Source organism: Macaca thibetana, chromosome 5, assembly GCF_024542745.1.
Source record: "Macaca thibetana thibetana isolate TM-01 chromosome 5, ASM2454274v1, whole genome shotgun sequence".
NCBI classification, from domain to species: domain Eukaryota; kingdom Metazoa; phylum Chordata; class Mammalia; order Primates; family Cercopithecidae; genus Macaca; species Macaca thibetana.
In genome coordinates, this window is record NC_065582.1 from 157,135,551 (window position 1) to 157,279,729 (window position 144,179).

Here is a 144,179-nt window from a genome sequence, read left to right on the forward strand (position 1 = left end):
AGCTGAAAAGATAAATTCCCAATTAAATAGAGAAAGAGGCTATCATTACATTTCAAATGACTGTTACCTCTCATAAATTTATTTTTAAGGTAAAAAGTCACTTTACAGAACATAATGTAGCTCATTATGAGGAAATTCTGTTTAATTATAGTGAGTCAGTATCTATAAAAAAGATTTTTCTTAGAGAAAAAGACTACAATGAGTTATCTGAACAATCAGTTTGGCTCTATCTGTCAGGATGAAAATTTTAAATGATCCCAAGGATTAATAAAACTTTGAACAAATTGAATAATTTGGCGAAAATTAATACACTGGTCTATTATCTCTGTTGCCAAAGCATTTTTAGTAACTCGATTTTACACATAGCAGATTACATTGTCATTGTTCTATACATAGCCCTATCTTCTATTAGACTGTAGCCCTATCTTCTATTATCCTTCTCTAGGGCAAGGGCAAGGAGAATATCATTTTGACCTTGTTGTAAAATCTTAATTTTACAACAAATGGGACTCCAAATGCTTTATATGTATAACTCTTTTGCAGAGGACCTCGTCTAGTAAAACCAAATATGGCAGGTGTTTTTGTTTGTTTGTTTGTTTGTTTGTTTTTTAATCTGCATTGCTCAGTTGAAGCTTGAACTTATTTTCTTTTGTTACCTGAGATTTGCTAAGCCTGGTAGTGAACAGGACCATGAGTTTCAGATGAATTAAAATCTCTCCTTACTCTGCCCAGCTTGCTAATTTAAATTAGTCTCTAATCATCTCCCTATTACCTTTTGGCTTTTTATTCCTTAGGAGACAGGTCCTTCTTCAAGAGTATTTGCCATGATGCTGATGATCTTTTTTTATTTATAACTCTGTAGTCCCCAAAATCCACCCGGAAACAGTTGTGTTAGCTATGATCTTTGAATGTAATGTTTTAGTCTTTCCTTTTGAAGCAGAGTAGCCAGTTATTTCTTTGTCTATTCAAAGTATTTCTGACTCAGTTCTTTTGTATCCCTGGAGATCTCAGCATGCTGTGTATTACAAGTCTTTGAAAACTGATGAGTAAAAATAGTAAGTGAATGGATTACCTTTGCTAGTATGTTTCAAAGATTTACAGCTTATATATACTCTTGATGTCTAAAAAAAAGAGGGCTTCTTCTTTAGAATAATATATATTCTAAATTCCTCTGCCTGAAGATAATATTAATTTTGCCCTCCAAATGAAGATCAGTTGTGGTAAAAATACACAAAGCATGCCAAATCAGGGATTTTGCTCATGTTGACTGTGTATATTTAACAAAGGAGGAAAAAATGTACACTTATAAAAGTTGTAAAGTGAAATGAAAATTTTTTTAAGTGCAAAATACTCTTTCTGAAGTAACTTAATATTGTCTGACAAACAAAAAATGACATTTAAGTTAAAAATAACATTTACATGTTATGATGGTGAGATGCTGTGGATGAAGGTGCACTAGACTCTGCTCGAAGAGTCTCAGGAAGAGGAATGTCATCTGACCTAAATATATGAAATATAATAAAAATTTCTAATGGGTGCTCCGACCCACTGAGCTCTCCCCAGTTCTCCTTAAGAGCCACCATTGCGCCACCATAGGTTTGTCTGGAATGATTGTTTCTCTAGAAGTTCAGTGAATTATTAAAGAGACTTCAGATTAGAGTGACAAGTTATGTCGTTAGTGATGGATAAAAATGGAGGTAATAGTATTAATTAACTGACTATTGTAATAGCCTAAGCAATGGATGATGGTGCCACACCATAGCAGATGACCATATGAGAGATATAAAAAGCCAGAATTGATGTGATATAGTGGCAAACAGAATGTTAATATAGAGAATGAGAAAGAACACAGGTGGTTTCCCAGGTTTTTGTATTGGCCAACTTGATGACTGGAGTATTATACACAGTGTGCTTGCTGCTGTGAAGGATTTGATCATTTTTAAAAAATGTACAAGAGCGTAATCCAAATGCTCTGCTTAAGTTTCTTAAGGGTCAGTTTAATATTTAAATATGATGGTGGATTATTGAATATGTGTCTTCCATATATTTTGCTTATATTTACAGCAAAATTTATCTATCACTTAGACCAACTGATTGCCTTATTTAGATCAAACTTCAGCCTTCCTGCTATAGAAACAAGAAAGGGAGCATCATTTGTACTGTTGGGTTGATCTTTCTTTCCTATTAGAAAAATTGCTTCATAAAACATTTGGCTCTTCTAATACATTTTTGTTTAAGAAAAGTATATGTATCTTAATTTGACCAAAATAAAAGGTTTTGATACCCGTGGATAAAATGTTGCTACATCTACTGTTGCATTTCCATATGTCTTAAACCTGTAATGACTTTCTAGACTGTACTTACAGATTACATCTAGAATTTGACCTTTACCTAATGGGTATCCAATTTCACAAGTGTAGGGATACTGAATTTATTCAGGCATTCATTTATTTAAAAAAAATTGGATTATACCATGTGCCCAAAACTAAATGTGTTATATTATTGGGTTGCAAATGCGTCTTGGGTGGTCCTTGTTCTGAGAAACTTACAATTTATGTAATTATTGCAATATGATATGATGTGTTAAAAAGGTCCTACAAAAATGCTGTAAAAAATAAGAAAAAAACATAACTGACATTTCTCTCAGAGAAAGAAAGGGGAAAGAAGAGAGAAAGGGAGAGAAAAAAAAGAAAAGAGAGAGAGAGAGCAGAAGCTTCAAAGAGCTCGTGATAGTTGAGTCATGTTTTGAAGAATGAGTAGGAAAATGAAATTGAGAAATGTTGGCTGTATGGGAGCATATAGATAGAGGGACAACATTTGCAAAGGATTTGAGACGTCCTAAATGAGACAATATTTGAAGAGAGACATGTCAGTAGTACAGAGCATACAGAGGGAACAGTAGAAAGAGAGTGGTGAAAAAGGACAAAGCCTTACCTTATTACTATTTTTAATTCCTCTATTGGAATTAGAACTTTCTGTGTTGTCACGGAAACCTAAGTAAATTACCATAACTAAGAAGTTCACATGTCTGACTTTCAGCTTGAGAATAGCATTGATGATAAGCATGTTTTGTCTACAAGAGTGGGGAAAATTTCACCGGGGAAAACTGTGATGAAGACTATTTCTAGTCTAGAAAATAAAATAAAATGGGGAGCATAGATAGGAGAATGGTTAGAGAAACGCAGATAAGATGACAAGTTTGAAATCTATTTAGAGGCTAGAATAGATTCTGATGTCTAAGATGAGGAAGTGTAGCAAAATTGCCGAGTTGCCAACTGGAAAACTCAGTGAATGCTGATGCCATTGAGTTAAAATTAGGAAACAGTTGAAGACTGAAGGTGTTTTTTTGAAAACTCATCATAGGGAAGTAGAATTAAACACCATCTAATGGATAAGGTCACTTGTACAAACATACAGAACATGAACAAAGAGGATCACGTGCAAAACTTTGCGTGTATGTAACTCTGGCTAAGAATGAGAAGGAGTTAATGCAGAATAAGGAGACTACTGCCAAGGAAATCTCCAAAACTAAGAACTTCAAGAAGGATGCAAAATGAGTTAAGAATAGCAACTATACATGGAGAATCACATAAGATTAAAAAAAAAAAAAAATTGAAAAGTGTCTAATTTTTAAAAATTAGATATTGGTTGATAAGTAGTAAAAATGCATTTTTGGTGGTTTTCTTTTTTAATATATGTGTGGAAATCTGGCTGCAAAAAGTTGAATAGGTTGGAAAACATTTATAAGTGCAAGATTTAACCCATACTCCAAGGAGTGAATAAAAGAAATCAAGGAGTGGCTATAGAAAATGCTGAATCAAGGGATTCTATCAACAGAATGCAATTGAGCATTCATTTACATTATATAGTCAAGAAAATGAAGGAAAAACAGGTACTAGTACATGTAGTACACCTATAGGTACTATTTCTTCCCCCATGAATTCTAATTGCCCTTGGAGTGGGCATTAGAATTCATGGGGGAAGAAGTAGTACATATTGATGGCATAATTACTTTTATAGTATAGGAGGAGATAAACTTTAGAGATAGATAAAAAGTTTTAAATAACCCTCCTATATGTAAATAATTAGAGTCCATACTCACAACCAATCTTCTCAAGACTAATTTAGCATTAAATGATATATGAGTAGAACTCTTTATAATTGGGCAGATCTTTTAAGTTCTATAAAGAACAAGCTATGGCAGCCAACTGATCAACAGACTGAAAATCTGGACTTCCTTTTTAGTAACCAAATGTTCCCCTGGGATGTGTAACCTGCTTGTTAAGGTAACACCTAGATTTTCCATTTAATATAATGAATGACAGAGCTTAACAAATATCATGCTTCACACTTCAGAGCTCAATGAAAGTGATGCAGACAATCAAAGAAGCAAGATACCTGATTCCTCACGTCCCATTAAATGGCACATTCAGTACGCCTCAAATATAAGTAAACAATCAAACCGACATAACTTTTAAACCATAAACTAGTTCTCACCAGTTCTTGCCAGAAATATTACCTGATGATCTCAAATTTTTCTTTTTTTTTTTTTTTTTCTTGACATAGGAGACAATGCCTGGTACAAAGAATATGACAGAAAATGAGATAATGAACTTGATAAAAAAAAAAAAAATCAGTCCTTTTATTCTGTAGAGCAGCCGAACAGGATAGGAAAAGTCATTTAGGGTGAAAGAAAGACTCTGATAGCATAAGATAAAGAAACTTGAAACTAGAAGAAATGATAGAAGAAACTTCATACTTATCAGCATGGAGAAGAAAAATTTCAGTGAGGGCAGGGAACTTTATACATTTTAAGAGTAGTCACAGATAGAGGAGATTAAGTTTGTCTGCATAATGTTATATCTCTGTGACCAATTGATAGAAGTCAGAGAAAATAGGTTTTGGCTCTTTGTAAGGGAGCATTGTATATGTAATAGTAACATACATTCAATCATAAAAGAACTAGATCAAGGAGTCATATCTACATTAACGAAGATATTTAAACATAAATCAGACTATTTTTAAGGAATTTGCAGTCCAAGTCCATGGTTAACAGTTCTGCTGAAATGACCTTGATGTGATGATGTCCAAATAATTTATTTTTAAGATGTCTTAACATATTATTTTATCGAAATATTTTATTAGAAAAAAAGGCTCAAATTATTTACCCCATTGTAAAAGCATGTTGTGTTTGAGTCAAACGTTTCAGAATCTCTCTCTTTCACCAGTACTTACCTTCATGTATAAAATTTCTAAAGTAAAAGAAGAAAAAGGAAGATGAAACCTTGCAAAAAAAATCTATAATCTAAATATCACAATTTGTTCTAAAATGGAGAGTGGTCATCTTTTTTCTTTTATATTTTTGAGAGCTAGGCTTTTTGTTTATGAAAGAAGTGTACATTTTTTACATGTATGATATATAAGTAACATGCAATACTATTCACCAATTTAAAGTGTAAAATTTATTAATTTTATCATATGTATTAACCTGTAAAACCATAACCAAAATTAAGATAAAGAACATGTTTGTTAACTCGTGAGTTGCCTTTTGCCCTTTAGTAGTCTCTCCCTTCTCTCTCCCAAACACACTCTTTGCATCATCTACAGACAAGGACAACTGCTTTCCTCATAATATTTAATTTTTTATTATCTATACTTTCATATAATTTAATCATGTGGTATGTACTTGACCTCGCCTCCTTCACTCAGCGTAAATATGTATTAAGTTTCATCTATGTTGTTTTGTGTATCATTTATTGTTATTTTATTCTTTTATTGCTAAGTATTACTCCATTTATGGCTATGCTGCAGCTTCTTTATTCTTGCATCTGTTAATGGCCATTTAGGTTGTTCCTACGACTTTTCCATTTCAAATACACTTGTTATGAGCATTTACCTGTAAGTCTTTATTTTTGCATATGCTTTTATTTCTCTTAAATGCAGAGTTCCTACTTAGTGGGCCCAAATCAATAAATTTAGCCTAATCCAACTCTATATTCCTTCCACCATTATCCCACCCCCTTAATATCCATTCTCGTGCCTGTTCTCCAGATTTCAGCTTAGATAAATTAGAAAACTAAAGCAATTCTTTTCAAGTGCAATGCACTCCTTATGGTTTGCGCTCTCAACCTCACCTCTAGAGACCCACCGGGACTTTAGTCATAGGTCTAGAAGCAAACAGGAGTATTTGGGGTGACTCCTAAGGAGAATCAACATTATCTTTCCAGGCAACTGTCTCAAGGAGGCCATTACTCTTTCTTCAGGCAGCATAGGATTTATTTCCTCAGACAACGGTGGAAAGGCTGATGGCAACATGGGTTGGAGAGGAGATGTTGCCACTAATGGGGATAGGGAAGCTGTTTTTTCTGGCAAAAAAAAAAAAAGATTAATCAGAGTTTACAAATTCAGTGTCCACAGCTCAATTAGGGTCCTTCACACACTTCCAGTTTCCAAGTTACAGGGCCCCAATCTTTTCCAATCAATGCTCTCACTTTAACAGTAGACACCTGTCGAGGCAGTGCATGCACCTTTCATTGCAGGACAGTCACTCGCGTGATAAGAGCTTCTGTCTGTTGATTCACAATTTCAGCTCTTTCTCTACAGGAGATAAGACTCTTACATGGGGCAGTCTTAGCAGACTGGAGGCTCAGTGTTTGCTTCTGAAGCCGGGAGTTTGAATCCCTGTGTTCATCATATTCTTTCATCATTTTGTCCCCGAACTTGGGAGCAACCAACCAGTTTCGTTATGTTCCTTGGTTCTCCACATATGGTGAAAGATATTATGCATAGAGTCACTAAACTAAATATATATATATATATATATATATATGTACATATATATACACACAGGGACATATATACATATATATACACAAATATATATGTATATATTTAGACAGAATTTTTTGCAAATTCTGTTTAAGACATAAACTCTTTCTAGGTTTATTTTTAACTAATAGATATTATTAACCCACTAACCCATTTGTTAAAAATCTCTCCTAAATCCTATGAACTGCCTTTGTGTCTTTGTCAAAAATCAGTTGTTTATATTTGTGTGCATCTGAGATTTCTTTTCTGTTGTCTTGCTCTATATGTCTCTCTATATACAGATACATATATATCTATAGAGAGAGAGGAATTTTCTCTATTTCTACATGAAGGGTTTCTTTTTGAGTTTTTTTATTTGTTTGTTTAACTACAGTTCATATAAGTATATGGGTGTTTATTAAGTATTAACTCACATGATCACAAGGTTCCACAGTAGGCTGTCTGCAAGCTGGGGGGCAAGGCAAGCCAGTTCGAGTCCCAAAACTGAAGAACTTGGAGTCCGATGTTCGAGAGCAGGAAGCATCCAGTACAGGAGAAAGATGTAGGCTAGGAGGCTAGGCCAGTCTAGTCTTTTCACATTTTTCAGCCTGCTTTATTTTCTAGCAGGACTGGCAGCTGATTAGATGGTGCCCACCCAGATTAAGGGTGGGTCTGCCTTTCCCAACCCACTGACTCAAATGTTAATCTCCTTTGGCAACACCCTCACAGACACACTCAGGAACAATACTTTGCATCCTTCAATCCAATCAAGTTGACACTCAGAATTAATCATTATCATGTATATACATATATATGCACACACTGAAAGTTTATATATATGTATATATGTGTATCTATGTATATAATGTATATATTTATCTGTGTATATATATGTGTGTGTGTATATATATATTTATACTGGCCTGTTTATATACAAGTCCATAAATATTTCTATCCATAATCATTTGTATCTACATTAAGCTAAACATGATACAGGAATGTTCAGTATTTTAGATTTTAGTCATTCCAATAGGTATGTACTAATATTTTATTGTTCTTTTAACCTAAAATTTTTAATAAAAATATTTTGATAATTTATATTTTTATTTTCTGTCTTTATATCTTCTTTGGTGAAATGTCTGTTCAGATTTTGTGCATTTAAAAAATTCAGGGTTTTTTTTGGTTGTTACTGGGTTTTAAGAGTTATCTGTGTATTTTGAATAGAAGTTCTCTTCAGATATATGTTTTGCAAATATTTTCTTCCAGTGGCTTCTTTTTTCATTCTCCTAATGGTGTCTTTCACAGAGAAAAAGGTTTGGATTTTAGTGAAGTCCAGCTTATCAATTTTTATTTCTTTCACTGATCATGCTTTCAGTGCTGCATTTAAAACTTCATCTGCAAACCAAAGGCTATGTAGCTCTTCTAAAATTTATTTTGAAAGTTTTAGAGATTTATATTTTATATTTAGACCTATGATTCATTTTGATTTTTTTGCAAATTCTCTTTAAGATGTTAACTCTGTGTCTAGGTTTATTTTTAACTAATGGATATCTAATTGTACTAACCCATTTGTTAAAAATCTATCCTAAATCAAATGAATGGCCTTTGTGTCTTTGTCAAAAATCAGTTATTATATTTGTGTGCATCTACTTCTGAGTTTTCTGTTGTCATGCTCTATATGTCTATTTTTTTTTTAACCAATACGATACTTCCTTGATTGACATAACTTTAGAAGAGTGTAGGTCTTCTAACTTTGCTCTTCTTCAGTTTTATGTTGGCCATACTATGCCTTTCATCTTCTCATATGATCTTTAGAATCATTTTGTCTGCATCTGCCAAAGTTTTAGTAGGGATTTTTACCAGGGTTGAATTGAATCCATTGATCAAATTGGGAAAAAAATGACAGCTTAATAATATTGAGTTTTACAATTTGCAATCTCAGACTATCTATATCTCCATTTATTTAGCTATACTTAGATTTTTTAATCTATATTTTCTAGTTTTTCTCACATCAACTCTACATATTTGCTAGACATTATTAGCCTCATGGCATTTATAATTTTTTTATTTAAAAAATCTGTATATAAAAGTACCTAACTTTTATATATTAATCTTGGGTACTGTAATTTTGCTATTTTCACTTATTAGTCTCATAAATTGCTTTCTCAATTCTTTGGTCGTTTCTTTATAGACATCATGTCAGCTGAGCAAAAAAAGAGTTTCATGCTTTCTTTTCAATTAGTATATCATTTATTTTATTATGTCATTCTATTTACTACCTTGGATTTTCAATACAATGTTGAGTAGCAGTGATGAGAAATAACATCCTTGCTTTGTTCCTAATTTTAGGGGAAAAATCTAATAAATCAATTTTAAATATCATAGATATTTTGTAAATGGTTAGGTAAGGTTGAGGAATTTTCTGTATTTCTAGGATGAGAGGTTTCTTTTTAAGTTTTTTTTTTATTTGTTTAACTACAAAATTGTATTGGATCAAATACCAATTGATACAATTATCTTATTTTTCTTATTTATATTGTTGCTATGCTGGATTCTATTTATTAATAGAACAATATGAAGAAGACACATAGCATAGCATAGCAACAATTTAAGAAGAAAAAAGTAGAACCACCATTGCATACCCAGAATAAACCCACATGGTTGTGATATATAATTTATCATAAATTATTAGATTCAGTTTGCTAATATTTTGTGGGGGCTTTTGCATCTATATTCATAAAAGTTACTGGTGTAGTTTTTTAAAATAATAATATGTTTATTTTCTGTTTTTTATTAGGGCTACATAGAATAATATAGAGACTGTTCCAGCTGCTTTTATTTTTTAGAAGAGATAATGGAGAATTTGCATTTTCTAGTCCTTAAATATTTGGTATGATTCACCAACGCAACCATATAGGCCGGGTACTTTCTCTTTTGGAATATTATTTATTATTGATACAATTTCTTTAATAAAAATAGGGATATACAGGTTATCTCTCGTGCTGTGGACTTTAGTAATTTGTTTCTTTTAAAGAATTGGTCTGTTTTATCTACATTATCGAATCTGTGGCTTAGAGCTATTTATTAACTTTTTAATGCCCATGGATGACTAATAATGATGTCTTCATTTTTGACATTGGCAGTTTGTGCCCTCACTTTTTTTTACTGGTTAACCTGACTAGAGATTTGTGAATTTTGCTTATATTTTCAAAGAATCAGCTTTTGATTTTGTTAATATTCTCTATTTTGTTTCTACTTCAATTTTATTGATTTCTGCTTTGACTTTTATTTTTTTCTGTTCTTCTGCTGGCTTCATACTTAACTTGTGCATTATTCTCTTGTTTCCTAATGTGAAACCTAAGATTTTTTTATGTTTATTTTTTCTAACATAAAGAAATATTGTACATATAGAGAAAAAAGTATGTATAGAAAATACATAAATATAGATTTATATCACTTAGTACTATCAATTTCATTCTAAGCACTGCTTTTTAAACTTTTTTTGTTTGTTTGGTTGGTTTTTTTTTTAAGACAGGATCTCACTCTGTCACCCAGACTGGAGGGCAGTGGTGTGATATCCAAACACTGAGCCTCCAGGCTCAATTGATTCTCCCACCTCAGCCTTCCAAGTAGCTAGGACCATAGGCATGTACCACCACGCCCAGCTAATTTTTTTGAATTTTAATAGAGATGAGGCTTCACCATGTTGCCCAGTCTGGCCTTGAACTCCCGGATTCAAATGATATACCTGCCTCAGCCTTCCCAAAGTTCTGGGATTGCAAGCATGAACCAATGTGTCTGGCCTAAGCACTGCTTGCCTTATATCACACACATTTTATTAATTTATATTTTCATTTTCGTTTACTTTAAAATAATTTTTAATCCTGTTGAGAGCTTTTTGACCCACTTTCAATATATAAATTTGTTTTTTAATGTTCATATATTCTGAGATTTTTCAGCTATTTTCCTAATTGAGTTCTAGCTTCATTTCATGTGATCTGATAATTTCCTTTAACTAATTTATATTAAAATATGTTAAAGAGTATTTTATGGCCCATAACTTGCTCTATTTTGGTGAATGTTTCATGTGAGCCTGAGAGAAATGTGTAATCTGTTTTTCTTGGATGAAGTAGTCTATTACTGTCAAATAGATTAAGATGATTGATAGTGCTGTTCAGGTAAATCCTGACAGATAATTGTCTGCTTTATCTATCCATGACTAAAAGAGATGTGTTGAAGTCTCCACATCTGCAACTATAACAGTGGCCTTGCACATTTCTCCTTTGAATTTGATCAGTTTTGTTTCACATATTTTGATGTTACCATGAGACACATATCTGTTAAGGATTATTAAATATTCTTAGATAATTGATCCCTTTATCAGTTTGTAATGCCTCACTTAATGACTGATTATCTTGTTCTGAATTCTGCTTTGTCTGAAATTAATATAGTTCATGAAGCTTTATTTTGATTAGCGTCAGCATAGTATATTTCTACTTAATATAGAGTACATTTCTAAGTTTAACTGATCAAATTCTTGATACTTAAATTAGGTTTCTTATAGACAACATTTTGTAATTTCTTTCTATTCACTCTGACCATTTATGCACTTTAATCAGTGCATTTAGATCATTCTATTTAAAAAGAATATTAAAAAGTTTTTGGTTTAACATCTACTTGATTTTTAATTCATTTTGAGATTCCAACAAATTTGCTCAATATTGATGTAACTACACAAAATTTTATATGTAACATATGGTCTTTGATATTACAGAACTTGACCTTCTAAAGTTACTTACAGGTGAACAAAAGCATGCTGCATTTCTGTCCTAACCAACGGTGTTGCAACCATAGCCCTCTCATGGCTTTTCACTAGGTACTTTAAACACATTTTCTTTCCCTTAAAAATAAGTGGGGGAAAAAAACCTTCTCCATTTCCAATCAGAAAAACATGTTAACTCAGAATTATCATACTCCCATGAAGTTTCAGCAGATTTTCAACACCATAAATAGATTTTGAAGTCCTTTGCCTAAGCATTTCTAAAAATGTTTCACTGTTGACCAAAAGAAGACACAGATTTCTCATTCAACTTTGTTTTAATGGGTATCAAAATTATGTAATGGATTTTTGGTCACGTTACTTCCATTAAAAAGTACCGATTATTAAAACTAATAGATTAAAACTGCCACACACACACTCATGCAAAACCCCAAAATGGTTCATAAAACATTTTTCTTTCCTTCTCAAGGTTTTACGATCCACTGTTATCATTAACCAGTCTCTTACTTAAATGGCCGATTGAAACAAACAGTTCTGGGACCTTTTCCTCACCACCGATTAAGACTGGGTCAGCAGTCGTTAGGGATATTTATTAAGTCTTCTGGGCTATCTGGGTTGACTTAGTGACCTTGGCATTTCCAGCAGGCTACTTGTCCACTGCTTTGATGACTCCTACCGTAACTGTCTGTCTCATTGCAAACAGCAAAATGATTCAAAAGAGGACAAGCAGAGGAGCTCTCAACAAACATGCACCTGACAGGAGCCATATCAATCACTGGATTTCAGGAATTTAGGGCCATCTTCCAGCTTCTAACTAGAACAGCAATCAATCTTTACCTTCAACTCAGCAAATTTGAAAGCAGTGTAAGCTGTGTGATGATCCATCACAAGGGCATAGCCAGCACTGATTTGGCTTGGATGGTCCAGGAAAATCATCTGAGCAATGAAGCCAGCTGCTTCCATTGATGGGTCATTTTGTTGTTACCAGCAATGTTGCCATGACAAACATCTTAGACACATTCTTGACATTGAAGCTTACACTATCTCCAGGAAGAGCTCTACTCAAAGCTTCATTGTGCATTTCAACAGACTTTACTTCAGTTGTAATGATAACTGGAGTAAAGGTGACAACCATTCTGAATTTGAGAACACTGTCTCCATTCAGTGCACAGGGCTCAATGCCATCAATTTTGCAGATATCTGGAAGGGTAGACCTAAGCACTTGTCAGTTGGGCAAGTTGGTGGTAGGATGCAACAAAAAGCTTCAAGCAGCATGGTTCCATTGACATTGCTATCTTTACAGGTGACTTTTTATCCCTTGAACCAAGACATGTTAGTACTCGGCTCCAGCATTTTGTTCCATTCCAACCAGAAATTGCCACATATAGTACTGCTTCAGTGTTATAGACAATTTTTTTGTAATGTAAGTGCTGACTTCTTTAATAATTTCCTCATGTCTCTTCTGACTGTAGGGTGGGTCAGTGGTATCCATGTTGTTAACATTGACAATTAGTTATTTCACATCCAGTGTGTAAGTCAGAAGGGCATGCTCATAGGTCCATCAATTCTTTGAGATACCATCTTAAAATCACCAACACCAGCAGCAACAAATAGGACAGCACAGTCTGCCTGAGATTCTTATAACCATGGTTTTGATGGAGTCTTTATGTCCTTGGGCATCAGTGATAGTAATTTAATACTTTCCGGTCTCAAATTTCTGCAAGGAGATATCAGTGGTGATGCCATGCTCTTGTTCAGCCAAGCATACATGAAGAAGTCCTCTCCCATCTCACCAGCCTTCTTATCAAATTTTTCAATGGTTCTTTTGTCAATCCCACCACATTTTTAGACCAGATGGTCAGAAGTGATGAACATGCTCGAATCTATGTGTCTAATAACAATGATGTTGACATGAGACTTTTCTCTCCCATTTTGGCTTTAAGGGGTTATTTTCTCAACACTTGTTCTTTCATGGCAAACACATTGAGAAAAAGTTTTACCTTTTTTTTTTACTAATTGCATTTTTATTTATTTCTCCCATTTTTCTCCCTTCTCTGATTTAAAATGAATGTTTTGTTTGTTTCCAGTGATCTGTTTTAGCCTATTAATTGTGCTTTTGTTTTTAATTTTTGAGTAATTGCCTAATATGGTTTGACTTTGTGTCTCCATCCAAATTTCACGTCCAATTATAGTTCCCAATTTTAGGAGAGGGACCTGGTGGAAGGTGATTGGATCAAGAAAGCAGATTTCCCCCTTGCTTTTCTCATGATAGTGAGTGAGTACTCATAAGATCTGGTTGTTTGAAAGTGAATAGCACTTCCTCCTTCTTTCTCTCTCTCATCACTAGGTGAAGATGTGCTTGCTTCCCTTTTACCTTCTGTTGTGATTGTAAGTTTCCTGAGGCCTCTGAAGCCATGCTTCCTGTACATCCTCTGAAACTATGAGTTAAGGAAACCTATTTTCTTAATAAACTACCAGTCTCAAGCAGCTTTTTTAGAGCAGTGTGGGAACATCCTAATACAGAAAATTGGCACTAGAGAAGGGAGGCATTGCTGTGAAGATACCTGAAAATGTGGAAGCAACTTTGGAACTGAGTAATGGGCAGAGGTTGCAACAATTTGGGGGGTTCAGAAGAAGACAGGAAAATGAGGAAAAGTTTGGAACTCCCTAGACACTTGTTGAATGGTTGTGAACAAATTGTTGATAGTGATATGGATAGTGAAGTCCAGGCTGAACTGGTCTCAGTTGGAGATATGGTTTGGCTCTGTGTCCCCAACCAAATCTCACCTTGAATTGTAATAATCCCCACATGCTATAGGAGGGACCCAGTGGGAGGTAATTTAATCATGGGGGCAGTTTCTCCCATGCTGTGATTTTGAGTGAGTTCTCATGAGATCTGATGGTTTTATAACCATCTGACATTTTCCTTCCTGGCATTCATTCTCTATCCTGCCACTCTGTGAAGGTGACTTCCATCATAATGGTAATTTTTCTGAATCCACTCCAGCCATTCAGAACTGTGAGTAAATTAAACTGCTTTCCTTTATTAATCACCCAGTCTTATATAGTTCTTTATAGCAGCGTGAGAATGTACTAATACAATAAATTGGTACCACACAGAGTGGAGTGCTTCCATAAAGATACCCAAAAATGTGGAAGTGACTTTGGAAGTGGGTAACTGGCAGAGGTTGGAACACTTTGGAGGGCTCAGAAGACAAGATTATGTGGGAAAGTTTGGAACTTCCTAGCGACTTGTTGGATGGCTTTGACCAAAGTGCTGATAATAATATGGACAAGGAGGCCAGACACGGTGGCTCAAGCCTGTAATCCCAACACTTTGGGAGGCCGAGAAGGGCGTATCACAAGGTCAGGAGATTGAGACCATCCTGGCTAACATGGTGAAACCCCATCTCTACTGAAAAATACAAAAACCTAACCGGGTGTGGTCGGGGGTGCCTGTAGTCCCAGCTACTGGGGAGGCTAAGGCAGGAGAATGGCCTGAACCCGGGAGGTGGAGCTTGCAGTGAGCTGAGATCAGGCCACTGCACTCCAGTCTGGGTGACAGAGCGAGACTCCATCTCAAAACAAATAATAATAATAATAATAATAATGTGGACAGTGAAATCCAGACTGAGGTGGTCTCAGATGGAGATAAGAAACTTGTTGGGAACTGGAGTAAAGGTCACCCTTGCTATGATTTAGCAAAGATACCGATGGCATTTTTCCCCTGCCTTAGAGATCTATGGAAATTTGTACTTGAGAAAGATTATTTAGGTTATCTGGTGGAGAAAATTTCTAAGTGGTAAAGTGCTCAAGAGGAATAAGAGTATGAAAGTTTAGAAAATTGCAAACTTGTGATAAAAAAGAAAAATGATGCACTAGAAAAGAAAATTCCATTTTCTGGGGAGAAATTCAAGCTGGCTGCAGAAATTTGCATAAGTAATAAAGAGCTGGATGTTAATCACCAAGGGAATGGGAAAAATGTCTCCAGGACATGTCAGAGAGCTTTATGGCAGTCCCTCCCATTACAGGCCCAGAAGTGTTGGAGGGAAAAATGGTTTCATGGGGAGGGCCCAGGGCCCCCTTGTTGTGTCCAGACTAGGGACTTGGTACCCTGCATCCCAGTTACTCCAGCTCCAGCCATGGATAAAAGAGGCCAAAGTACAATGCAGGCTGTTGCTTTGGAGGGTGCAAACCCCAAGCCTTGGCAACGTTCACATGGTGTTGGGACTGAGGGTGTGCAGAAGGCAAGAGTTGAAGTTTGGAAGCCTCTGCTTAGATTTCAGAGGACATTTGAAAATCTCTGGATGGCCAGGCAGAAATCTGCTGCATGGAGTAGACCCCTCATGAAGAAAATCTATTAGGGCAGTGCAGATGGGGAATGTGGGGTTGGAGCCCCTAAACAGAGCACCCAGTGGGGCACTGCCTAGTGGAGCTGTGAGAAGAAAGCCACTGTCCTCCAGACCCCAGAGTGGTAGACTCATTGACAGCTTGCACCTTGCACCTCAAAAGGTCACAGACACTCAATGTCAGCCTGGGTGAGCAGCCATGGAAGATATACCCAGTAGGGACACAGGCACAAAGCTGCCCAAGATGCTGGGAGCCCAGCCCTTACATCAGTGTGGCCTGGATATGAACCATGGAGTCAAATGAGATTATTTGAGAAATACAAGATTTTATGACTTCCTTTCTGGGTTTTGGACTTGAATGAGGCATGTGGTCCCTTTGTTTTGACTGATTTTTCCCTCTTGGAATGGGTCTGTTTACTCAACGCCTGGAAGTCCATTGAATCTTGGCAGTGACAAACTTGTTTTTGATTTTACAGGCGCATAGGTGAAAGGGACTTTCCTTGTCTCAGACAAGACTTTGGAATTGGAATTATGATTTAATGCTGGAATGAGTAAAGACTTTGAGGGACTGTTGGGAAGGCAAGATAGTGTTTTGAAATGTGAGAGGGACATGAGATTTGGGAGGGGCCAGGGTCAAAATAATATAGTTTGACTCTTTGTCTCCACCCAAATGTCAGGTTGAATTTTAATTCCTACTGCTGGAAGAGGGACCTGGTGAGAGGTGATTGGATAATGGGGACAGATTTCCCCCTTGCTGTTCTGTTGATAGTGAGTGAGTGCTCACAAGATCTGGTTGTTTGAGAATGTGTAGCACTCCCCACTTTCTCTCTCTCTCTCTCTCTCATCACCATGTGAAGATGTACCTGCGTCTCCTTCACCTTCTGCATGTTTGTAAGTTTCCTGAGACCTTCCCAGCCATGCATCCTGTACAGCCTGTAGAACTGTGAGTCAATGAAACTGCTTTTTAAAAAGATAGTAAATTACCCAGTCTCAGGTAGTTCTTTATGGCAGTGTGACAACAGACTAATACACTGCCCTAGAGTTCACAATAAGCATTTTTTTATACTAATCTAAGCCATCACTGAAATAGAACTAAAGCATTTCATATGTAATATAAGTAAATTATATAATAATAATTTGGATCTTTCCTTCCTTGTGTCATTGCAGTCTTTGATTTAACTTATTAATAAGGTATAATCAATCACCCTATACATTCTCATTTTATTGCTTTATACACACAATTATATTATATATATTTAAGAATTTAAAAATCAAAAACACATTAATTTACCTTATTTTTTCTTCAGCACTGTTTGATTTTTTTCTCTATTTCCTTTTTCTTTGTAGATCTAAATTTCCAACATGTATTATTTTACCTCTGCCTGAAGAAATTCTTCTAGTTTATTGAAAATAAACTCCTTCTGTTTTTGTCTTTGCAATATCTTACATCATTTTAAAGAATAATTTAGCTGGATAAAAATTTCTAGTTTGGCACTTTATTCTTCTTTCAATATTTTACATATTTACTTCGTCTTCATTTACTTATAATCTGAGAAGTACTCTGCATTTTATTAATTTTCCTCTGTAAGTAAAATATTTCCCCATGTCAGCTTCCATTCAAGATTCTTTTTCTCTTTGGTTTTCTGCAATTTGAATATGATATACCCAAAAAGAAGCATAATTTTGGTATTTATCCTGTCTTGTGTTTTTGACTCTTCTGGAATTATGATTTGATTTCTGTCCTTGATTCTGTAAAGTTCAGAGCCATTATTACTTCAAATATTTCTTATGTTTGTTCTTTTCTTACTATTTTTCTTATAGTACACTTATGCACTTTTGAAACCGTCTCAGAGATCTTGGATATTGTGTTTTGCTTTTACATTCCTTTTTTCCCCTTTTTCCCAATGTAACATTTTTCATTTAATTTTGTGATGTTTGAGAACACAAATAAGGAAGGAATACTAAATTGAAGAAATCTGCTAAGAGAAAATTTGCATTGGCTTAATATATACCAGTTAACTTACTGGATATTCAGATTACAATAACTTGGTACACTTGTCTTAAAATAATTGAGCACTTATAGTCTTATTTAATAGTTTCTAGTATTATCAATATCAATAATCAAACTTATCTGGTAACTTCACAACTTAGTGCTTGTAAACTGCTGTCGGCAAAGGAAAAGTGTCATCAGCAAAGGAAAAAGAAAGAATGAGACATTTTAATAACTGTAAAGTCTCACTGAGGAAGTTTCTGGGACTAGAAAAGGAGACATTAACAGATGGGAACATTTTGAGTCAAAAAATGCTAAAATTTAAAAACAGAACCAAAGTAGTCCCCTCCTATTGGCAGATAATATGCTCCAAGACTTCCAGTAGATACCTGAACCTGCAGATAGTATCAAACCTTCTATATACTCTACCTATTGTTTTTTTCCATAATTTTATAGGTAGAAGATTGTCTTACCTTAGATCTTAGCAAACTCAGCACATGATTTTTTTCTTTCCTCATTATCAAGAACATTTACCTTTTCACTTATAAACAAAGCACTTTACAGCTTCTCTTTGGCATATTCAAAATGCCAGCATTGCACTCTTGCACTTTGTAGCCCTTATTACATAAACTAGGGATTGCTTTAGAACAAGCTCTATCACACTGTGGCAGTCAATCTGATCACCCAAATGGCTACTAATGACAAAGAACTTCTATAGATAGAGATGCTGGACAAAGTGGGGATGCATATCTAGGCTGAAATGGAGCAGGATGGGATGGGGTGGCACAAGACTTCGTCTTTGTGCTCAGAATGGCATGCAATCTAAAACTTAGGAATTGTTTATTTCTGAAATTTTCCATTTAATATTTTCTAATCACAGTTGACCACAGGTAATTAAAACCGTGAATAATAATAATAATAAAACTATGGAAAAGAAGTGCAGGGGGTCAACTACTGAACTGTATTTTTTTGCTAGGGCTGCTGTAGCAGAATACAAAAACAACAAATCTATTTTCTCACAGTTCTGGATGGGGGCTGGAAGTCCAACATTGAAAAAGTTAGTTTTCCCTGAGACCTCTCTCTTTGGCTTGCAGATAGTGCCTTCTGACTGTGTTCTCATATGGTCTTTTCTCCGTGTGTGTGCACCCTTGGAGTCCATTAATCACACATGGACACCCGTGTTAATTAATTTGGGCTACACCTTTCTGACCTTATTTAATCTTAATTGTTTTTTTTTTTTTCTTAATTTTCTTACTTCCTTTATTTATTTATTTATTTATTTTTTTAGTCAGGTCTCTCATCCAGTCTGAAGTGCAGTGATTTGATCATGGCTCACTGCAACCTCTTTCTCCCCAGCTCAAGTGATCCTCCAATCTCAGCCTCCCGAATAGTGGGGACTACAGGCACATGCTACCATACCTGGCTAATTTGTGTATCTTTTGTTGAGATGAGGTTTCACACTGGTCTCAAACTCCTGAAATCGAACAATTTTCCTTCCTTGACCTCCTGAAGTGTTGGAATTGCAAGCATGAGCCACCATGCCCGGTCTTGATCATTTCTTTAAAGATCTTACAGATACAATTACACACTAAAGTGCTGGGCTTTAGGACTTTAATATATAAATTTGGGAGGGACCCAATTCAGTTCATAACAAATATATCTACTGACCTGGTATTAAAATTCTTAAAGATATGTCAGAATGTAAAAATATATTTCTAATTCATTTAAAAATTATGTTGTTCACTTATTCTCCCAGCATATTGGAAATTTTACTTCTGAGAATAGCATTTGGTGTTCAAGATATTACTCTTATTGCTTGGTATTTTATTCTGTGAGTACTTCTGTTTTTCACATTATAAGAGTCATGAAACCAGACCTGAAGGATGACATAAAGACAAATCTGGAAGAGCAGCTCTGTCTGGGATTGCTGTTGTCTATTATGATCCATTGTGCATTTCTATTATACACTCCAGATGGCAATGGCATTTTATTTTATTTGTTTTGCTCTTCCTGTCTTTCTGTAGATATAAAGTACCAAAAGTACTATGAGTTACCTTGAGGTTATAGCTGTGTAGCTTTCCTGGTGTTCTAAAAACTTGCCTAAAGTAAAGACCAACAACTAAAAGAAAACCTTATCTCCATTTCAAAATATATTTTCTAGCAGTTCAGTTGAGTTATTATTAACATACAATGAAAATCCCCTTTCATGTGTTGTATGAGGCAGTGGAATAGGATAGTTACTAAATTGACTTCCTTTTTTTTTTTTTTTTTTTTGTGACAAGGTTTTGTTTTGTCACCCAGACTGGAGTGCAGTGGGACAACCATAGCTCACTGCAACCTCAAACTCCTAGGACAAATGTTCTTCCCACTTCAGCCTCCTGAGTAGCTGGAACTATGGGCTACTAGAAAAACGATCCTGGTGAGAGAAAGAGGATTTATACTGTATAGCAGCTTTGTCTGCCCTTGTTTCTAAGTAGGAATGGAATTATCCCATTGACTGTAATAGCTAGATATCTCAGATTTTATAGGACAAATTAAGGCAATCTTAAGGTTCAGAAAGTGTTTGGTTGCACAGTTCTTAGACTACATCTTATCTCTTATTAAAAAAAAGTGAAAGTGTATTTCTATAATTTATCCAGATAGTCACATCCATTTTAGCAGTAATAATTACTTGGTATCAAATCACAGAATATGAGATTAATTATTTTACTGGTCTAAGAGCTAGAGTGGAAGCTGATGGAATACAAATGGAGAATTGAGATGGGTCATCTTTGGCATACATGAAGTTGAAAGGAGACAAAGTAAGAAAAATCTCATAATTTTTCAAATTTTAACATTGCGTATGACACTTTGGGAATTTTCCATTTTATCATAATATTATCTTGTATCATACTCTCCAGATGGCATTTCTAGAGTCAAACAAATATTGTAGTTATAGGTCTCAGTTCACATAGAAGCCCTTTGATGTGATAACATCCACTTTTTATCAGAAGAGTCAAATATATGTTTCTAATGGGAATGCTGTTCATACTGTGTTGGCAGAGAGGTTTTATCAATGGGGTCAACAGAGCAGAGAAAACAGCACATAAAGTTTGCTGCAGAGTTTTTCATTCATAGAACTTCTGCAGCTGGCATGAAGTTTACACCAGTGCTCTGATTACAGAGACATGAGGGGCAAACTCTTCAAAGGGAAGTGTGGACTTGAGAGAACACACTATTCAAAAGACTTCAATAAGTGACTCAGAGATGCCCTTAACAGTTCACATCACAGGACTCGAGGTTATGAAGATTTAAGAAAATCCCAGTGAAGTTAAACTCCAGTATTTAGAAGTTAGGAGCAAGGTTTGTCAGAGGGTATCTTTGATTATGTAACAGATCTCCTCCAGCTCAATGCACTGAAGACAAATTTCAATTTTGATTATTGACAAATGAAAAATTGATTTTATGATGGTTAAGCAACATTTTCACAAATGGTATTCACTCAATTTTGTTCCATTGTGTTGGCAACCTGTGGAGACAGGGAACTCCTATCTCTTTCCCAAGCTACGTATGCTTTTCCTAACTGCTGCACTCTGACTTTATCTGGTGGACAATTTTTTTTTTTCACAAGGCATGCTGAATGATAATTGAAAAGGAAAATTATGCTGTGTAACTCTGCAGTGAGAAGCAGTTCAGTGCTTCCTATTGTTTGAAGAACAAATGCCTTCTTATCACAATGGCCTAGGTAGAAAATAAGAAGTTTCTTGATCAGAGGATTGGCATGGTCTCCCCAAGAGCCACAAGGGATAACTAATGACTGATCATTACCAGTAGTGTCATGATAATCTGTTTTTTATTAGGTATGTGGGCACATTCTGACTAGTACAATGAGCTGAAAGGTGTCTGGGTAGTACTGAGACTACTCACACACACACACATAAACACACACACACACACACACACACACAGACACTATTGTTTCAAAAAAGAAAGCCTTTTACTGTTCTCCTCCTTAAAACTGATCAAAGCACAGCAACCATCTTGTACTTAGGAGAAGAAAGGTCACCTTGCCAAGAGTGATAGAATATGAAGACAAAACATGGGTCATTAATGACACTGCTGAGCAGCTGAGCCAATACTAGAAATATTTCCAGATACATACGAAACAATGCCCCTGGAAGTAGTACTCTAGCTGTATTTTCTGTAACTTCTTCCAGGTTTACTTATTCCAAACTGACACTTAACTTCTGGCGTTATTGTGAAGACAAAAGAAATTATTCTTTCACTTATTTTCCATAAGACAGGAGACTTAGCCACACATTATTACTTAAAAATCTATGGAATAGATGTGAATGATTAATACATACTTAGTTACAAATGGTGTATTGCTTTATGGTTTTATATGATACATATCAGTCATTGTCTTTTGTGAATCCTTCCAGTTTTCCAGAGGTTATTACAGAAGGAATGGCAAGAATTTTAGACCTTCTTGGGATCTCTTCTTTTTATGCCTGAAGATTATTGTCCTTTTATGCAATTATTACTTACTGATAAAAGCACTATTGTAAAAGTAGGCCACCAGCAAGGTAGCGAGTTGATATATCAAACAGTTATTAACGTCACGATTTCTGTTAATACATAAAAAGGACATTAAACATTTTTCCCTCATAGTTGAATATTAAATGTATTGTGTCAGTACCATGTTGAGACACATCATGGCAAATAGCTCTGAGGCTTTAATAAGGACATTTGTAGTATACTGTAATCCAGTGAACGTAATTGTACACAAATTAATAATGATGCTCTTATTATCAATAGGGAACATTCATAACCACCTCTGTAGTCATGCTGTGATACTTTCAAAATCTGTCTTTTGCTTACTGAGTCACTACATTCTCATCTTGGGAAAGCCATTTACGTACTTATTCTGTTAGCTGCCTATCACTGTAGTTTATAGAGTTTGTTTTGCCATCTCCATCAAGACATTACATTGTGATGTGTTCATTTTCTCTCCTTCAGATACCTTTAGAAAGGAAACATACATTATAGAAGAACCTCATTATTACATGTGTGAACATTTTGGCAAATAGGTTGAAAAGGGGGATGGTGCAATACTTACGGGGATGATAGTACCTCCCTAAATCTCTTTTACCAATTTTTCTTTTTTTTCTTATTTATTCACATTTTTTGCATCCTTTGTGAAGGAAGCTATTTTGTAATGAAAAGAACAAAGTAAAATAATAGACACATGAAAAGGTAAGTTAAATCTGAATGCAGAAGTGAATCTCAACCTCACCTGTAATTAACATTTTCACTATCAAGTTCAAATTCTGCCTTTTGTTTCTCAATTATCCTTGCATACTCTTGCTAAGAGTCATCACTTTTCATGTCAATTTACTATTCTGTTGCATCATATTTTCAGGCCTATGGGTTTATATTTACTTCAACTGTTTTTCCAAATATCATCTTATACTTAAAATAAATAATTAAGACCTTATTTCTCTGCTATCATTATTTTCATGTTAACACTTAATAATACTCAATTAAATAGTACTAGCATTGAGTTATGCATTTTTAAAATACATATTAACCTCATTATTTCTTCTCTACCTAAAATTCCTACTACTTATTCTTTTCAATATTGATGCTTCCATTTTTAAAGGATTTAAAAACAGTTGCTTTTTCTATTAGTTATTCCAACAAGTAGATATAGATTAATTTTTCATGTCATTTTTGGATTTATGGGTTTGGATTTATTTCTAAAATGTTTTTATGCCAAAGGAATTTCTTATTTGGATAAGGTTCAGGATCTTTTAGTATAAACAAAATAAAGAGACCTTAAAATACTAATGCTTTAAAAATCCTGTAGATATAAGATGGATATTGCAGCAAAATGTTTTGTTTACTGGATAAAATAGTAGAAATTACTTAATATGGTCCTAAATGAGACTGATTCAATGAATTACTTTAAACCCATTTGTAAGCACACATTTCATATGATGCTTCAGAAAACACATAATAAATTAGAAAATTGTGTGCAATTAATTAAGAAAACAAACAAACACCAAAAAAAGCAGTGTCCCCAAAAGAATGTAACATATTTCTTGCTTTAGTCCATTTTCATGCTGCTGAATACATACATACCTGAGACTGGGTAATTAATAAACAAAAAACGGTTTAATGGACTCGCAGTTCCATGTGGTTGGGGAGGTCTCACAATCACGGTGGAAGGCAAAAGGCACGCCTTACATGGCAGCAGGCAAAAGAGAATGAGAGTTGAGTGAAAGGGGGTTTCCTCTTATAAAACCATCAAACCTCATAAGACTTATTCACAACCATGAGAATACTATGGGGAAAACTGCCCACGTGTTTCAATTATCTCCCACTGAGTCCCTCACACAAAACATGGGAATTATGGGAGCTACAATTCAGAATGAGTTTGTTGGGCCTACAGTCAAAACATATTATATCATATTTTTCTGGAAATATATATGTAAATATGTAATCTTTTAACACTGAGCTGGTTAGAAAAATATTTAAGGGATTTAAAGTTTTTCTGCTTTCATAGTGGATAAAAAATTTTCTTTGATGTACTAATGTTCAATTGGAATTCACCTGAGGCTGCTTTGGTCTATGGCTACAATTTGATGCAGTTGTATGATATTCTTACTGATTAATCTTGCTTGAAGCTACTATAAACTATGTGCTGCCAAATGTTTTGGGAGAAATCAAATTGGAGAGGTGGAATCTTAGTTCAGAGGGTAACAAGCGATTTTGACTAGTGATTTTCATCTTTTCTTTGCTCAAAGAAAACATCGTAAAATCTGTTAATGGATGCCATCTATTGATGGAACCAATAAAAGTAGTTGTTCTGTATTTTTATAGTTTTTAAATAAAAATTTAACTTCAATTTTCACCAGCTTCCTTTGAAAATATAAGCTACAGTGGTCGATGTTTGCTGTTCAATTATGTCTAACCAGCAGCAAAACAAATTAGTTCCAATCTCGCGTACTACCAGTTCTTACTGGATTCTAGATTTCTCATGAATGTTTTTTGGGCTGTATATCATTTTCACATTGACTTTTTGTGGAAGAAAAAATAAAACCTTTTACTTATTTCATCAACGTGCTGATCTCACTTCCAAATAATCCTATTTACTGAACCAGTTTTTACTTTGAGACATTGTTAATACAAGTTTGCATGTGTTACATTTATTTACACATGATTTGTATTTGTTATTGCTCTTATATTTCCATTTTAAATGAACTGATATTTTTCAATATTTTTCTGTTTGATTAAAAAATCTGTAAAATCTTGAAAAGACTATGCATCTTGTTTTTTTAGAAAACATATTACAACCAATTAATTAGACAGGTGGATAGATGTGGAGAACTCATCTCCATTAGGCACATTTCTTACAGAAAATAACTGTTAACTATGACATTTCATCAGGTGAGTTTATCATTTGTGTTAACATTTATGCTTTCAAATATCTTATTTTATAGTTTAAATATTATTATTTTTGCCACTTTGTACTCCTTCCAATTGTGCGACTTTTCCTGTAATGAGAACACAAATGTTTTTTTCCAAAATGAATATGTAAGCATTTTTAGATAAAATACATATCAGCCTTAATCTGTATTATATTAAAACATGCATTACTACAATATTTCATGTAAAATATTGCAATTTATTTATTCCACATTGACTGGGTCAGTACTGCTGCGGTAAATAACTTGCCTGTGTAAATCTTCAACTTAATTCTAGGGCTTGGTTTTTATACGTGCTTCTAACTACTAAGGCCATGCAATATTGACAACTACCACTGGGTTCTGATTCATTAAATAAAATTCACTTCTACAGTTCTTTTTAGTTTAAAAAGGGCATGTTTATTCTACCTGTTACCATTGAGTCTTTAAAGCCGTTTTTGCTTTGTTCTCAGTTCTGTGTTTGTAGTGTGATTCGTCATTTATCTGTAAACAGTGGTCGGATAAATGGACAGATCTATCTAAACTGAAATTTCTTGGTATCATTTGTCATCCAATTAAAAAGAATTTAAAAGGGAAAGCCCTAAAATGAAATTAAAAAAAATATATATATATAGGGCTAGATGTGGTGGCTCATGCCTATAATCCCAGCACTCTGGAAGGCCAAGGTGAACAGATCATTTAAGCTCAGGAGTTCAAGACCAGCCTGGATAACATGGATGGCTGTGATGATACATGCTTCTAGCCCCAACTACTTAGGAGACTGAGTGGGAGGATCACCTGAGCCTGGAGAGGCTGAGACTGCAGTGAGCCATGATTGCACCATTGTACTCCAGCCTGGGAGACAGAGTGAGACCCTCTCTCTCACATATATATATATATAGAGAGAGAGAGAGAGACTCAAACAAAAGTCATTATACAAAAGTCATTGCTTTGCCATTACTTTTAGTGGCAAAACCACAATTACTTTAGTACTGTCTCTCTCTATATATATATTTAGATAGATAGATAGATAGATAGATAGATAGATAGATAGATAGTACTGTGATTCTTTCAAACAAGTGAATAATTAAAACATACATTTTATATCAAGTGGTTTAAAGTATATATTTTGTGAAAGATTCTGTAATGGTCATACTTTAAGTAAAAGGGTAATTCAACAAATCAAAACCCAGACACTAAGTAAAAATATCCAGACTTTCTCAATCTATCAACCTCTCCTACATCTTGGAACCTCATCAAATTGCAAAATGTTCCACGCTTACAGAGTTAGTAACTAAATTATGCACTATTCAAAAATGTAGAGTGAAGAGCAAATGGGTTCTTAAGAAAATACATTGAATATAAAAACATTTTATTGTTTACTCTTCACCTCTGATATAATGGAAAGAGTAGTCAAAGTTGATAAAACTCTACTTTGCTCCTCGTAAAATGCAATATGTAGATGCCTTTATCACTAATATTTCAAGATTGGATGAGATATTACCTTTCTCATTGTTTTAGTAACTGCAGAAATGTCAATGTGACTACAATGCTGTGAGACAGATTTGCTATTAATTCTAATGTATGATACTGTGGGAATGTATTAAGAGGTAAGTCAGATGGGCTAATTAAAATTTTATTGTGTACAAGTAAAAGAAAAGTAACATCACTCTTCAGTTTTGTTTTGTTTTGTTTTTTTCTGTTATTTTCTGACAGTGTGCAGATAACCTCAGACACTAGCTTGGGTTGCTAAAATAAGTGTGTGTGTGTGTGTGTGTGTGTGTGTGTGTGTTTGTGTGATGCAACTCAGGAGAAAGATAAAAATTTGCTTTCAATATGACATTTACATGCCAGCCCTTGATTTACATATGCAGAGGTAGCAAGACATTAGCTTAAAGTACCATTCCAGCATATTTCTAAACATGATGTCCCATTTATGTTCAAAATGATGTGGATGGAATCAATTAGGAGAAACAAGTGAGTTCCAAGACATACTTTTAAAAAGCTGCAGAGTTGCTTAGTAACCTCATGTTATACCTCATTTCCCAACAGAGCTATAAGGCTGTCAGAGTTGGTAATGGAGCACTCCAGAAAGAATTAAGTCTCATGTGCTCTGTCAAGAACATGCTCATATTAAGTATGCTAGGCCTCAGAAGTTGTCCACACATGCTTAATAATACATTAGCAGGACACTGATTGGGGAATGTGGCTTTAAGTTATGCCCTGACATAAAAATCTTGTTTATTTCCTTTATGCACACTCTATTGCCACAAATCAGCATAAAGTGCATCTACCATTACTCTAGGGAAAACGTTCATTCAAGTGTTTCATTCTGCACAGTATCGCTTGCCATTCACTTGGCTCCTCTTTGGCAAAACTTACTGCAGTCTGCACCTCATACACTTTGTGTATTAGGATTTCACACATGAAGTGATGAGGGGTTTTAATTTTCCTTAACGTTGTCCAGGCAGCCATCCATCCACTCATGAAATTGCATTCCTATATAGAAACTATATTTATAAAATATTGTAAATAATTTTTACATGTCATGCAGATAAAACCGGGCTTCATACACATACACTAAACTGTAAATATAACTTTAAAAAGGATGACTCATGCTCATAAATCATTTCAACCCATAACAGCCTGTAAACTTTTGCATTAACTTTTTGAACTATTACTTCTTTTTTTAATTTGCCAGAACAGGAAAAAAATACTGGCAAGCTGGAAGGACATCTTTTTTGAATTGCAATAATTAGTATTTGAGAATTCATAAGCTGTGAAAGATGCGTGCATATCTACTTTTCTTTTTTTCCATTGAGATGCATTAGCTGACTACCTTCATCAAGTAACAATGCAAATGACAAGTCTTGATTTCCAAGTTAAAGATCTAAAGAGAAGAAAATCCCCTATTATCTCCTACTCAGCTATTTGACACATGATTATTAAATTATTAATTCTTATATAAACTTTGTGAGATATATTGGGAGCAATCATTATTTTCATTTTTAATATGTAAAAGATTTTGTAAGCTTCTATAGCTGTAGTTTAACAGACTATCATGTGGCTAGATCTTAGAAAAAATCATAATCACTTATAAGATTTTATTGGAATATTTTATAGACACTATAATAAATTATGTGGTTGATAACCATGTGTAAAGTCTTATTTCAGGAAAAAATTAAAAATCTTATTTAGTTTATGTTCAACATCCCTGAGAGAGTTTGGCCCCCTTTCCCGTAGGTCATGGCCTTAGATTGTAGGGCTAGAAATGTAATAGTAATATACCTTTCACCAAGGCACATAAGAGAAACATATAGATCATTCCTCTTAAAAGTAATTATTTTAAAAAGAGAGATGGAAAAATGGAGAGAGAGAGAAAGCACAACAGAATTACAAACACCAGTCCTCTAGGATTATTGCCATATAATGCTTAACACTATGATCATCCATGAAAGCAAACCAAACCCTCAAAAATGAAGATGTATCAAATAATGCAAAGCTGATTTCATTTTTCCCATCCTTTGAAAGGCAAAAAACTGCAGAGAAGGCTATTGAAGCATTAATTGCCACACAAAAAAGACCAAGGTCACAGTGGCCCAATAGGCTAGAACTTTTTTTTTTTTTTTTAATACTTGCAGATGAGGTGGTCTCACAGGCTAGAAATGATTGACTATGATATTGCCTCATTGTAACTATGACTTAAAAACATATAGTATTGGCCAGGCACAGCAGCTCACGCCTGTAATCCCAGCACTTTGGGAGGCCAAGGTGGGCACATCACGAGGTCAGGAGATCGAGGCCATCCTGGCTAACATGGTGAAACCTTGTCTCTACTAAAAATACAAAAAAAAAAAAAAGTAGCCGGGTGTGGTGGCGGGCGCCTGTAGTCCCAGCTACTCGGGAGGCTGAGGCAGGAGAATGGCGTGAACCTGGGAGGCGGAGTTTGTAGTGAGCCAAGTTCGCACCACTGCACTCCGGCCTGGGCAACAGAGCAAACGCCGTCTCAAGAAAATAAATAAATAAAATTAATATATATAAATATATATGTGTGTGTGTGTGTGTGTATACATATATGTGTGTGTATATATATGTATGTATATTATAGTATTATACAACCAATCAACAGACTCTACAACTAGCTAAATAATTATGTCTTATGGCTATTTCAAGTATTCAGTTTCACCTATTCTGACCTCAGAGAGTGTATTTATGCAATCTGCAAGATCAGAAGAGATCTCTCTATTGGTTGTCCTTATAAAGAAGCACAGAAAAAGAAAATGCCTAATCTTAGTCCATTTGTGCCGCTATAACAGAATACCTTATAATGAATAATTTTTAAATATAAATGTATTTTCTCACACTTTCAGAAGTTGGGAAGTCCAAAATAAAGGCACCAAAACAGGTTAAGTTGTCTGGTGAGACTGCTCTCTGCTTCCAAGATGGTGCCGAATTGCTTCATCCCGGGCAGGGAAGAAAAGTGGTGTCTTCACATGTAGAAGAGCAAGAGAGGCAATGCTGCATGAAGTATCTCTTACAATACCTTCATCTAATTCACAAGAAAGCAACCCTTGTGGCTTAATCACCTCTTAAGGTATCCCGACTTAATACCGACCCATTGGCAAACACCTGAACTGGAGGGACACAAGATAGTACACCCCTTCCCTATCCGTAAATACATAATAAATGCCCTGCCATGAAATGTGTGCACATAATTTTCTGAGCCATGAATTAGAGAATTAAGATACTTTGTTATAGTTAGACTTTAAAAAGTGAACACCATAGTTTCGATATTTAAGTTTGAAGGACTGGTCAGCTGTTAATAACTGCTGAAGAAAAACTGTTATATCTGCTGTCCTCTTTATTTACAGGTTGGGGTTGTCTCGGCACAGTGAAACAAGAGGCAAATGAAGACTCTTTCATATTTATTTCCCCAAAAAATCCTATCACAGTATCCTTTTGCGACATTTTTTTTTCTGCCAGAGATTAGAGGTTTTAACCCCACATTCCGTAGGGCATAGATGTGCCTGTCTCTGGCAGGTACATCCTTTTCTTCAAATTTCTCGTCTGGGAATACACTCTCTTTTCTCTTCTGACTCTTCCACTATCAGCTGAAACATGGATCAGTCACTCCAGTCGGTTTGGAATTTGTTCTAGACTGTTTGGCATGTGGACATCGTGAAGCATTTTCCTAAAAGTAATGAGTTGTATTTACAGCTCACCTCACGCAATAGCCATGACAGAGTTAATATTCAGTCTCATGTAAGGTACACAAAGTTGGCATTTTTAAATCCCGTTTTACAAAGACACGGCCCATAGCTCAGCAAGTTGAACTTTTTTTTTTTTTTTTTGAGACGGAGTCTCGCTCTGTCGACCAGGCTGGAGTGCAGTGGCGCGATCTCAGCTCACTGCAAGCTCCCGCTCCTGGGTTCACACCAGTCTCCTGCCTCAGCTTCCCCAGCAGCTGGGACTACAGGCGCTCGCCTGTATTTTTAGTAGAAATGGGGTTTCACCATGTTAGCCAGGATGGTGTCAATCTCCTGACCTTCTGATCCGCCCACCTCCGCCTCCCAAAGGGCTGGTATTACAGGCATGAGCCACCGCGCCCAGCCAAGTTGAACATTTCTGAGTCTCAGAGCTAATAATTATGGAGTCAGAATTGTTGCTCTTCTCTATTTGACAATAAATATTCATGCTGTTTCCTTGGTCGCAGGCTGCCACACCCGCACCATTCCCCCAAGGGGAAAGAAAAAAAAAAAGGAATTAAAAGGCATTGCTAGCAAGGGTACGAAAAAGAGGACTCCATCAATGTGTGTCATTTCCAGTGAGATAATAAAGCTAGGCTCTTTCCATCATAAGTGATCACAGGGTCACTTATGATGGAACACAACTCTTGTGTTCAGAACCCAACTCTGATATTTGAATGATATGAACTTCTTTTAATAAGCCAGTTCCCTCATCTTTAAATGGCAATGGCTTCTGAATCATGTAACTGTGGTGAGAATGTGAAAGAACAACATACATAAATTGTGATCATAGTGCCTGGCATAAAATAAATGCTCAAAATATTTTAATTATAATCATGGTTACGTTTATCTCTAGGTTCAGCCAGACTAATGTTTCATAAAGCTCAGTGGGTGGGGGTGACAAGAACCAGGTATGTTTCCAATGGTTACCTCTGTTTTGTCCCATTTATGTTTTGTATCTACCAGAATAGTCTATGAAGACATTAAAGATTCAAGAGAGTTAAGTGACTTCTAAAAAGACATATAAGTAGAGGGAAAAATACTTTTCTATAACCCAGGTATCTTCATTCACATTTCAGATTAATCAAAAAACACCTTACCCCTACATTCACTAATTATCCTAAATGTTATCTTATGTGTTAACAAAAGTCTTGGATGAAATTGCTAAATAGACAAAGAAAAGGTATTGATCAACGTGGAATGTTTGATATACATCTATTGTTTGAGAATTACAATAGAAAAGAAAAAGAGACATAAAAAACAGAATCACAGCTTTATCTCTTTTTAAATCATTTTCTTTTCAAAGAGCTAATGCAAAAGTCTACAAAAGGCACAATAGATAAATCAAAAAATCAAAGAGCTTACATTCTACGAAAGTTAAATATTTTTGAGTATATAAGTTCATAAAATACAGATTTGTTTATTCAACAAAGCAAAAGAGATAAATATAACTTTGGTGACTATTTGAGCATACATATATCACATTTCGGCATGTAAAGAAATAATATAACCAGATAATTACATGACAATATATTAGAAAAAAAATAACTGTTCAACTAATTTAAAAATGGTAGAATTTTTAATATGAAGACAGTCTTTTTGTGAGGTAAAGAATGACAATTCTATACACCTCTATATTTTGGCAAATGTTGCTTTGTAGACATATTACCCTAATATTACCATGAGTTTGGGGTTTTTTAAAGTAGGTCATAGGAAAAGTAATTTCAACTCAATCTTGTGATATATTTTGTTCAATGCTATTTATGCAAAAGAACAACCATGAAAGGCATTTTTCTTTTAAATTTAAATTTTAAAATTATACAAAACAAATGATAGTCTCACCTGATACAGTTAGAAATGATTTTATTCCTAATATGCCATCTCCATGGTGTCATTCATCTCAAAAGTCAAGTACAGGATTTAGACAGTAATATGTGGATTCTGTTAAATCTGATGTTAATAGGACTAATTATATAATTCACAAACATTAACTTTGGTGTGAATAAAAGCGTATGTATTTATATTCATTTTACAATACTCATTGTAATAAGTTTACAATACTCATTAATGCCAAATGAGACTCTTTCTACTGGTTTCAAACTTGTTTGAACACATAAGTATATGTTTACTTTTACCCTTTTTTATGCAAAATCTTATACATTCAAATTGTATCTTCTCTTGATATTCTAAAAAAAATGCCATTTTTTTTATTTCTCACATTCTCATAATAGGAATCCTGAGAATGTTAATTCCAATAACTGCATTCTTCCTAAATGTGTGCGAGACAGGCACTTCAAGTAAGTTTTTATCTTCTTTGTCTCTCTCTTTGCCTCTCCCTCCCTCTCCCTTTCTCTCTCTCCCTCCCTCTCTATCTCCATATTTACTTGCATTTATGTGTAAGATCCCCATATGTCTTATTTTTTAATAGAATTTTAACAATTATAAATAACAGCTAGTTATCCCTTATTTATTGGTGATAAATATATAAATAAATATTAATAATACAAATAAGTATGAATTGTACTATACAAAGCAATAAGCATAATTGAAAAAATGCAGATGCTGCCACTAGAATACTTACAGTTTTATTAACTTTGAAGGACCAATTAGGAAGGAAAAAAAAATATGTTAGGGTCAGAGTTACAGAGAAGCACCAAGTATATCTTGGCCTATGCAATGCTATTTAATTTAGTCGCATATATGTGCTTTTAAACATGGTTCTGCATACTTATGATTTTTGAAAAAAAATGCCATAAAATTATTCTTTATGTGAATTCTAATCATTGGTCCTTGGTATGACTAACTTTTTTTGATCTGAAATTTAAATTCAATTATTTTTAATACTGCTGTCATGTCTCGATAGCATTAATGAATTATGGGTAATAAAACACTCAGGTGTTCTCCCAGTTAAATAGTCTACATTATGCAACGAAAGTAGCTCAAATGTATTATTTTCATAGCAGTGAATTTTCTAGATAATTTTGATTTGATATTTTAGATCTTTCAGTATTTCTGTCGCAATAGATCTTATTGGGACGCTTTTTAAAATTTTTTATTTATTTATTTATTTTTGAGACTGAATTTTGCTCTTGTTGCCCAGGCTGGAGTACAGTGGCATGATCTCGGCTCATTGCAACCTCCACCTCCCTGTTGCAAGAGATTCTCCTGCCTCAACCTCCTGAGTACCTGGGATTACAGGCGTGAGCCACCACACTCGGCCTGGGATGTTTTAAAGTTAATTGTCAAAGTCACAAAATATTTATTACTTCTAATATTAGTTAAATGTTTAGAGTTTAGCATATCTATTATAAATAGACATATTTATTTAAATTTTGCCTTGTTTTGTATTGTTTTAGTCCACCTAGGAAACTATTTTCTAATGTTTGCTATTACACAGTTCATAAGATGAAGGGAAGAATTTCACCCAGGACTTCTGTCATCTACTTTCCAGTCATTGTTTGGATGCTGTTATAGTCTATTTACTGTAGCTTACTTATATGTGTTTATATAGTGTCCTTTTTATATATGTCCCCTTTTAATTTTATATAGGCTGCATAACTCAAAATACTATTAGAATAAGGTATCCATAAAATACTTTCTATTATATTGTTGCTTTTTCCCCAGTATGTAGAGTGTGTGTCTGTATAAAATATATAGAACTTATGTGTTTCTAATATGGATTTTTTAAAAACCAGTATATTAGTGAATTTTTGGTACAAATCTTTTGAAGGAGTTTTCTAGAAGCAAATCAGTTATGAATTTATACAAGGACCTCCTAGTGGCTAGGAATTAAACCTTGTTGCAGTCGTTCACAGGTGTAAGGAAACCAGAAAAGGATGATTTAATATTTGATCGACATGATGAAGCTCACCTCTGCAATTAGCATTGACTTCCAGCAGTTGGGATACAATCAGAAGATTCTTGTCATGCAATGTTGAAAGTGGAAAGGACTCTGTCTCTACAATCAGCTATGGATGTTAGATTTTCTTCTGCATTATTATTATTATTATTATTTTGTCACAGTAATTCTCCTAATCTGTAACCCCTCCCTCTCTTTCCTACTTCATTCTTACCTCTCTCACTGTTTCTCGTGTGTGTGTGCGTTTTGTGTAAGGACCACATATGTTCTATGTTAATATGAGAATATGTTAATATGAAGATATTAACTAGGAGGTAAATATTTGTTGAAAAAATAAACACAGATCGTGTGATTATATTGAAATACTTTGCCAGCAAAGATTATTATATGGAAGATGTTGTTACTGTTCCAGAATTGGTAACTTTGAATAAATTATTTACCTCTAGAGTTACGTTGCTACAAAAAAATTATATCCAATAATTTCTAGTGGTTTTTTACTAAGCAGATACATTTATATATAAGAAAAATTAACATTAAGAAGAAACTTCAATATAAATATTCACAACTATCTAATAAATAAGAAATATAATAAATAAATACGAAAGAAGTTGCTACTTGTCCCATTAAAGCTGACTGAATAGAAAGAAAAGCTTTTAATTAAAGTCTACACATTTTCAATTTCTAAACAAAATATGAGATAAGAATAATTTAAGACCAATTTTTATACCTCATTATTCCTTTAATCATCTTATAATTTTAATTATTATTATTATTTGGATTGGCCATTGCTTTGATATTTTCTACTTTGCAGAAATATTCATAATAAATTTCTACCTAAACATCTAGAGCAAGTGAGACTCGTAAAATCATCCAATAGATGGTGCTAACTGTGGCATTTGCTAAAACACTGACAAGTCTGTTAAAGGCATTGAGCTTTGTTGAAATGGATTTAGTCGGCTTTTAGTGAGTGTCATAATAACCTCAGTGTAATGCATATCTTAAATGAGCAGTCGTAGAATGTGTTCTAAAACTCATCAAGTTTTATTGGGAAGCTGATAGGCTTTATTTCCTGCTGTACAGGTATAGTGAATCATAGGGAGTGTTAGGAAAGAAGTTCAATGAGGATTCAACCTTGAATCTTTCTGCTCATTGGAAATCCCAATTAGGAATAAGACACATATATATGATTTATATAATGTCTTTCCTCCGTAAGACCTAATGTGACACATACATTACCTCTTAAAACAAACAACATCCTTTGAAAGGTTAACCATAACTCTGGACAAAAAGGTAAGGATCAAGAAACTGTCTTGCTCAAATTAGTCCAATGGGAAGCAGTTCATATTATAAAATACTATCATGGAGAAAAGAAATAAACCATGTGATTTAATACAGATTCAGGAAATACTGTGGCACTGCAGATCAATAGAAACTTGGAAAGAGTATTCAAATGCCACTGTTCTATTCCCCCAGCCCTAGGTATGATTCACTGTTATTCTCTGACACATATGTGAATTAATGAATAATTAGATTTTAAATACCTTTGAAGGAAATTTATTCAAAATTCAGTGATTTTGCACCAAGTTTTTTCTCTTTTTGATGTATGGGAACATATATCATTAAAATGGAGGCAGTAGGCCGGGCGCGGTGGCTCAAGCCTGTAATCCCAGCACTTTGGGAGGCCGAGACGGGTGGATCACGAGGTCAGGAGATCGAGACCATCCTGGCTGACACAGTGAAACCCTGTCTCTACTAAAAAATACAAAAAAATAAATAAATAAATAAATAATAAAATAAAATAAAATGGAGGCAGTAGTGTCAGAAAACATTGATTTAATTTTAAATATTGGAATCAGTTCAATTTAAGGATACACTAGATCAACTCCTTTAAAGTGACAGTGGTGACTAAAGCCTGTAATCCCAGCACTGTGGGAGGCCGAAGCGGGTGGATCACCTGAGGTCAGAAGTTGAAGACCAGCCAGGCCAACAAGGTGAAACCCTGTCTCTACTAAAGTTACAAAAACTAACTGCGCATGTTGTCGGGTTCTTGTAATCCCAGCTACTCTGCAGGCTTGAACCTAGGAGGCGGAGGTTTCAACGAGACAAGATTGAGTCACTGCACTGCAACCTGGATGACAGAGAGAGACACCGATTCCGACAAAAAAAAAAAAAAAAAAAAAAAACTGACAGTTTATAATTTGTTCAAAATTTAAATATCTTAAGTGCCTTTTTTATTACATGTATCATTACCCCTGAACATATCTACTATATAGTAGAAAATACATATACCTACAAACATTATCTTTTCTTTCCAGTCTAGGAATCTAAGGCACAGCAACAAATCATGAAACACTAACCTTTATACACTGTTACTCAAAAGCCTCTTTCATCTCTGACAATATCAAACATATTAGGATTCTAGATTTCTTTGATTTCTCTTTGATTTTGAAAGCGATTTTTAGATAACAAGTTGCTATTTATTTCCTTTAAAGTATGAGGGTTATGAAATTTTGACTTAATGGGAAGATGTACCAAGTTTTAAGGAAGCTCCAGATTTCTTAGGTCTGATGATGACACCCAGATACAAATGTAGAAATTAGTGGTAGTGGAGAGAGGACATGATACAAACTAATCTTCCTTCTGTGGATAGAAATTGGTGAAACAAGGCAGCCATTCCTGTAGTATATCTTTTATCTGCCTTATCAAGAACAAATTGTCTTTTCTTCTTGATGCAGTTCTCAGGCAATACGTAAATTTGGAGTTGGAGGAAATTGAGGCACGGAAATGGAATTAAGGACATTATACCCTATCGCTTCAAGGCACTTTCTCTGCAGTTATATTACCTGTGGTGCAAATCCTGATTCTGCCAATGATGTCCTTGGCAAATTACCTGACCCCTCTATGCTTCAGTTTTCTGTATCATTATATAGAAATAATAACAATAATACCCATCTATTAAGGTTGTTGTAAGAATTAAATGAGTTAATACATATATAAGGCTTAGGATAGGGTCTGATATGTAATAATATGTAACCTTAGATCCTCCCTAATTACTTTTATGTTTTTTTTTATTATCTCCCTATTAAAATGTTTGATGAACATGAAGTTTAAATGATTTTGTGCTCAGGGGGACATAAACCTGTACTGTTTTTGCATGAGATGCTGTAAATAACACAGTTTCTAGCACCTTAGAGTCTGCAAAGTGTAGAATGAATAGCATTCTCTGAGTCTAGGTTAGTATTTTGATGTTTAGATGTACTGAAACTAATGCTTTGTATATTTATTTGTTTTAAACATAAACTGACTAAAGTCTACATGTTAATGTGCTGGTAATATGGCCAATATGGGATTCAATTAGCTAAACCAATTTCAATCACGTTCCTCTATTTGGCTGGGCAGAAATGGTTTAGGATTAAAATACTTGACTATTTGAGTTAAGTACATCCAGCCCGATTATCAAGTGCCATAGAATAAATTATTCCTTTCAAAGCCCTTTTTGGTACTTGGATTAAGTAATTATCCCACCTGCCTAAGTGTTTTACAAAGTGGGTTGCTTTTACTAACCTAGGCTCTCCCAAGTTTTCATAATACCATTATTACTTTAACATACCATTCCATTACTGCCATGAGACAATCCTGTAAACTAAACATTACCAAATTTCACTCATTGGTCAGATTATTTCATTCCCAGACAAGGTTTTCTCTGGTTCTTAAAGCTGGTTATAGTGGTTATAGTGGAATTTGGGTCATCCTAATGTTATATAGCCTGTTCTAAGGGGATTAAATGGGACACAAAGGGAGACAGAGGCATATTAAAAAATGTCTAAATATGAGTAACAATTTTGTCACTGGTAGGTTAAATTATTAATAATTGTAGACAAAATAATGTTTGTCTATTATGAGATAAACTACCATATTGTGCATGGTACTAAATAACAATAATAATAGACTTTTAATATACTAAAATACACATATATAGTTACGAATTTTAGAAGATGTACTGGAAGATATGTATTGGCATTTTATTTAATCTCTGAGTTCAGAAAAATTCAATAGTTTTTGATATAAAAGTGTATACTGTCTGGATCAATATGTGCATCAAAGGGTTAAAAGCAAAATCACAGAGACAGAACTTAAGGCAGATCACCTTACTGGGATCAAAGGATACTATGAAGAGATAGACGAATAAGTACCATAAAGAAATTTTTGTTTTATATCCTGGTGTTAAGGTTTAGGGTCATTGCCCTAACGTCTAAATTTTCTTACCCCAAAAGAAGTGTGTCATACAGGGTTTAAAAATAAATAATAAATGAATAAAGAAGATCCTTTCTCCAAGTAGAGAAAAGGTACAAAACAAGTTTGAGGAAACTTTTTATAATAAATGCCATCTAGGTTGAGTTGTGAGGATAGGAGGCATTAATGAAATTGAGAAAGTAGGGTGTATCATTTCAGGAAAAGAGAATCACAAGGTAATATCAAATATCATGACATATTAAGGTGATGGCAAACAGTCCAATTTTGTTTGTTTCCAAATAATACTCTTTTGCCCAAACTTTAAATATCAGAAGTTTAACTAAATGGACAATGTTTGTAATTGAGCGAATAGCATCCTACTGGACCACAAAATCAATATTCACGTAGTAGAACTGGTTTCTTCATCATTTTTTTTTAAAACTTTATTTTAAGTTCAGGGGTACAAGTGCAGTTTTGTTACATACGCAAACTTGTGTCATGGGGGGTTGTTGAACAGATTATTTTACCACCTAGGTATTACGCCTAGTACCCATTAGTTACTCTTCCTGATCCTCTCCCTTCTCCCACTCTTCACTCTCTGAAAGTCTCCAGTGTGTTGTTCCCCTCTGTGTGTCCATGTGTTCTCACCATTTAGCTACCACTTGTGAGTTAACCACATACATACTTAAAGCAGAAGTAGGTAGTAAAGTTTTATAGAATCACTGTCTAAATTAAAACAATTACTTACATATTCAATTTAAATTCATTTTTGATTTAAAAATATTTTTCGATTTAGGATAGAGTTTAGGACATGATACTTGAATCATAACTAGAAATAAAAAGATATATGCAAGAAAATATTTAATTTTGGCTAATGTCTATTGTTTTCCAAAAAATATATATATTTTTTTTACTTAAGTAGAAGAGCCGGCAGAAGAGAGTGAGAGTATAAAATTATCCATAGCAGATTTGTGTAAAAAGAAAATAAATTGAAAAAAAAAATAAGTGTGGACATAAGAGGTCAGGCACTCTGGTTCAAAAACAAAGAAATGTCATTTAGTTTAGAAAAGTATAGACTAATAAATGTGAAGAAAAAAAAATCTGAGGCCATCCACTGGAAATAAAACCTGTGAAACAGTAATGTCAAATGAATGCTGTGGTGTCTCAACGTAAATGCACCTCCTGGCAGGTGTCTGCAGGTATTTCCTTTTTTAAATTTGCCTACAGATAGGTTATTAAAGTCATTGCAAATCAGAACATGTCTTTCCTACAGCACAGATTAAACTACACGGGAGCGGAGGCAAACGAAAGGACAAGAACACTTAGAGGGCAGAGAGAGGACTGTCTGTGGATTCCAAGTGAACACTGAGATATGGTTTTAAATAGGTACACTTGATTTGAAATAAAATATGATTTATAAAATAGTTGATTTGATGACTTACCTCTACATATGAAGGCAGAAAGGTAATTTGGGTATGTAAAAACTGAATGATTTAGTTGATTGTATTAGTGCTATTAGTGGCTTGCTCATAACTTATTTAGGGTGATTACTTATTTTAGGAGCTTAGGGCCAATACAAATCTACGCCTGGCATTCTAACTTAGTCATGAATAGCCTTCTCTTTCATTCTCAAGACCTTGCAGTTGTATGGTCTAACATAGGTAATTGTCAAGTATCTATGCAAATGTATATGAATAAGTTTTTGTATGTGTGTAAGCATGTGTGAAGTACATGTTTAATTGTCAGTCATTTCATTATTGTATCTGCCTTGACTACAGCTGGAATATTCTAGTTTCCTCGCTCTTTCGTCTTGTCTTTTCAAGTCTTTTAAAGAGTAGTTTCCATCTTAGGGAGAGGGGTTGAAGGTAAGAAAAGAGTAACCAGGTGATAATGCTCTCTGGGCCTCTATGAGAATTTGTATCTTCTTAGGTTCTCTGTTACTATAGTTGCATAGAAATCTATTCGATAATCTACATTCTGCCTAGTTTTCTTTGGCAAATATTACATAAAAGTTTCTTCCTTGGCTACAAACCACATTTCTCCATTTAGGTCTTGTTCTTGTACCTTCTCCTGTTCTTCAATATTCGATAAATTTTTATCAGTGGTTCACAGATCCCTGACAGCTTTTAAATTGCTTGAAAATACCCAGTGCTAAATATGAACGCCAAATATGAATACTAAGCACTGCTGTTTACACAGTTCCTTCAGAACTCTAATAGTCAGCATCCAGATGGGTTAATAATCAGGAAGGTGCTTATTGATTTATAGAAACTCAAATAAATATAGAGCACTAACTAAATTAAAGAAAGGGACCCTGGGAACTCTTCACTTTCCCACGTGCTGTTTAATAATGATTGAAGATGTAAGCTGAATAGTAAGTTCTCTTGAGTTCTTAGGCAGACTTAAGAAAATATGCTTAGCGTACAGAAATAAATCAGGTTGTAAGATATTACAAACTCACAATTCATATTCTATATTTTCACACATTGTAACATAATTGTAGGTTGTTTAACCACTAGTCTTAACAAAAAGACAAATTCCGTAATAAACACGATTCTGTGTTACCACATTTTCAGAGATGCTTAGCAAATAGTTTAGCAACAACATTAATAGAGATGAGGCTAACTCTGACATTTTTTACCTGGAGTAATGGAAGTATTTCCAGGAAGAAAAAAATGATTTGGGTAATTTTATGTGCTATAGACATTACTTGTATGCAAAGGACCTCAAGATGGAAAGGGCAAAAGGATGGTATTCCAGGTTCTGAAAAAACTTCAACAGGCATTATCTAGAAATTGTCTACATTTAGTTGTGGGTTTCAAAAATCAGAAACGTGGAAAATACTCATAATATTGCATGAGTGACTATCCATGTAGCACCCTGCAGTGACGTTTACCTGGGTCTGCCTTTGTTTCCCCTCTGAACTTAGTCCTTAGCACACCACCCCTAGATGTGACCTGTGTTATGCTACTCACTGACAGTATAAAAATAAATCAGGAAACCTAGAGCACCGAAGTGCAGCAAACCTACTGATGGGATGAAGGACATCTGTGCAGGAAATGAGGCACAGGATAAAGTTGATTCTTGTCTTTAGAAGAGACGAAAAAATACATAACGCTCCCTTTTTTCAGATTTAAAACTGCTTACAATAGCATTAGAGACTTATTATTTTGCTATTTATTATATAGATTCAGTTTATGGTTAGCTTATTTTTGTAGGAAGGAAGGGGACATCTAACATTCATTACAAAATCCACTCATTTATTTATTTATTTATTTTTTTGAGATGGAGTCTCGCTCTGTCGCCCAGGCTGGAGTGCAGTGGCCGGATCTCGGCTCACTGCAAGCTCCGTCCCTGGGTTTACGCCATTCTCCTGCCTCAGCCTCCCGAGTAGCCGGGACTACAGGCGCCCGCCACCACGCTCAGCTAGTTTTTTGTATTTTTTTAGTAGAGACGGGATTTCACCGTGTTAACCAGGATGGTCTCGATCTCCTGACCTCGTGATCCACCCGTCTTGGCCTCCCAAAGTGCTGGGATTACAGGCTTGAGCCACCGCGCCCGACCTATTTAATTATTATACCGAGTATTTAATGAGTACACACTTTGGTAAAAATAAGACAAAGCACTAGATTTTAAGCCTATAAAATGTCAGCCCCATCTTAAAATAATGATATTATCCAATTTATCTTCATGTCTTCAAAGTCACACTCTAAACCTCAAATACATTTTACATGTACTAAGCATGTCAACTCCAAATATGCCCAGAAAAAAATTTTTGAATATGTAAAAATTTCAAAATATAAATATGTATTCTTTTAAAATTCACTTTTATGACACTGTAGTACATATAGTAACATTTTAACTTTTGTCTAGGTGAGAATTGCATTAATAATGTCATCATATAAACTATGTAACATTAACAATTTAATCATTTACATCTATATGGATGCTCCTCAGGCAGTCTTAGGTGTGTGTGTGTGTGTGTGAGAGAGAGAGAGACAGAGAGAGAGAGAGAGAGAGAGACAGAGAGAGAGACAGAGATTGTGCATGTCTAAAATATTTTATTGTGGTAAGAACACAACATGTCAGGAAGTCTTAGGAGGAAAGTTCATAAACAAAAGAAGAGAAACAATCGCAGCATTAACAATGTTATATTTATTAAGCATTTTTTTCTGTTTTAGATACTAATCTAAGCAATTACATATCTCATTTCATTTAAATATCAGCTGAACCTATGATATAAGATGATTATATATTCTTTATGATTATTATATGCTTCATAGTACAAATTTTAAAAGTGAAACTAGAGAAAGGCTACACAATTTGGCCAAGGTTATAAAGCTATAAAATGCCAGAAACATTTTTTTTTTTTCACTCATTGCCCATGTTCTAAATGTGAGGGCAACACACTTTTTATGTGAATTACTAGGTAACAAATATTTTAGGCATTGTGAACTGCATGTTCTCTGTCATAACTATGAAGCCCCATCATTATACGATGAAAGCAGATATAGACAATATTTAGATTAATGTACTTGGTGCTGTTCCAATTAAACTGTATTTATATAAAAATAAAAACAAGCAGCCAGTTTGGTCTGAGGGTCAGAGTTTGCTAATCCCTCCTTTAAGCTACTATGAATATAGATTCCATTCCTATTATATTGGGTACATTTTCTTAAACTAGGATTTTCAGGGACTGCATATTCTTGAACATCCTAGTAATTAATTTACTTAAAAAATATGCTATAGTTATTTTAAAAGTTAATTTCAGTTAAAATCTTTTTATATGGTGGCATATTTCAAAATGCTAGAGAAGTAAGATTAATGGGATATACCAATCTGTCTCACAAGTCCTAAGCTGCTATACCATATATGCTAACAACGGATTACATTTATACTCCAAGTCTGTGAAATATTCATTACAACTCGTTTAATACTTACTTTAAATTTCCTTTAGAATTAAACACTTAAAGAATAATAAAATCTACTTTTATTTCTTTAGCTTTCTGTAAAGAGAATTGAAGATTATTTATGATGGATTTTTAAGTACAAAATCAAAAGCTTACTGCATAGTAGGGTAGTACGACATCAAGAATCAAGAGCACATGTAATTAATTTGTATTGTTGCTGTTATAATTATCTTCATTATGTCTGACAAGATCAAACTGAGCTATGAAGAAATAAGTGAGCTACTAAAAACAACTGCATATTTAACACATCTTTTTGTCATAACAAATCCTATCTGCACACAGTATTTTAAAAATTGCAAATCAGCCAAGAAAAAAATCGAATTTGAAGGCAATAAATAAATCAAATTACGTATAAGAAGGCAGTGAAAATATACCCTGGAGGTTTGGCTGCAGAGCATCTTATAAGTTGGCTTCCAACTTGAAAATGTCAAGCTCCTGTGCCCTAAAATATTTCTACTTGCCATGGCACATTCAGAGAAGACAACCAAGGGTTGTCTTGTCAAACTACAAAAGGGACAGAGTCACATCTGATTCCAGTCACATTAATGTTTGAAAAGATAGCATTGTGGTTTGTTAGGGTGGTTGTCTTTTTATTGATTTTCTTCTTCTCTGAAACAATGACCGTAAGCCTGGTTCACTGACAGACCAAAGTGTACAAGGCAGATTTTGAGCTAGCTTTCATCTAATAAGTGACTTGTGCTCCCCACATTTATTGTTTAGAACATTTTGGAGGCTTATTTCTTACTTCAAAGAATGCGTTGGCTATCTTGTCATATACCTGAAAACTGAGGACTGGATCCCATTGGTAAACAATACTAATGACTAACATACCACCACCTGTCATCACTGCATAATCTACTGTGTGCAAAGTGCTCAGAGCAGTAAATTTTTAAGTGACTAAGGCAGCATAAGCTCTTCTAGCAAATTAACTTGAGAAACCTAAGAGTGGTAAGAAGTGTGTCAAGTCATGATGGGAACTAAGATGTGATAACGTAGCAGTACATTTTTAAAGCTCTGGGTGAGGTCAACAAGATGGCTGACTAGAGGAGCCTGGTACCTGTCTCCTTCAACAAAACAGGATCGAAACAATGAATAACCAACTATATTTCTCATAGAGTGACTGAAGAAGTACACTGAACCACAACAAGAGAGTGGCAAAATCCCTGTGGAGCATGGCAACCCAGGATGGAAGCATAGAGAGTTACAATTGGAAAGAAAAAATAAGTTCTGGCATTCTGTTGCATGGTAGAGTGACAACAGTTAGCAGAAAGATACTGTGTGCCTCAACATAGTGAAGAGAAAAGATTGTGAATGTTCCCACCACAAAGAAAGATACACTTTTGAGGTGATCGATAGGCTAACTATCCTGCTGTGATCATTACACAATGTGTACATGGACTGAAACATCACAATGGGGCTCATAAATATGGACAATTATGATGGGTCAATTTTTTAAAAAGCTCTGTGCACCTGGATAAGTGAGTGTCAGCCGCCTCGAGATGTCAGGTAAAATTTTATGACTGGTTTATCCTAAGAGATGATTTGAAAACTATTTATAGGAATTTAACATGTGATATTTGAAAGAAAGGAGGCCTTTTCAAAATTGTGGCCTGGACAGGGGACATAGTAAATATCTATTTTTGCCTGGAATTTGTGGTGAAGAGGATAATGGGCATAAGACTTTGGTCAAAAATCATAAAAATATGACAATATAGAGCCATCATATGTGCACAGCTCCCTGGCTTGTATCATCATGTACGTCATCTTAGTAATCTAGAAAAAAATAAAATATTTTTAAAGTAGTGGACTCCAGGTCATTCAGAGTCCAGTTAATGGATAGACGATATTTGCCTCATTATGTAACTGCTCTGAGCTTTATTTTTCCCATTTGAGTACCAAAAATATTAAAATACCCTGCACATGTAAGTTTGAAGAGGATTATGTAAAAATATAAAATGCTTTGTACTGTATCTGCATAAAATAAACATTTGATAAATGATAGCCATAATCATTAATGAGAAGATAAGCATATACTTTGATATTGTGCATAGTACTGTGCACTTTTTAACTTAAATTCTATCTAAATGACCAAATTTTCCATGGTCCTTTATAAAAAGTCTTACACTGAAGTTTCATATAACTGCTTAAAAATGTTTTTTTCCTCACATACCCATCTTTCTTTTACTCCACCTCTTTGAGTAAATAGGCAGAGGACAACATTTATTTTTAATGGTTTTATAATGGTAAGTTAAAATATCACATTTCAATTGCACTAATTTAATTTCATTTTATTTCAAAATTAAAATCAACCAGTGAAACACAATAAATGATATCGATAGATACATAAACAAAAGTAATTTTAAGGTTAAATTTGAGTCTCTTTTTTCACAATGCAATTTTGTGTGTTATATGAGACCTCTTACATTCCCAACTCTACATAATTGCCAGAAGATAGCAGGTAGTGAACTTTGATTGTTATTTTTATTTACTTACCCAAAATTCAGCGGGGCATGATGTCTCATGCTTGTAATCCCAGCACTTTGGGAGGCCAGGATGGGAAGATGACTTGAGGCCAGGAGTTTGAGACCAGCCTAGACAACATAGAAAGTTCTTGTGTCTACAAAAATATATATTTTGTAATTATTTGGGCATGGTGGCACAAGCCTGTAATTCTAGCTACATGGGAGGCTGAACTATTAGGATCACATGAACCCTGAAGCTTGAGGCTACAGTGAGCTGAGATCACACCACTGCACTCCAGCCTGCATCACAGAGCGGAGGCCTGCCTCTTAAAAAATGAAACAAAAAAAACACTGCAGAGAGTTCCAGCCTTTGAGTGCTATCCTAAAAAACCTGGACTTACTGGAGGCTAATTTGAGGCTCAGGAAGCAAAAATACTTTGGAGAGTAAGATAAATTGACACTTACTGATTTTATTCTATGTACCTCCTGCTTGAATGAACTTAAAAAAAAAAAAAAAAAAGGAAAGTCAAAAAGTATTATTAATCCTAATAGATATAATCTGTGAATCCTAAGCCTGATGTAACTTTCTCAATTTCACACAGTAACCAGAAAAATTCAACTGTTTCCATGGCTCATCCTCTTTCTATGCTAAAAAAAACTCCTTGTTTTTCTGCCTCCAAATTTTTTTTTATTCAAACTCTTTTCTCAACAAAGTATTACTTGTTGCAAGATTTTTTATTAAAATGGAAAGTAAAACTCGAGAAAGATTTTAAAATACTAGACAGTATTTGTTCTTTCGTGTAAAAGTGTGAAATGGTAAATCAGATCTACTTAGTCACGTTCTGGGGAACAAAAGAATGTTATTCTAAGTAGGAGAGTTTTGTGTGCATCTTAGTGGACAGAGAGCAGAAATATAAGCTGTTAATTATGGAAGGCATGCTTTGTGCATTCTCTTCAAAGAGCTGTGCTTTCGAATATGATAACACTGCATACCTATGACCTTGTGCTTATGAGGTCCTGCCTCTTGAGCACCATTCATTTGCTGATCAATAGACATGAGCCTGGGAAATTGAAATTGGGTGTTAAAGTACTATAATTTACTCCAGCCCTTGTTGTGACTCCTTATTGCATTCCATTGTATACCTAGATTTTGACTTTACCTGACCTAGACTTGAGGATAGATTTTGTGTTCCCTAGTTTTAATTCTTAATAAAGATACCCTTTAAAGTTATTCTAGCCTCTGGTTATTTCTGGATGTTATTCAGCTTCCGTTGTTGGTACCCTAAATTGACAAATTGAAGCAATAAATAAAAACCTCTGACAATGATCCTGCTCATGGTTATACAATGCCTTCACAGCACTAAAATTTCCATTAGTATTTAAGAGATATCAAGACGCATATAGAAATAATCTCAGGGAGGCTTCTCCTTTTCTAACTCTCCTATCTAGATGCAATATTGCCTTTTCCTTTAAAAAATATATGAAAAGCAAGTGTAATATATTTAGAAAATAGCAGTCAGGCTCTCAGTTAAAGAAGTCACTGATCTGTGAAAAATAGATCTATAACGAATACATAAATAGATTATTGACGAATTTCTGATTTCCCTTGGAGCCCTTTTTTTCTTCTTGATATCTAGTGATGGTTGTGTATCACCTACTTATGTAATTTCTTTTAGAGAATGATGGAAAGTTTTATAAAATACTGTAATCCAATATTCATGAAAAGTATTTATTTATAGGCCACATGATTCCAACATGATGGCTGTCAGAATGCTGGCTATCTTTAGATCATTGACTTAAACATTGTTCTGTAGTTTCATTTGCCTCTGATCCAAACTTAAACATTTCAAATAATGGCTTTAAAACAACTTTTTCTCCTGTTTCCCCCTGTTCATTGTGTGTGTGTGTGTGTGTGTGTGTACATATATATATGCTTATACATACGTATACATTATATTCCCACATCAAGGACAAAAATCTAAAAAAAAATTAATAATTGAACTTGACTTCTTTTTTTATAAACTATAGACAAAGTTTACAGACAGATACCCTTCAACACCTATAAAAATCAAATTGCTCTCCAGTGTTACCAGGAACCCTTATTCAGCTAAACATATAAATAGGGTTGTCAATGTCCATGGAATTTAAAACATTAAGATGGATGTACTTTAAATTTCAAAAGCATATTCTGAGTTGAATTTCAGTCTTCAGGGAAGTGCCATTGTAAATTTTCTACTAAAGAAAGTTTGCTCACTGAGGCATCTATTAAAATGGTGGGGAATTTTTTTAATAATTTAGAATTTTTCAAATGACATTTCTTATTAGCATTCTTCTGAATGAATATTACCACATAACACTTTTCAAAATATAAAGATTAACAGTTTTTAAAGGTTTGCAATAATTCTGCCAATAAATGCCATCAAGATTAATTAAATGCTTGTATTGTGGAAGACCTCCTAGTAGGTGCTTTGGTCTACAGAAAGATCTGTCATATCCATCCTGTTGATTAAAAGAAAATATCTGCAAACTATTCATTGGACAAAGGATTAATATACAAAACATATAAGGAACTCAAACAACTCAACACTAAAACAAAATTTTAAAAATTATATTAAGAAGTGAGCAAAGGAAACGAATAGCAATTTTTCAAAAGAAGAAATGCAAGTGACCAACAAGTATATATATAAAAAAGATGCTCAACATCTCTAGTCATCAGGGAAATGCATAGCAAATTTCATCGTGATGAGATAATATCTTATTCTAGTTAGAGTAGCTGTTATTATAAAGACAAAAAAATAACAGATGGTGGCAAGGATGCAGGAAAAAAAGGACTTCTTATACACTGTTAGTAATGTAAATTAGCACAACCATTTTATGAAAAACTGCATGAAAATTTCTCAAAAAATCTAAAAATAGAACTCCGACACTATCCAGCAATTCCACTCCTGGCTATTTGTCCAAAGGGGAGAAAAATGGTCTATCAAAAGGATACTTGTACTGGCATATTTAACACAGCACTATTCACAATACCTAAGATATGAAATCAACTAAGATTTCAGTGGACAAATGGATAAAAAAATGTGGTATATTTATATCATTTGGCCAAAAAAAAAAATGAAATCACATGATTTGTGACAACGTAGATTAACCTAGGGGTCATTATATTATGTCAAATAAGGCAGACACAGAAAGACACATATAACATATTCTCACTTATATGTGGGAGCTAAAAAAGTTGATCTCATGAAAGGAGACAGTAGAATGATGCATACCAGAAGCTGGGAAGGTTGTGTGGGTAGGAGGAGGGAATAAAGAGAGGTTGGTCAATGAGTACAAATATACATTTAGATACAAGGCATAAGTTCTAATGTTAGATAGCACAGTAGGGTGACTATAATTACCAACAATATATTGTATATTTTGAAGTAGCTGGAAGAGAACATTTGAAATGTTCCTAACACATAGAAATGATAAATACTTAAGGTGATGGATACACCAAATTCCCTGATTTGATCATTATACACTCTCCATATGTAAGAAAGTATCAAATATACCTCATAAATATGTAAATACTATGTATCGATTAAAAGATCTGCCATATCAAAATTTCTTCTAAAGTGTCATTGTATCATGTTGCAAATAGTTTAGGGTATTAGAGTCAGATCTAGATTCAAGGTCTCAGTCTGCAACTTGCTACCTTTGATGATGTCTTGTGAAAATATTGAAACTTTTTTGATTCCTGATAATCTCATTGGCAAATGCTGTGGGGATTGCTTCATGTGCACTCCTTTTTTCCCACCCCCTCTGGCATCTCTTCATCCATATAAACAATCTTTTCTTTGGAAAGAGAAGTGAGAAACTCAGCAAGTGAGATGTATTCCCAATTATCTCATCTCTCTTGAGAGTTGGATTGAAAGCACAGAACATATACTGTGATCTTCTTTTTGGCCCTGCAAGGAATGGTACTAGCCCCTGCCACAAGTAGGTCTGACTAATTCTGGGGTGGAATTTTATGAAATCTAACTGCACAAATCTCAGCCCTAACCTTTAATATCAGATTTCCAGGTAGTATAGTTGTTTATTACTCTTCATCTGCTGACATCCTGTGTCCCTCAATTCGTATAGAATTTGGAAAAGCGAGAGGGTGTTACTTATTATCAGAACAACTCAAACAACCCAAAGTGGTGATCCACACAGTAGTAGTACTTTTCAACCTCCTTGTAATATTTAAGTATTTAGTAAGATAAATAAAGTATATTAAAAACATATGTATAATATAAAGCAATAGAAGTTACCAAAAGTTACCAGAATTATAGTAAATGTTCATTCTTACAGTACAGAATATGGTCCTGTGTAGAATGAGAGATGGCCGAAAATATTCTATTCTGTTTTCACTAAGAAGTGAGCTATGTCTCCTTCATCCTGGAATATAAGAAGACCTGCAAGTGTTTCAATCAATAGAGGATAGTGGAGGTAATGTCATGGCAGTTCCAGGTCACACTCTTTAAGAGTTCTAGCAGCACACAACTTTGTCTTAGGTACCATCCTGAAGGCAGCATGTAAGAAATATGGATATTCTAGGAGATGATGTGGTGGGGCCCTGAGAATACATGGGAATGAGACAAGCTGACTCTAGTCTTCAAGCCATCACCAACACCAATGTCAGCCATACATATGAGCAAACTGCCTTGGATCCTCCAGCCCAGTTCAGCGGCCAACAGAGGTCTACCTCCTGACTCCAGGTGACAATGAGCGTTACACAATAAAATACCATCTGGATTCTGTACCCACAAAATCATGTAATGCAATAATTTCTTTTAAATCCACCAAGTTTTTAGGATGTCATTGGTGATCAAAGCATCTCTACCACAAATAGACAAAATAAAAAGAAAATATGTGAGTAATCAATAAGTGACTGAAACATAGAACAAAAACCTTTAACAATTCAAAGAAATGTGCCACCTCCAGAAAGTAAAATTACTTGGTAAGGGTTTAAGAACAAATTAGAATAATATCATGGTATACTGTGAAAGATTAGAAAATTTGTAAATTAGAGACTATGAAGCAATAAAGGAGCAAAACTAGCATAATGTAATCATCATGTAAACAAACATCTTACTGTTTATTCCTGCAGTTTATTTTTTCCTAGGTAGGCAATCTTCAACCTTAGGGTTTAAATCACATTCTGTTTGTTACATTTATATTTACTTTTATGTTATAATATAACTAAATATTTTATCAGTGCTAATATTACTTTAAAAAGAGACACATTATGCATTTACATCTCCCTTCCTTCCTTCCTTCCTTCCTTCCTTTCTTTCTTTCTCTCTCTCTCTTTCTTTCTTTCTTTCTTTCTTTCTTTCTTTTCTTTCTTTCTTTCTTTCTTTCTTTCTTTCTTTCTTTCTTCTTTCTTTCTCTTCTTTCTTTCTCTTTCTTTCTTTCTTTCTTTCTTTCTTTCTTTCTTTCTTTCTTTCTTTCTTTCTTTCTTTCTCTCTCTTTCTTTCTTTCTTTCTTTCTTTCTTTCTTTCTTTCTCTCTCTCTCCCCTCCTTCCCTCCCTCTCCCCCCCCTCCCTCCCTCCCTCCCTCCCTCCCTCCCTCCCTTCCTTCCTTCCTTCCTTCCTTCCTTCCTTCCTTCCTTCCTTCCTTCCTTCCTTCCTTCCTTCCTTCCTTCCTCCCTCCCTCCCTCCCTCCCTCCCTCCCTCCCTCCCTTTCTCCCTTCTTTTCTTTCCTTTTTTTTTTCTTTTCTTTCTTTCTTTTTTTTTTTTTTTGGATGAAGTCTCACTCTGTTGCCCAGGCTACTACCTCCACCTCTAGGGTTCCAGCGATTCTCCTGCCTCAGCCTCCTGAGTATCTGAGATTACAGGCACCCACCACCACACCCGGCTAACTTTTGTATTTTTAGTAGAGATGGGGTTTTACCAGATTGGTCAGGCTGTTCTTGAACTCCTGACCTCAAGCAATCCACCTGCCTCGGCCTCCCAAATTGCTGGGATTACAGGCATGAGCTACCGAGCCACGCCTTCATGTGCTTCCTAATGGCTGTTTAGCTTTCCAGTAGGTAGATATATGAGAAAGTTATGTTTTAGCGATTTACTGCTAATGTAAATAAGCAATGGCAATGCATCATGGATTTTTTTTCCTAAGCTTTGTCTAGACATTGGGAATGTATTAGTGGAAATAACATTCCATATAATTTACAATCTGTATAACACTGTAATGAGCAATTTAAATCCATTAATTTCATTTAATCCTCCCAACAAAAAAAATAAATTGTCTAATATTATTTCCCTATTTTACATACACAAGGAAATGAGGACAAAAGAGACTATTCATGGAGCAGAGATTTTGCAAGCATGGAAGCATAATCATATTTGACCTAACATTAGAGAAGATTAAAACTTGCTTAAGAGATCATAAGAGAAATAATTTGAATAGGTTATATGGGCTTCATGAAAGTGGAAATAAGTTAGGTTGCAGTCTAACTTTTAAGTTCTTTAAATATCAGGTTTAGTGACCAATATAACAACACTTAATGCTGAAGCTCTCTTCTCAAAGATCTAATTTTCATACCCTTGTGGAAGAACCATCTACAGGGGTTTACCTGGAGAGATAATATGTGTCCTTCTCAAAATGGTAAGTGAGGGAAGCATGGCCAGTCCTTCCTTTGGTTCTTTCTCAATGGTCTGAGTACACCAATGAGAAACTTGTATTGGGAAGATTTATAGAACAGAAATCAACAGCACAAAGTAATGAAGAATTCCACAGCCTGTAAGATCATTTGCTGACATTCAGTTCTATTACACCTAAAATCATGGCCCAGTATTATGTGTGCCGTGAGAGAAATTAGGAAAACTTAGAATAGCCTCATCACAAGTTCCCTTTCCAGCTCTGCCCCTACAGAGGAGGTCCTTTAGCCAAACAATCCTCCTTCTCATGGAGACCACGCACAGACTCATTCTTATGTTTGGATAGAGGGCTTCAGGTCTCTGCCAGCCCATGGAATTATTCAAGCAAGTTAATCACTGCCTCTGTTGGGAACCAGGACTTTCTCTCCCTCTTGATGGAACAAAGCCTGCCTCCTAAAGGCTGTGGCTGTTTGCTTTGTTCCTGAGTACAACACGTGTGTGGCCCTTTGTGGTATGCAGTTGCTTCATCCCCGGGACTAATAAACTGCTGTCATCTCAGCTATCTAGCGTCAGATTTCCTGTGTTCCCCATAACTCTAGGGCATGAATCCTGTCCTCATGAATGGGGCAAATAGGAAGAGATCAAGGCATACATAGGCACTTGGCAACAAGAGGAGACATCTGTGAGTATCTGAAAGGTAACAGTTAACTTGTGCCTACTTGTATGCTGTATACATAGCAAAATAAAACATATTCTTCAGTTTCCAGGAGGGAGTTTGTAATGTATTTAGGGAGATGTCAATATAATTAGATGAATCAATAAGCCAACAATTATCATGCATTTTCCAAATGTGTGGCCATATATTGAGCATCTATAGCAACTATAAAACTAAATTTTAGTTATTTTACAAAAATAATTATATATGAATTATAGACATCTTTGGAAATAATGGAGGCCATTTTATAGATAGTGATTCTCTCCTGGAACAAAGGCTGAATTAAGGAGATAGTTAATAAGCTCAATATAAAAAAGAGACTGCATTAAAAGTATCTGCATTAGCAAGAAAAGTAGAAAATGCAAATAATGATCATTTGGCCACGTACTACATGTCATCATTGGCTCCACAATGTGCCTTATGTAAGGAAATAAAATATTTAAGAGAACATACACCTGCATTAAAATCTAATATAAAAAATAGGCAGGTTTTTTTTTTTTTTTAAGTGAAGAAATCTTCCTATAGGCCTGAAAGAAAACATAGCCAATGAGCAAATAGAAGCTTCAGTATCAAGAAATATGACTTGCAGCGTAAACTTGTCTCCACGATTTCTATGGATTGTACCAAAAAGTAAAGGTTTCGCAGAGTAGTTTAGGACACAGTTCATATGGTTGGGCTGTGTCCCCACCCAAATCTCACATTGGATTGTAATCCCCATAATCCCTGCGTGTCAAGGGCAGGACCAGATGGAGGTAATTAGATCATAGGAATGGTTTCCCCCATATTGTTCTTGTGATAATGAGTGTGTCACAGGAGATCTGATGGTTTTTAAAGGGACTTTTCCCCTTTAATAAGGTCAGTTACCTGAGACCTCTTTTCCTTTATAAATTACCCAGTCTCAGGTGTGTCTTGATTAGCAGTGTGAGAAAGAACTAATACAGTAAATTGGTACCAATAGAGTGAGGTACTGCTATAAGGATACCCAAAAATGTGGAAGCAACTTTGGAACTGGGTAATAGGAAGAGGTTGGAACAGTTTGGGGGGGCTCAGAAGAAGACAGGAAAATGTAAGAAAGTGTGGAACTTCCTAGAGACTTGGAGTGCTCAGAAGACAGGAAGATGTGGGAAAGTTTGGAACCTTAGAGACTTATTGAATGGCTTTGACCAAAATGCTGATAGTGATATGGACAATAACATCCAGGCTGAGTGATCTTAGAAGGAGATGAGGAACTTGTTGGGAATTGGAGCAAAGGTGACTCCTCCTATGCTTCAGTAAAGAGATTGGTGGCATTTTGCCACTGGCCTAGACATCTGTGGAACTTTGAACTTGAGAGAGGTGATTTAGGGTATCTTGCAGAAGAAATTTCTAAACCACAAAGCATTCAAGAGGAAGCAAAGAATAAAAATTTGGAAAATTTGCAGCCTGACAATGCAATAGAAAAAGAAAAACTCATTTTCTGGGGAGAAATTAAAGCCAGCTGCAGAAATTTGCATAAGTAATGAGGAGCCAAATGTCAATCACCAAGACAATGGAGAAAATTTGTCCAGGGCATGTTCAATGGGGTGGCAGTCCCTCCCATCACAGGACCAGAGGCCTAGGAGGAAAGAATGCTTTCTTGGCCAAGGCCCAGGCCCCTCCTGCTGTGTGCAGCTAGGGACTTGGTGCCCTGCATCTCAGCTGCTCCAACCATGGCGAAAAGGAGCCAAGTTACAGCTCAGGCCATGGCTTCAGAGGGTGAAAACTCTAAGCCTTGGTGACTTACATGTGGTGTAGAGCCTGCAGATGCACAAAAGTAAAAAACTGAGGTTTGGGAACCTCCACTTAGACTTCAAAGGATGTGTGGAAGTCCAGGTAGAAGCTTGTTGCAGGGGCAAATCCCTCCATGGTGAACTACTGCTAGGGCAGTGTGGAAGGGAAATGTGAGTTTGGAGCCCACACTCGGAGTCCCTGGTGGAGCTGTGAGAAGAGGCTCAGTGTCCTCCAGACTCCAGAATGGTAGTCCCACTGACAGCTTGCACCTTGTGCCTGGAAAAGCTGCAGGCACTCAATGCCAGCCGAAGAAAGCAGCCAGGAGGGGGGTTGAACTGTGCAAAGTCACAGGGCAAAGTTGTCCAAGGCCATGGGAGTCCACCTCTTGCATCAACGTGACCTGAATGTGAGGCATCGAGTCAAAGGAGGTCATTTTGGAAATTTGATGTTTCATTAGTACCCTATTGGAGTTTGGATTCGCATGTGGCCTCTAGCCTGTTTGTTCTGACCAATTTATCTGATTTAGAACAGGTGTATTTACCAAATACCAGATCCCCATTGTATCTAGAAACTAACCAACTTGTTTTTGATTTTACAGACTTGTAGGTGGAAGAGACTTGTCTTCTTTCAGGTGAGACTTTGGACTTGGACTTTTGGATTAATGTTGGAATGAGTTAAGACTTTGGGTGACTGTTGGAACGGCATGATTGTGTTTTGAAATGTGAGGACATGAGGTTTGTAAGGGTTCAGCGGCTAAATTATATGGTTTGGCTCTGTGTCGCCACCTAAATCTCAACTTGAATTTTAATCCTCATAATTCCCACCTGTTAAGGGCAGAACAGGTGGAAATAACTGAACCATGAGGGTGGTGTACCCTATGCAATTCTCATAATAATGAGTGTGTCTCATGAGATCGATGTTTATTTAAGTGTCTGGCCATTCCCCTGCTTACATTCATTCTCTCTCCTGCCACCCTGTCAAAAGGAAACTTCTTCTATTATTATAAGTTTTCTGAGGCCTCCTCTGCCATGCAGAATTGTAAGTCAAATAAATCTCTTCTCTTTATAAATTACTCATTCTTGGGTATTTCTTCATAGCAGTGTGAGGGTGGACAAATACAGCAGTTCTCCTCTTTGACTGGGCTTTGGTTTCATAGTCTATGCCACTTGATCAACTCTGGAAAAACTAAAGAAACCTAGTGGGTGCATAAGTTTATGTAACCACTCAAACTTTCCCCATAAATGCTAAAACTCTTAAAATAATGTGATTATACAGACACTATTTTGGTTATATCAACAATATTTTATTTTATGTATATATTTGTATATATTTTCAATTAATTCAGAGTTTTTAAATTATAAGCAAATGTGAGTAGATTTTTGGAATAAATGTATATATTAGAGCACCCCACATATCAATCACTATCACTCTCTTTTAGAAAAAAAAAATAGTAATTGTTCTTCTCTTGTGTGAATGTAAAATACTACATTTCAGTCCTAGAGTAAATGTGATATAAATCCTAATCTCAACTTCTTGTTTTAAATATTTTAAATACCTCTAAAACAAACAAACAAAAAAACAAACAAATACTTTGATGATGGCCACTCGGTCAGTGAAGTATGTTTTTATGTAAAACATTGTACATATTAAGAAAAAAACTAATAATTTTAAATAATTACATTTAAATGTAGGCTGAAAAGTTTAGAAATGTTGTCAAAATTGGCACAATAAATGGTAAAATACCCCAATGGTTTTTCCTTGTAAAGTGAATATTTTATAGAATAAACATGGAGCTTACATTAAGGGCCACTACAGTGTAAACTCTCTCAGGTTCCCAATGGAAATTATAAATAACCCTTAAAAACATGCACATATTGTTTTTATTCATGAAATTTCCTCTGCTTTGGACACTGCCCATAGCAACTCTTATTTTAAATATGATAATTTTTTAGTAGAAGCATCTTTACCATTACTCAAAAAAGTTTACTAATTCTATTAAAGAAATACAGAAACTAACTTCTCCAAAATCCCATGGTTTTTACTGTTCTCTACATCCTTATAAACTTATAGTTCACATTTCTTTCTTTTTATATTTGAGTGCATAGTGTCAAATATATCTTCTGTAACATATGTTTCCACCATTCATACATTAATTTATTAACCAAACATCTTTTTCATTTTCAATATATTTGCTTGTTGTGTAGTATACAGTGTTGGACAATGAAGATATTATCCATCTTACTGTGAAGCATTCTTTCTAGCATAGGTAACTGGTATTTAAAAAAGGAAAATAGCAGACAGATATGTATTTAACTGCAACTGTGTAACCTTCTCTCTCTCCCCCATATCTATCAAAAATCAGTAAACAGAATAACACAATAGATTCATAAATCAACAAATTAAAAGCATAATAACAGATTAAATGTGTTTAATACAATTCCAAAGTAATTATCTTGATTTTTTATTGCTGCCATAACAAATCACCACAGACTTAAAACAAATTTATTATCTCACAATTCAAATGTCAGTGGCTGAGTAGGCTCTTTTGAGTTATCTGTTGTGTGTAGTAGAAAACCAACATCGACATGTTTCTTCTGGAGGCTCTAGGGGAGAATCTGTTTCCTTGCTTATCCAGGTTTTTGGCATAATTTGATTTCATACAGGATTGAGCTAACTGTTTTCTTTTGGCTGTCAGTTGGTAGTCATTGGGAACCTCATAGGGCCTACTTAATTCCTTGGCTTATTGTTAATTTCTTTCATCTTCAAAGCCATGGTCAAGTCCTTCTCATGCTTTGAATCTCTCTGACCTCCCTTTCTGCCCTCCCTTGATGTTGCTGTGTTCTGCCACATTTCTCAGACACACTCCTTAGTCTACTTCTGCTGCTTTTAATGGTTTGTGTGACTTAAATGAGCCCATGTGTATAATTCAGGATACTATCTCTATATTAAGTTCAGCTGTTTAATAATCTTAAGTTCATCTGCAAATTACTTTGCAAGTCTACCTATATTGGTCTTTTATTGAGTAACCTAAGGAAGAGGACATCTTCAAGATTCTGATAAACACCTCAGAGTCTTAGTTTTATCAAAACCTATGTCTATTAGTCCATTTGCATGGTTATAAAGGAATACCTGAGACTGGGTAACTTATAATGAAAACAGGTTAAATTGGCTCACATTTATGCAAGCTACACAAGAAACACAGTCCTAGCATCTACTTCCAGTGAAGCCTCAGAAAGCTTACAGCCATGCAGAAGGCAAAGGAGGATTTGGCTTTTCCCATGGCAAAAAACGGAGCAAGAGAAAAAGAGAGGCGGAGGTGCCAGGTGCCATGCTCCTTTAAACAACCAGTTCTCATCTGAACTAACAGAGCAAGAACTCACTCATTACCACAGGGAAGGCACAAAGCCGTTCAAGAAGAATCTTCCCCCATGACCCCCACATCCAATTTTGAGGATCACATTTCATATGAGACTTGGAGGGGAAAAACATCCAAACCATATTACTGTGATTAGTGAGCTGACTTGAAGAGAACATTATACTACATATCTAAATAATAAATTCAAAAAGATAAAAAAACAAGCAAATGAATTTCTTTCTGAATTGCACATTTTGTTTGCACAAGTTTCATATTTCCTAAAGTGATTATATTTTGAGATAATGCAAAAGCAGTGTGAACTCTTGATTACAGTTCAATGAAGACCAGGACCTCTGTAGGTGCTTTTGAATATTTTAATCATCATAATAATTATACTATTACTCTTCTAATGTGGGTACTAGGTCAGATATTATGAAAGCTATCAGCTCTGCTTCAATTCTATACTTATATTATAATGTGTTAATTAGCTCAAAGTTTTACAATAAAAATAGAAATTATAAATGAACATATGTAATGTCCTTGCTTTCTCCTACCTCTACTCCCTACATTTTCAGCAATCTTCTGTCATACAGGTGAATTTCTCTTCCCTGGTTTCCATGGTGCATGCTGAAACTCAGCAATGCAGTTAATTTCCAAGAGTATAGTTTCCACAGTAACCAGGTGGCAAACAAAACCAAAAGTTTTCCTCAACATCAACATGTTTGATTTCTTTAGGAGTGGAACATCTTCGTTTTATAATTTTGGCAAGTGTTTTTAAGGGAAAGGTAGAGATTAATATAGAACCTCTACCAATATAGTTTAAATTGTTTAAAATATAAATGCTTAATTTGAAAGTTAACTGTTTAACATCTTCAAATCACCACAAAACTAATAAATAAAAATACTCATGTTAATTATGTTAAGGATCACTCTCACCTTTCATTTGATATAAGAACATTTTGAAAATCATGAAGAAAATATATATTTTCCAGATTCAATTTATAAAGTGAGAATAGAAATATAGTGAATAATTATAATTTAATGATAACATTTTGTCTTGATTTAAATAAATTTCAGAAAAATACTTCAAAATGTATGAAATATATTTTACATGTAGCATATACAATAAAATCAGCTTTTTATTAAGACTGCTTATTATATCTCTAATGTGTTCTAAAAAGTTAAAAAACACTACTAGTGCATTAAAATACACTATCATATTAGAATTAATATTTTTAAAATTTTACAAACAATCTATGTTTACACAAGGTTAGTAGTAGATTTGTATATTTTTACTTGAATTTATCTTGCCTCAGTGCAAATAATAGAATATTATTTTAATATCTTAAAATGGTAATTTTTTAAACTAAATAAAAATTAACGGGTTAAATTTTGTTCAATAAAAATAATGGCTGTATTTTTCCACCCCTTGAACATGAATTTGTCATGTGGCTTTCTTTGGCCAATGAGACATTTAAAAATATGACAAAACAGAGTCGTGGAACATTATTTTCACTGGGATATGCCATCTTTTGCTGAACTTAGGTTCCTCTGACCATGTCTACCTGTCTGAGCTAGCATGTTGGAGGATGAATGACCCTGTAGAAGAGAATGCAGCCATCCAGAAGATGGAAAGTTCCAGTAGTCCCAGCAGTTCACCACAAATGCATGGTTGAACTCCAGTCCAGTTCAGCTATGCCCCTCCAGACCAAACAGAACTCTCAGTTAGGTCCAGCCCAGATTTCTGACCCACAGAACCATATGAATCACTGTTGTTTTAAGATATTAAACTCTGTGGGTCTGTGGTGTTTTATCACACTGCAATAGCTAAGCAAAACACATTTTTACATTTAAAAATATAAATTGAATTAAATATCTAATGTGATACTATGTATTCCTTTGAATAAATCACCTCTGTCTTTTCATAATCTGGGAAGGGAAAGACGTGTTTGCTCCGAATTTAGGAAATAACTTCAAAAGAGTTTCAGTGTGTATTTTTTCATTTTCACATTACTATAAGGGAATACCTGAGACTGGAAAATTCATAAACAAAAGAGCTTTAATTGGCTCCTGATTCTTCAGGCTGTACAGGAAGCATAGAAACTTCTGCTTCTGGGAAGGTCTAAGGAAATTTACCTATCATGGCAGAAGGTGAAAAGGGAAACTGGCACATCTTGTATGGCTCAGCCAGAGGGAAAGAGCAAAGGAGGAGGGGCAACAAACTTAAACAACCAGATCTCACAACAAATCACTCACTCACTATCAGAAGAACAGCACTGAGGGGATGGTACTAAGCCATTCGTGAATGACCACCTATATGATCCAATTACTTTCCACTAGGCCCCACCTCCAACATTGGGGATTACAATTAAACATGAGATTTGTTGGGGTCACTGAATCGTATCACAATGTAAGAGCGCATTTTTTTTTTCTTTCTTTCAAGATGGAGTTTCCCTCTTGTCGCCCAGGCTGGAGTGCAGTGGCGTGATGTTGGCTCACTGCAACCTCCACCTCCAAAGTTCAAGCCATTCCCCTGCCTCAGCCTCTTGAGTAGCTGGGATTACAGGCACCTGCCACCATGCCCGGCTAATTTTTTTGTATGTTTAGTAGAGACGGGGTTTCACCATGTTGAGCAGGCTGGTCTTAAACTCCAGTACTTAGGTGATCCTCCAGTCTCGGCCTCCCAAAGTGCTGGGATTACAGGCATGAGCTGCAGCACCTGGCCAAGAGCACATTTTAAAAACATCGTTCTTCAGTTCTTATTTTAAATAAATAAACTTTTTAGGTCATCTTGATTTAAGAAATTATCAACTACTGATGAGTTTCATGCAAACTTGCCACTGTTGTATAAATTATTAGAAACTGACAAATATAGTACTATACTAGAGTAAAATAAATTTTTTTGTAAGTACTATTGCTCATCATGTAAAACTAAAACATTTCTGTGAGGTTGAGTTTTATGTGGGGATAAAAACTGTAATTTTAACAATAATATGAATTAATATTTATCACTGAATAGACTTTTAATTATGAGTTGATCTCATTTACCAGTTTTAACAAAAGGCACTATTTAAAGCTCCAAATTATTTATATATCAAGTCTAATAGGAAGAACGCCTCACAGAATCAAAAGGACATCAATGTTTTAATGAAGATTTGTGTTTATTCTTATAGTGATTATGTGCTAGTATTCTCACGTGATATTGAACATTAACTTTATTACTGCATAATAATGACATACTTCAATGTATATATGTTGTTAACTATTCTCTTTGTATTGAAGAGAAATTATTCAGTAATACTTGTTAAAACATAGCAAGAAGACTTTATTCAGGATCCCCCCGATAGGCAGTCAAATGTTAAACCTCTGAATGTCCTGCTAGGCTTATTTGTGCACATTCTTGTAAAATCAAGCTTTAGCAAAGAATCCTGCTAAATCTTGTGTAGCAAGACACCCCCATCTTCAATATCTGATCATCTTCGATGTCTGATCAGGATCCTCATCCACCACCAACCCCCAGATAATGTCTGAACACCCTAGCCTATCTTCAGCAAAAATCTTATTAGGTCAGTTTAGCCTGAATACCCCTTACCCATAATGTCTCCTCTTAGTAATTTTTTATCCATTGACCCTCCCAACCCCTGCCACCTGCTTCTTGGCTATAAATTCTCACTCGCTCAAGCTGTGTTCTGAGTTAAGTCCAGTCTCTCTCCCCGACTTACAGACCCCACTGCAGTTGTCCTTATGCCTATTCCATTGGTCCTGAATCAAGTCTTCCTTACTGTACTTTAACAAGTGTCATTGAATTTTTTTTTAACATTTCATATTCCACATATTTTTTCATTTCCAACTAACAGTATTTAATAAACTTTGACATATTTTACCATGCAGAGATCTCCACGGAACATCCACATCCAATTCATCAGCAATATCTGTCAGTTCTGTCTTTGAACTCTACCTAGTATAAGACCATGTTTTGTCAATTTCATAGGTTTTGGCAGCATTGTACATAAAATCAGAAACATGATGAATGGACAAATACAGTCAGTTAATAGAAAGCATGCAAACAAAAATCAGAGGGAAAGATATAAAACAATTTTCACATGTAAGAGATGTGAAAATGATGGAAAAAGAATAATATTTTGAACAACTAAATCTTGTATCAAATTGTCATTCAATAAAATAAATTATTATGTAGGGAAACCAACACAAGAATATACAAGTAAAGAGACGGCAGAGGACAAAACAGAAAATCATATGATTACTAGTCCCCGAAAATAAAAAACGAAAAAACGAAGAAACATAAAAGAGGTGAATCAACTTGAAAGAATAAAGGAAGAAAATGGTTTGAAAGAAAAAGCGAAAAATTAATAATCTGAGTTGCTACTTCAAGAAACTAGAAAAATAAGAGAAATACTAATCAAATAAAAGGGACGAAATAAGAAAAATATGTTGAATGACTGGGAACCTATGTTATGAGACTCGCATAAACTTAATCAAAACTTAATGAGAATTACTTTAAAAATCACTTGCTCTATCAGGACTTGAGAGAAGCAGATAAGAAGATACTTCTCACTTCTCTTCCCTCCTTACTAAAATAAGGTTTTCTGTTATTTTCTTTACAATTTGAAAGGACAGGAGAGTGAAATTTGAGAAAGAGGGGAAAGAACAGAGTGAGCAAAAAAGTCTCAGAAAAAAATTGTTAATATTCCCAGGCATTAGTGAAAGCTTGTATGAAGGTGAATAGCATGAATCCCAGTATTAATGTTGTGATTTCTTCAACACTCCCCACATGCTTAAAAAGACTTGGACAAGTCCAGTCTTTCAGGTTAATGGTTTCCCCCCCCCACCCCGCCCCGGAAGAAAGGAAGAAGGACAAAGTAACAAAAGGAGTTGAGAGCTTGAACAAAGAACTAATTATAATTGAAAGTTCCAAGGCTGGGCACATAGACAATGTAGTCAAGAAAAGTATGATAAAGGCCAGGAGCAGTGGCTCACACCTGTAATCCCAACACTTTGGGAGGCCGAGGTGGGTGTACCACCTGAGGCAAGGAGATCAAGACCAGCCTGGCCAACACAGCGAAAACCTGTCTCTACTAAAAATACAACAATTAGCTGGGCTTGGTAGTGGGTGCCTGTAATCCCAGCTACTCGGGAGGTTGAGGCAGGAGAATCTCTTCAACCCGGGAGGTGGAGGGTGCAGTGAGCTGAGATTGTGCCATTGCACTCCATCTCAAAAAAAAAAAAAGAAAAAAGAAAGTGTGATAAAAAATGATGCAGTCATTGGCTTAGTAGTCCTCTATGAGGACCAAAATCTACATCTGAATATCTCAAATGAGTTAGTAGAACGTGATACTGCTTGATGTTAAAAGATTTCACTCAAAGAAACAGAAATTACAGATTTTGGAACAATCAAAGAAAAACTAGTTTACTTTCACTGGTGTCCGTGTGAAGAGACCACCAAATAGGCTTTGTGTGAGCAACAAGGCTGTCTATTTCACCTGGGTGCAGGCGGGCTGAGTCCAAAAGAGAGTCCTCGAAGGGAGATAGGGGTGGATCCATTTTATAAGATTCGGGTAGGTAAAAGAAAATTACATTCGAAGGGGGTTGTTCTCTGGTGGTCAGGGAAGGGGGTCACAAGGTGCTCAGTAGGGGAGCTTTTTGAGCCAGGATGAGCCAGGAGAAGGAATTTCACAAGGTAATGTCATCAATTAAGGCAAGGACAGGCCATTTTCACTTCTTTTGTGGTGGAATGTTATCAGTTAAGGCAGGAACAGGCCATTTTCACTTCTTTTGTGATTCTTCACTTGCTTTGGACCATCTGGGCATATGCCTGCAGGTCACAGGGGATAGGATGGCTTAGCTTGGGCTCAGAGATCTGACATTCTTGCCTTCTTATATTAGTAAGAAAAAAACATAAAATAGTATTGAAATGCTGGGGCAGCGAAAAAAAATTTTTGGGGGGGTGGCATGGAAAGATAATGGATGATGTTTCTCAGGGCTTCTTCGAGCAGGATTGGGGTGGCGTGGGAACCTAGAGTGGGAGAGGTCAAGTTGAAGGAGGATTTTGTGATAAGGGGAGATATTGTGGGGTTGTTAGAAGGAGCATTTGTCGTATAGAATGATTGGTGAGTTTTGGATGAATTGAGAAACTAAATGGAAGACACAAGGTCCGAATATAAGGATAAAAACAGGTATTAAAAGATTAAGAATTGGGAGGACCCAGGACATCCAATTGGAGAGTGCCTAACGAAGTTCAGCATAGCCCTGCCAGTAAAGTTATTTATTTATTTTAAGAGGGAGTTAAGAGTGGTGGTTTGGGGTAGCACCAGGAGATGTCAGCTGTGATGGTTTGGAGAAACAGTGTAAACCAGCAGTGTAAACACGAGCAGGGCATTTATGAGTAGTTGAGAATGGTGAATAGGAGTATGACTAGACAGAAGATAGTAGGAATGACAAGGTTTTTGGGGCACAGTACAAGTTGGTCTGGTGTCTGGAATGAGACTCAGGCCTAATAAAAAGGAGCATCTATACAGGAGCTCAAATGGCTATACCCTGTAGCATTTCGAGGACAGACCCAAATTCTGAGAAGGGCAAGTGCTGAAATTATTGTCCAGTCCTTTTTTAAGTTGGTGGCTGAGCTTGGTGAGGAGTGTTTTTAAAAGACCATTAGTCCGTTCTACCTTTCCTGAAGATTGAAGATGGTAAGGGATATAAAGGTTTCACTGAATACCAAGATCCTGAAAAACTGCTTGGGTGATTTGACTAATAAAGGCTTGTCCATTTATTGGACTGTATAGAGGAGGGAAGGCCAAACCAAGGAATTATGTCTGACAGAAGGGAAGAAATGATCGTGGTGGCCTTCTCAGACCCTGTGGGAAAGGCCTCTACCTATCCAGTGAAAGTGTCTACCCAGACCAAAAGATATTTTAGTTTCCTGACTTGGGGCATGTTAGTAAAGTGAATTTGCCAGTCCTGGGCAGGGGCAAATCCCCGAGCTTGATGTGTAGGAAAGGGAAGTGACGTGAACAATCCCCGAGGGGTAGTAGAATAGCAATGGAACACTGAGAAGTGATTTCCTTGAGGATAGATTTCCACGATGGAAAGGAAATGAGAAGTTCTAGGAGGCAAGCTAGTGGTTTGTAACCTACATGGAGGAAGCTTTGAAATGACGACAGAATAGAATGGTCCTGTGAGGCTGGAAGGAGATATTTTCCTTAGTCCAAGAACCATTTGCCCTGTGCGGGAAGAGATTGATAGGTGGAAGTTTCAGTGGGGGAGTAGGTGGGAGTGGCCAGATGACGAGAAAAACTGTCGTGAGGGACAGAAGTTGGAACGCTAGCTGTTTTTTTAGCTAACTCATCATCATAAGCATTGTCCTGAGCAATGGGATCTGATACCTTTTGATGGCCTTTGCAGTGAATGACTCCAGCTTCCTTTGGAAGTAAGGTGGCTTTGAGAAGCATTGTTATTAAAGAGACATTAGTGATGGAGGACCCTTGCGTAGTGAGGAAATCTCTTTATGCCCATATAACAGCATGGTGGTACAGGATATGGAAGGCATATTTAGAGCCAGTATAAATATTAACACATAGCCCTTTTGCAAGAGTGAGGACCTGAGTTAAGGCAATGAGTTTGGCTTGCTGAGAAGTAGTGGAGAAAGTATATGTGTCAGGTGGGAGGAAGAAAACAGATTTTGTAAGTTATGAGAACTGTAGAGAGTGAGTTGACCATAGTTTGTGATTTTGAGGGCCTCTAAAAGTATTAACGCAGTGGCAGTCACTGCACACATACATGAGGGCTAGACAAAAAGAGTAAGGTCAAGTTGTTTGGACAGAAAGGCTATAGGGCGCAGTCCCAGCTCTTCTGTAAGAATTCTGACTGTACTAACCATGCCTAGGAAGGAAAGGAGTCGTTATTATGTGGAAAGGATTGGGGTTTCAGAGATTAGCCAGACATGATCAGCAGGGAGAGCACGTGTGTTTTCGTGAGAATTATGCCGAGAGAGGTAACAGATGAGGAAGAAATTTGGGCTTGACTGAAGTAATGGGGGCTGTTGGTGAAGCCTTGTGGCAGTACAGCCCAGGTAATTTGCTGAGCCTGATGGGTGTCAGGGTCAGTCCAAGTGAAAACGAAGAGAGGCTGGGATGAAGGGTGAAAAGGATTAGTAAAGAAAGCATGTTTGAGATTCGGAACAGAATAATGCGTTGTGCAAGGCGGTATTAAGGAGAAGAGAGTATATGGGTTTGACACCAGGGGGTGGATAGGCAAAACAATTTGGTTGATAAGGCACTGATCCTGAACTAATCTGTAAGGCTTATCTGGTTTTAGGACAGGTGAAATGGGGGAATTGTAAGGGGAATTTATAGGCTTTAAAAGACCATGTTGTAGCAGGTGAGTGATAACAGGCTTTAATCCTTTTAAAGCGTGCTGTGGGATGGGATATTGGCATTTATCGGGGTAAGGGTGATTAGGTTTTAATGAGATCGTAAGTGGTGCTTGATCGGTCACCAAGGAGGGAGTAGAGTTGTCCTATACTTATGGTTTAAAGTAGGGGAAGATCCAAGGGGACGATGTGAAGGAGGTTTGAACTGGGGGAAAAGGCAGTAATGAGGTGTGGCTGTAGCCCAGGAATAGTCAAGGAAGCAGATAATTTAGTTAAAATGTCTCGACCTAGTAAGGGAGCTGGGCATGTGGGGATAACTAAAAAGGAGTGCTTAAGAGAGTATTGTCCAAGTTGGCACCAGAGTTGGGGAGTTTTAAGAGGTTTAGAAGCCTGGCCGTCAATACCCACAACAGTTATGGAGGCAAAGAAACAGGCCTTTGAAAATAAGGTAATGTGGACTTGGTAGCCTCCGTATTGATTAAGAAGGGGACGGACTTACCCTCCACTGTGAGAGCTACCTGAAGCTCGGCGTCCGTGATGGTCCAGGGTGCTTCCAAGGCGATGGGGCAGTGTCAGTCTTCAGCTGCTAAGTTGAGCAGATCTGGGAAGGACTCAGTCAGAGAGCCTTGGGCTAGAGCTTTAGGGGCTCTAGGAGTAGCTGCTGGGTGAGCTGGGCAGTCTAATTTCCAGTGAGTCCCTGCACAGATGGGACACAGCGTGGGAGGAATGCCGGGCTGAGGGCATTCCTTTGCCCAGTGGCCAGATTTGTGGCACTTGAAGCAAAATCCCGATGGAGGAAGTCTTGTAGGAATGCTTGGCTGCTGCAGCTTAGGCATTTTGTGCGGCTTAGGCATTTTGAAGTTCTTATATGCTGGAGGTGCAGCTGGGTTTTGTCTCACAGCAGAAACAAGTAATTGTAACTCACAAATGAGTTGCCATCTGACTGCCTCCTCTCTATTATTGTACACCTTGAAGGCGGGGTTGATTCATTCCTGTTGTGGGGTTTGAGGGCCAGATTCTAATTTTTGAAGTTTTTTCTTAATGTCAGGAGCAGATTGGGTGATAAAATGCATACTAAGAATAAGGCGGACTTCTGGCCCCTCTGGGTCTAGGGTGGTAAAGCGTCTAAGGGTTGCAGCTAAGCAGGCTATGAACTGGGCTGGGTTTTCGTGTTGACCTTGGGTAGTTTCTTTAAGTTTGTCATAATTAACAGCTTTGTAAGCTGCCTTTTTAAGCCCTTCAACTAGGCAAGAAATCATGTAATCTCACCTAGCTCTACCTGGGGAATCTGCCTGATAGTTCCATTGGGGATCCTCTGGGGGAACAGCTCTAATGCCTTCCCGGAGGTCTGGCTGATGGAGCCGGTGGTTATCAGGGTGAGATTGGTCTAGAGAAGAAACTCGTTTCCTTTCATCTGTGGAGAGGGTAGAAGTCAGGATGACATTTAAGTCACTCTAGGCTAAATTGTAAGACAGAGTTAGATATCGGAATTCCTGTATATAGTTAGTGAGGTCTGATGAGAAACAGCCTAAATGCTGACTGATCTGAGAGAGGTCTAATAGAGAAAAAGACACATGTACCCTGACTGTGCCTTCAGCTCCAGTCACCTCTCTAAGAAGAAATTGTTGGGCAGGTGGGGAAGAGGTAGTCGTGGAACTAAACTGTAAGCCAGACCGGGTGTGAAGAGGGGAGGTGATAGAAGGATTATAGGGTGGAGGAGCAGAGGCTGAAGAAGAACTGGGACCTAGCTCGGCCTGACGACGAGCATCCTGGGGAGGAGGGGAGAGGTCAGATGGGTCTGCAGAAAAGGAAGACTGGGAAGACTCAGCCTCAACACTAAAGACGGAAAGTTCTGTCTCTACTTTAAATTTGATGCCAAAAGAGGGGGCATCAGGGTTTAGGTTAGCATGAAGTAAAATAATATTCAGATAAAAAAATGATACTGAGGAATTTACTATCAACACTTAGAATATTGTAGAAGGCAATATTCTACTCTTCAAAATTTGTTGAGGACATGAGAAGCTAATCAATACAAGTGTAGAGATGACAGGAGTTATTTATAATCAGAGAAGCCTCCATTTGTGAAAGTGATGGATAATTACATCACAGGATGTTGAGTGCTCTGATAGAAGAATGTGTATAATGCAGTAGAGGGTACAGAAAATGGTATCTAAGGTCAACTTAAATGTCATTTATGCCATGAGACAACCTCTCTGCTTTCTTAACTCCTATGATATTACTTTAAATTCCTCATGGTTCTATCAGTCATTCACATGTATAATTTATACACTTTATCTCTGAACTCCATAGAAACACTTTTCCGGTTTCCCTCTGATTTGCTACTTAACTCCCAGCATCTAGCACAGATTCTGGCACAAAATAAAAATATTCATAAAAAATATTGTTGAATGCCTCTATAATTTCTGTGGAAAGCATGATAATGATTAATCTTTACTCATATACTCTTATGAGCACAGTGATCAACAAAATAAATTAGGTAACACACATTTGTTAAGTAAATAAATGATTAAAATAATGATTCAGACATTCAGAACTCTATGTAGAAAAAAATGAATCATATATCCAAAGAATATTTTTATTTAATACAACTTGTAAGAAGAACAAAGAATGAGATTTTTAAACATTAAAAATGCATAACTTTCAGTTTTGTAAAAGATGACACAATTCATTTGAAGCCTTCATGGAGGCAATGCACTGAGTAGCCACACTAGCATGGATGTTGAGCTCTGTGGATTCAATGAATGTATAACCATTATGTGATCACATAACCATTATGTCATTGCTGATGTATCAGAACTGTGGAATCAATTACTTCACAGATGTGAATACCAATTGTTCAGTTTTCCTAAATGGCAGAAATTATATATTCACAAATAATTTACAACATTTTTTGGAAAAAAATATTTTGAGCGCATATTTCAACTTTGCAAAGTGAAGGTGTGAGTGATGACGAATACCTTGTTGTTTCTTTTTTCAATTTCCTTTATATGGTAAGAAACTGTATGTGCCTTTATAGTTGTTTTTCATGCCATGTGCAGATTCTTCAAGTATTAATGCATATTTACTATTAAAAAACACAAATATGGAGAAGAACAATACTAGATCCATGCATATTTTTACCAACAAGAAAAACAAAAATGTGAATTAAATAGTTTTACCATTATTCACTTAATTTTATGCATATACACATATATTTTTAATATAGAAATATGGTAATTACATTGCTTTTTAATTTACCAATATTTGACTAGCATTTTCTTATCATTTTAAATATTCTACAAAAATTGTGTGTGATGCCAATGTTTTCTCATTAAAAATAATGACTACAGTCATCTTTATAATTCTATTTTTACCATTTTATTAACATTATTTCAGGAAAATGAAATTACTCTTATGGATTTGGAATAAATAGTTTGATATATTTCCTGTGCACAATGGGATATTGACACAAATTGTATTTCTGTTAATAGTGATATGGGGGCTTAATACTTAAAGAAAATTTATAATATAATTGAAACTGTGCTTGTACGTATTTTGTTGGCTATTCATATGATTTATTCGTATAATTTCACATATTTATTCATCTGGAAGGAATGGTGCAACTGATAGTCTTTCAAAGGTATTATAGGAAAGAGCTTAGGTTAGTTGAATTTTTCTGAGAAGCAATATATAAGACAAGATTTGATGAATTAGAGATTTAGTAGGGAAATATCAGTGAGGGGAAAAAAAAAAACCTGGAAGGAGCTAGAACAAGTAGAAAGAGCTATCTGACAGAGGCACAGTGCTGAGTTTTAGGAAAAAGAGAAAGATGTAACATGGAAGACTCTGAACTTTAGTGTTTCTCCTTGTTCATGGGGGCAGTTGAATGGAATAAAATGTGCTTCATTGGGATTTACATCTGGAGAATTGAGTTCCCCTCTTGGCTTGGTTACTGTATCATTGATAATTTGGACAATTTACTATCTTTTAAAATTGGTTTATTTTTAATTATTATGTATATATAATAGTTATGGATTTTATAAGGTACATGTGATATATTTATACAAGCATGTAACAATCAAGTCAGGGTAACTGAGATATCCATCACCTCAATTATTTATCCTTTTTTGTGTGTATGTTAAGAGCATTCCAATTCCACTCTTTTGGTTATTTTTAATTATGAAATAAATTATTGCCAAGTATGGTCATCCTGTTGTGCTACTCAACACTGCATCTTTCTATGAGATTCATTTATTTCATATTTCCAATGTCAATGTTTTTATTTACGAATAGTACCTATTTCCTAGAAAAGGGTAAACTAACAATTGTGAAAGCATTTGGCACATGTTGTATATAAATGCAAAGTATTATTTTACTGAGTTTTTTTTTATTATTTAGTAATCACTTTAGGACTATCTTTACAATGATGGCTAATTTATGCTGACTACATTCTCCAGATTCCTTGAGGTTATAAGGATATTGCATGTTGAAGAAACTGAAGTCAGAGATTTTTATCTAGTGAAAATTTAGAAATGGAAGAGAAGGAAAAAAAATCAAAAGTATCATAGATTAATCATGGAGAAGGAAAAAGTAGTACCAGCTCATGTATAACCCTGTTTGGGTTGTAAAATATTACCTCCAAGACTGAGCCAAATGTAGAAACGTAGAACAAAGAAGACACAGGATTCCTGTGTAGTCAAAGCTCTGTATTCACATCTTCTCCTAAGCGACTGAAGCTGAAATTCTGGGAACTCTATTTTAGAAAGACAGCTTTAGTATTTGTTTTCCAAAATAATATCTATTTTTTTCTGAGGAAAAAAGAAATCTGCCAAAGTCATGCTGTGAGAGATTCTTCCAAGTCTATTTAAACACAGTCTAATTAATGGCAGAGAAATAGAAAGAGAAGGCGAGGAGGCTAGTCTTGTTGATTACTCATAGACTCATAAATTTATCATCCTGAATACTGGATCTAAACTTCTGAAGTAAAATTATTCCAATCATTGTTCTCTAAATTATAAATCAAGTTCATATTTCTCTTAAGTGCAAGTGGTTGTTTAATATGATTTATAGGATGTTCATGATGATGGCATTTAGCAGCACAAAAGATCACTTATTACACTCCTAAAAAATGCCATTTATTGGCTCTTCCAAATGGAGAAAGTCATTTGCTTTTGAATTTGTTGGGGCCCATTTATTTATTTATTTATTTATTTATTTACTTTGCAAGCATATTTAATTCATAATTTATAAATAAATCATGAAGAGTCATAATTAAAGAAATATTTAGGCATTTCAAATTTAACCATTTCTTACCTTTGTAGTATAAATTTGTGCATTATGAATTAATGTCCTAAGAGAAAGAAACTTATATTTGTTGTTCATCATGTATAACCCCCTGCTGTCTTTTGCTTGATTCTTTCATTTTTGAAAACCTGCAGTAAGACATAAATGCATAATGTAATGCTTGCCTTGTGAAATTGAATTATTACTTATGCCGGTTTTGTGATATTCTAAAAAAAGTATTATTTTTAACATCTGTGTGGGGAGCAAGATAATAAGAATGATAAGAAATAAAACAGATATTCTGAGTCTTATTTTGATTTGCTCTCTGGTAGTTTGAAACCAAGTTGGCCTCTAATGAACAGCCATAACCACAGACTGCATTTCATACTGTGAACTGAGTAAAAAATTCACCTATCAGGAAGAACTATTTTCATTGTCTCAAAATGTAGTGACAAAAAAACTCTTCAAAAATGTTAATAATTTATGTATTTATTTTCCAAGCTTGTTCCAATAGAAGTAAAACGTTAACTAGTGTGATTATTAAAAGGAGATCTCATATTAATTAACCACAGTAAGGTCAATGGTGTTTCTATTTATTCAGGATTTTTAATCTAAGCCCCCCATTATTTTGCATTTGGTTTTACTTGTTAGTGACAGTTAGAAATATGCCGCTGGAAGTGGTTGGCACCTATTTTAGGCTTACTTCTTAACAGTGCCATGATCAGAAGTCAAAAATAGCTTCTCTTCTCATTTATAAGTTGGACATTACAAAGGGAGATCCTCTTTCTCTGTCACAGATCATGTAACTCCTTTATTGCCCAATCACATGACTACTGGACTAAGATATTCTAGTTAATGATGTTCAAGATTAATAAAATGACCAACTCATTGACCAATAGGGGAAAGGAGTCTTTATCATTATTATTAGTGTTATTGACTACTATTGTTATTTATTCCATGGTTTCTAAGTGCAGTAATTTCTTTAATTATTTTCTTAATAACACTTGTGGTAAGCAGAATATTGGCCCTGCAAATATGTATAAATCCTAATTAGTAGATGCTGTGATTATGGTGTGGTATGATATGTTACAATCCAAGTTATGGTAGCAGGTGGAAATAAGATTGCCATTCAGTTAAACCTTAAAATAAGCAGATTATTTTGGAATATCCAGGTTGTTGCAAAAAAAAAAAAAAAAAAAAAAAAAAAAAGCGCACACACACACACACACACACACACACACACACACTTTTTTTTTTTTTTTTTTTTTTTTTTTTTTGATGGAGTCTCGCTCTGTCACCCAGGCTGGAGAGTAGTGGCACAATCTCGGCTCATTGCAACCTCTGCCTCCTGGGTTCAAGCACTTCTCCTGCCTCAGTCTCCTGAGTAGGTGGGATTGCAGGTGTGCACCACCACACCCAGTTATTTTTTGTGTTTTTAGTAGAGACAGGGTTTCACCATGTTGGTCAGGTTGGTCTCGAACTCCTGACCTCGTGGTCCACCTGCCTCAGCCTCCCAAAGTGCTGGGATTACAGGCACAAGCCACCGCGCCCAGGCAAGAACACAATTCTTTAGATAGGGAAGAGAGAAGCACAAAATCAACATCAGAAAGATTACATCATGCGTAAGATTTGACCAGCTGTTGTCTTTGAAGTTAGATGAAGGAGTCCATGGGCCAACATATGTGGACAGCGTCTAGAGCCTGAAAAAGACAAGAAAACAGATTCTCACCCTGAGCCTCTAGAAATCTTGTTGACAGCTTTATTTTTTTCACCCATTGAGATCCGTTTTGTATTTTTGACATTCAGAACTACAGGACAATACAATTGTGTGTTAAGTCATTAGGTTTCTGCTAATTTGTTACAGCAGCAATAAACATTTAAACTATGGACTTTTGTGGGGTCCGTTTGTATTTTTGTTTTTCGCTGGGGGGTTGTGAGAGCTAATGTTCTAGTCCTGAAATCTCATCCTTATTATTCTAGAAGGTTTCATGTGTAGCTGAAATCTAATATTTTTATTATGAAATACAAAATTTTTTTATGGTCCCAATCTATTTTCCAGCTGTACCTTTTAATATTCTATCTTTCCTTTCCCAGTTCATACTCCTGCTCACATTTGTCAAACATGTTATATTGTTTCACCTTTATATGTTTCCTCTCTCTGTTGGAATGTCTTTTATGCACTCAACATACTCTTTCTACATGATCCAGCTCAAAGGACACAGTCTCAGAGAAGTCTCCTTTAATACATATTCTATTCATATACTTATTTATAATCTACATGTGTGTATACATTTGATAGTTTTACACTTGACTATATGATATATTGTTTAAAACGCTCTTGCCATTTCTGGAAATATCAAGCTGATTTCTACCTCCAAAGCTTTGCACTTTCTGTTACCTACACTGAGAATTCTCTTCTCTTGAATATGTATTAACCATTTAATTTGTTACTTGTTGGACTTCGTGTGATGACACATAAGGCATTTATATTTTATTGCCTCATAGCCTGCAAGAAAACTGTGAATTCTTTCTTATTCCTGGATAAAATTTTGGGAAAAATCACACAGACAAACTTTTTTTAATTTGTTTTAATTTATTTTAATTAAAAGTGAAACCCAAACTAATATGTGAACTCTTACTCAATTCCAAACTTGGATATACCTTAGACTCGAAGTCCTGCCATGGCGAATGTGGAGAGAGTGCATGATTATTTATTTCTTGTTTTAAATCTCAGTTCATCTTCCATCAGTAGTAGCTCTTTTCAGTTTCTCCAAGGGGTGAACTGAGGGAGAGGAGTGAGTGCAAGAAAGAAAAATAAATAAATAACCTCTTATGTTTGTTATTGTTGTCGCTAAAATCTGGCATTGATACCTTATTGGAGTAATAGATATTAAGATACTTTTGTTGATTCCTCAATGATCCTCCATCTCTGTGGATCTCAGAACTGAACACAAGAATCTGCCCAGGAGAGAGAGGAGATCCAAAGCCAACTGATACTTTGCATGCCAAACCATGTACCTTGTGTCTTGATTTGATTTTATTATTTCAAGAAGACCATGTGCTGTTCAGTCCTTGTTTACCATGATAATTTATGCAATTACAGGACATACAACTTTTTGATTTAAGAAAAACAATAAAAATCAAGAGCATCATCAGCTAGAAACCACCCAGGATCTCCCATCTGCAATTTCTTTGATGTTGGTAGTGTGTCTTCTGACTGACCTCTGAAACTTGACAGACCATATTCACCTATTCTAGAGGTCTAACACTATGTTGGGATCACTTCATCCTCTAAGTGGTTGTCTAGAATATAGGAACCACCAAAATGATCCATATCCTATTTCATTTTTTCAGGCCATGCACCTGGATTAGAGTAACCACACAGGGTCCCTGCCTTTCTAATGCAGCCCTGTGTCTTTGCTATGACGTCGGCAATGCCAATCCAGCCACTGTTGTATTTCACTCAATTTAAGATATCATTAGTCATAAGCTATATCATTATTTTATGTACTACTTTAAAAAATGATGTCAGTCAAATTGTGACATCATCAGTTGGAATATGTGTTTCTGTTAAAAAATGAAAAAAGGCCAGGGGCAGGGGTTCACACCTGTAATCTCAGCACTTTGGAAGCCCGAGACAGCCAGATCACTTGAGGTCAGGAGTTTGAGACCAGTCTGGCCAATATGGTGAAACCTTGTCTCTACCAAAAATACAAAAATTAGCTGGACATGGTGGCTGGCGCCTGTAGTCCCAGCTACTAGGGAGGCTGAGGCAGGAGAATAGCTTGAACTCGGGAGGCAGAGGTAGCAGTGAGCCGAGATCATGCCACTGTACTCCAGCCTGGGTGACTCAGTGAGACTGCATCTTAAAAAAAAAAAAAAGTGAAAAAGAACTATGAGTCTTAGAACTAATGAAATAGAGTAGTATAATGAACAGTAATTTCACCTGAAATATCACTTCTAGTTTTTATGGTAGTCATGGTCAAAGAACCTTTTTTAAGGGTCCATGGTTATGATAGTAGGGATTTTTATGTTTAATTTAAATGCTAGTAGGATCCTGCTCTGTATGAGTTCACAAAAATTTAAAGAGTTCTTTGTAACATTGAAACATTTATAACTGTCATTCATTGATCATCTCCTACATGCCAGGCGATATTATATACTTGGCAAACATTATGTCTTTCCAGACTCATGACAGTTCCAAAAGGTAAGTATTACTGTTATTATTGAACTAATATGGAAATGGAGTTTCAGTCTGATTATAATACATGCCAAAGTATGTATAACTCAGAAGGTACCGTATAACTCAAATGCAAGTATAGCAAATTCAAAAGGACATGATCTTAGACACTGTTTTACACTATGTTGGAAACAGAATTTTTGCAGATCATTTATTTTTTATTCCATAACTTTTTGCTATCTAATCTTTAATTTTAACTACAAGTTGTATTCTTTTGTCTCTGTTTTCAAATTATACCTCCATTGCTTTCCATCCCAATGAATTTAAAAAATCCACTGCAGTATAGATAACATGGAAAATAATACAAATTAAGTAAAAATAACAAAACACGATTTAATCTAAATTAGAGCAACAATAAAAATAAGCGTTGATGTAATTTTTGTCTACAGATTATAGTTCCCATAGATCATCTGGGGGTACAATATTAGCTATAAGATTCAGATGCATATTTAGATATAAAATTGATCTATATTTTCTCACTCTACTTTTTCCTGGTTTTGATATCAGGGCAATTGTCATTATCAACTATGGATTCCTAGCTATTATGTCCTCTATAAAAGTTTACCTAAAAATGAAATAATTTGTTCCTTCCATATTTGGTGAAATGCATTTGCAAAACCATCTGAGATTAATGTGTTTCCAATTCTGTGAAATTTTAAGTTACTATTTCAATTAATGTCAGTGTAGAAAGACCTCAGTGGATTTTGATTTTATATGCATGTATACGTAAAAATTGAAATCCGCTCGTATAACTAGTCGAGATTAACCTCTATTCCATCTTCCTTTCGTTTGTTTGTTTGTTTTTCCCGAGACAGAGTCTCACTCTGTCACCAAGGCTGGAGCGCAGTGGTGCGATCTTGGTTGACTGCAACCTCTGTCTCCCAGGTTCAAATACTTTTCCTGCTTCAGCCTCCCAAAGATCAGGGATTACAGGAGTGCAAAACCATGCCCGGATAACTTTTGCATTTTTAGTAGAAAGGATTTCACCATGTTGGCCAGGCTGATCGTGAACTCCTGACTTCAAGTGATCTGCCTGCCTTGGCCTCCCAAAGTGGTGGGATTATAGGTGTGAGACATTACGGCAGGCTTATTATGCCTTTCTTCTCTCTGAATATGTTTTGTGTACAATCATTTATCTTTTAATACCTTGTTAATATCATTCTAATGTGTTATTTTGAGTAAATACTTTTTTTTTGTAAATTCTCTCCTATTATTTAATTATCTATTTTATTTATTTATGTACTTATTTAAGACAACGTTTCAGTTTGTTGCCCAGGGTGAACTGTGATGGTGTGTTTGTGACTCACTGTATCCTCAAACTCCAGGGTAAAAAACAATCCTGCTGCCTTAGCCTCCTGAGTAATTGGGACAACAGACACATGCCATCACTTCTGTCTAATTTAAAGAATTTTTTTTTTTTTTAAGAGATAGATAGAGTCTCACTATATTGACCAAGATGGTTGCAAAACTCCTGGGCTCAAGTGATCCTCCTACCTCAGCTTTCCAAAGTGCTGGGATTACAGGTGTGAGCCAATGAGCCCGTCCTGTTACCGATTTCATCGACTTTAATCTTCATCGTTATTTTCTTTTTTCTAAACTATTTGGCTTACTCTGTTTGTTTGTTTTTAACTGATTAAATTTTTATACTTAGGTCATTTATCTTTTTTCCTATCTAAGCAAAATTATTTAAGCCCATTGACCCATCCCTCAAGTTTTAATATTTATCTTTTTATTACCATTCAGCCCAAATTATACTCTTCTTTGATACATAAGTTATTTAGAAACAGAGATTTATAAGTAAATATCTATATCTATGTATACCTGGATATGTATCTATCTATAGATAGATTAAATTACTATTAATCTATAGATAGGTATATAGATATATAGATATAGATAGATATATAGATATATAATTTGCTATTAAATTTTAAGTTAAGAGTGTTTTGTTCAGATAACTCCATCTGTAGAATACTCCCTTTGAATTTTGCTGAAATAATCTCTATAGTCTAATAAATTTTCATTGAAAATGTTTCATGTGTGGTTGGGAGAAGAAATATTTCACAAAAGTATTGCGATACATTTTTTAGAATTTAAAAAAGATGAGTGATTTCATCACAAAAGCCTCTTGTCAAGTGCAGAACAGTAGCAGAAACCTACAATGAGATATTTAATGGCGAACTATTGATAATTTAGGAAAAAGGGGGAGTTCTAAAAGCAAACAGAGTAAAAGAACAGAACAATTACCAAAAAAAAAGATAACCGAGTTTACTTCAAAATTGACAACACAACACTGGGTGCCAGAAAGCAGTGTGATATTTTTTTAAGTATTAAAAAAAAAAAAAACTTTAAATTTGAAATTTTATGTCAAATCAAATTTAGATTTCTAACTACTTTGTTCTTCCTTGTAATTAAATAAATTAATCCATGAAAATATTAGTAAATTTTAATACAGGGAAATATCTCAGATTTTTATTTCTATTTTAACAATACAAATTTTTGTGTTAGCTAAGAACCCAGAACAGCATCTGATTTTGTACACAATTTGAGTTGGCCATACACATAGAACATAATACATGAAGCATGCATAGTAATATTTAGAACTATATATAATTGTTATTTTTTTAATTTGAAACATTCGTTGTAACATTTTGTTCATGACATAGTTTAGTCTGTCTAATTTTACTCCCATTATTTTCACTATAAGGTAATAACATCAGTCAGTTTTCAGATGGAAAAATTCTGTCTTACAGTTTTTTAAAAAATACTTTTAAATATTTTATTAATTTTTGACTTCTAGGAATTTAAATTACTTTGATGGCCTTCTCATTGGAACTCTCTCATGCAAATGTTAGAAATACACAATATATGGACTGCATTATTAACTCAATAAATAAATTGAGAACAAGTTTATAATTTAGAATGAGAGAAAATAACTTGTTCCGAGGATCTCAAAATTTATTAAACTAAAAAAGTATATTATTATAATTAACTATTGTCATTCCTTGCTTTGGTAGCAAAATAATATTAAAACTAAATTCATTAAAATCTGAATTTGGCGGCCTTTACTTGGAAGGTTGAGTTATTGCTAATATAATAACAACCTGTATATAGATAATTTTTTTTCTATAACATGTCTTTATATCTTGGATAAATTTTGAAAACATACAAAATCAATTTAATTTTGATTTATTTTACATTTTATAAGCTCATATTTTATATCAGGTTATAACCTTTGTTTTGGAAAGGCATAATGTAAAGTATACCCATCTTAAGAAGAATAAATTTAAAATCCTTATTTTGTCTATGTGCCAAAAAGTAACATTTTATAATTAGCTGAAACTTAAGCATTTAATATCTAATTACAGATATTATTTTAGCATTCTGTTATATCTATAGATAACTGTTCATTTCAGGTTTAATGACAGTATCACGTCCTCTGTATCCTTAATTGCATACCTCAAGTCAATTGCCTTAATATTTTTTTTCTGTATGAAGTCTGTTATTTACATTTTGCCATAAAAAAGATCCTTCCATTTGGTTGAATGATTTCGGGATCACCGTCTAATCATTTTCTTTTTTTTTTTTTTTTTTTTTTTTTTTTTTTTTGAGACGGAGTCTCACACTGTTGCCCAGGCTGGAGTGCAGTGGCGCGATCTCGGCTCACTGCAAGCTCCGCCTCCCGGGTTCCCGCCATTCTCCTGCCTCAGCCTCCTGAGTAGCTGGGACTACAGGCGCCCGCCACCGCGCCCGGCTAATTTTTTGTATTTTTAGTAGAGACGGGGTTTCACTGTGGTCTCGATCTCCTGACCTTGTGATCCGCCCGCCTCGGCCTCCCAAAGTGCTGGGATTACAGGCTTGAGCCACCGCCCGGCCGTCTAATCATTTTCATACAATACAAGCATACATTTGCATCCTGAAATTGAGTTTCTGATAGTGCCAAATTAAGGACGAAAGAAGGGCTATGAGAACTATGGCGTCCCTAATTGACTCTCAGTTGTCATGACGTTTAGAGAAGACATTGTAGTAGAAAATACTTCCTAGTCAAATCTTTCCATTACATACATACCTACTACATAATTAAATCCACCAGAACCATTTTCCCTCAATTAAGGTTGAGGCAGAAAACACATCCATGTTAAATGATCTAGTTATAACAATTTAATGATTAAGATAAATGCACCCATGCAAACTGTGTGTTTGCTCTATCATTCTGGTTCATTATAGACTGGTTCATTATAAGTTGATGATTATAATGGAATGGAAATAAGCCCATTAAGCCAATAACCCACAGGCACATAAAGCAGAGTACAGTTCATTTGCTTATACCAAACTGCGACTTAGTACAAAAAGTCAGGGACTTCTAAAAGAGATATCCTAATATATTATGAGAGATTATTATTTTCTGAATCCTTAAAATAGGAGAAAAAAAGACAAAATATTAAACTGAACATAATTGGGAGGACACTTACTAAGGGTACAAAATTTGGGGCTTTTTTCTTTCACACCATTTTTTAAATTTGCTAATTCCCCACACCATCTCAATTACTGATATTAATCTGACTTCAAAAGTCTTTTAAACAATTGTTAATGTTTATAATATTGTTTTTTATTTAGAAAATATTAAATTCAATTCTCACTATCTTACAATAACGTGTTAATATATGTAATAACAATAATATCACTCACATTTAACTGATCAGATCACTCAGATTGAGAGAGATTATTTAATTTGTCTATAATAAGAGAAATAGTAAAGGAAAGAATTGTGGCTCACAATTAGGAATGGCAGAGAAAATCCCATTAATTTTTTTCCTACAGCATTCGGCATTGTACAACTATTATAAGTAGCAATATAAATGCATATGTAAGAATGTATATAACTTAAAATCTGATGTTCTTTCTTCTATTTTTACCCCATAAAATGTTGTCCAGGATTTCTTTTAACTACAGGCATGCCTTGAAGATATTGTGGGTTCAGTTCTGACTACCAAAATGAAGCTAATATTTCAGTAAAGCAAGTCGCAAAATTTTTTGACTTCCTAGTGCATATAAAAGTTTTGTTTACACAATGCTGCAGTTTTTAAAGTGTGCAAGAGCATTATGTCTAAGCATGTATATACTTTAAAGAGTACTTTATTGTTAAAAAGTGTTAACTTTTAACATCTGACCCTTCAATGAGTTCTAATCTCTTATAGAGAAGAGTCTTGTTTCAATATTGGTGGCTGTTGACGGATCAGGGTTGTGGTTGCTGAAGGTTAGAGTTGTGTGGTAATTTTGTAAAGTAAGACAACAGTGAAGTTTGCCACATTGATTGATTATTCCTTCCTGAAACATTTCTCCATACCATACAATGCTATTTGAGAGGATTTCACCAATAGTAGAACTCCTTTCAAAATTGAAGTCAATCTTCTCAAATCCTGTCATTGCTTTATCAACTATTTATGTAATATTCCAAATATGTTGTAGTAATTTCATGATCTTCACAGCATTTTCACCAGGAGTAGATTACCACTTGTTTTGTTCATCCATAATAATCGGTTCCTCATCTGTTTAAGTTTGATTATGAGACAGCAGAAATTCAGCCACACCTTTACGTTTCACTTCTAATTCTAGTTCTCTTGCCATTTCCATCACATCCGCAGTTACTTTCTACATTGAAGTATGGAACCTCTCAAAGTCATCCATTAGAGTTAGAATCAACTTCTTCTCTAAGACTGTGTACAATTTTGATCTACTACAATGAATATATTGTAGTAGATATTTTGATCTACTACAATGAATTCCAAATGTTCATATGGTATCTAGAATGGTGAATCTTTTTCAGAAAGTTTTCCCTTCATCTTATTGGATCCATTAGAAGAATCACTATCTATGACATACACAGCATTACAGTATGTATTCCTGAAATAATAAAACTTAAATTTAAAATGACCCCTTGATTCTCGGATTCAGAGTTGATGTGTTAGCAGGGATTAATCTCCATATACCTCTCCATCAGAGCTCATAGGTGTCAAGCTGAATTGTCAATGAGAAGTAATGCTTTGAAAGGAATCTATTTTCTGAGCCATTGTTCTCAATGAATGGTTTCAACTATTCAGTAAACTATGCTATTTAAGTAGATGTGGTGTTACCCAAGCTTTGTTGCTCCATTTATAGACCATAGGCAGAGTAAATTAATCATAATACTTAAGGGTCATAGGATTTCAGAAATGGTCAAATGAGTATTGGCTTCAACAAAGTCATCAGCTATATAAGCTCCTTGTGAGAGTCAGCTTGACCTTTGCAGTTATGAAGCCAAGCATCAACGTCTTCTCTTTAGCTATCACAGTCCTAGATACCATCTTCTTCCATTGTAAGCTTGTTTCCTCTACATTGAAAATACGTGGTTTAGCGTAGCTACCTTCATTAATTATGTTAGCTGATCTTCTGGTTGAGTTGTTCTAGCTTCTACAACAGTACTTGTTGCTTCACTTTGCACTTTTATGTTCTTTAGACAGTTTTTTTCTTTAAACCTCACAAACCAACCTCTGTTAGCTTCAACCTTTTCTTCTGAAGCTTCTTCACCTCTCTCAGCCTTCACAGAAATGAAGGGAGTTAGGACTTTGTCCTGATTGGGCTTTGGTTTAAGAGAATGTTGTGGCTGGTTTCATCTTCTATTCAGACCACTTCTTCATACCAGCAATAAGCCTGCTTTATTTTCTTATGATTTGTGTGTTTACTGGAGTAGTACTTTTAATTTCCTTCAAGAACTTTTCCTTCATATTTACATCTTGACAAACTGGTGCAAGACATCTAGCCTTCAGCCTATCTCAACTTTTAAAATGCCTTCCTCACTAAGTGCAATCATTTCTAGCTTCTGTTTTAAAGTGAAAGGCAAGTGGCTATTCCTTGCACTTGAACACTTCCAGGCCACTGCAAAGTTATTAACTGGGCTAATTTCAATATTGTTGTTTCTCAAAAAGTACGGAGGCCCAAGGAGAAAGAGACAGGTGGGGGAAATGGCTGGTCAGTGGAGCGGTCAGAACACATGCATTTATTGATTAAGTTTGCAGTACTATATGGGTATGGTTTTTGGCACCCCAAAACAATGTTTATAGTAACATCAAAGATCACTGATGGTAAATCCACACAACAGGTATGATCATTAAAAAGATTGAAATATCATGAGAATTACCAAAATGTAACAAGAAGACATGAAATGTGCACATGCTGTTAGAACAACAGCACTGGTAGACTTGTTTGATGCAATGCTTCCAGAAACCTTGAATTTGTGAAAAAAAATGCAACATCTATAAATCTCAAAAAACAAAGGGCTACAAAATGAGGTATGCCCAATATGCACACACACATATATATACACATTCAAATATATGACTGTATTATATATACATTCATATGTATATATAAAATATTTATATTTTGAATTTTGTTCTAATTTACTCATTTTACCTCCACTTCTAAACCCTAGCTCCTGCTTCTGATCAGTTCAAAAATGACCAATCTAAAATATTCTCTCTCCGACATCTAAACCCCTTTCAATTCTAGTGGCTTTAAACAAGTATTTCTTCACTCAGGCTTTTACTGCTTTCCCAATGGTGCTAGGATCAAATACTAGCATCTAACTGTGGCCATCAAAGCTGTTCACCTTCTGGCTCCATTCTTTGTGTAGCCCCTCCACCCTCACTCACAGACAACCTATATCTTGCCTGTTTGTGTTCTAAACCTTTTCATTTGGTCTACATCTTTCCTCTTCATGTCTGAGTTTTATCTTAACTCTTCACGTTTATGAAAGTACTTTGCTACCCAATATGAAATTAGATTCCTTCTTTTTCTCATATCACTTGATAAATGATGTTGTTTTAGGCATATTTCACATAATATTCACATTATTTTCATGTATTGTAAATTTAATACACGCTTTTTTTTTCTGTATTTTTGTTCACTCTTGAATTGGTTGTCAACATGAAGGTTTATTCCACGTTATTCACGCTTTTCTTCTCCCTTTATTTTAAGCTTCCTAATGGTAGGTATTTTGATATCTGTTATCAAAAATATATTGTACATATGAAATAACATTTGCCTTCAGAGAACAAAGTTGCAGATATCAAGTGCATAATATTATACAGAATAAGAAATAAAGAATAGGGGGTGCATAATTTTATATTGTATTTTGTGAACTGATAGGGAAATTATAAATATATGGGAGAGTACAAAATAAGAACAAAACATTTTAATATGTTTTTAAGTATAAAGAAATTATCTTTTGGGGCCGGGCGCGGTGGCTCACGCCTGTAATCCCAGCACTTTGGGAGGCCGAGGCAGGCGGATCACGAGGTCAGGAGATTGAGACCATCCTGGCTAACATGGTGAAACCCCGTCTCTACTAAAAATACAAAAAATTAGCCAGGCGTGGTGGTGGGCGCCTGTAGTCCCAGCTACTCGGGAGGCTGAGGCAGGAGAATGGCGTGAACCCGGGAGGCGGAGCTTGCAGTGAGCCGAGATCGCGCCACTGCACTCCAGCCTGGGCGACAGAGCAAGACTCTGTCTCAAAAAAAAAAAAAAAAAAAGAAATTATCTTTTGATTGACTATGGTTAAGAACATGTTAAGCATTGTTATTACTGCCAAAATCATTAGGAAAATTATGTAATGGCAACAGATCACAGTTATTCATTGGAACTCAAAATAAAAACACTGTCTAGTATTTTATTTAATAGAAAGTACTTTGTTTTCCAGGTATAAGTTACTTAGATAGCTAATTCTTAGTTCAAAGCCAAATTAAAATATTTGCTGAAAAATTGGCAGAAGAAAGAATGGAAATAAAAAAAAGAAAAATCAGGAATTTGTTTACACATGTTCCTGAGAACTAAAAGTGGCATCCTAGCATTTAGTCATATTTTTCTCTCAAAGATTTTAAAAATTATCTTAACTCTAGCCATATGTGAAATAGATGAGAACATTCTAGTTATGCTACAGTTCTGGCACAAACAGAGATTTTAAAGACAGAATTGGTGTGAAAACAGAGAAGTCACTTTGAAGAGAATGCTTTTTAAAAATATGCCAAATATCAAGAATGGCTTTTATTAATTAAACATTTATTTCAGGCTGTACATAACCCCTCTATTTATATTTTTATGTGGTAGTTTCCTGATACTCAGTGCAGAGGTAAAATGACACTCTTAGTTACTGTAGATTCAGTCATTCACATTAGTGAGAAGAGGGCTTCAGAAAGGCAAACTGTCCTTTGAGTCTCTCACTGGGCATAGTGGTGAGAAAGAAAATTATAAGATGAAAATTGAATACAGAAGTAACATTATTTTTTCACATAATGAGAATGTATACCATAGAAGTAAAATATTTACAGATATTGTCTGCCTAAATGATAAATGATCTTAGTGTTTTTCTCTTGTATTCTAAATCATGGATGACTATATAAAACAAAATCAAATGTATTAATTATAGGGTAGTAGGTTTCTGATGCTCTTTATGAAGACATAAGTTGGGGCAGTAACAATGCAAATACAGCTTAAAAATCCCTGCACTGGAATCATAAATAAAGTCAATTTAAAAAATAAAAATAAAAGGTAGACGCAGTTGGGCGCCTTGGCTCATGCCTGTAGCTCCAGCACCTTGGGAGGCCGAGGCTGGCAAATCACTTGAGTCCAGGAGTTTCAGACCAGCCTGGCCAACATAGTGAAAACCTGTCTCTATTAAATATACAAAATTACCCAGGCCTGGTGGCACAGGTCTGTAGTTCCAGCTACTCAAGGTGCTGAGGTACGAAAGTCACTTGAACCTGGTAGGCGGAGGTTGCAGTGAATCGAGATCGAGCCACTGTGAGACTCTTTGAGACTCTGTTTCCAAAAAAAAAATAAATAAAATAAATAAAAATAAAATTTAAAATTAAAAACGTAGATACTATTCCTTTTTAGTACTTTAAAAAGTACTTTAGTACCTTTTAGTACTCCTTTTTATTACTGGAGTGTTGTATGTTTTAATTATTTGTATATTCTAAATTTTTATGGTTTTATCTTTAAAATGGCTAATTGATTATTCAGTCTTGTTTTTGTTTTGAGTTGATGAAAAACATTAGGAAAGGCAATTACCATATAGACATAAGTATTTAGAGACAATGTTTTCTCATCACCAATTTTTTATCCCCTCCCTCACCTCTTCACTCATCAATTTTCTGTGTGTGGTGAGAGGCTAGAAGCATGTGGGATTGTGTGGGTAAAAGTAGACTTTTTGAGAAATCTTATAATTAACTAATAATCATATGCCTTTCTGGCTCAAAACAATGTTTTTCACACCCTGAAAGGCTATATCCTTTGATAAGTAGATATGTATTATAGAATGAAAAAGCTTAAATGTGTGTTTTAAACGTTGCGTTTTAAATTCGGGGATGAACCAGAGCAGAAAGAATTGAAGTCTCTGGAAAAACCTGTCTTTTGCTTTAAATATACACAAAAACAAGCCTGAACTAATCAGGAGTGGTTACATCAGCCACTGCCATTATCATGATTAACTATCATTAAAGCCATCACTGAAATGAATGAGCTCCTAGTTAAAAGGGGCACTATTTTGTTTCTGTTAAATTACAAGAAAAAAAAATCAATTTTTAATGACATGTTTTCCTATTTCTAAGTGCAAACTAGCACATTTCCAAAATATTTTATTGCTAAGCTAATTGTTACGACACTAAACAATGTTTCAAGACAGAATGTTTTTATTATCCCCTGCAATTTTTATTTCCTTTCTATCTTTCTCCTCACATACTTCATTGTTTGCTCATTTTGGATCTTCATTGTATGTCATTTATAAATATATCCACCCCATTGATTTCCAAATGCCTTTATTTTATTTGTTTTTCAATTGGAATGCATAATGGAAATACATCTTTCATATAAGACAAACACTTCTGATGTTTTTTGAACTCTTTATTAAATCTTCATCTGATCAAAGAGACCATATAACCTAACAGTGAATTTTCCTTAAAATTTTGTTTGCTACAAAAATTTGAGAATGCATTGATGTTACTTTTATGCCACGTATTTATATCTTTTCTATCTAAAACAGCTGTTTATTTGCTTTATCCTGCCTTTGCTTTCTTAAAACCTTTTCAATTGTGAATGATTATTATGTTAACAGATTTACTAAGTGTTAAAGAAAGACGAAAACCTAATGATAATCTATCTAGTATCCTTTTTGGAAAGATCGGAATATCAATGTCCCCTTCCCACCCAATCCCGCCATCCCCTCCAGTCCAGGTCACTAAAGGCTAACTATTCAATCCACTTAAGAACAGCATTGGTTCCCAGTTGGCCATTTTTGTATTTCTAATTTTTTATGCATTTTTTTTAACAAGTGGATTTTGGATTAGCAATCTTCCCTGCTTATGTAAGAATACCTTTACTTATTTTATTCTGTTTTTATTTAAACCACTCTGTTTTATGAAAGTATTCCATTATTTGACTTTTTACTGTTATCATTTTACATTTATATTTAAATCCCATTTGATTATCTTAGTGTCTTAATTTTGAGAGCGCAGAATTTAATTCCTAAGTTTTAAATGTATTAGTCTTCTTAGTGAATTTTTTTTTTTCATTTGATCTGTGATTTCTCTCTATATATGTCTTTTTGTCTTCCTCTTCCTTTCCCCATTTTTTGTTTCTCATTAATGGTGTCTGAGATTTCACACTTCCTAAAATGTTGGCAGTTTTCTCTTATCTGACATTTTTGGGATCTGTCTAGTATTGCTGGGTCTTATAATGGCATCTCAGAGCATCTTGTCAGTGACTATAGCAGGGAAATCAGAGAAGTAATCCAATCTTGTTTGAAATCCAGGCCACTGATTTGTAACTGTTCTCTGGCTTTCTTTCATATGTAAGGCTTAGCAGCAATGTTCTGTAACAAATTTTTAAATTAATTTACTTACAAAAACAAAGAGGATCCCAAATTAAAACTGTAATAAATAGAAGACCTGCTACATCTTTTAGTCTATTACTCATATAAGCCAAACTGCCAGTTTCCTTAGCCGCTTCTGAAACCAGAATCAATAAAACATATTTCACCATTCCTGATCACCATTTTTTTAACCACATTTTCTTCTTTTTTTATTATTATACTTTACGTTCTGGGATACATGCGCAGAATGTGCAGGTTTGTTACATATGTATACACGTGCCATGGTGGTTTCCCATGCCCATCAACCCCTCATCTACAATAGGTATTTCTCCTAATGTTATCCCTCCCCAAGCCCCGAACCCCCCAACAGGATCCGGCGTGTGATGTTCCCCTTCCTGTGTCCATGTGCTCTCATTGTTCGACTCCCACTTATGAGTGAGAACATGCAGTGTTTGGTTTTCTGTACCTGTGTTAGTTTTCTGAGAATGATGGTTTCCAGCTTCACCCATGTCCCTGAAAAGGACATGAGCTCATCCTTTTTTATGGTTGCATAGTATGGCATGGTGTATATGTGTCGTATTTTCTTTATCCAGTCTGTCATTATTGATGGACATTTGGGTTGGTTCCAAGTCTTTGCTATTGTGAACAGTGATGCAATAAATATATGTGTGCATGTGTCTTTATAGTAGAAGGATTTATAATCCTTTGGATATGTACCCAGTAATGGGATTGCTTGGTCAAATGGTATTTCTAGTTCTAGATCCTTGAGGAATTGCCACACTGTCTTCCACAATGTTTGAACTAATTTACATTTCCCACCAACAGTGTGAAAGCATTCCTATTTCTCCACATTCTCTCCAGCATCTGTTGTTTCCTGACTTTTTAATGATAGCCATTCTAACTGGTGTGCGAGGGTATCTCATTGTGGTTTTGATTTGCATTTCTTTAATGATCAGTGATGATGACCTGTTTTTCATATGTTTCTTGGCCACATAAGTGTCTTCTTTTGAGAAGTTTTTGTTCATATCTTCATGTTTTGATGGTTTTTTTGTTTTGGTCTTGTAAATTTGTTTAATTTCCTTGTAGATTCTGGATATTAGCTCTTTGTAAGATGGATATATTGCAAAATTTTTCTCTCATTCTGTAGGTTGCCTGTTCACACTGATGCTAGTTTCTTTTGCTGTGCAGAAGCTCTTTAGTTTAATTAGATCCCATTTGTCAGTTTTGGCTTTTGTTGCCATTGTTTTTGGTGTTTTAGTCATGAAATCTTTGGCCATGCCTATGTCCTGAAGGGTATTGTCTAGGGTTTCTTCTAGGGATTTTATGGTTTTAAGTCTTACTTTTAAGTCTTCATTCTATCTTGAGTTGATTTTTGTATAAGATGTAAGGAAGGCATCAGTTATGCTTTTCTGTATGTTGCTAGCCAGTTTTCCCAACACCATTTATTAAATAGAGAATCCTTTCCCCACTATTTGTTTTTGTCAGGTTTGTCAAAGATCAGATGGTTGTAGATGGGTGGTGTTATTTCTGAGGACTCTGTTCTGTTCCATTGATCTATATATCTATTTTGGTATCAGTACCATGCTTTTTTTTGGTTACTGTAGCCTTGTAGTACAGTTTGAAGTCATGTAGTATAATGCCTCCAGCTTTATTCTTTTTGCTTAGGATTGTCTTGGCTATGTGGGCTCTTTTTTGATTTCATGTTAAATTTAAAGTAGTTTTTTCTAACTCTGTGAAGAAAGTCAGTGGTAACTTGATGGGGATAACATTGAATCTATAAATTACTTTGGACAGTATGGCCATTGTCACGATATTGATTCTTCCTATCCATGAGCATGGAATGTTTTCCTATTTGTTCGTGTCCTCTCTTACTTCCTTGAGCAGTGGTTTTTCATTCTCCTGGAAGAGGTCCTTCACATGTCTTGTAAGTTGTATTCCCAGGTATTTTATTATCTTCGTAGCAATTGTGAATGGGAGTTCACTCATGATTTGGCTCTCTATTTGTCTACTTTTGGTGTACAGAAATGCTTGTGATATTTAAACATTGATTTTGTATCCTGAGACTGCTGAAATTGCTTATAAGCTTAAGGAGATTTTGGGCTGAGACAATAGGCTTTTCTAAATCTATAATCATATCATCTGCAAACAGAGATAATTTGACTTCCCCTCTCCCTATTTGAATGCTCCTTATTTCTTTCTCTTGTCTGATTGCCCTGGCCAGAAATTCCAATGCTATGTTGAATAGGAGTGGCGACAGAGGGATCTTTGTCTTGTGCCAGTTTTCAAAAGGAATGCTTCCAGCTTTTGCCCATTCAGTATGACATTGGCTATGGATTTGTCATAAATAGCTCTCATTATTATGAGATATGTTCCATCAATACCTAGTTTATTGAGAGTTTTTAGCATGAAGTGGTGTTGAATATTTTTCTTGCTGTTGTGTCTCTGCCAGGTTTTGGTATCAGGACGATGGTGGTCTCAGAAAATGAATTAGGGAGTAGTCCCTCTTTTTCTATTATTTGTGATAGTTTCAGAAGGAATGCTACCAGCTCCTCTTTGCACCTCTGTTAGAATTTGGCTGTGAATCCGTCTGGTCCTGAGCTTTTTTTGGTTGGTAGGATATTAATTACTGCTTCAATTTCAGAACTTGTTACTGGTCGATTCAGGGATTCAGCTTCTTCCTTGTTTACTCGTGGGAGGGTATATATGTCCAGGAATTTATCCATTTCTTTTAGATTTTCTAGTTTGTTTGAGTAGAAGTGTTTATAGTGTTCTCTGATGGTGGTTTGTATTTTTGTGGGACGAGTGGTGACATCCCTTTATCATTATTTATTGCGTCTATTTGATTATTCTCTCTTCTTTATTATTCTAGCTAGCAGTCTATCTATTTTGTCAATCTTTTCAAAAAACCAATTCCTAGATTCATGGATTTTTTGAAGGGATTTTCATGTCTCTATCTTCTTCAGTTCTGCTCTGATCTTAGTTATTTCCTGTCTTCTGCTAGCTTTTGAATTTGTTTGCTCTTGCTTCCCTGGTTCTTTTAATTTTGACATTAGGGTATTGATTTTAGATCTTTCCCCCTTTCTCCTGTGGGCATTTAGTGCTATAAATTTCCCTCTATAAACATTGCTTTAGCTGTGTCCCAGAGATGCTGGTATGTTGTGTCTTTGTGCTCATTGGGTTCAAAAAACTTATTTATACCCCGTCTCTACTAAAAAAAATACAAAAAACTAGCCGGGCGAGGTGGCGGGCGCCTGTAGTCCCAGCTACTCTGGAGGCTGAGGCAGGAGAATGGTCTAAACGCGGGAGGCGGAGCTTGCAGTGAGCTGCGATCCGGCCACTGCACCCCAGCCTGGGCGACAGAGCAAGACTCTGTCTAAAAAAAAAAAAAAAAAAAAAAAAAAAAAAAACTTATTTATTTCTGCCTTAATTTCATTATTTACTCAGTAGTCATTCAGGAGTAGGTTGTTCAGTTTCCATGTAGCTGTGCAGTTTTGAGTGAGTTTCTTAATCAAGTGCTTATTTGATTGCACTGTGGGCTGAGAGACAGTTTGTTATGATTTCCGTTCTTTTGCATTATCTGAGGTGTGTTTTACTTCCAATTATGTCATCAATTTTAGAATGAGTGTGATGTTGTGCTGACAAAAATGTATATTCTGTTGATTTGGGGTGAAGAATTCTGCAGATGTCTATTAGATCCACTTGGTCCAGAGCTGAGTTCAAGTCCTAAACATTCTTGTTAATTTTCTGCCTTGCTGATCTTTCTAAAATTGACAGTGAGGTGTTAAATTCTCTCACTATTATTGCATGGGAGTCTAAGTCTCATTGGAGGTCTCTAAGAACTTGCTTTATGAATCTGGGTGCTCCTGTATTAGGTGTGTATATAGTTAAGATAGTTAGCTCTTCTTGTTGCATTAACCCTTTACTGTTAGGTAGTGACCTTCTTTGTCTCTTTGGATCTTTGTTGCTTTAAAGTCTGTTTTATCAGGGACTAGGATTGCAACCCTTGCTTTTTTATGCTTTCCGTTTGCTTGGGAAATATTCCTCCATCCATTTATTTTGAGCCTACGTGTGTCTTAACATGTGAGATGGGTCTCCTGAATACAGCATACTGATGGGTCTTGACTGTTTATACAATTTGCCAGTCTGTGTCTTTTAATTGGGGCATTTGTACCATTTACATTTAAGGTTACATTCTAATGTGTGAATTTGATTTTGTCATTCTGATGCTAGCTGGTTATTTTGCCCGTTAGTTGATGCAGTTTCTTAATAGTGTTGATGGTCTTTACAATCTGGTATGTTTTTGCAGTGGCTGGTCCTGGTTGTTCCTTTCCATATTTAGTGCTTCCTTTGAGAGCTCTTGTAAGGGAGGCCTGGTGGTGACAAAGTCTCTCAGCATTTGCTTGTCTGCAAAGGATTTCATTTCTCCTTTGCTTATGAAGCTTAGTCAGGCTAGATGTGGAATTCTGGGTTGGTAATTCTTTTCTTTAAGAATGTTGAATATTGACCCCCATTCTCCTCTGGATTGTAAGTTTCTGCAGAGAGATCCACTGTTAGTCTGATGGTCTTCTCTTTGTGGGTAACCCGGCCTTTCTTTCTGGCTGCCCTTAACATTTTTTCCTTAATTTCAACCTTGGTGAATCTGATGATTATGTGTCTTGGGGTTGCTCTTCTCAAGGAGTATCCTTGTGGTGTTCTCTATATTTTCTGAATTTGAATGTTGACCTGTCTTGCCAGCTTGGAGAAGTTCTCCTGGATACTATCCTGAAGAATGTTTTCCACCTTGGTTCCATTCTCCCTGTCACTTTCAGGTACACCAGTCAAATGTAGATTTGATCTTTTCACATAGTTCCATATTTCTTGGAGGCTTTGTTCGTCCCTTTTCATTTTGTTTTTTCTCTAATCTTGTCTTCACACTTTATTTCCTTAGGTTAACCTTCAATCTCTGATATCCTTTCTTCTGCTTGATCAATTCGGCTATTGATATTTCTGTAGGCTTCATGAAGTTTTCATGCTGTGTTTTTCAGCTTCATCAGGTCATTTATGTTCTTTTCTAAACTGGTTATTCTAGTTAGTAATTTCTCTAACCTTTTTTCAAGGTTCTTAGCTTTCTTGTATTGGGTTAGAACATGCTTCTTTAACTTGGAGGAGTTTGTTATTACCCACCTTCTGAAGCCTACTTCTGTCAATTCATCAAATTCATTCTCTGTCTAGTTTTGTTTCCTTGCTGGCAAGGAGTTGTGGTCCTTTTGAGGAGAAGAGGAGTTCTGGTTTTTGGAATATTCAGACTTTTTGTGCTCAATTTTCCTCATCTTCATGGATTTATCTACCTTCGGTCTTTGATATTGGTGACCTTCAGATGGGGTTTCTGTGTGGACATCTTTTTTGTTGATGTTGATGATACTCCTTTCTGTTTGTTGGTTTTCCTTCTAACAATCAGGCCCCTCTGCTGCAGATCTGCTGGAGTTTGTTGGAGGTTCACTCCAGACCTTGTTTGCCTGAGTATCACCAACGGAGGCTGAAGAACAGCAAAGATTGCTACCTTATCCTTCCTCTGGAAGCTTCATCCCAGAGGGGCACCCACCAGATGCCAGCTGAAGCTCTCCTGCATGAGGTGTCTGTTGACCCCTGCTGGGAGGTATCTCCCAGTCAGGAGGCATGGGGCTCAGGGACCCACTAGAGGAGACAGTTTGTCCCTTAGCAGAGTTTGAGCCTTGTGCTGGGAGATTCACTGCACTTTTCTGAGCGGGCAGGCAGGAATATGTAAGTCTACTCAAGCTGCACCCATAGCTTCCCCTTCCCCCAGGTGCTCTCTCCCAGGGAGATGGGAGTTTTATCTATAAGCCCCTGACTGGGGTTGCTGCCTTTCTTTCAGAGAGACCCTGCCCAGAGAGGGGGAATCTAGAGAGGCAGTCTGTCAACAGTCTATTAATGATATTTCTACCCCATAGTATTAATAACCAGCTGTGAGGTTGGGAATAAAGTGTTTATATTAATAGTGACCTAATACCTGGGGAGATGTTGGAGGTAGCATCTCTTTCTGTTACATATACCACTATATTTGGGGACCAAAATATAGTTTAGTTTCAAAATTAATAGGCCAAATTTATCCTGGAGGAAAAGAAAGAAAATAATGAAATAGCTAATATTTTTCTAACAGTTTCCCTTTGTTTTATATCTAACAGGTAACCCTCTTTTTCTATTTCAATCCTTGACAACTTCATTAAAGCAAGGCAATGACTATGCCAATTGCAACTTCAGATTTGAAGAAATGATGGCTGAAGACACAAGACCCACTCCTTTGTCTTTGTTTCACAAATTATATTGAACATCCATCAAACCAAGCATCTTTGACCTCTACTAAAATCTGTTGGATTTGAATTGGCCACTGGAAAAGGCTTTGGTTTTAATTATAAAATATCTTTGCCATTCTGTTCCTCAGAGACTTAATTTTCTTACTCTTCTGCTGTCATTTTCTAATCACAGTTCTGGCATTGAACCACATTCTGAAAAAAAAAAAAAAATTTTTGCTCTTCAAAAAGTCAAGAATTGAAACAAAAAATAAATGCAACTTTCTTTTTCTTACTCAGCCATTATGGAAGATCCTTAATTTTTACTTATAAATGTTTATGTTCTAATTAAAATATATCTGTCTATTTATTTATCCATGTTATTTACATCTTTGCTAAATCTTTAGACAGGTAGAATATAGTATCTTGCAGTATACTTCAAATTGGCACAAATTCATTAGGATAACTGGCATAAAATATTACATAGCAGGACATTCATATTGTAGACAGATGTAAATCATATTACAGTAGATAAAATAAGCCCCAAATCCTACTGTAATCCATTTTTATCTAGGCTGAAGCACGAAGCAAATTTTTCTCATGGTCTAAAGATATCTTAAAACCTAGTAACAAAGCAAGGTGAAATTTCTAATTTTGTATCCTTTGTATGAAATAAACATAGGAATCTTGGACCTCAATGCTTTTTATTAGATTGGTGCAAAAGTCATTGCGCTTTTTGCAGTTGCTTTTGTGTCAGAAAACGCAGTGACCTTTGCACCAACCTAATAGTAACAATGCCAATCCATAAGTATTCTCTCTCTGTGAGAGAGAATGAGCTTTTTTCACATTTCGGTAAACAGAGACATTTCACGCTATCAGAGGCCTTTTCAGGACAGAAGAGAGGTGAAAGATGATGAATAGTAGTACCCTCCCAGAATGGAGTGCATGTGAACCAGCCACATAACAAAGAATAGCCAGAGAAACATAAGTGTGAAAGAACACCAGTTGGGCCTTCTTGGGAGATGTAGCACATCCCATTACACATCAACCCTACTAGAATGCAAAGAAAGATTATTCTATTAGATAATTGGTAGAAATGTCCAGCCCTGAGGTTATTGCCCACTGCAAGCCAATTCAATGTCTAACTTTAAAACTACAATGCAAATTTTGGAAAGAAAAATAACTCTTCCATGTTTCTTTAATTGGCCAATCTGATATATTCCAAACCACACATGGCTAATAGGAGGAGATAAATACATTCTAGTTAAATGCTTGAATCAATCAATAGAACATCAAGCTATTTTAACTTTTTTTTAAACTTCCGTATGAGTTAGGATTCTCCAATGAGATATAACCAATAGGATAGATGGATGGATGGATAGATAGATAGATAGATAGATAGATAGATAGATAGATAGATAGATAGATGAGAAGGAATATTTTTTAGGAGAAATTGGCTCACACATTTATGGAGGCAAAGCCCCAAGACAGGCTGTCTGTAATCTAGAGCCCTTAGGATGATGGCAGCATGACTCAGTCCAAGTCTGAAGGCCTCAGAACCAAGGAAGCTAATGATGTAACTCTCACTTTGAGGCTAAAAGCCCAAGAACCTGGGAGGCCACCAGTGCAAATCTTGGAATCCAAAGGCCAAGGAGCCTGGAGTTCTGATAAAGTCAGGAAAAGAAGAGTATACACCAGCCTTCAGAGAGAAAGAACAACTCCCCTTTTTTCTGTTTCTATTCTTTCAGGGCTCAAAGCTGATTGGGTTGTTCCTACCAACATTAAATGTGGATCTTCCGTGCCTAGTCCACTCAGACTTATGTAATACTCCTGTAAACACCCTCATTTAGGTATTCTTTAATCCAGTCAAATTGACACCTAACATTAAGCATCACAACATCTTAACTCACTGTTTGCATTCTTGCTTAGTAATATAAAGCAACAGTATAAACCCACGTAAGATACTGTCTTATTATAATATATTGCTTTTAGCAATACAATGTAACTTGCTTTTCAAAACAATAATGGCCAGGTTTATTTTTCTTTTTTTGGCTTTTCAATAATCTCCTTAAAGATTAAAAAGTATTCATCTCTGTCTTTGGTGAACAGTATCTGAAAGGTTTTCAATAAATATGATTTGTACAAATAATTAATCCAGGGCATATGTAGTCACCAAAATCTCAAAAATGCCATTTAAAAATAATCGTTTTGTAGTTTATCTTATGTTGAAACCCTCTATCTTCAATTGTTTTGCATAGTAGTTAAAAGAAAGAAGTTTATCCTTTTTAAACTTTTAAACCCTAAAACCATATTCACTTCTTTAAATCTTCTTACTGCTAAATAAATACATGAAAAAAGAAATAATGACTAATCTGACAACTTTGCATATCAGGATATCTGATTGAGTCTACAGCTCTATCAACATTACTGTGATATATAGTTTATAGAATGATTCTTGTTTTAAGGAAGTAATGACATATCTACTCAAACTCAAACTTCCTCGTAGTGACTTTTTAGTGAGACTCAGGCCATCCACGGAAGTCCACAAGGTCTTTTGATATTCTCAGGTTGTGAAAACTATATTATTGTCAGTTAATTGCTAAATATTTACAATATCTAGAAATTGGATTGCTATCAGAATTGTTAAAATGTATAATTAGATTTTTATGCTATTTTTTACTTTATAGGGCATTATACTGCTTTATAAAACCATCCCACACAACAGGGTTACATTTTTAAGAATAATTTATTTTACAAAATTTTGGATGTGTACAGCCTTACTTTGTTTTAACACTATATTATTATAAGCTTTCAACCTAATAAAAACAAATTCTTCCATATGGAAATTCTCAAACCAGATCATTCAAATATTTTTGGAAATCGCTTAGGCATGTGCCAATGGACAGACACAGAAAGAGGAATAGTAGAGTGTGTGTGTACTGCACAAACTCAAAATCAATGTCTCTTTGGGAGGTCAACGCGGGTGGATCACAATGTCAGGACATCGAGACCATCCTGGCTAACACAGTGAAACCCCGTCTCTACTAAAAATACAAAAAAAAAAAAAAAAAAATTAGCCAGGTGTGGGAGCCGGTGCCTTTAGTCCCAGCTAATCGGAAGGCTGAGGCAGGAGAGTAGCGTGAACCTGGAAGGTGGAGCTTGCAGTGCTCCACTTGGAGCACTCCGATCTGGGAGGGTACTACTATTCATCATCTTTCACCTCTCTTCTGTCCTGAAAAGGCCTCTGATAGTGTGAAATGTCTCTGTTTACCTAAATGTGACAAAAGCTCATTCTCTCTCACAGGTTGAATAGTTATGGATTGGTACTGTTACTATTAGGTTGGTGCAAAAGTCACTGCGGTTTTTGACATAAAAGCACCGCAAAAAGCGCAATGACTTTTGCACCAATCTAATAAAAAGCATTGAGGTCCAAGATTCCTATGTTTATTTCATACAAAGGATACAAATTTAGAAATTTCACCTTGCTTCGTTACTAGGTCTTAAGATTGGAGTGCGCCACTGCACTCCAATCTGGGTGACAGAGCAAGACTCCGTCTCAAAAAAAAAAAAAAAAAGTAATGTCTCTTCAAAGAGAGTATGTTGGCCCTCCCCTGCACACTAACCAACAAAACAAGAAAGAGTTCCTTAAAAACAGGCACTGAAAAATAAAAATTTGAGTGAGCAATTTTAGTTAAATCTTGATCAAATTCACGTGACAAAAGAAAACTTCGAAGTTTTCGGCTAGTCAGACTGGAAAGGAACAAATTGCACTGGAAAACTATTAAGTGGGTTACTGAAGTGTTGGTAACTATTTATTCGTTGTATTTTCTATGAGGTGAGTTCATTTACCTGGATAAACAGGTTATGATTTAAACGAAGAGGCTCAGGTAATATATGCCAAGATATTTTACTTTTCTGAAACTTTTCAGCACTCTAATATATTCTTTTGAAGAATATTGGAACCATTTTGGGGTTATAAAACATTTAAAATAAAAACATACACATGGGAATTCATCTTACGCTAAATCTAAATGGAAAGGCTTGTTTTAGTCATCTTTTATGGCAATATTAATTTGAGAGAATGCATGCTTAGGTTAAAATCTTTGAATGTTGTTCAAATATTACACATTTATATATGGAAGCCCTATGATTTTAAATTTTTTTATATAGGAATTCATAATTCCTCAGGTTCTTATTATATTAGTGATCTTTAGATTTAGATTGCATGATCAATATTTATTTTCGCATGCATATTAGCATGACACTTGGCCAGGCTGCTGTTTAGCCAGGATATTTCTGTGGGGATATGTCAGTTTATTATGGCTGGTACATATTCTGATTGATTCTGACCTGGCTGCTGATGTCCGATATTTGAAATTACTTCTTCACCAAACCATATTAAAGGGATGTAGCATGTCCATATGTGCTCAGTAAGGAGGTTAATATAAAAGTCAATGAAGATTTGAAAAACTATATACATGCCAAAATCCAAGATAAGGCAGTATATATTTGGTTTGTGGAAACATATCATATCCACAAGCTATCTTTTAATTTTGGTTTCTACTCCTGTCCTTCTCATTTAAAATAAAATATAATTTGACAGCTCTGTCTAAATAAATTGATTCTCTGAAGTATAGCTTTTTCAATCATTTCTCTTGTCTCCTCTATTATGTTGATGGAAAGTCTACTTTTTGATACTATATCTTCATTAATAATCAAATATCAATTTCACATATTATACTGTAAACTGTGCATATTAATCATGGAACCTTCATTAATTTCATTAAGAATTAGCAAAAATAATGCTTTTTACAGTAGTCTATATGGGAAATAGTAGTTTGTTTCATTTGTTTTAATATTTCTCTTGAAATAATAAGAAGTAGCAAATCTTAAGTGTGCAGCTCAATTAATTTTTACAAGGTAAATATTCCCACAAAACAACCACTCAGATTGAAACATGAAACACTACTAGCACTCCAGAAACACCCCTCTGTCTCATTCACACTCCCTGTCTCATAACTACTGTGGCCCTCTCTATTTCTGAAGTGACTAAATAAGCATATCTTTTGCTTTTGTTAATGTATTTGACTCCTGTCTTCAGTTCCTGAAGCATCTTCAGAACAGCCTCAGAGTAATAAAGGTGAATGAGGGTCTTTGGTTATAACGTTGGGGTGTTTTAGAACCAGAAGCAGGACTCAGAAAACAGACTCTCTCTCTCTCTCTCCCTCAACTTCTCCTCCTCTCCTTTTACTTGCTCCTTTTTCTTCCCAAGGCAGCATTCTAACTAATCTTCCTCTGCCTTTCTGTCTTGGAACCATAAAGAATTATTTGATTTACCTTCTTTGATTGTGAGTCATAAGACCCTCACTTCAGAAGGGGTTTCGCCCTGTAGTGAAATGGCCTCATTGTCTAGACTAACACTCGAGTCCGTTGTCTCATAGCCACAGAAAACTAGGACATGAACACACAAAGAGTGAGGTTGAGAGCAGAAGTTTTATAGGCAAAAGAATGAGAAGAGCTCTCTGCTGCAGAGAAGTGTCCCAGAAAAATGGATTACTGGATCCCTGGTGAAATGCAAAGGTTTTATAGATGCCTGGTGAGGAAGCGGTGTCTGATTTACATAGGGCACAAAAGATTGGTTGGACCAGGTGTTCCATTTGCATAGGGTGTGGGAAACTGGTTAGGACTAGTTACGTCATTTGCAAATTTCTTGCCATGCCCATCCTAATCTTTTATTATGCAGGAGTGTCCTCTACCAGAGCTGTGCCATGTTGCCCGTTCCTTTGCTGTACACATGGTAATAACAACAAAATAAAGGGAAGCAAGGGGCAGAGGCTGCAGTGAGCCGAGATGGCACCACTGCACTCCAGCCTAGGTGACAGAGCAAGAGACTGTCTCAAAAAAAAAAAAAAAAAAGGAAGATGGAACCTCCATATTGGATATACCTGGCCCCCCAGGTAGCCCTTTTCTTTGGCCCAGTTGCTGGCACTCGCTGTGCAAGCTTCCAGCTTGCTTATCTATGTTTGCAACTCAATTTTTCAGGCTGCTCTTTCTTAGAAAACAAATGATTTGGGGAGTTGCTTTTTGTTAGAAGCGAAGTTCTGCCGAGAACTCTGTTGCCCTCATTACCTGCCTAAATAATTTATTTAGCTCCTGTATCAATACTTGGGAGGAAAGAATGCTGTACAGAGAGGCCAAGAAGAATCTGGTCTGGCCTGGCTTGTTTTCCCCACTCAGTTATTAGCATTAGATGATTTCCTCTTTTATCCAGTCACATTTCTACACGATTGTCCATGCTTCAATCATGCCATATCTTCTGAATTCTCCATAAAAAGCCCAAGAAAATGGGGTACAGGGAGCTTTTTTTTTTTTTTTTTTTTTTTTTTTTTTTTGAGACGGAGTCTCGCTCTGTCGCCCAGGCTGGAGTGCAGTGGCGCGATCTCAGCTCACTGCAAGCTCCGCCTCCCGGGTTCACGCCATTCTCCTGCCTCAGCCTCCCTAGTAGCTGGGACTACAGGCGCCCGCCACCACATCCGGCTAAATTTTTTGTATGTTTAGTAGAGACGGGATTTCACCATGTCAGCCAGGATGGTCTCGATGTCCTGACCTCGTGATCCGCTCGCCTTGGCCTCCCAAAGTGCTGGGACAGGGAGCTTTTATACTGATGAACTTCTGGAGGCTTTCAGGAAGGTGAGCAAGAACTCATCCACATACCAGGTGCACTCTAACTCAAGAGAAGAAGCTTTTGTGCTCAGGACCTTTCAGACCTCACCCTGTGTGTCTCATCATCTGGCTGCTTATTTGTGTCCTCTAAAATATAATAAACTGGTAACTGTAAGTAAATGTTTCCCTGAGTTCTGAGAGCCACTTTAGCAAATTAATTCTGCCTAAACAGAGGAACGTCAACTTGAAGCCGGCCGGTCTCTAGTTGCGGAGCCCTGGACTTGGGACTCGTGTTTGAAGTGGGGGCAGCCTTGTGGGACTGAACCCTCAACCTGTGGTATCTGACACCCTATCCAGAATTGAATTGGATTGGAAAATACCCAGCTGGTGTCCCCTGCAAAATTAATTGCTTACTTGATGATGAAAAGTCCCCACACGTTTGGTCACAGAAGTCTCCTGTGTTGACTGTTGCATTGTAAGAGTAGAGGAAAAACACTGTGTTTCTATACACTATCCCAGTGAGATGAAAGTCTAGATTGCTGCTTTGTGTTCAGTCTTTTACCATTTTTCACTTTATGCCTTTCACAGAGAAGAAATGTCCAGTGGTGAAGAAACCCTGGGAAGAGTTTGTATCTTCTATATCTTTATTTTAATATTGTACTTCAAGTTAACTCCTAAATTGTGATAATTGGGATTTACATAACTTATTTCTTTTTTTACAGAAACATTAATTACAGTGGATTTGTCCTCACTATTTTTAACTATCATGGATATCATAAAATCTCAGTTTTAAAATCTCACTTCTGCCTATTCCATATAAATCCCATGTATCACTGTTAGTCACTCCATACTACCTGAAATGTAAGATACTCTAATATGAAATATGACACCAGAAAGATGTAAATCATGTTTTAAATCAACTCTTAAAAACAGCTCTATTTTAAAATAACTTCATATTTTTAGAAAAATTTCAAACGCAATAGATTCCCTATATTTTCTTCACACAGCTTCCCCATATGCTAATATTTTACTATGTTTGCTTTATCATCTCTTGTAGATATTATTTTTAACTGTTTGAGAGTAAGTTACATATCTGATGCTAAATTATATCTAAATACTTAAATCTATAGTCCTTAAAAACAAGGGCAATTTCTTACATAGCCACCATCCAGTTGTAACTGTTAGGAAATTAACAAACAAACAAACAAAAAATAGGCACATTTTCTAATCTATTGGTCTTATGAACATTTTTTTCTAATTGTTCTAATAATGTTTGTCTTTTAAATAATTTTATTTTCTGGTTTAACATCGATTCCAAGATCACATATTGCATTTTACTTGACACATTGCTTTAGTCACCTATAATTTGTAATAATTCCTAAATATTTGTTTGTCTTCAATTACCATTACCATGCTTTTTTTTTTTTTTTTTTTTTTTTTTTTTTTTTTTTTTTTTTTTTTTTTTTTTTTTTTTTTTTTTTGAGACAGAGTCTTGCTCTGTCGCCCAGACTGGAGTACAGTGGCATGATTTCAGCTCACTGCAACCTCTGCCTCCTGGGTTCAGGTGCTTCTCCTGCCTCAGACTCCCGAATAGCTGGGACTACAGGCACACACCACCATGTTGGACTGATTTTTGTATTTTTTTAGTAGAGATGAGGTTTCACCATATTGGCCAGACTGATCTCAAACTTCTGACCTTGTTTCCTGCCTGCCTTGGCCTCCCAAAGTGCTGGGATTACAGGCATGAGCCACTGCACCCAGCCACCTTGATTTTGTGGAAGAACACAGATCACTTATTTTTTGGAATGTCCTTCAGTTGGAAAAAATCTAATAATTGCTTCTAATGAGAAATATAGTGTGCATTTCTTGCAACAATTCTTCAAAAGTAACGTTATTTTTTTCAGTGTGTCATAATAGGAGTAATATGCCATCCCTTAATCCCTTTCCAGGGAATATTAATGTCTGTTGTTTGGTTAAAATTTTATCTGTCTAGTGATTTCACTTTAAAGTTACTATTTTATCTTTTATAATTAATAAGCACTTTAAAGGATGATACTTTTGATACTAGGTAAATATTACATTACTCCTAAAATTTTTACTCAATAGTTTTCATGTTTATTAATGAATCTTGCCTGAATTATCATTTTGATGGTTAACAAATAGTGATTTTTCTCTATAATTTATTTTACATTTCTTAGTTAGCATTTTACTCTAAGGATGATTGATTGATTCTTTGATTTGTAAATTTATTTATTTATTTGTTTATGTCAATATATGGACTTGTGGATTATTGTCAGATTTTATGGGTTGTAATCTAATACTGTGATTGTTTTCATACTCTGGTCCCTGTTAGTCTGTCTTGACATTGTTGAGTTTGGTTTGCTAAAATTTTATTTAGTGTTTTTACCTTCAGCTGAGAAGTGATATTATTGTGTCAAGGTAATTACCTTTTTTGTATTATTTTTATCAAGTTTAGATGATAAGGTTGTGCTTGCTTTATAAAAATAATTTTGGCAATTTTTTCCTCAATTTCTGTTTTTGTATTTGTTAGTGTTCAAGGGAAACAGTGTGTGTGTGTGTGTGTGTGTGTGTGTGTGTGCGCATGCATGTTAAATGTATTCTAAGAAATTGGCTCACATAATAATTATGGCGGCTAAAACGTCCCATGATATATAGGGTAAGTTTGCAAGATAGACACCCAGGAGAGACAATATTGGAGATCCAGTCCAAAGGCCAGCAAGCTCAAGGCCCAAGAAAAGCCACATGTTTCAGCAGGAAAAATGTCAATGTCTCAGCTTGCAGGCAGGTGGGCAGGAAAAATTATTTTATTGTAGGGAGGGTCAGTCCTTGCATTCTATCCAGGCCTCAGTTGATTGGATAAGCCCTATCCACACTACGGACAGAAATCTGGTTTACTAAGTGTACTGATTTAAATAATAATTTTATCCACAAACACTCTCACAGAAACAACCAGAATAATATTTGAACAAATATCTGGATAATCATTGCCTTAGTCAACTTGACCTATAAAGTTAACCATCACCATGTTGTAAAAGCTTGAAGATTCTTTGAATCCCATTTTGAAATCATCTGTTCTTGTTGTTGGTGTTTTTAATGAAGTAGTTTTTAAAAACATTATCTATTTCCACTACAGATGTTATTCTGTTTGAACTGTGTATTTCTAATAACATAATTTCAATATTCCTAGCATATTGTCTATTTGATGCAGGGTTTATGATATCTGAAGAATAATTCTTTATTTTATTTAAAAATATTATTTCAGTAGTGATTTCCTCTACTCATACCTTATTTTGTTAATTGTACTTTTCTGTTCTCCTTTTTATTAAATACACAAGGTATGTGTCTACTTGATTTAATCACTATTTTAAAAATGCATATAAGTAGGTCTTATAATGTCTGTGTTCCTCACATAATTAAATTCTACCTTAACTTTGTATACTTTTTCCACGTTCTTGATTTGTTATTGTTTATGTTCTTTTCTTAGCTTATTGAGCTGAGAATTTATTCCAAATATTTTTACTCTTTTATTTTTATAAAAATATTTACAAATAAATTTAGAACTACCACTGTTCTAAGTAATTCAGTTATATAATAAAATATTTGGTGTAGCTTATCATTATTTTGGAAAGTTGGTAATTTTTGTCTTTCTTCCTTTATTCAACAGGTTTTGAGAAATTTTTAAGCATTTTATTTTCTCAATTTTAATTTTTCTGGTTGTTTCCCTGCATTTCTACCAGATTCCTTGTGAATTTTTTATTTTAATCAATCATTTCTTGGGCACTAGGTACCCAAGTCTTTGTTTTCAATATGATTTTCTCTTGCTCTTCTATTTCTTTCATGAATTCAATTAATTCTTTTACTTCTTCTTCTCTCTCTCTCTTTTTTTTTTGGTCAATTTCTGTTTCTAGTTATTTTATTTATTTATTTATTTTTTTGAGATGGAGTCTTGCTCTGTCACCCAGGCAGGAGAGCGGTGGTGTGATCTCGGCTCACTGCAAACTCCGCATTTGGTTTTTAAATTATTTCATATGTATAAATTCTTTAGTAAGTATAACTTGGAAGTGAAACATGCTCTTCTGTCAGTTTAGAAGATCAGATTTTTTTTACTAAATGACTAGGGACAAAGGGAGATGTAGAGGGTAGAGGAAATCATAATGAATATCTGCTAATATTTTACATTGGTCCCTCTCTTTTTATTGCAGAATTTGTAATTCCCTGTCTTTTTCACTCTCTTGACACAGTGCGATGTTTATGTTTTTGCGTTGTTTTTCAGTTACACCGATGATATATCTTTAGGTTCATGGGTGTGTTTTATTTTTTTTTTCATTTTTAACTTGTTTAAAAGATGCTTTTGTGAAATTCTGCTTTAAACAGCAACCATTCCCCTTAATCATTTCTGAAAGTTTCCAGCATACAGTTTATTTTGTCTTCTTAAAATTATAATCTTATAATAAAAACCTCACTTTTTTTTGAAAAAAATGCATTTGAAAAAATGTAACTCTATTATATCACTATGCCACATTTCACATTTGTCTTGCATGCACTAGACATCAATAAAAATATTGAGAATGAAATTAAGATAATAAAAAATGCATAAAATATTTCCACACAGTCTTTATATTAAGAAGTAAATAGATCATGAACATTATCAACTGTCCATATGTAATGTTGAAATCATTCTACAATGGCAAAAAAACTAATGAGATATTTCAATATTAAAATTTAAAATATTTTTTCAAACATATTTTCATTTTTACATATACATATACCTTTCTATATAAAATAACAAGGTGTTTTGAGGAGTTGTTTTGTACTCAGAGAAAATGCTTTGAGAATTTTAGATTTTTAACAGGCATGTAAAAGTGATGGAAAAATGAATGTACTGCCTAAGTATAAACATTTCAAAGAAATCTACACAAAAAACAAACAAAAAACTGAAAATGATTTTTAAAAAAATGTAGGAATGGGCCGGGCACGGTGGCTCACACCTGTAATCCCAGCACTTTGGGAGGCCAAGATGGGTGGATCATGAAGTCACCAGATTGAGACCATCCTGACTAACATGGTGAAACCCCGTCTCCACTAAAAATACAAAAAATTATCCGGGCGTGGTGGCGGGCACCTGTAGTCCCAGCTACTCGGGAGGCTGAGGTAGGAGAATGGCGTGAACCTGGGAGGCAGAGCTTGCAGTGAGCGGAGTTCGCACCACTGCACTCCAGCCTGGGCAACAGAGCAAGACTCGTCTCAAAAAAAGAAAGAAAAAAATGTAGGAATGATGAAATTACTATTTGTCTCATTTTTAAAGTAAAAACAAAGACATGGTAAATTGACATTTTAGAGAAGACAGAAGAACATCAATGGGCACATTCATTTATTTTTTTAAATTTTTACTTCATATATATTGTGTTTTAAACATTGTAATAGGCACTTGGACTACAGTTTTTATTCTCTCAAAATTTGAAGATCCTCATGAAGGCTATCAACATTTATTACTTATTGTGAATACTTGTTAAGTTAATTTGAAGACACTGATAATGGGTTAGGTATGAATGGGCAGTGAGTTGAAAATGTAGTACTCTGTTTTGCATTCCCTGTGGATAAATGTGGTTATTGCTGTTATATATATATGTGTGTGTGTGTGTGTGTATATATATATATATATGGTTATTTTCTTGCTTTTAACATTTATTTCAAGGGAGTGTTTTCTGTTTTTTTTCTTTTTTTTCTTACATGGAGGAGATTTTTTAAAGAGAAAAATATTATGTTTATGATATATATTATTTTATTTTATTTCTCAGATATGCATAACAAATTTCCCCATAAATCTTTATATATTACTCTATGGCACTACATCTATACCTAATAAGAATTTATCACAAAAATTAATAAAATCAAAAAATAAATTATAATTATGCTTACCATACCCAATTTAAGTATAAAAAGACAGAAAATATGTAACCTTTATAAATTTACCATAGAAACATTAAATTTTATAAAACCTCATGATTTATATTTCTATAGACAATCTGGAATTATTAGTGGAATTTTTCAACTTAACTATTATTCTGTTTCATTACGAAAATAGCATATTTCTATAGAAGAATTGATTTCTAAAGACTATTGTGATTGAAATTCAGCAGGTTTTCCTTACCATTTTTTGTATAAAAGCTGAAGGCTGAAAAAAGAGAACTGCTGATCAGATTAACAAAAAAGTTCAGCATTCAAGGGAGAAATTTGCATTTTTTGAAGAGTCACTTTTTGATACACCCTCTGCCATGTTACAGGAGTGAAATACCTATGGGGAATTAAATATTTATGGATTATAATTTGCCATATACTTGTTACTTGATTTTGCAAAAGGATAGTTCAACCAATTTGCCCCTTCTTTAGTAATTATGGTCTCTTGCTATCCATTTTAACAGTGTTTCCTGATTCAACTGTATAATCAGCTACCATATATTTTCTTACTCAGATATGAGAAAATTATATGAGGATATTAAGTATTTTGATATTTTTCCATAGAGACTATTTGGAGGTTTGTTTAAAGAGAAGATAATCTTTCTAGGTGGTTGTAATGCAGCTCTGACTGAAGGTGGAGCATGGAAGAAAGTCGGCTGGCATGTCTTTGACCTCTATGATCAGAACAGCTGCCTAAAGGGCGTCGTTTTTTTTTTTATGCATTTTTATAATTGCATATGACTTTCATACAAAGTATAACTATGCTCAAAGGCCATGCTTCATTTGAGGAAGATTATAGACTTGTACTCCTGAATACACAGACGCTGAGTTCATAAATGCACTTCAGCAAATTCTTTTTAAGTGGGGCATTTTTGATATGGTCCCTAAGGGTATTGGAATCTTCTACCAGGTAAAAATGTATGTCAAGAAGCTCCATAATAAGCCGACTCTTGCAGTTGTTAAAATTTGAATGAGAGTTGAAATGAGGTGAACATAGTAATAGAGAAATAAAAAAGTTGGAAAAGAGCTAGCTTCCCTGGAGATTCCATATTGACTTTCCATATGACTTAAAAAATCTGATGGGTCTGCAATTATAAGAAAGGGCCTTTAGGGACAAAACTCCCGTGTCCTAGCAGGGTTTGTGTTTTGATGGATTTAACTGGGACAGTTTCTAAATACTATGTGAAACTAGGTTGAAATTAATGGGTATTAGCTATACTTATTTAAGTTTTAATATACTGTTGTGCTTTTGGGGAGGGTGGGAGGAAGCAGAGCTTGTTGTAAAAAACTTTATAGCAATGTTAGAGTATTTTATATATCACAGAGTTATAGTTTTTCGGTTGCATTTCTGAGTTTTTTGTCATGATATAAAGAAAATCAATAATGAAGGAAGATAAGCAATGTTAATCAAATTCCTGTACAGTTGATATCAAGCATTTAAATATGTCTTTGATTTTAATAGAGGAATTTATATAGCTCATTTAACACAAAACAGAAATAAAATAAAAATAGAGCTCTTCACTCAAATCGTGTGTAAGAATTAAATAGCATATTTAAACAATAAAGTCAGAATAATAGATAACATTAAAGTAGACTCCACTTATTGAAAAATAAATAATTTACAGCAATATCAACTTGTTTCCACTCTGGTACATGTTGTATCTGTCTAAATTATAGATATACTGTACAATTGATCGATTCATTCAATTTTTTTATTTTAGCTCATAAATACTTTTGTCATGAATTTTATCTACACTATCAATAAGACATGATAGATAGATGTAAATATAGTTGTATATATGTGTGTGTGCATGTATGTGTGTACATACACACATACACACATACATGTCTCATTTTTTTCCTGAAGAATATTTACTTGCAAATTTTTAAAATATTTCATATACTCTTTAATTCTCATGATATCCTTATATAAGTCACAGCCTGTTTATTCATTATTCAATCATTGAGACATTAGTTTGTCACAGATGGAATTGTGTGTATGCTCAATTAGATATCACTTTTCTCCATCTAAGAACAATAGTCACTAGAGAGCTGTTTTAATTTGAAGCCACATTTTGGCTCCATTGCCGCAGAGGCAGGCAGCTTCCTAGAAATACACCCTACTTTTTTAAACCTTTATTTAGATCTGCCCTCTTTGGTGCTCAAAAACAAGGAGAATAAGGATGCTTCTGTGATTTAGGCGTGTTCCTATCCTCACTGCTCCAAACAAAGCTGTGTAGATTTTGAATCTCAGGCTGTACTATCGACCATGAAGAAGTTTGTTTCTAGATATCTCTGATGACAAATTCTGTCATCTTCTGGACATTGTCTCACATAACAGTTCTCTTAGATTTCCAATCTTTATTTTAATTTTCTAAAATTTCATTTTTCCTAAATAGGGTATTTAGAATTTTAAGTCACTTCTAATTTTATCAAAATAAACCAATTATTTTCCTCTTTTTTGTTATTGTATGTTTTTCAGGCAAATGGTGAAGTATCTACTGTATACAATTAATTCTCAATTGGCAATGGATAACATATATTTTAAAGTGTGGAGTTGAATTAATTAATTCATTGTTTTGGAAAAATAAATCTATGTCAGAGTTTCACACAAAATCCTTTTATCACAAGTATCATATTTCCTGACAATAATTTATTTTAATGTTAATAATAAAAATTTAAGAAGACATATAAATTTTTGTAATAAAAAATAAAAAATGAATCAAAGAGAAGATACATTTATTTGATACTAGGTAAACAATTTTGTGGAAGGGATGCACACATGTACAAAAGAAATTAATAAAAATATGATTTTGAGGATGAAGGAAGCATTATAAATGAAATTATTCTTGGAACAAAAATAAATAAACAATTTTGAGTAAAGAAACTAGAATTAGCATCCACAAAATTTTGCCATTTAACTTGTTTAGAATGATGATTGGATTTCCAATGCTGAGAAAGTAAACAAGGGAATAGAACATGACATTTTGCTTGATTTCTCTCTTTAAAAAAAAAAAAAAAAAAAAATGAGGCCAGGTGAAAAGTAAAACAGCATTTCTAATCTCTAAGTAAATTTGTTTGAAACTGTATTACTGTATTTTTGAAATGTCTGGCTAAGTTTCTACTGAACCATACAAGCTGTATTTGTGGCCTTTGCATGCTATCTGTGGACATTTGAAATCCTTTTAGACAGCTCAGGACCCATTCTCCTCATTATGTCTTTCTTTCTTATTAAATAATTGCCCGAGTTTTCTATTGATCACATAACGTATAGCCACAAACTTTGTGGATGAAAACAACACCATTTATTGTCACACAGTTCTTTAGGTCAGAAATCCAGATAGAGCGTTGCTCAGCTCAGTCTCTATACAGACTCAGGAGGCTGAAATAAAGGTGTTGGCACGAGTGTGTTTCTATCCAGAAGCTCTAGGGAGAAATCTGCTTCCAAACAACTCATTTTTGGTTTTGCTTGAATTCAATTTTTTTTCTTTTTCTCTTTTTCTTTCTTTCTTTCTTTTTTTTTTTTTTTTTTTTTTTTTTTGAGATAGTCTCGCTCTGTTGCCCAGGCTGGAGTGCAGTGGGGTGATCTGGGCTCACTGCAAGCTCTGCCTCCCGGGGAATTCAGTTTCTTTTAGTTACAGGACCCAGGTCGCTCATTTCTTGCTGTCTGTCAGCAACTGGTCAATTTTTGCTGTTCAAAACTGCCCCAATTCCTCCCCACCTTTTCCGTGTGGCAAAGGTGGGTGGAGTCTTTCTCAGCCTTTGAATCTCTCTGACATTTTCTGCTGCCACACTTTTTGTTTTTTCTGAACTTTAAGTAGAGAAAATTATTGGCTTTTAAGAGCTTGGAAATAGAATGCACCCAACTGGAAAATCCAGGATAATTTCTCTATTTTAAGGTCTGTAACTTTAAATATATCTGTGAAGCTCCTTCTGCCTTGCAATATACAACACATTCATAGGTTCGGGGGACATCTCAGGGGGTGGCAGGGCAGAGAGAACGTTTGCCTACCACCATAGTATTTTTATGAATTTATACAACTTTTACTCTCAAGTTTCATCATCTAGTATTATAAGGCACAGGTTTTTACTTTCATATCCCACGTTCACAACTTCTGTCACTAGAAAGTGATTGGATAATTACAGCAATAAGATAAACTTGAAACGAAATAAATTATACAGTTGTTTATTCAAAAGCATTGTATAGACAGCGTAAAAATATTTGGATGAGTATTTTAGTGAAATGCATTCCCTTATTTCTTCATCCTTGCCCCAAACTCTCACAGCCCCTTTCTTTCTTCCTCATGTATAGACACACTGGCTTTTATGTCAAGTGTTAATGTCTTTCAAGAAGAATTTCCTTGGAGGCTATACATGAGCATTGAACACTTCTTTCCAAACATGCTATGTTAAAAAGTTGAATTAACTGATTGGCTACCTGGCTGCTTGCCTAACATTTTCACTACTCAATTTAATGGCCACATTTACTTTACCTTATGAAATGTGTCCAATGTCATCAATCCATATAATTTATATAAGTAATTATTTCTAAATATTTTATGGAAAACGTAGCCTTCCAGGACTGTGGGTTCAACAAATTTTCCGCCTCCATTTTCAACATTCATATTCGTTTAAAGATATTGTGACACAGAATAAGAAGCTGCTCAGCAGGCCCACTTTCACTTCTTCTGGGGTATGGCTGGACTAAATTGCCCCCATTTCTCCTGCAGTTACATTTAGCAATTTCTGCCTGAATACTTACAAATTATTGTAGATCCACATTCAAAACGCAATACTATGCTCTTTCCCTTACAGGATAGTAATGGAAACCTGCTTGATGAACGTGGAAGTTACATGAAAAAATGGAGGAACCACCACAAAGAAGTTTCCTGGTGCTTTTATTCGCTGCTAGCAGGGAGTCATCCGCTCACAGGCTCCGCCTCAACTGGTTTCCACTTTATATGAGCAAGACATTTTGTATCAAGCCACTGAGAGTTTATCATTTATCGTTTTTGTCAAGTATCATTGCAATAATTAGTACAGATAATGTGAAAAAGGAAATTTAATCTTGCCCAATTAATGAAATGTGTCTCAATAGTAGCCTCTAGCTTAAAATGTAGTCGGCAATATATAAGACTCCATTAGATTGGTGTCTATCATGTTGAATTTCTGCCAGATCAACTGTATGTAAGCAGTGGCTTCTTACAGGGCTCTCTGAGCATGAGTAGAACCTTCTTTTCCTATGGTAAGTTAGCATTTCCACCAGGAATCACAACCATGTGCTTCATTTAAGTCAGTTTTACGGAGGTCCTCAAGTTCTTTTTGCCTTTCTCTTGAGATGTGTCTCTTGGGGAAACAGATACTCCCTCTAATAATTCAAAGCACTAACTGAGATCTTGAAAGATGTGAACTGAACTGATCTAATATAAACCGTTCTATCCCAAGTCCTATCTATTCCATGAGAGGATTTAAATCAGAAAAAAACAAATAGCCTGAGCAGAACACACTGATCACCATTCACATGAAAAAGCAATTTGGGTAATTCATACTTTTCCAAAATGGGTTATAAACAAAAACTGTAATGCTTCTTGATTCAAAAATTAAAAACACTGAAAATAAAAAGAAAACTATTTTTAATGCTATACTGTTAACAAACAGGGGAGGATATACAATGTAATTTAAAACAGGGGAGAAGAGAACAATTATGGAAAAAAAAAATGATACAAGTGGAGAGAAGAGAGAAAATAAGATTCAAGGAAATGGAGGCTGAAGGGTGCAGTAGGAAATGCCACCTCAATGAAGAGAATAAAATAATGAGCAAGAAGAGAAAAACCAGAGTGGACAATGAAGGCATGGAATTGATGTATGAGCTAGCAAATGACCAGCAGAATAGAGAAAGCAAGCTCATTAGACTTGAGATGGCGTATTCTAGAGAGAAATGCTTCTTGTCACAGCTGATGCTCATTGGTATCTCAGACTTCAGAGTAATTTATCACAGATGTTTGTTGACTTGTAAACAGCCAAGATCAGATGAATTTTGGTCCACAAACCCGTAAACCTTCAACTACTTTTAAAAAATCTACAAAATGTCCAGACTGAGAAGAATGAGCTAAGCTAGTTACTGACTAGAGTAGAAATTGTTCTTAATATTTGGCTTATAATTGGAAACGTATTTCTCTAGATTTATTCTCTAGCCTGGGGATCATTAAGCTTGTTTCGGAAATATTGCTTAGTTTAAAATCAGTCAGAGATTGCATAAACTGGAGGTACGAGAGGATATTGGGAAATCCTTCTTACACATTTTCCGTAAAAGAATCAGAAAAATAAACAACCTATATTTTATGAAATTATATTAAAATTTCACATGCTTTTCATAAAATTGTGTATAATGCTCCTTAATGGTAATTCCTATGAGCTTCTTCTGAAGAAGGGATTTTTTAATTGTAATGTCAATTTTAGATTCAGGGGTTATGTGTGCAGGTTTGTTACGTGGGTATACTGTGTGATGTTGAGGTTTAAGATATGATCGATCCCATCACCCAGGTAGTAAGCATAATAAGTATCCAATAGTTCATTTTTTTACCCTTATCTTCCTCCCTCCTTCTCCCCTCTGCTAGCCCTCAGTGTCTATTGTTACTATTTTTATGTCCATGGGTACTTAATGTTTAGCTTTCTCACTTACAAGTGAGAACATGTAGTATTTGGTTTTCCGTTTCTACATTAATTTGCTTAGGATAATGACCTTCAGCTCCATGTTGCTTCAAACAACAATGTTTTATTCTTTTTTTGTGACTCCGTAGTATTCCATAGTTTGTATCTATCACTTTTTCTTCATCCAGTTTACCATTGATAGTACCTAGGGGGATATCGTGTCTTTATTATTAAGAATAGTGCTGCAACGAACATACAAGTGTAGGTGTCTCTTTGGTAGATAAATATATTTTCTTTTGGATATAAATCCAATAATGTCATTGATAGGTCAAATGGTTGTCCCGTATTAAGTTATTTGAGAAATCTCTGGACTGCTTTTCACAGTGACTGAACTAATTTACATTTGCAACAGAAGTTTATAAGCGTTCCCTTTTCTCTGCAGCTTCAACAGCATCTGACAGTCATTCTGACTGGTATGAGATGGTGATGTGGTTTGGCTCTGTGTCCCCACTCAAGTCTCTCCTTGAATTGTAATGTCCGTAATCCCCATGTGCCAAGGGCAGGCATAGGTAGAGGTAACTGGATCATAGGGGTGGTTTCCCCCTTGCTGTCCTCGTGATAACAAGTGAGTCTCATGAGCTCTGATGATTTTATAAGCATCTGACATTTTACCTGCTTGCACTTACTCTGTCCTGCCACCCTGTGAGGAAGGTCCCTGCTTCTCCTTTGCCTTCTGTCCATGACTGTAAGTTTCCTGAGGCCTCCCCAGCAATGTGGAACTGTGAGCCAATTAAATCTCTTTTCTTTATAAATTACCCACTCTCGGGTATTTTTTCATAGCAGTGTGAGAACAAACTAATACCGATGGTAGCTCATTGTGGTTTGATTTGCATTTCTATGATGATTAGTGATATTGAGTATTTCTCATATTTTTGCTGGCCACTTGTATGTCTTCTTTTGAGAAGTGTCTGTTCACGTCTTTTGCCCTCTTTGTAATTAGGTTATTTATTTTTTTCTTGTTGAATTGTTTACCTTCCTTATAGATTCTGGATATTAGACCTTCTTCATATGCATAGTTTTCATCCATTTTCTGACATTCTGGAGGTTGTCTGTTTATTCTGTTAATAGTTTCTTTTGCTGTGCAGAAGCTCTTTAGTTTAATTAGTTTCCACTTCTCATGTTTTATTTTCACTGCAATTGGTTTTGAGGACTTAGTCACAAATTATTTCCCAAAGCCAATGTCCAGAATAATGATGTCTGGGTTATCTTCTAGGATTCTTATAGTTTGAGGTCTTACATTTAAATATTTAATCCATATTGAGTCAATGTTTGTGTATGATGAACGGTAGAGGCCAGTGTCATTCCTCTGCATATAGCTAGCTAGCTATCTCAGCACCATTTCTTGAGTAAGGAGTCTTTTTCCCATGGCTTATTTTTGTTAACTTTGTTGAAGGTGAGATGACTTTAGGTGTGCAACTTTTTAATCTGGTAATCTATTCTGTTCTATTGGTTTATGTGTCTGTTTTTTCACCCATATCATGATGTTTTGGTAACTATAGCTTTATAGTTTAATTTGAAGTCAGGTAATGTGATGTCTCCAGCTTTGTTCTTTTTACTTACGGTTCCTTTAGCTATTTAGGCTATTTTGGTTCCACATTAAATTTTAGAATACTTTTTTATTTCTAATTCTGTGAAAAATGACATTGATATTTAGATATGAATGGGATTGAATCTATTCACTTTGGGAAGTATGGCCATTTTTATGACATTGATCCTTCCAAACTGTGAGCATGGAATGTTTTTCTATTTGTTTGTGTTTGTATGATTTATTTCAGCAGCATTTTATAGTTCCCCTTGCTGAGACCTTTCAAATCCTTGATTAGATGTATTCCTAGATGTGTTATTCCTTTTGTGGCAATTGTAAATGGGATTTCATTCTTGATTTGACTCTCAGATTGAACATTATTTTGTATAGAAAGCTACTGATTTTTGTACTTTTTTTTTTTTTGTCCTGAAACTTTACTGAAGTCATATATCAGCTTTTGTTATCTTTCCTGATTAATCTGGCTAGGACTTCCTGTACTGAATTGAATAAGAGCAGTGAGAGTGGGCATCCTTGTCTTGTTTCATTTCCAAGGGGAATGTTTCCAGCTTTTGACTATTTATTATGATGTTGGCTGTGAGCTTGTCATTGATGGCTCTTATTATTTTGAAACATGTCAGGAAGGGATTATTGTAGCCAGAGTAAAATTAATATTTCACTTTCTTATATTAAGAAAAATAAGAAAGAAGAGAAGTGTATTTACTACTCAGTAAGTGGAAGTGAATCATCATAAAAGTCTTCATCTTCATTGTCATCATGTATGACTGAGGAGGGGAGAAAAAGCAGAGGTTGGTCTTGCTGTCTTAGGAGTGGCACAGACAGAAGAAAATCTGCATTGTTCAGACCTGTATTGTTCATAAGTCAAATGTACTATTACTTGCATATTTATTTATTATTTATTCCTTTTCCATGACATGCAAAATCTCTTTAGTCAGGGCTGTAAAAGTTTCTACTTTACGTTCATATTTCATACATGCAAAATTGACACCCAATTTTTCATCATTCTCAGCCAAATTCTCTAAATATTTTAAAAATTTTATTTGGAATTTATGCTCCGCATCAGTTGTTAACTTTTTTTTTTTTTTTTTTTTTAAACACAGGGAATTTGAATTCAGATGCAAAGACTGAGAGCAAAACATAAGTATCCAATTATATGCAAACATGCCATTCTGATGTACCCACAATTTACCTTGACATAAACACAAACATCTTACCAAATGGCATATCTTACTCCAACTGAAAGTATAGATCAATATTTCTTAAAAGGGGGTGTTTAAAAATAATAAGTAATTTACCATTAAAATAAGTTCAGAATTAATTCAAAATAATATTTTATGATAAATTACATGAATGTGTAAATACAAATTCATGCACTAAAATGATATATCTATAGGTCAAGTTGTTTTACTTTATGTTGTTATTTTAAAGAGGTTAAATAATTCTTCAAATTGTGACTGGAATTGTGTTTTTTCTTAATAATTGTCTATTTAAATACTTTGACTATAGGTCTACTAAAATTTTAGATGATTTATTTGGATTGAAAGTGAATTTAGTCTGTTTTAGTTACATAAAATGTGTTCAGGTTCAGATATTGAAAATGTAGTTTGTCACTTTCAATATCTGATCCTGAACACAAGTTAATATACCTAATATTTTAACAGTATTTATATTTTGGCTAAAGTAAAAATATATAACTTTTTCCCATTATAATTTTTTGTTTTTTTGGTTTGGGGGTCGGGGACTTTGTTAACAAAAAAATACAAATATACTCATCTTACCTAAGAGCAAAGAGATATGTATCTGCTTTTCTTCTATTGACTGTATTGATTTATCTCTAATAAATATTTTTAATTTGGGAAAGCAATTTATATGTGTATTCTGTAAAGTGAAAGATCATTTTTTCCATGCAACAAGCCAATATTCTCAAGACATTAAAAAAGGTTAGATATTTATCAAATCTTCCTGTCTCCTCCAGGCCCTCATTTTTTTAATGTTAGGTTTTGCATGATATCAGCTTTTCTTTTACTTCTGAGACAGCTGTAAGATGGTGAGAGGTTGGGAATCTGCAAGCTATGCTCATTCTTTCTCTAATATTATCCAGAAACAGTAATTTCCATGTCTTAGTATTCAAGTTAAATAAAGGAAAACAGTCTTCTTGTATAACATTTTACTCAATTGTCAGACTGTGTTTCTTCGTAAAATTGATTATTTAGGTATTTATTATATATTTTAATAAGTGTGAGTAGAATGGTGCTTTTTTTTCCCTGCTGTGTTGTTTAGTAAATATTTTCTAGGCTGCAAATACGTGGAAGAATTTGCCCCCTAACTGGTTAAAAAAATTCAGAAAACGTTAAAAGTTTCAATGCTGTAAAAGTAGCTGATTCTTTGAATTTCTCCCTTATAATTTAAGTTCTAATTTAAAGGAATCTGGAAAAGACAACAACAATATATAACATATTCTAAGCCTTTAGTTATAAACTTTTATTTCCTGGAAATCTAGACCACGGTGGAAAAAAACCCCCCACAAATCAGCACTACATCAGTTTTATACAATGTCATAAATTATACATATATATGCATGTATGCATATATCTATCATCTCTATGTATGTATGTATGCATGTATCTATCTATCATCTCTATGTATCTGTGTATCTGTGTATCTACATATCTATCTATCTATCTATCTATCTATCTATCTATCTATCTGTACTTCTATCTATACTATCTCACTCTCAGACTTTAGCTTGCCCTTTTTTTACTGTGTAGTAGTTCAGTCTGTCCTTGAGAAAAGGATTCTTTGGGATTCAACATCTGTTCTCCATAAACTCGACTGATTACAAAGTCAAATGTCTACTTTTGGGGAAGATTTTACTCATTTTAAAACCCAGCAAATATTTATTATGCTCTGTGAACTAAAATGTATTTGGAAGGCACCGGAAACCAAAACACTAAGCATTTCTAAAAAAAATCCAAAATATTTTATTAAGGGTAAATAATATAATAAGCAAAAAGCAAACTCAATAATAAAAAAAGTCATTAACTGTTCTTGAGATTACAGCAGTGTGTTAGACACTGGATTATTGGTATGTATGCAATTAAGAAGTAGTCACTCTACTTAACAGATTTAGTAGTATTAGAATACAAGTGAGCAACTACCGCAGTCTCCACACTCTTGCTAAAGCCAACTTCCTCAATCTCGGTCAATCTTGACCTGTTATAGTTGAAGAGTTTTAGTGGTTTCCCACAGATTTCACGTTAAAGTGGAACATCATCAATATGTTATATAAATCTGCACCATCTAGGCTCTAACTACATTTAATCCAGAACTTACTTATTTGTCACTTTCCATGAACAGCCTATGGCTTCTCCAAAAGAAAGAACACACAGTTTCATGAACACATTATTTTGTATATGTCTCTCTGCCTTTGGTTCATTAAAAACAAAAATGACATATTTTAAGAAGATATTTAATACAGGGAGTTTGATATATATAAACTAATGAATGTTTTGGGATAACAACACCCATTCCTATAGTTATGAGGTGCAGCGATTGCATGAAACTACTACCAATTACTTCAGTCACTCTAAGCAATAATCTAAGGGATTCCTATGAGAATGTCTGAAAGTCACTGCAAAATTTTATACCTGCCTTCTGCCACAGCCCACATGCCTTCATATTTATTTATTTTATGTTGTTTATTTTATTTTATTATTTTATTTTTTGAGACAGGATTTAGCTGTCTCACCCAAGCTGGAGTTTAGTGGCACAATTATGGCTCACTGTACCCTCAACCTCTTGGGCTCAAGCCATCTTCCTGCCTTAGCCTCCCAAGTAGCTGGGACTACAGGCACACGCCACCAAGCCCGGCTGATTTTTTTTTTTTTTTTTTTTTTTTTTTTAGTTTCTTTGTAAAGACAAGGTCTCACTGTGTTATGCAGACTGGCCAAATGCCTTTATTTTTTAAGGAGTAATAATTCTAGTCAGATTTCTCAAATTTTCCTGGGTGTCTCCTATTGAAGTTACCAAAATGAACCCCACTTTCCATGGAGTCTGGGAAATGTATTTTCCATGTTTTAGGCCTTGAAAACAGAAAATAGTGTAGAAGAATTATAAATGGTGCTAAGATATGTAAACAGGCAACATTTTTATACATTTTATTGTCTTTGTTTAAAGACTCTTTATTGCTGCTTTTCACAATTTGCGAAGTAACTTCATATAATGCTCCTATACCTATTTAAGGAGTTCATTCATTTGTGGCCTTTCCTTTGTGGACATAATTTTAAACAACTTATGACTTTATTCCCAGAAGTCAGCTATTTTTCCCCTGTGCCACACACATGTATGCAACTTTATTATAGCAATAGGCTTTATATATACACACTTGGTCCTGGAGTATGAATTTGTGTAGAGCTGAATTCATCCTTTTATCAAGAAGCTTATCTACTCACTTGCCCAGGATAGTCTTCCTATAAATATTTTGGAAATAAGCAAACTTGGATATAATTTAAAATTAAGTACTTAGTAAAATGCATTTTGAAACAGAGAGGATGCAATGATGATGCTAGGGAACATTAATGAAAACCTCACAAAGGAAGAAGATTTTTAAGCCAAACACTGAGGAATGGATGTGACAATAACATGTACATCTGGGAGAGCCTGGGCTTCCGAGCAACAGTATCAGACATTGTCAGGTGAGAAGACAGCACAATAAATTAAAAATTGGGTGAAGACTCTATTGCCTTTCACAATCTTGAAATAATTAGGTTATAAACCGAGTTTAAAATTTGAATGGACAGTTTGCCAAACACAAGTTCAATGGAGTTGTAGAGAAAAAAACATATCATCTTTCTGCCTTCAGTATATGCTCCGAATCTGGCATTAGGCACTATTCAGTAGAATTAGTATTTTAAGTTAATTGGTTTATTCATTGTTTTGTTTTGTTTTGTTTTGTTTTGTACCGTGCTTTATTCTAAAACAAATTTTGGTAGTGTTCTTGGTTTCATGAATTTACTTTTATGTAATTGACACAAAATTGTCTGTATTGCATTAGTCTTTTTCATAATTAAAGTGGATTCTATATTACTGTAGACTTATTGAACTCTTTAGAAAGATAAAATGTATTCTTCCGTGTAGCCCATCTTCTATAAAGCTTAATTTTTTACATAAATAAATGGAATGCAAGCATGCAATTTATAGTCCAATTTGTCATAATACTTATTTTTGAGAACTCCTTTTATTAAGAATACTTAAGAATTTAATAATACTTCATCATGTTTCGCTGCGTTATATTGATATTTGACAGTTTTATTTTTGTTTTTTAAGGCAAACCTAAGCAAGAGTCAGTTTTAAGGTTTTCTAGTTCACAAAGAAGCAGAGTAAAAGTATGCTTAAGGGCCGGGCGCGGTGGCTCATGCCTGTAATCCCAGCACTTTGGGAGGCCGAGACGGGCGGATCACGAGGTCAGGAGATCGAGACCATCCTGGCTAACACGGTGAAACCCCGTCTAAAAAATACAAAAAAATACTAAAAAATACAAAAAAAAAAAAAATTAGCCGGGCAAGGTGGCGGGTGCCTGTAGTCCCAGCTACTTGGGAGGCTGAGGCAGGAGAATGGCGTGAACCCGGGAAGCGGAGCTTGCAGTGAGCTGAGATCCGGCCATTGCGCCCCTGCCTGCGCGACAGAGCGAGACTCTGCCTCAAAAAAAAAAAAAAAAAAAAAAAAAAAAAAAAAAAGTATGCTTAAGAAATATTAACTCAGAGAGATCATGGGTCTCTTCTTTTAAATTAATCATCAGTGAATGAATTTCTCATAGTTAAAAGAGGTCAAAGAGAATCAGAGGGAAATTAAAAAAAAATCAAAGCTGAAATAAAAGTTGTTGATTTCTTCCTCTTGAAAAATTATAGTTACATTTTTATCACAATCTATTATTTTTAAGAGCAGAAATCAGCCATATTAGCATTAGTTGAATAATATATTATATATTTGATATTGATAGGGATTTTTATGAATAAACAGATAGACTAAAAATATTAAACAGGGTTTCTTTTTCTCTTTCTTTCTTGTTATGCTTTCAGCCTTTCTTTCTTTACCTGAACCCACTGTATTGAATAAAGATGTAAACTAAGGGTCGGCCATGGTGGCTTATGCCTGTAATCCCAGGCTGAGGCGGGTGGGTCACCAGAGGTCATGACTTTGACACCATCGTGACCAACACAGTGAAACCCCATCTCTACTAAAAGTACAACAATTAGCTGGGCATAGTGGTGGGAGCCTGTAATATTAGCTACTCGGGAAGCTGAGGCAGGAGAATCACTTGAACCTGGGAGACGGAGGTTGCAGTGAGCCAAGGTCCAGCCATTGCACTCCAGCATGGGCGACAAGAGCAAAACCTTGTCTAAAAAAAAAAAAAAAAAAAAAAAAAAAAAATGTAAAGTATATGAATATTTTCATTGGAACAGAGTTTTTTCAGGGTAAATTTGTTCTCTAAAGTACTTTGACCTCCCTGGGAATACAGCATGGTTACTACTAAGTATTAAAGCTACTCAGGACTTTTACTTTGATGCTACATTTACTTTTACTTTGGTGCTACATTTTCTCCGCAGGAAATCTCATCCTCCTCCCAGAGCTTCAGTAAGTTTCTACATACAACTCCCTCCACAATGTATATTGCAGCCATAAACCTTTCTATAATACCAAAATCCAGCACTTATATCCAACTATTTACAAGACATATTCATTCATTTCAACGTCTCAGAGAAACTTCAAATTTAACATCCATATATTTAAACAATTATCCTGATCTTCTAATCAAAAAAAGGTCCCTGACCTATGGTTCCCTATTTCAATATCGGAATATCAGTTAAATAGCACTATGTAACCAACCACTTTAAAGTTAGTGTCTCCCGGGTCTATTGATCAGCTGGGCAGTTCTGCTACTCCCTCACCTCCCACCTCCAAATTTACAATAATTGCTGAGCGTTCAGTTTAACCCTCCACCCACATTTGTTCTCACCATTGACCAAATGGGCATTATTTTTTAAATGGATCAAAGCAATTCACCTCAACACAATCTCCGGAGTCCATTATTTGACCATCTCCAATTATTATCTACTGCCAGAGACAACTTTAAAATTTTAATACTATTTATGTCGCTACCTTACTTAAAGTCTTTGCAGTCATTCTAATACTTTCAGTAAAAATTTAAAAATGCTTAAACAGTCTTGATTATCCGATAGGGTTGGGAATGTTTCTTGCCACTGTTGTGCCTTTACTGTTGATTCCAATAAATACAGTTTCACGTGTTCCGCTTTCTCTGAAAGTGGTGCTTTATACTAACTCCATATAGTCTTTTTCTCCATTCTTATACAATGTAGTAATTTTTAGAATTTTACCATAAACACAATTTTCACAATTTCTTTTAAACCATTATTTTCACATACACCAGCTACAGAAGAATTAAATCCCCTTGAGACTGTTTCTGCACTCCCAAAATGTCCTGTAGTTCTATTTTATTGTACTAATTACAAATGTAATGTTGAATTTCATGGCTGTATTGACTTTTAGTTCATTAATGCTCAATAAAACTTGTTGCACTGAAGGAAATATTCTATGATCTGAGTTGTCCAGTGCAGAAGTCACTAGCCATACACCACTATTAAATCCTTGATGTGGTCATATAATATGACCAAGAAAGTGATTTATTGGTCTTATTTTATTTTAATTTGTTTAATTTTAAATTGCCACATGAGCTAGTGGTCTAAGGTACAGCAAACTGTAGATTACAGTTTGTTTGCTTGTTTGTTTGTTTGTTTGTTGAAGGCAGTACTAAAATAAGATTTTAATGCTGTATTGCCACAGTCTATCAGAGCACCTAGTTAATATTTATTGAATGTACACATGTGTAGCCCTCCTTTATTCCCTTAAACCTCTAAAAGAGCATGCCTCTACAGTATATGCTTAGAAAGAGCGAGACTGTCTCAAAAAAATAAAAAAAGAGTTACATTCTAAAGACTAGCTAGCAGACACAATTTTGTTGTTCTGTATCTCTCAAGGCCTTGAGTGTGACAGTAAAGTATAGAATGAAAAGGTAGATCAAGGTTGGGCCCCAGTGGCTCATGCCTATAATCAATCCCAGCACTTTGGGAGGCAGAGGCGGGAGATCACGAGGTCAAGAGATCAAGCATCCTGGCCAACATGGTGAAATCCCATCTCTAGTAAAAATACAAAAATTAGCTGAGTGTGGTGGTATGCACCTGTAATCCCAGCTACTCGGGAGGCTGAGAGAGGAGAAGCACTTGAACCCAGAAGGCGGAGGTTGCAGTGAGCCAAGATTGTGCCACTGAGTTCCAGCCTGGAGACAGAGTGAGACTCCCTCTCAAAAAAAAAAAAAAAAAAAAAAAAAAAAAAAAAAAAAATCAAGATTCCAATTGTTATTCGAATAGATTGGATGTGAAACATAGAGAACAAAGTAAATAAGTCATTATAGAATATGTGTATTATTATAAAAAATAATACAATCAAATAATCATAGTAGTACATCTCTTGTAACTAGAAGGAGAGAATAACTTATTTTCATTCTTTATCTTATGCTATAGGGACCTCATGAATCCCTATCTAGTACACAAAAAGCCTCGCTTTATACTTGCTGAAGGTTTGTGAACAACACTACCAAATCTGGCAGTGATTTTATTCCCATTTTATTTTAATTTAGACTTTCTCATCTTGTTTCAGAACAAAATAGTGTCAGATTAAATTTTTCAATTACACTGGGCAAATCATACTTCCAGAAACATGGAGGAGTAAAACTGGAATGAAATGTACTAGACTTAAAGGCCATTGTTAGTATATTTGAGAACTCTAATGTATATACTAGGAAATATGGAACTTCTGGGAAGCGTATATGAGGGAAACAAAATTTTCATCTGTGGATAGATCAGTCATTTTGTAAGGCAATGGGGGCAAGCTTTCACCCTCATCAAATCTGTTTATTCAAGGAATTACATATAAGCATATTTATTTATTTCTCCTCAAGATTATTTTGAATGTTAGAAATTCAGTATCCACAATCAATAGAAGAGTAATCAATTACTCTGAAATATATAATATTCTACATTTCAAATCTGTTATTGTGAACATTTATTGCTCACAGCTTTAGTAACATTATAATTGTCAACTTTATGAAAAATTTGAGGATATAATGCTTTTATTGTTTTAGCATTGTTTTCTGATAACTCAATCATAGTTTGGATATGCAGTCAGGCAAATTATATATATATATAAAAAACATATATATTTAATATATATAGAATATATATTTAATATGTATATATAGAATATATATGTAATATATATATTAAATAGCCCATATTCACACTGTTACATCTTATTACTAAAGTTTACAAACTTTTTCTCCTCTGATGGGAGAGGATTGATCAACAAAGTTAATAATATAAAACACACTCTGTCATATAATCTTACCATTCTCCATAAGCTTCAATGTGAGATAAAGAGATTATAAATAACACTGCTGTACTTAAAATGTGACAGCTAGAACCATCTAATTCCTTTTAGTTTAGTCTTTTCTAACATCTGTAATGCTCACTGCTATGATTCTGCTTTCTTTATGCTTTTCTTGTACTTCGTGAAATGGCCATTTATAAGGGACAATGGATCCTGGAAGAATGCATGTTTGATAGAGTATGACCAGAGCTTGTCAGGGGTGTAGAGGAATCATCAGGAGGACTTCATCTGACGGAATGCAACACTCATAGGCAAGATGATTAGCCACAGATGGTAGTAAAGGTAAATAACAGAAGAAAGGTTGAGAAACCATCAAGACACATCTTTGTCCTGTGATAAAGGAAGATATATGGGAAGAAAAAGTCTAGGAGAAGACATAGGCATTTCTAGGATGACTCCAGTTGTCATTAGGAACATCTATTGTAAGTCACAATGAGACGATTTAATTCAAACAACTGGAATTGAATAAAGTGATAAAAGCACCAATACTAGAAAGAATAGATACTTGATATCACCATCCAAACAGAGACACAGAGCCAATTTCCCTAAAACAATGTGTAAGCAAGTCTCAGTGGCTCACACCGGTAATCCCAGCTCTCTGTAAGTCTGAGATGGGAAGACTGTTTGAGTTCAAGTGTTTAAGTCAAGCCTGGGCAACATGGAGAGACCCCATCTCTACCAAAAATACAAAAATTAGCCAGGCGTGGTGGCACAGACCTTTAGTCCCAGCTACTTGGGAGGCTGAGGTGTGAGGATCAATTGAGCTTAGGAGGTTGAGCCTGCAGTAAGTAATGACGGTGCCACTGCACTGTAGCCTGGGTGACAGAGCAGGACCTTGCCAAAAAAAAAAAAAAAAAAAAAAACAAAAGAAGAAAGAAGAGAAAGAAAGAAAGAGAGAGAGAAAGAGAGAAAGTTAAAAAAAAAACACGTGTAATTTGACAGCAATATTATACCATAAAAGTAACACTTTGACTTACCAAGACACTCAAAGAGACTTAGACCCATTGTCCATAAGTCCTTTAATTATCCCTCTGTTCCCAATTACAGTAAATCCATCAACTTCCTCATTTTGTACTTGGACTAATTCCTGAATGTGACTCTTTAATTATAAGTGCCTAGGTGCTTCTCTCTCACGCATACTTCCAGCAGCAGTGGTATTTAAAGATCACCTTCCAGTAGGGGTAATTCTGAATTCAACATCTCCTGAAAACCAAAAGTTAGCAAAGCACATATTTCCTTTATTCATTCATTGTCACAAATATAGTCACAGTGTATATAGTTTCCTCCCAAATAACCAGCCACATATACAACCTTCTGATATCAGCTGTTATAAAACAATGGAACCAAGTTACATATATTAACATTTTGACTACTTTGATCCACCCATTAGGTTTAAAATGTTTATTGATCAAACCAATTGCATAACATTGCTTTCCATTGGGGAATATTCTCACAATTTGTTGGATTATTAAAAAAAACACAGGTAAACTTGCTTGCAGAAACCATTCATTTTCATTGGAAGTAGATGTACTTATCTATATCCTCTACACTCTGAGGGATGACTTTTCTAGTAACCAAAGAAAAATGAGAATGATAATTTTCTGTTTTCTTCAGAGTATGTTTAGATGAGGAGGAAGTAAGAATGAGAGTATGTATGAATATGTGTGGGTTTGTGGGTGGTGAGCAAGTATTTGCTTATTAAGTAAACCAACAATGCATGACAAACAATTCTCAAAGATTAGAAGAAACGCATTTGAGAAATTTGTGCTATGCTCAGGAGTTATTTTATGATATTGTATTCACTTTATCTCATTTGTAGAATGAAGAAACGCTTTGATTCAGCCACTTTTCAATGGTTCATACAAACATTATTCATTGCATTGGAGTGGATAATAATTATCATTAGTCCTTCATAGTAAAGGTAAAACATAATTTCTTCCGTTGTTGAAAAAAAGGTAAGGTGACTTTGTTGTTGTAACAAAAGTGTCAGCTTTTAAAATCTGATGCATTCTTCAAAGACATTTCCTAGTTCGGTCTTCTGAGACTGTTTCCTCCAGCACAAAAATCTGTCTCTCAGAACAAGATAGTAAACATGGAGGCATTAATAAATGAAAATAAGAAAGATAAATTTTCAACAAAAATTATTTGTAAGTATAATTTATTTGTTTAACAGGATGAAAATTGTGTCTGATAACTGTGGAACGTAACCTGGTGGTTTGAAGAATGTGTTATGTTAATAAGAATATGGACTTTATAATTTTATGAGTAAATACTATATTCATAAACTATATACATTATTTTAAGAAAGTAAAATATCTGCATTCAGCAATGAAAAAAAATTTTTATAAGTGCACATGATTAATGTTATGGAAACTTCCCTCTTAAAATCAACTGAACTTGAATTTTATTTTCTGGCATTATAATATTTTAAGTTTATAAAATGATCTATAAAAATGAGAGTGTCTTTGAATGGCATGAGGAGGCACGTATTTGAATAGCTGCACGTATCATCTTCATGACCAACATGGGTTGATTTAAATACTTTCCTTAATACATTTTCATACCATCTCAAATTATCTACTTCTAATTCATTTATGCCATGTTGTTATAGCAGACATATAGGAAACAAAAAAAAGTATATGTGTATATATATTTCATGACAATACATATAAACTGCACATTGGATTTTTAACATAGTAATTTTTTCAATGATTTACGTTAAATAAATTCATCATGTAGGGAATGCAAAATAAACATAGTTAATATCCAATTTTAAATTTAGTTTTCTCTTAAACCTGTTTTATTCACAATTTCTGTTAACTCAGAAACTAAGTAAACACCCGAGAACCTTCTAATAACCCTTGAGTTATGATACAGTTGTGCTTAAAGAATATTTGAATAAATCTAACTATGAAGAGATGATTCTCAGTTAATACATGAAAATAATATACTGTGTTTCAGTAGTATGGAATTGTCAAACAGAAACAAAATAGTAAAATAATTATTTGGGTTTAAAAATAATAAGGCTTTATCATTGTTTTAATCAGCAAGTATTCACTGACCACTTACTTAAAACTAGGCAAGTACAATCTTAGAAATCATGTATTATTATCATACAATTAACTTATTCATTTTGCCTGAGAAAATATATATTTGGAAAAGGTATTTGTTTTATGGCTAATATTAAGCTAGATCGTATCACTCTAAGCCATATTCACATAACCTTTGTTGATTTAATAAGAAGATTCATGCTTTTAGCCTCATAAACTTTGGATTTAGTCTATGTAATGTGGATATATTTTATGAATAGGGCAAAGCATGAATTTCCATGTTAACTAAATGGACCTCATACCTCTTGAAATGAGGACATCAGATGGCACTTTATTTGAAAAGTTAATTTGTGGCCACATTTGGCTGTAAGGGTGGTAAGCCAAAAGGGATTGCTGAGACTAAAACATGTAAAAGGACATCCCCTTGGCAAAGTTTCCGTCAGCCTACTCTGATCTTCAGTCTTCAAAGGGATCACCTATTCAGATAGCAATGACAGAGTCCATTTGTTGCCTAGGTGAAATATGCCTGCAAATCCTCATTTATGGTGTGTTGAGAATCCTCAGAGAGCAAATTACCCTAATTCTGAAACCCTTGGTTTTCACAGTAATTGGTGCTATCTCTTATTCATGATGAAAGTAGCACCTTCTGGCAGAAAGCAAACAAGACATCCATCATCTTATTTTTTCAAATAAGTTTATAATCATTAGTTGTATTACTAAAGAATATTGGAGGTAATATTTGGGAAAAAATTTAAATGGGTTTGTTTCTCTTGGCAAAGTCAGAATCCAATAGAGAATGTTATATCCTATTTACCTAATCATGAAACAATATTTATAACTGAATATATTTTACTCTTACTTCTTCATGTAAACTTCTATTATTCTTATACCTTTACACATTTGAAATTTGTGAACAGGTAGGAACTGTTGTCACTACAAGCTTTTATGTATGTCAACGTGTAAGTATGTGATCTGTAAAACCGAAGTAGATGTCTATACTTATGCTTTCATTTTCCTCTTTTTCAAACATCAGGTTAAAGCAGGTACTTACTGACAAATTTTAAAATAATCAGGACTAGAAGGAAAATATGTGTGCATATATCACATATGTCTCCATTCCTTGCCATCATATTTGAGCATACTAACATAAATCATTGAAACATAAAAATACTTTAAATTGTTAGTAATAATGAATGTATGATATCACATTTATGATGCTTCAAATTACCCTCAGAGAAGCCATTACTTTCTATTCATCTGGCACTTTAGTACTAAAGATTCTTATTGAGTACTGAAAATAATATCTAAAGTTGTTCTCACTAAATAAAATCTCTGATTTTAAAACAACTTATTATAATAGCTAGAGACTAAAGAGATTGATTTTATAATATATAGGTGATGAAAAATGAACTTATTGAAAAAAAAAAAAAAAAAAAAAAAAAAAAACATGTTTCCAAAGATGAAAGTGGAAAAGCCACACTAAAGTGTGGAAACGCCACATTAAGTGACTTTTCTGAGTCATTTAAAACTTTGAAGCTGTTGCTTACAATTTTAAAGAGGTTACTAATGTGAATAAGCTGCAGATGTGAAGAGAGCTCTCTATGAGTTTAAAACCTGGAATTTAAAGATGAAAGCGCTCACCTATCACATGACCAGAATATAGGAAGTAAAATCTGAGACAGACAAACACCGTCAACATATCAGAAAGCCGTGCAGTCTTGTAGTTGTTTTATCGGCAGTCAATACCAACAATGACATAAGCAGACAGGAAATACAGTGTAAATCTAGAATGATGACTTTAATAACAGATCATAGAGAGCATATATGTGCATTTCAAAACATCAACATACAACAGTGGCCATAATTAAAGTAGGAAAATATTCTACATCATCAACATGATCATCATCATTAATATTTACTACTTGTTCTAATGCTGTCAATGGATGTGCTAAAAAAAATATGCAGACGTCATCCCATCTTATTCTCATGGAGAAACCAATAAAACAGGGGACATTATTACACAGATGGTTCTGAATTTACCATGGTCTGACTTACGATTTTTCAATTTTACAGTGCTAGGTAAGTGACATGCCTTCAGCAGAAAACTGTATGATAGTCTCTCCAGATGCTGGGCAGTGGCAGAGCAGCAGCTCCCAGTCAGCCACTCAATCATGTGGGTAAACAACAGATGCTCTACAGTGTGCTGTGTTGTTAGATGATTTTGCCCAACTGTAGGCTCATGTAAGTAGATGAGGTTATCCGATATTATTTGGTAGATTCGGTGTCTTAAATACAACTTCAGTACGACATTTTTGACTTGTGGTGAGTTCATCAGGACTTAACACCATTGTAAAATCCAAGAACTTATGTATTATTACCCACATTTTTATTTGTAATATAAAGCTTCCTTACTTTATATTCTCTTGTTAAATGACTGTATGATGGGAGAGATAATTACTATACATACATTGCAGCTACAGCTTTGAAGCAAATAAGAATTCACAAACCTAGTAAGTAGAACTATGTAGTCACACAACCCATTTACTGTTGCTAATCTTGATTTGTCCAGATTCTTGCTAACTAAATGAAACATATATAAAACTCATTTTTAAAACTATGGATACTTCTTTTTATTGTTCACCAGAGGACATGATTATCAACTGGCAATAAAATTCGACTTAAAAATCATTACAAGAAAGAATTAGGGCAAGCCCTAAGTGATATTACTAAGAGGGAGGCAATTGTCTCTAATATACTTTTCTTTCCTTTAAGTGTCCTTTCTTTGTATTTCTCATATTGTAATTAAATTCACAGTGCCTGAGGACTTTTGCTTCATTACTCTTCCTGAACCACCCTTTTGAGGATTGCTAATATGTCTGTGTATGAGGCTTCCATTGCTGTGTAAATTATTATTATAAATGCAGCATCTTAAAATAATGCACATTATTTGTCTTGCAGTTTCCATGTGAAAGGAGTTTGGGTACATATTGACAGCATCCCCTGCTTAGGTTTTGTAGGTTGAAATCACAGTGTTAGTAGGCTGCATTCTCATTTTGAGCTTGATATTCTTTCTCAAGCTCATTCATATTCTTGGAAAAAATTAATTCCTGTGGTTGATGGACTGATATCCCTGCTTGCTTGCTGATTAGGGCCTTTCTCGGATCCTAAAGCCTGCCCTTAGGTTCTAGCCACATGAAGTTTTAGAACATGGCAGCTTGCTTACTCAAAGCCAGCAAGAGAATCTTTCTTCAATCCACTAAAACTGAATGTTATATAACATAAACAGGAGAGTGACTACCCAATCAACTTTTCCATATTTCCTAACCTAATCTAGGGAGCAATTCTCCCATCATATTCACAGGTCTCATTAAAGGGGAAAGGATTATTGGACCATCTACACCATTAGGCAGAATTTGAGGGCCATCAAATAATTCTGTGGACCATGCTCTGCTATCACTATCACAACTAGTGTTGCATTGCCACATCACTTATTCTTAGAAACCATATTGCCAAGAGAATTATTAACACATCTTAAAAGGTTAACACAATAGGCCATATCAGAAGATTGAATTAGAGGAAGACATTTAACAAAGATTTTCAAGTAGCAAAATGGCTCGTATAATAAAATCTAAGAAGATAGATTTTTATAACAACCTAAGATTCTTTGGTTGTGGTGAGTAGTTTTTTAAAAATGTATGATTTTGTTCACTTTATTGACAAATTGCTACTAATATTTTAGAATTATAATTGTTGTATAATTTTAAGGGTTACAAGGGCAATATTTTTACATGAATATATTGCGTAATGGTGAAGTTTGTGTTTTTAATGTATTCCTCACTCAAATAATCTAAGTTGTACTCATTAAGAATTTTTGTTTTTATCATTCATCCCTTTTCCACCCTAGCCTCATCCCTCTGGGTCTCCAATGTCTATTATTCTACGTCTCTGCCCATGTGCATGCTTTATTTAGCTCCTAATTATAAGTGATAATATGTGGTGTTTGACTTTCTGTTTCTGAGTTGTTTCAGTTAAGATAATGGTCGTGAATGCCATCCCTATTGCTGCAAAAAACATGATTTTATTTTATTTTTATAGCTGAATAGTATCTCATGGAGTTTGTATATCACATTTTCTTTATCCAATCACCTGTTGATGGATACTTAGGTTGATATAATATATTTGCTATTGTAAATAATGCTGTGATAAGCATAAAAACTTAGGTATGTTTTTGTTATAGTAATTCCTCTTCCTTCAGACAGATACCCAGTGGTATTATTTCTGGATCAAATGGAAATTCCATATATAGTTATCTGAGAAATATCTATACAGTTTTTGGTAGACGTTGCACTAATTTACATTTTCTTTAACAAAGGTATAAGCATTCCCTTCTCTCCACATTTTCACCAACATCTGCTATATTTTGTCTTTTTAGTGATAATCTTTATGACTTCTATAAGATGATATCTCATTGTTTTCATTTGCATATCTTTGATAATTACTGATGCTGAAAATTTTTTTCATATGCTTGTTGGACATTTATATGTCTTCTTTTTAAAAAATGTCTTCTGCTATAAAGATACATGCTCGAGTATGTTCATTGCAGCACTATTCACGATAGCAAAGACATGGAATCAACCCAATGCCCATTGATGATAGACTGGATAAAGAAAATGTGGTACATATACACCATGGAATACTATGTAGCCATAAAAAGGAATGAGATTATGTCCTTTTCAGGGACATAGATGAAGCTGGAAGCCAGTATCCTCAACAAATTAATGTAGGAACAGAGAACCAAACATCACATATTCTCAATTATAAGTGGAAGTTGAACAATGAGAACACATGGACACAGGGACATAGGGAGGGAAACAACACACACTGGGGTCTATCTTAGGAGGGTGTACGGGAGAATATTTGGGAAAAGAGCTGAAGTATTCTGGGCTTAATACCTAGGTGATGGGTTGACAGTTGCAATAAACCACGATGGCACATATTTACTTATGTAACAAACCTGCACATCCTGCATATGTACCCCAGAACTTAAAAAATAATAATTTAAAAAATGTCTATTCACATCCTTTGCCCACTTTTTATTTGGAGTTAAGATAGACACTCAATACATGGTAAAAAAAAAAAAAAAAATATAGAGAGAAAGCTATTATTATGAAGCAGGAAAAATAAAACAATCCAAAACCAAAATTAGCTAACATCTAGGGTGAAGTTTATGAAATAAGTTTTAAAATCTTATGTTAAGTTGTATCAGTTGGCCACCTTTGCAACCAAAAAAGTGTTCTCAATACCATATTCTGACTTTTGAAGCCATACTAGTCATTGAAAGAAGAGATGAAGCTACAATTGAGTGTTGGGCTAGCTGACTTAATGACTATCCAGTTAGATGACCTTGAGACAGCTCAAAGCATAAGTTTCTTATCTTATTCAAGCCAAAAATGATACCTTTCACTAAATAAAATATGAGAAGAGTTCAACCCAATATGTTTATTCAGAACTCCAAGTTGGAAAAAATGTCAGTGGAGACAACACGGATCATCATAATCAATTATAAAGCTTTATAGCAGACCCTACTAGCAACTGCCTGACATTTGAAAGAAACATATTTTTCCTTAGATAAATATTATACATCCACAGGAAAAAAAATGTTATTGGAAGGTCTCTGTAATTAATCCCTAGAGCCTTTCTATCTAAAAAAAAATGAGTCTGAATATATCTCCCTTTTACCAGGATCCACTGCATTTCCAAAGATGCTCAAATCTATTCCTCTGTCCTTTCTCCACTGTGTAAATAATTATCTAGTGAGTAATCACCATCCAAAAACAACTTTTTAAAATAAAAATTGTGTTATCCATAATATGAATAATTGAAATTTTAGGATGCTTCAAAATTTTCAATTTCTAGATTTCCCTTATTTTGGAATGTTTTTATAGCGTAAAATCCCCAAGTATGTACTACAGTGTCAAATAATAATATCAGCCTCATGCCCAATGTTGCATGTTACTTTTAAGGAATGTCTCCAAAAGTTTGATTAATACCAACAATATGTGTTTCTTTAAATCCTATTAATATTGGATATTTTAAAAGTTCCTAGCTTGATTTTGATTGTAATGACAATAAAAGATAGAAAAAAATACAAATAGTAAAAGCATATGACATTTTAATGCCAAGGTATGCCTCCAATATAGAGTGGGAGAAACAAATATGACACTAGTATGTATGTATATGTACCCTTTTGATTGTAAGCATAATAGTACATCCTAGTTGAGAGAAGAAATGGATAAATTCTTTAAAGGTGCTCTAGAGTGCATCATTATATTTTATACTAGTCTGCACTTGTTGCACTGTAACTTGTATACTGTATTTAGTCTGGGGCATGACATTTCATCAAGATCTTTATTCTTCACGGTGTTCTCAGTAGCAAGACAGTGAAGACTCAGAGGACCTGATAATTGACTGTCAATATTTGAAGGGCTGTAGTGTGGAAGATGGAAGGGACTTGTTCTATATTACCCCAGGGAGCAGAAGACAACACTAGAAGGAACACCATAGGCAGAAAGCTATGATATAAGAATGGTGAGGGTCTTTCTATTGATTAGAGTTAGCTACCAAAAAATATGCTATCCTGGAAAAGGATATATTTTTTGCCCTTGAAAACTCTCAAACATTTCTTTACATTTTCATCCAGTAAACACTGCATTGGATGTCTACTCTGTAAGACTATTAGCATACAACTTAAAATTTCTAAAGGACTAATAATTTATAATGTTACAAAATATCTTCAAATAGATGAAGAATTTATTACAAAAGATAAATGAGAATGTGTGGCTTCAGACTGTAGGACACAAGTAAAGTATAGGTTTGTGTTTGTTTCTGCTTAACTCCTTTCTCGGATTTTGACTATTACCAAGTGGAATCGACAATTTTAAAAGATAGGTAATTAATTTTCTTAAAATATTCAAAAGGTAGTGACTTGCCCATCATTGGAAATGTTCTGTGTGGATGACCACTCACCAGATGTTTATTACAAATGTTTATACATCAAATAATAGCCAGAATAAATGATCTCTGTATTTCTCATCATATCTGTGACCTACTAGGATCTAAGTTCCCTGTGAGTGGGGAATTTGTGTTCATTGCAATAACCCCAGAAGCTTGTGCCTTATATATGGAAAGGGTACCAGATCTCACATTTACCCTTCCTTAGATTTGTTTAGCCATGTTTCTTTTTTTCCCTTTTTACTTTATGTCTGATGTTACTGATGACCTTTTAAGGGTATCTCTTACTAGTAGGGATGTAGATCTCTAGATGCCACGAAGAAAAGTTTCAATATTTGTTGGAAGATGTCTCCTTGATGTCCATCAACTCGTTTGTGACGGGGTCATATCACAATGGTGCTCCTCCTCTTGCCAGGCCTAGATGCACTATTGTGGGGATGTTGCTTTATGGCAGTGCCAGATGGTACCTTACCACATTACTCAGGACTTCTCTATTTCTCTACTGTGCATGACTCAGGAGCAGCCCTCTCAATGCATATCAGTGCACATGCATTGATCGCTGATAATGTTTTTGAGGGCCAGGCGTGGTGGCTCATGCCTATAATCCCAGCACTTTGGGAGGTCAAGATGGGTGGATCACCTGAGGTCAGGAGTTCAAGACCAGCCTGGCCAACATGGTGAAACCCCATCTCTACTAAATAATACAAAAATTAGCCGGACATGGTGGAGGGTACCTGTAATCTCAGCTACTTGGGAGGCCGAGGCAGGAGAATTGCTTGAACCTGGGAGGTGGAGGTTCCAGTGAGCTGACATTGCTGACATTGCATCACTGTACTCCAGCCTCGGCTACAGAGCAAGACTCTGTCAAAAAAAAAAAAAAAAAAAAAAAAAATGGCAGAGTGCTGGTTGTTCCCCGGTGTTCATTCCCTTTTTCTAGAATAATAGATGCCAGATGTTTAACGAAATGGTGACCTAGAATAAAGACTACATTTTAAATCTCCCACTAGGAGAGTTTAACCAGTTAAATATGACCAAATATTTGTAATTGGAAAAGTTGTGTACATATTTCTGGAAGACTCTGAAGGTGATGAGTGTGCTTCAAATTCTCATTCTTGAACCACAAGGTCCTCTGCTGTAACTACAAAGTGAAATACGTGTGTTAGAGATGGTAAATTAAGATAATAAAAGGATCTTGAGTTCTTGCAGAGAATGGAAGAATTATGATAGATTTGAATTCACTATGTTTACATAGAAGCAAGTAAAGTTTGTCTTACTTAAGCTACTCTTCCATTTACATTTCAGAGCCAAACCTAACACTAAAACATACTTAATAATTTAAGAAGAATGTTTCACAAATCTGCCATGTGAACCTCAAAACAAGTCTACAAGTTAGATAAACTGTCTGATAAATACAGTGATTTTTATTTTCCAGATTCAACTTTTTTTGAGAAAGAATTCATAGTCATGATGTAGGATGCAGATCTGTAGGCTTGTGATGTAGAGTTTACACGCACGCACACACACACACACACACACACACACACACACACACACACACACACACATATATATATATATATATATTTTTTTTTTTTTCCTGAAACTCAACGCTTCTCCCTAGTGTTATTATCTCATCTATTGTGGCATAGCCAACATACATGCACACTATTCGGAAAAGCTTCCCTTGTTTTAGGGGTACATCTTCAAAAGGAGATATGCATACTGTTTACAACTTTATACCTTTAACTCACTGTTCTTAAAACCCTTGCTCAGAAGCACACACTTATTTGATTGACTGGTTTTCTTGTGATGAATGATCTGCTGCCATAATTTGCATAACTCCATATAAATACAAAAATCTTGAGATAGGGTATGTTAGGGTTCTAGTGGCTATATCAGATAGGAATGGCACATTTGGAACTTATTCTTTAGAGATGCCAGCCATACAAAGAAAATATTGGAATCCAGTCACGTCCTGGGGCAGACTATATGCTGACTACAGGTGGAAGTATACAGCTATCGACTGAACTTTGAGAGTTTCAATCTATATGAGTGTAAGAGATATTATATCTAGTCTCTGTATATTTTTTCCTTTAGGAATGTGAGGCATAGTCCAAATGACATCAAATACTTTGTGTCTCAGATGATATTACTTTTTACTATTATACTCAAATATTTCTTAGTTAAGTCGAACTATAGGATCACCATATATTTACCATTAAAGGTACAATCCCAGTAGTATCAGATTAATTTCATTGCTCCCCCCAAAGTTCAGAATTTTATCAAAGTACTTTTTACTAATCATACTGTTGTCGACACTGACTGAAAGAGGCTGGTTATTCTATATGACCTCTTGCGTTTAGTTTGTTTTGGAAAACTTTTTTTGTTTTCTATCCTACATTGACATCAATACCTATTCAATCAATGATGAAAACCAAATGCTGTTTTCATTGCCTATTGATTACCATCATTATTTTCCCCAAGAAGGGATCGAGTGGCTCTCATAACCCCTTTTCTAGTTATAGAAATTTAGGCTGAATTATGTGCTATTGTCTCCTAAATATAGCACTCTGCTCTGAGTCTGCATTATTCATGTACTCAAGAATAATATTGTTTAAGTAAATTGTATCAAGTTTTTTCTCCATTCAGAAGTTTTAAAAACCTGCATTCTATTTCTAGTTTATGAGTGTTTTCCTTGAAAAGGTTACAGCATTTTGTTTGAGTCTATACTTTATTATTTCTATGCATATCTAAATAGTAGTTCTCTTTATATGTGTATATATATATGTATATTGTAACTAATAGAGAGATATAGAGTTGTAATATCAAATTATCAAGCAACTTCCTGTGTTACTTTCTAATGTTATTTCTCTGTGTTCTGAGAATAAACCCCAAAAATACAAATATAGATATTTTTATTTTGAATCTTTAAAAGCCAAGAACATATGAGTGCATGAGTGCTTTTGGTAGAATGAATTAATTTTCTTTGGGTATATACCTAGTAATAGGATTGCTGGGTTGAATGGTAGTTCAACACTTAGTTCTTTGAGGAATCTCCAAACAACTTCTACAGAGGCTAAGCCAACTTACACTCCCACCAATTGTGTATCAGTGTTGCATTTTCTCTGCAGCCTCACCAATATCTGTTATTTTTGTGTGTGACTTTTTAACAAAAGGCATTCTGATTGATGTGAGATGGTATCTCATTGTAGTTTTGATTTGTATTTCTCTGAAGATTAGTAATGAGCTTTTTAAAAATATGTTTCTTGACCCCTTGTATGTCTCCTATTGAGAAGTGTTCATGTTCATTGCTCACTTTTGAATGGGGGCTATTATCTTTTTGTTTATTGGTTTATTTAAGTTCTTGTAGATTCTGGATATTAGACCTTTGTTTGATGTGAAGTTTGTGAATATTTTCTCTCACCTATTGGTGCATTGCAGCACTATTCACAATAGCTAAACCTTGAAATCAACCTAGGTGCCTATCATGGGTGGATTGGATTTTTAAAAAGTAGGACATATACACCATAGAGTATTATGCAGCCATAAAAAGGAAGGAAGTCATCTCTTTTGGAGTAACATGGATGCAGCTGGAGGCCATTATTTTAAGTGAACTAATTCAGAAACAGAAAATCAAATACTGCATGTCCTCAGTGATATGTGGGAACGAAACATTGGATATACATGGACATAAAGATCGGAAAAATAGACATTGGGGACTACTGGAGGGAGGAGAGAATGAGGGGTAAAAGGGTTAAAAAACTACCCATTGGTTACTATACTCACTACATGGGTGATGAGTTCAATCGTACCCTAAATCTCATCATCACACAATATACCTTTGTAATAATCTTGCATACATACTCCATAATTCTAAAACAAAATGTGAAAAAAGTAAAAAATTAAAAGCCAAGAACAGATGTTTTTCAAGACCCATCTGGCAATTACATAAGTCATCACATACTACATGAAAAATATCAATACTTTGCAAAAATTGAAGTTATTTGGAGTATATTCTCAGAATAAAGATAAATAACAATAGAAAATAATACAAGAATTGCTTGATAATTTGAGCACTCCAGAATTAAACTCCAACTAACTAAATAAACATTGTGTCAAAGAGCAAATCAAAATTGAGGTTAGAATTCTTTATAGAAAGCTAGGTCCATGTGCACACTCTATAAACAATTCATGGTATATAACCAAAGAGTCCGGAGGGGAAAATTGATGGGATATGTGTTCACAATAGAAGGAAATAGATTCTAAAGTTATATAGTAAAAAAGAACATAACAGTTGCATATATATCACTATTCATGTTTTATATAAATATATATATGTTTTTATGCAAACTTTATGCCAATTCATTTGAGACTATAAATGAATGAATTTCTATGTTCCCAAAAAATTGAAGAAAGAAGTATTCAAAATAAACTTGAAAAAACTTTATAAAATATTGAAAAACAATAGAAACTAGAAAAGAAGTACAAACCAACTATGAATAGCAGATATTAAAAACATATATGTGTTTCATATATGTATATGTCACATATAGTATTTCATATATGTATATATCAAACAGAACATAAATTTTTTAAATATGTGTATACACTAAAATAAATATGCAAGAATATAATATTTATATACTATTTAATATTTATATTTAGTCATTTGTATATTAACATTCACAAGTATCAATCTTTTTTATGGAGCATGTAGAACACATAATTAAATGAATAACTTTTAAACATATTGAAAACGCCTTTATCCAATCTAAGCGTGAGGAACAGATGGTTTATACATGTGTTCCATCATAGCTAATAGTAATAGATAATTCTCATATTATTTAAACTCCCCCAAAGTCATAAGGAACTTATGAAAGTATGCTCCATTTATTTTATTTGATACAAATTTTGTATTACAAATTTTCAGAAACACAATAGTATACTTTGCATCAATCTCAAATATTAATAAGACACACAAAGTCTAATTAAAATTACTTTTTCTTGATTATGAATTTATTTCTTATTTGGAATAAGAAGAAGTGTGAGATAAGAACATCAAATACTATGAGCTTGTCAATCATCTTCATTATCATACTAATGAAAGTAACTCCTACGTAGCTCTCACTCCATGCCAGGCACTGTTGTATGGCTTTATGTGTATTAACTCACTTAATCTTTATACGAATCCTATGAAATAAGTAATCCCCATTTCTAAATTAGGTAGTGAGGCTTAATAAGATTCCACAACTTTTCCAAGGTCATAAAAGTTTTAAGAGGCCAACCCAGGTTGCAAAGCCTGTTAATAACCATGAAGAGGAACTTCTAAATCCCCTTTGATTATGGCAAGAAAAAAAAAAAATACCCAGAACAATTGCCACAACAAAATGAAACCCAAATTTTATAATAGGAGTATCTTTCTTTTATTTTTTTATTTTTATTTTTATTTTTTTTATTTTTTGTGATGGAGTCTCGCTCTGTAGCCCAGGCTGGAATGCAGTGGAGCAATCTCTGCTCACTGCAGCCTCTCTGCCTTCCGGGTTCCAGCAATTCTCCTGCCTCAGCCTCCTGGGTAGCTGGGATTACAGCTGTGCAGTGCCACACCTGGCTAATTTTTATTTTATTTTATTTTTTTATTTTTTGAGACGGAGTCTCGCTCTGTCGCCCAGGCTGGGGTGCAGTGACATGATCTCGGCTCACTGCAAGCTCCGCCTCCCGGGTTCACGCCATTCTCCTGCCCCAGCCTCCTGAGTAGCTGGGACTACAGGTGTCCGCCACCACATCTGGCTAATTTTTTGTATTTTTAGTAGAGACAGGGTTTCACTGTGCTGGCCAGGATGGTCTCAAACTCATGACTTCAGGTGATCCGCCTGCCTCGGCCTCCCAAAGTGCTGGGATTACAGGCCTGAGCCACCATGCCTGGCCTGAATTCTCTTAATATGATGATTACTTATCAGAAATAGCACAAAGCTCCATGAATAGAGAAATATAAAAAGCCCTAATATCATCAATAATATAAGCATGTTTACTATAAACACGTTGATTTGTTTATTTTTTTCTGGAATTTTACCCAATGCTATTAAGAAGGAATAAAAAGAGAGCTGTTGATTTGAGTTTGAAACAGGATATTTCTTCATTATTATCAAGTTATATATTTATTACTATGAATGCTCAAGTTATTCAATGATGATAAAATCAACACCAAGGTTACTATATTGTTAAAAGGATACATTTACAACATTTGGCCTGATGATAAAAGTTAACATTCATGGAGGTGATACTGTATGTCAGACACTACTCTGATAAGTTTGCCTGTATTAATTCATTTGATTTTCACAAATACTGTGTACAATGTCAACAGTTATGAATTCTGCTCACAACTAGTAAGTGAATAATAATTTTTTCAGAAAAGATATTGTTTCATTGAATATAAAATAAGTCAGGCTAAGAGTACCTCTGGGTTTTTCTGGTGGGTCCATGAACTCATGGATGGACCAAGCTTCAATTGTTCTATATCTTTAGCATGGGTCTTCCATTACAGCAATGGCACAGGAGTCCTGCCATCATTCCTACATCCTTGGTGGGGAAAGGAGGAAAAGTGCAAAGATGTTTCTGCCAGCAGAATAGGACTCTTTGCAGAAGTATTATTCAAATGATTTGATGCATATCTCTTTGAGTAAGCCTATCAGAAATGAGGCTAGAAAATGTGGACTTTCATTGCACACTTTGTGCACAACCAAAAGTATTTCACCCCAAGAAACAAAACAAGGGAAGTAACTTGTCTAACAATGCCTGAACAGAAAAGAGTAAAGATTTGTTTTAAATTTAGAAAGTCTGATGCAAGAAGTTCTCTTGACCACAGTAATGTATTTTCAAAACAAAAACATATGCATAAATTAAAGGCTTTTTACAAAATAAAAAATATATTGTATAAAAATTATTCATTACAGCTACCAAAGTATGAATTAATGAACACTTGTTTAAAAATAGGTATAACACCAAATAATTCAAATTATAGAATTTTATTAAATTATTTGAGAGTCTTGAGTAAATGGAATGAAGTATCATGTTCCCGAATAAACAACTAAGTGTTGTAAAGAGATCAATTTTCATCAGATTGATTTATACATTTTAATTAGAAAAATGGAATATGGGGAAGATCTAGTCTAGGAAGCACAAGAGCCAACAAAACCAAACCAAAACAAAAAAAGAATAGCAGCATATTATTTGGTCCCTCAATTTTAGAATTAAAGTATTAAGGACATGATACTTATGTAATAGACTAATCAATAACCCAGAGTAAACGTTCCAGATAGACATGGCAGCACACTGGGAAATTTAGTACATGATAAAGTTATTAGTGAATATCATTGGTCTTTAAATATAATGTTGCATACTGAAGAAATGGCAATTTATCCATAGTAGGAATTCATCAAGAAAAATAGTGTCATTACAAATATTGCATGCAATATATATGAAACCTAAGATTAATGTAACATATGTAATCCTAGACAGATACATGTGTTTATTCACTCATTTAGTCAATAAACATTTATTTAGTATCTACCATGCTTGCTATGCTAGGAGCAGGCAATGCAGATTTTCTCCAGGGTATTGTTGCTTGAGGAAAGAAAGGCCTTATAATCACGTGTGACACACAGCTACAGAGCACAGTATAAGAAAAAAGTTTAACTTAACACTGAAACTTTTTCTTCTATTGGTTCATAAAATGCATAGTTAGTTCCCTTGCCAAAATTATCTTGTCAATTTTATCTAGTAGCATAGTCATATAACTAGGAGATATCCAAGATTAAGCTTTCCCTTCACACATGTGGAATTAAAGAATTGGAAAGAGATTTTACACACATGTGAGATTAAAGAACAGAAAGAGATTTTATGCAAAAGCAAATTGATGGGATTTTCTTTTAAAACAATTGTTTAAAAAGAGGAGTAAGTGGTGCAATCAAGCAGAATTTTGCCTTCTAACAAAGCAATTGATTTTTCATTAAAATCATTGTGAAAAAGAAAATTGCTTTAACCAAATATTTTAGTCTAATATAAACCTACAACTATAATTATCGAAAGAGAGAAAAAGCAAGTGAAATCATAATGTCACTAATTTCTTTGCTAGCTGTGTCTGGTTCAGATCTTCTGATATTTACATCAAATTTTTAAAAATTATTATTGAGGATAAACCATCCTTTGAAACTATCAGATCCTCATGTACCAAGACACATATACAGTCAATCAGTATGTGTTATTTTTTTCTTGTGATGATTCTGGTAATAATGATATATGTTTTGCAGAAAGCAAGTCATGAGTTTGCTTATAGATCATCATATTTGTACAGTACGCCAAATGGCAATACCAAGATATCTTACATTTTACTTTTTATATATTTTTAGCTTTTGAATAAAACTGTTTTTAATGTAATAAATGCAAATCAAACTGTTAAGTTATTTCATTATGAATTGATAATACGTGACGATGATATTTAAGTTACTATGTATTGGCCGTTATAGTAGCATTGTGTTTCACATGAATATTTTGATACTCAGAAAAATTTATGTCTTTTTCTTATATAGATAGAGAAAATACTAGAAACTAAATCCAAGAATATATGTTGCTTCTATGATTGTATTTCTAAGTCTATTGAAATTTATATAGTTTTTTTCTTCATTCTGTTTTTAGCACAGTATGATTATTTTAATTAAATTAATATTTACATATGACAAGAGTAACACAAAACAAGAGTTAAATGAAATTAAATGCACAGATTTTTAACTCTGAGTTTAATGAGTTTTAACAACTATGTACACCCAGATGAGCATGACCTCAATCTGTATTTAGATTTTTATCACTTCAGAAAATTATTTCATGCTTCTGTCCAAACTCTTTCCTTCATACAAATATTTTTCTAATTTATGCCACCATAATTCCATAATTTACTTTTACCTACTCATAATTCATAAAAGTGAAATCACATAATATGTGCTCCCTTGTGTTTGAC